The sequence below is a fragment of the Sardina pilchardus genome, chromosome 9, assembly GCF_963854185.1.
Source record: "Sardina pilchardus chromosome 9, fSarPil1.1, whole genome shotgun sequence".
NCBI classification, from domain to species: domain Eukaryota; kingdom Metazoa; phylum Chordata; class Actinopteri; order Clupeiformes; family Clupeidae; genus Sardina; species Sardina pilchardus.
In genome coordinates, this window is record NC_085002.1 from 31,629,142 (window position 1) to 31,773,320 (window position 144,179).

Sequence of the window (144,179 nt, forward strand, 5' to 3'; positions counted from 1 at the left end):
GAGCGGGATCTCACTCACAAGCTGCAAAGAGTGATAAAGCCCAGACATTGCTGTAGGGTTGTGGGTAGCATGTGGATTTGCATGCCTTTGAGGCACAGGCTGAGGCAGTGGCCACGGAGGCTGCGCTGATCCACAGCAGCAGAACACTGCCACACGATGGACAGAGCGTGCAACTGCAGCGATGACGCCGCTCACCCAGGGACAGGCCCCAGCCCCCAGACAGTCAGGCTCTTACAAACTGTTATGTCTGAAAAGAGCTGTGAAGGTTGTGCGCTCCTTAAGATGCAGGCTGAAATGTGTGTATGCATGTGTGCATCCTTACATGTGTTTGCCTGGGTGAGTGCTTCTGTGCATTTGAATGTATTCGTGTGTGTGTGTGTGTGTGTGTGTATGTCCACGTGGTGACAGAAGTGTGGTGGATGAGGAAATGGTAGACAGTAATTATTTGTGCGCGTCGGATGTGTGTGTGTTTGTGTGTGTGAGAGTGCGTGACTGTCTAGTGAGAGTGAAGGTTTGCGTGACAGAGAAGGAGGGTTAGTCAACGGAGCCAAATAGGAACCGATAGAAAGAGTGTGTGCTTGTTACCTTATTTATGTGTGTAGTTTGTTGTTTGTAGTTTGAAATATTATTTTTTTATTTTAGCCCCCTGCCAACTCTACTATTGTCCCTCTTTAGTGACGGATTTAGGATGACAATTGCAGAGAAAGGAAAGCAAAGAAGGGAGGGGAAAATCCACTCTAATTTCACTCTGTATTTTTGCACAGTTAATTCTTATTAAAACGCGCTATTCAGAGGGGGGAAAAAATGTAAAATTCATTTTCATGGATCACTGTGTGCACTGCTGAAATGAGTCTATTATTTTGAGACTGTACACACTCAAAGCCATCTGACTACTCAGCAGGTCTGTGAGACCAGGAGACAGCATGTCCTTCAAGCTCCCTCCATCTCACGCATTCATCATCTCTCAAAAAATTCTACACGGCTTGATTTGTTACAGGGAGTATTTTTACACACTGTAAGGACTCTCATCATTTTAATGCAGCGTGGCTATGGAAGAGCCTCTTAGGGTCTCTCTGAAGACCATTACAAACACAATTAGCCATGTTTATTAAGCTGAGGGCCCTTCCACTTCTCCCCTTTTTTCAAAGGACTGCAGCAGGAAAACAAGACCACAACAGTGTGTTCAGACAGAAAAGAGCTGCCCAGATAGCAGAATGGTGAGAATGCCTGAGAGCTTCGTATTTTTGTCTTGCATGGTATCCTGTATCCTTCATGCCAAATATTTATGTTTAATTGAAAACATTAGAGGTCGGGTTGTTTGCTAAAGTGGCGAGTCTTTATTTATCCACAGTGTTATTCACTTTTTTTCTAAAAACTTAAAATGAAAAAATAAAAAACACTAATTTCCCTGCGCTCACTCAGTGAATAATATGTTTTTGATGGTGACAATATTGAAAGATTTGATCAGCTCATGAGATTTTCTGATTTGATCCTGGGTCTGATTCCTTTTGCGATTGCTTCGTCAAAGAAACAGGAAGCGATAGGGGCCAAGAGCAGTGGTCATGAGCCAATGAGATCACCGAGGGACATGTATGTCATTAACTCCAGTGTCATTGTGATGCCAGCGCAAGTGATGGACCTCGTCCTGAGCAGGCTGTCCACTTGGGTTGCACTGAGGCACTCCAGTAAACATGCCGCCAAGCAGCAGGGCTGCAGATGTGGTGGCCGTGCCCACGGATGTGACACAGTCTCGTGCCAGCGTCTGGCTGAGCTTGCGTGACTCTTGGGGAGGGGGGGGGAAGGAAGAAGCGATGGCGTGCACCGCTAATATGCCAGATCCAAGCCTCACTGCCCCTTCTGACGTGGCTTTGATGGCTGAATGAGCTGCCTCCAGGACACTAGTCTCACTAAATATGTTACTCAGGCAAACACTGTCACTAAGTAAAAATGTGAACGTTTCAAACAGCGCAGCGTGACAGTCTCCCCGTACGTGTTGCAGCTCTGTTGAGAGAGGGCACCTTTGGAGCCAGTTTTGCTCTGAGATAAATGAGATGTCGAAATACAATAGTGCTGAAAATCATTGCTATTCAAATGACAACGGAACATGTTTTTCCAAGCAGCACAAGAGCATATTGTGCAGCGCACCCACACTGGTAAGCAAAAGATGGATTCCAAATAAAGCTATATGGAGCTGGTTGTATGTGCGATGATTTATGAGCTGTTCTCTCAGGGCACACCATTCTGTCCATTATTCAGTGCCAGGAGATGTTTATTCATTATAAAGTGGGCTTCAACAGACCTATGACATTTGGGATTCAATACCGCCACTGAAGACCACCACTGGCTCCTGCTTTCCTCTCTTTTGCACCTTCTAAATGCACTTCACAATCTGTCAGCCTCAAGTACCTCTGGGTGGTTTCAACCTTGGTCGAAATCAGCGCTGCTCGGTGCAAGGTTCAGAGTGGATGCTTGTGCTGTTTATATGGCGAGGGGATGGGGGGTCTTGAAAAGCCACAACAGAGTGTGTGTGTGTTCCCTTTCTGAAGACGGTTGTGTGTGTGTGTGTGTGTGTGTGAGTGTGTGGGGTCCGAGGATAATGGCAGAACTGTTAATGGTGGCTTGAAGGCCTACGCATGGCTAGAGGCAGCATTGTATGTGTGTCCACGCCGAGTGCTGCTTTGTCTGTCAGGAGGGCTACAGTCTAGTGCATTACTCTTCATTAGGAACACTTGGCTGCTTCTGTCCGTTTGAGGCAGACCCAGGGAACAGGTCAATCAAAATGCACCCAAACTCCACTGTGCCACAGAGAAACACTGGACACTTCCACCATTACAGAGTAATTAGCAGAATTATCCCCCTTCAAAAGGCAATTAATTTGTATGTGCCTCAAGACTGGCATGGCTCAACTAGATTGTGTTCGGTGGCGTAAAGGAACACGTCACTATGAAGCACGACCTGGAGAGTATATACTACCTTAAAATGAGTAACATCAGTGGAAACATGTATCTGAACGCTCACTGCTGACAGGATGAATCATATTAATGAGACTGTTGCCTACTCTGAATACAGCAGTACAAATGGAAGAGCCTGATTCATTTGACCATCTACTACTCCAACATTCTGCCACCATACACCACACATGCCTTTTGGAAATCTGGGACCACATCAAGCAGAGCTTTCAGAATTTAAACCATTTTTGTTTCTATTCATTGAAGAGCACTGAGAGAAAACACTCTCCGCCATTAACGTTTTCATTTGCTTTTAAAGATTTTATCTGAATACATTTTCCAGTTCATTTTTCAAATTGAAGCAGACTCTGGGAATCTATTTTTTCAGCTCTCCCGTGGCGACTCTGGCTCATTGCTCATTACATGTAAATAGATTTCCACAGCGGAATCAATACATCTCTGATGAACCAGCAGGCATCCTCACTCTGCCACACACATTGCGATTAGTGAAATTACATGTAAATTTCTCAGAGGGCAGAGCAAATGAGAAAATGCAGTTACATAAACAGTGCCTTCACTAATGGTGCCATTTAATGGGAAGCAGCAGGACAAACCACAAAAGAAAAACTACAATGAACCATTTACAGGAAACACTGCTTTTCACCCAATACAGGAATGCATTGCTAAATTCGGGGTAGAACCATCCATACAAGGAATTTCAAGTGTCAAGTGTCACTCTTTTTTTTTGCATGGATTGATGTACTAAATTGACTAAGAAGGCTTTGATCTCAGACAGGAGTTCTAATCGGGATGAAATATCAAGGTGTACAGTACTGAGACTGTACATTAAGAAAACGAGAGGGGAAGAGAGGAAATAAAATGGGTGAGCGAGAGAGAGAGAGAGGGAGAGGACAGGGGGTCACTGTATTGAGTGTGTTGAGTGCAGAGTAAATGACGTAAGGGCCACCCCTCACATGCCTGTCTGTGTGACTGCTGGATGTGGAAGACAAAAGAGAGGAGGAGCAGAGCAATGAGAAGAAACAACAGCATTAGCATCCATGATGACAGACCTGCTCCATGATGAGAGACCTGCTCCTCGCAAATAGCCAGCTGAATTATATTGTGTCCATTGGTGGATATGCACATTCAGTGTATAGGCAAAGAGAATGCATTATGAGGAGACACACTTTGATCAAAGGCAGTCATGAGATGAGAATAAGCATAAAAGGTTTCAACAATTCTTAAGTCTGAACAGAACTGGCTCATTACCCATCTCTTCTGATTTGATCTGAATCGGATTTTCTAATGGCAATATTGCATCGCACCATTTTGACGTAGATTAACCACAATTTCACCAGATCTTCAACATAATCTGTTCAATTAATTAGTGCAATGTATATATATATATATATATATATATATATATATATATATATATATATGTATATATATATATATATATATATATATATATATATATATATATATATAGCCAGTCTAAAGACTCGATATATATGGCAATACATGGCGAGGTACAAAGTCACCAGTAGGGGGCACAATTGTCTTGTCTTGTTTATATTGTACAAAGTATTTTGGCCATTTTCAATCAATGTGGCAAAATACAGCCCACTTGTTCTTAAAAAGCATCTACAAAAAAGCTACACAAATATATATTTTACTTGTTGTCCATGAGGAAAATTACTTTCCGTAACGTAACATTTTTGTATCAACTTGGTGGCTCAGCAGTCTGTTCAAATTTCAAATAATTTTTTCTTTTTATTTTTTAGATGAATACATCTGGCATGTGAACGCTCATGTCACAGTAATTGGCCAGGATCTGGAGACACTTGTCCTTTCCCACCTCCTCCCACATACCAGAGCACCATGAGTCACTTCCTCTGTGACGCTAGACACTAAGTTCAAGTAAATAACACATACTTCTGCTTTGCTTGCATGCATTTGGATATATTCTACCAATTTAAACAGTGGCGAGATTCTTAATAGGCTATCATTTCTTATCAACCTTGTACTGCAAACACTGCTAACAGATTATGATCAATAAAAGAAGAAAATGAGAAATACTTAAATAGAAATATAATCTAGAGACATTTGAAGACATTATCTGGAGTGCAATTGGGTTTCTTTTTTCCGTGTCTGTTAAAATTCCCATTCCTTTTAGTATACAGCAACCCCAAACAGATGTGTACATAGTGGCGGCTTTACATCAATTTTACTGGAGGGGCCATGACTGGAATTCCATCACACTGGGCAGTCGGTCTGGAGTGTGTTATTGGCTCTCAAACCAATCTGCTTCTGCCACTTCCTCAGGACGCAGGTGGCCACTGTTTAGTGTTAAGTGGCTAACAACACTCTCCTGGCTGCACTGACAGCTTTCATCAGCACATCATGTAGGTCTGAACCTGCCTTTACTGCCAGTTGGAGCGGACGGCCTGTGCTTCCTAGATCTTTGGGTATAGTTCCATGGCTAAAATCATATTCCTGGCATTATCGTGGACATTACAAAACACAAGTATGCCCTTTCCTTTAAAAATAAAATCTTAAATAGTTTTGTGCATGTAGCCTATGGCAGATTTAACAGCCTGGTCTAGCGGTAGTAAAGTTTAAGCAGATGACATGAAAGCTAAAGTAAGACATTACAAAGGCAAACAAATGTTAAAGTTGCTATTGACAAAACCAAAAAAATGCAATTTGGATTTCGCCTGCTTTTACAACGCAAATTTTGCAAAAGGTGGCATGCTTTCACTGGCAGTTTTCATACATACAGGAGGACACAAAATTAGGTGCACTTTATGACTCTCCTCCATCTTTTCACAGGAAACTCCCACTTTCCCCAATCCTAACAATGCCCTCCTACTGTATATCTCCTTTCAGGGAGATCTGATACTACCATAATTCACTTTTCCATTAGGTCAAAAAAAAAAAGGCCGGCCAATCTGTGATGAGAGGTGATGACACTACAGGTATAGTTTCTGAATCAAAAGTGGCTATGACAAACGGTAGGAATGTGGAAGAAACATTGGAAGAAGAATGGGCTCCAACCTTGTATTAAATGGTCTTATAATATCACTGAAGCACTACACATTAGAAGCCAAGGATCTTTGATAGTAGCGACCAGGACCAGCTACTGCTCAGTCCTTAATCTCATTACGATTAATTAATTAGCACGTTAATGATGACAGTCATAATTTAACTCATGAAATCAATGAAAAATTCAGTTAATGAAAGAAAGTATATAATTGTTTTATTCAACATTTTGGCTGGTGCCACCATGTATTGGTGTTTAATTTACTGTAAAAGTCAAATTATATATTCAAGACCAAAAATTCAACAATCTCCATAATGGCATGATGAAATAGCGTAAGAAATCCATGAGGCAGAATTGTATTTTGTAATAGTATAATAGACATTTCTAAAGTGTAGAAAATCCAGAAGTTGACAGTGATGCACCATTAGACGTAAAAAAAAAAAACATGAAAGTTTCATGAGTTTCCATTAAAGGAGAAATCCGGCAGGTTTTCACATAGATCTCTGCTTCTCGAGTTTGTAGGGCTTGTTCGACCTCCAGTGCAGTTTGAATGCCATCTGTTCCAAAACCAGGGATTGAATGGCCATTTTTGCAACAGTCAAGCTAGTGTTTATGACATAAATGGTCCCAGGTCTGCATACAAAAATGTAATGTGAACAGAGACCAGCTTGGTCCATTGCTGTCTCAATCATTCTCAAAATACATGTAGCAGTGTACAACATTCATTCTAGACCAGGTTATTCTTAATCAGTGCAATCTGTTTTTATCAATTGTGAGGAAAAAACAGATTCTTTACTTTACCCTTACTTTCTACCTTTACTTGTTATTTGTCACCTTTACTTGAGGTCTAGTACCTAGAGGTCTCTGACTCTTTAAATAAAGTTGCTTTGGCACCCATTGTATTTCTGCCTTCACTTCATTTTCGAGAGGGCGTGCAGATGAAGGTGACACTATAGGCTACACATTACGACACCCCCAAAAAGCATAATCAGGAAATAGTAGAAATAATAAGGAAATAGGCCAGATAGTCTTTCGTCAGCTGACATGAACATTTCTGTGTGTGGTTAAGAACATGCTCCTGATAGTCACACCATCGACTTCAAGGCACCTAACCCACTTAAAGGTGCCCTGCCACACGTATTTCATGACTTTGTGGTAAGGTCTGTCTGAAGTTCTTCCATGGACTTTTTTTGTGGAGAAAATGCCTTCGTTGCCATGTTTCAAGCCATTCTAGTGTGGTATAGAAAGCCAACAGGAAGACTCAGCTCAATTTGTGCCAGTTCTCATTCACATAAACAAGCTAAGCTGCTTGACTCTGGCTAACACCTAGTCAGTTTCGTCCATAGCATGACAGCTTGGTGCAGCTGTTATCAACTAATTTTTTATCTTAGCATGGACATAAAACCTGCTCGGCTAGCAAGTGCATTAAACCTGTATAACATAGGTACTCAGGCTTCAACTGAACTCACTAAAGTTAATGAAGTCACTTTCTTCAAAATGTGATGAACAGAGAACTAATTTCGAATGATAGTGTTGTGGCATTGTTCCAAAAAATAAACTGAAGGCAACTCTTGCATATAGCGCACAAGCCCGTTGATGTTCAGCCATCCTTAAAAACGAAAACTGGGCGAACTCAGTAATGAGCTCTGTCAATTCCACGTCAGACTGACCAGCTTTTGAAATTGGCATCTTTTCAGAGCTGACAGGAGGAAGCAGTTCATTTTCACATTCACGACACAAAACACAAACACATATGGACCTAACATATTTAAAAAATATATGTTACAAAAATACAAGTAAAAATGTTTTTGTGTTGCAGGGCACCTTGAACCCTTACCATAATAACCCTTGACTAACCCTATAGCACCTTCCAGGCAGCACTGCTTTGATGTCGACCCAAAAGCCAATAGATCTTGTTAGTCTGATACAGTAGTTGTCAACCCTAATGGACCCTAATCGACATGGACACAATCACAAGTGCTCAACTGAATATTTACTGGGCACACAGGAACATATCAGCATACTAGGTATTTCCATTTAAGGCAAGCATCGCTCAGGAGGACTGGCTGACTGTCAGTAATCAACTGAAGCGTGGGACAGTCCTGTTATCTTTTATGGACAGTAGGAACACTTGACCTTTTACCTCCATATGTGAAGATACATCAAAAAGGAGAACATGGCAAGCGTTGTGCAAATGAACCTTCTAGCGGTCACTTGCATTCCCACGGGTCCTTAAAAGCCATGAGAATTTATGAAAAAGGGGGGTGGGGCGAGATCAAGGCCTTGAAAATGTTTGAAAATAGACATATTAGAAAGCAAGTTAACTACTTTGTCAGCCAGGACTGAAACCGTACAACTAAGGGTGCTTTCACACCAACATCGTTTGGCGCGCACCAAACGGTCCATTCGTACCAAAACCTCTTAGTTTGGTTCGTTTTCGTTGGTGTGAAAGCATTAATCGCACTCGGGTGTGCACCAAAACAAGCGGACCGAGACCTCCAAAAAGAGGAGGTCTCGGTCCGCTTGACTCCGCACCAAAAGTAGACCTCTGGTGCGGTCCCTCTGGTGAGAACGCAAACTGGGGTCCAAACCATAGACTGTAGGTCAAAATAGTGAGTCAAAATTGGCGCCGATTTCTACCGGAAGATAAACATTGAGAAAAAAATCAATCAGACTAATTTTGGTTCGTTTTCTGGTGTGAAAGCGGACCTCACTGGAGTCTATATGCTACATAATAACAATTTCACTGCCTGAAGCGGACCAAATAATCGAATTAGTGGTGTGAAAGCGCCCTAAGCTTTGACACATTAAAGCCTCTCTCTCTTTTTAAATGTTGTCTCTGAGTGTAAAGCTATAAAGTTATTGTAAAAAAAAAAAAATGTAACAATTAACCTTGATACGTCTTAAACTGTTAGGTCTTTGAATTTGAGGAAATTGGACCTGGAAAATCCTTAAAAAGTCATTGAAAGTTATAAGGTGTGGGAACATTGTGTCAGATTAAATCTCTTTAATAGTGTACATGGTTCAAACTGATTAATGTAAAAAAAGAGAGACATAGAGCATAAATTATTCTTTCTGAGGGACCACTTTCATTTATTTTTCCTGTGTAGCTGAGTGGTTTTCTGAACCCAAATAACTGAACTACATAAACTACCGGTAGTCATGTTTCTCTTTAAAACACAATGTTATTACATTGAACTAACACATTTTGCCACAGCAATTAAATAATCCAACAGAATCAAGATGAGGATTGGTTTAGATGGTGACAAAATTGTTGACAACAACTGATATCATTTCATTAAATCAATGATTTATTACGTAGGTTGGAAGTTATTACAGTCATTAATTTTCCAGCCTTCCCACCATTGCAATAACTTAACAACGTAATAACTATTGGGTTATTGTGCTGGTGGGAAATTATTGTGTTGGTGAGAAGTTCTTGTTGATGTTGATGGGTTTTAAACATACGTTGGTAGTTTACTACGTTGGAGGATGATAGGCCTACAGTGGCATTATAATTTTTAGTGGCCATACTGTAATTTTCGCCTCAGGTAGGAGACCAATCACAGAACAGGGGGGGGACAGCAAGACGATCGATGACGACGTCTAAGCAACACAACGAAGACCCAAACCAGCTTTTGTTAAATCTACACACTTGTCACTACTGAAAAATTTCAGATTAATTTATCAAATGTTATTTTGAAGTATTAAAACACTACATATGTCATCTGGTATAGGCTAATTGATACGACTGGCTGGCCTATGAGCTACGCACCGATGCATTTGATAGACATCCATAGTGCTTTGCCCAATAAACGGATCTGGGCATTCATAAACCAACCAACTCATTGAGATGTGGTGGCATTAGCCAGACTAGACTTGGTGCTTTTCTCTAAAAATCACAAATGCACATAGGCCAATGTGATCGACTCCTCTTCCATCTGTAGAAGGAAATGTCCATACGCTGACTGACAGTGCAGACATTGAAAGTTAAGGGCTTCTGTAGGACTACAGCTTTTCCCTGCGCTGAAATAGGGGTTTCCGATCCCACTTTAAGTGTACTGATGGGAGTGGGCAGGGCACCATGACATAGGCTACAGTAGCAGTTGGAGGTGGGTGTCCAACTGTCCTTCCTCCAGGTTGCAGCCAGAGGCTTCTAGGACGATCAGCCCTGTCAGACCCTGCCACAAAAAGACCAGCTGAATCAGGTAAGTAAGTGGCACACTAGCACCAGGCTGAGAGGGATTGTTAGGCTACATTTACACGTCAGTTAAATGTGACCCAATTCCAATTTTTGCTCATGTGGCACAGTTTTGATTTGCATCATGAATGTGTGTATACATGGATTCTGATATTTTCAGATTGATTTTAGGCCTCCTTTATATGTGGAGTGAATGAATCGTAAATGTGCCAATGTGACTGTTGACATTTTGAAGACTGTTGAAAATGCCCACAATCTTTTACTTTTTCTCATGCACATGACACATAATGTCACATGACACAAAAATGGCGATGGAAAAGCCATTTGAAATGGCTTAATAATGCAAGCTTGTGATATCAATCACACACAGCGCAATGGAAATAAATCAGAAATGTCTGTGAAGCCAACATGTTTGTTTTAAAACAGTATTGTACAGAAATCAGATCATCTTTGTCTACATTGGTGAACCCATACCTTTGTCTACATTGGTGAACCATAACAGTGACAGAGAAGCCTGGGTCAGCAGCATCATGCAACACTCATGAATACAACCCATATGAAAAAGAAATAGAAAAAACGTATACTGCCAGCAATGTGTTTTATATACAAAACGTGTATGATTTACTCTTGAAAGTGGCCCCTTTCTCGTTTTCCTCATACAATGTCATACTGTACACAGATTTACTAAGGGTCTTATAATGGTTTCACTGTCATTTAAAAATCTATCAGGTTTCAGATAAAACATGGCACAATTGTGTATGATTTGTCTATTTCTTTTCCATATGGGTTGGAAGCTTGTCCCATATAAGACCATTATAAGATCCTTAGTAAATCTGTGTAACCTGAAACATATAAAACTTTGTAAACTGTAAGGGCTATATATGACATGTATGAGGAAAATGAGAAAGGGGACACTTTCAAGAGTAAATCATACAAGTTCTGTACTGTATATAAAACACATGATGACATACAGTATGTATGTACAGTATGAGTTATTGTTGCAGCTAGACTATGTCCCATATCATAGTTAGTAGTAGTAGTTTCTGGCTTTGTTTGATAGCGCCTTTAGTTATCCGTAACTTCGGGGCTAACTCCATTTCCTCGATCTGAAAGTGGTTCAAATGAACAAGAATGGTTTTGTTTGTGGATTCATTTATTTGTTGCATTATTTTGATAAGGACATGCTCCAATATCAACAGCACAATCTACTTCCTCCATACGTAGGCCTATCTCAGTTCTAAACTTCTCTCTATGTTTTGCATTATTTTGATTAGATGACATGCTCCAGTTTCAACAGCACATCTACATAGTACCATCCCTGTGCACAGGCATTATCAATTTGTGCCCCCCTTGATAAAATGTAATACCTGGGGTCTGCCACCAGGCTGCTTATGGTAAGCAGAGGCCAAGGCATCTTTAGTGCTGCTGAGCGCGCAGGTCAGGGGGGCATTAACGTTCAAATTTCTAATCTGCAACACCTTTGTTACGGTCATGCCTGTCTTCCATACATTGGTGTTTCCGAGCCCCTGAAATGGAGCAGGTTGAAAACCACATTGGCTGTCTTTAAGTTGGAAAACTCCAATTTGATATTCTAATGTTGATAAGAAGATATGTAAGCATTTCGAAATTATGACATACAGTAAATGCACACATTCTGTCTGTTTCCCTCCCTGATTCGTTATTTTCCTCTCATGTGACTCTTTACCGGGAAGAAAACAATGAGACATGACTACCGACACGGATACATAATGAATTACAAGATTGGATCACCTTGCTGTCTGTGCCGGCAGCTGTTTTACTGTTACATTCTACATTCTATAATGCTACTGCTATGAGTGTAAATGATCATATGATATGAGTTTTCTGCGTGCTTTTTGGACAGAGACTGATACAGAGCTGTATGGATGAAGATGGTTTAGATTTAAAAGGACAACATATTGTGGATGCAGCCTCAGTGGCCCTGGGTTAACTGGGTTACCATGAACAACAGGGGCAGAAGGGGTGCAAACAGACGAGAGCACTGCACCTGGGCCACCAGATGTCTGAGATGAGCCCTGTGGAGGTGTCGTAGGCCTATCATCGAAACACCTGAGAAGGAGGACCCCACCTGATGACCCCCTCCCCATTCCCTAGAAGTGTTGCCACCTACATGAAGGCTGTGACCACTGAAATGGCTCCATCACTCCTACTGACAATATTATGCTAGGAATGTAGCCTGGGTGTTCCCATCCTGCCTTGCGCGGTGATTTCATTCCCGCTGCTAAGGCAGTCTGGAAACGAACACCCAAATTTCCGCCTGATGTTGGCGACCAATCACAGAACATGGGAGAAAGCAAGACCATGATAAGCTATGCACAGACGCATTTGATAGACATCCGTAGCGCCCAATGAACGGATCTGGGCATTTTTTCAAATACGAGAAAATGAACGTCTGTGCCAGACAGTGGCGGTTCTAGACTGAATTACTCCCCGGGCGAGATCCTCCACGAGCGCCCCCATGAGTGTTTTTTGACGCACTTTGCGTCAGTCGGGCTCATAGGGTTAAGCGCTCGTGCCGCCCCATACAAGATGCCGCCCCGGGCGACCGCCCGGTTCGCCCGTACCTAAAACCGCCACTGGTGCCAGACCACGTCTCATTTGAAAAGTGGTAGGTGCTAGCCAGGCTAGGAATGAGCAAAAACCAAGGGGTTGTGTCCTAAACAGAACCAACAATTTGGAAGCTAATAGTACAATTAAATCTATCTTGTATGAATGGACGTGGAAACTGATCAATTTTATGAATACCACCAATGGTAACAAGAGTATTAAGCATTGGAGGTAGTGGCTTAACGAGCCAGCACTAGGCCCCAATGCATAATTGTCAAGGCGGCCCCCCGCCCATCTCCCTACATTAACAAAGCAAACAGCATACATTTTAAAGAATGCAGCTAAGATGACCACCAACAGTGAAATGCACTGCACAGCTTTATTATTTTGGATGCTTATTTTGATCTTTGATTTTTAAACACTTTTTTGTTTGCATTTGAACTCCATAACTCACGGTTCAACTCAAGTACAACCTTGGCTCTATTCTACCATGTTTTTAATTACCATAGTTCAGAATCCCTATGCCCATTTTTTTGAACATCGACCCAAAATACATTATATCCTCATCAAAAAAAGAAAACAAAATAGACTATGATTTCATACAAACCGGCTAAGTTTTTCTCATGTCAATATGGTATTTATTCAGTCAGTGACAGTCACAAAAAACTGTCACAAAAACACCAAGCAGATACAATTAAACCTTAGGTTGCGTTTTAACACTGTTGTCGTGCCAGTCACCCTATTTCGAGAGTGAAGTGTTGAGGTAAATTCAAGTCAATCTTCATGACTAAGCCACAGTAAGGGCCTCTATGTTGTTAGTCGCTCCCTTTGACGTTTCAGGTGTGTGCACACGTTTGAGTCTCATGGAAGTGCTCATGGACCCACTGCACAGTCCTGCAGCCCTTTGCGCTGTGGGTGGCTACCATGCACACAGCACCCGTTTCAAAACATCCTGGTTCCAACAGACAGGTTGTTGCCTCATTATTGGATGGCGAATGAGTTGCATTATTTGTCTAGACTAGACGTTTCCTACCACGTACTGGCTGATCCACAGCAGTGTTAACTAATGCAACTGATGCGATGTTGGTCTACGTAGCCTATCACAAGGCTAAATTTAGTTAAGTAGGCCTAGGCCTAGGCTGCCAGGCTGCATAGACAGAATCCAGATGAATGGCAAATTGTATGAATGACAGGCATGAATAAAGGCACAAGGCTAAACGATAATAATTAATCAGTATAATGTTCCTGTTTGTCAAATCTGAAAAATCTGAAAATTCCACTGGAATAGAAGCCTACTGCAGTGGGCCTGTTTGGAAGAAAACTTTTTTTTAGTCCCAGTCCATCCCTGATTGTTGGTGAATGATCATGAAAATGACAAATTGTTGTCAGACAAGATAGTAGTCTATGCAGAGGAAAAACATCTTCACTTCCAACTCAATAAGGAAAAACAGGCTGCATGGAAAGAGGCAATAAAACATGCACTTTGTACTGTAATGCTCAATATCTTCCTTACATGTGGCAATCACCGAATTTATGGATCGCTTTTTGGGTGGGGTTAGCCTTCTTAGAAGAAATAAAGGCTAATCTCAAAACATTTGTAGCTTATATTAATGGTTACAAAGCATATGACTTTTGGTTGGTACCAAACCATGATGTGCAATCAGAAGCCACATTTTGAGAATCTTGGTATGAACACTTTCAGTGGGTGTGGGCTTGCAGTACTGGAAGCCTACCTTTCAGCTGTGACTGTCAGCCCTCTCGAGGCAAGAGATTTGCAGGCGACCGCATCTTCTGTTTACTGAAATAGATTTTTACGGTAAGTTTGATGTCACTTTATTTTCGGTAACTTAGTTTTCTTAGATAGCCTACGGCTGATCATTGAAAACTTTCGGTGGAGGTTGACTTCGTGAGAGTTGTATAAAAAAGTGCTACACATTCACGTCGATTTATGGGATTAAATGCTTTTAATCTTCCAGATGATATAGACTAATTGCGCATTATCCGAAAACAGGACGCTTTCTTTCAACTTTTTCAGGGGTCATGAGATGGAAAACATTCAATAGCCTATAGCTATCGAAAGTCAGCTCCGACAATTTTGATGACAGGTTGGCAATCCTACAGGTGGCTTGAACATTAGGCTAACAGTCCAATAGTTAGAACACATGCAGTCACAAGAGTAGGCTATTGTAGTTTACAGTACGCGAAGGAAAGAACCTAAACATTCGCCAAAACGCATGCACTCATTTTGATGAGGAAAAAGCTTGCCAGAATGCTGTCTTGGAAACGATCTGGCGCGGACGCACGGTAGCCTTATAACCGGATCTCGGAGTGGCCGTGTATGTGCAGCAGACCAATTTACAAGCCTGTCTGTGCTTTTTAGTATTATTAATTCTGTCAAATACTAATTTATTTCACGTGACCTAGCCGAACAGAAAAGGTAGGCTACGTGACTGATAATACCGCGTAACGTTGGAACCAATTAAGGAATGGGTCATGTAGGATATAGGCATAGTGCAACACATAACCTAGAAGAAAGGATGTATTCCTTCATGTTATATAGAATATCAATGTGTCAAAAACATAGTCTGTGTTTTTCCCCTAAAGTAAAAAAAGTCTCAAGGTCCAGTGTGAAAATGTGGATGAATTCGTTTCTCACTTGTGAACTATTGATACTTCTTGTCTGCTTTAATAAGCAGTAGGTTATAACATAAAGACTAGGTCAATTACTTATTTTTCTTACAACACAAAACTCTGTTCACCAACAAGAACACTGACAACTGAGAGCAATGATGGGCTTAGTGCTGTTGTGAAGGGTGATGAATGGAAGGGTTCACGAGGATACACTGTTAAGTAAATTGGATGTTTCCCAGAGCCCTCTCTTTAGGAGACTTAAAAAGCCTGCATTCAGACTTATGAAACAATGAATTGACAGTCAGATATTTCAACAATTTCCTAACTTTATCTACATTACGATAGAAAACTGCCATGATAGTGCTTTTTGTAACATTACTTTAAGGACAGATCATATTAGTTTAAGGACAGATCATATTAGTTTAATATCAATGACCCATTTCTTGGTGTAAATATTTTCATAGCAACAAACAAGATTTATGTATTTGTCATGGATGGCTCAGCATTGTTTGGTAAACATGCTTCCTTAAGCTACCATTTGTGCTGGTGATTGCAAGAAATATATATTTTTTTCAGTCTCTAGACTAAATAATATTGTCATTGTGTGGTTTGGCATACTGTATATGTGCACTTCTATGTCTAATGTATTAGGGGGAAAAAACACACAAGACATTCATTATGTCACAATAGGTGTTTGACCTGCAATTGTGCTGAATCTTCCTGATCTGATGAGGTTATACTTTTTTTCAGCCATTATGTGGCATCAACTTGGATAACCCCCATGGAGCCTGTACCTGTGCCTTTCACAGCAGACTGCAAACATAATGGCACATGGCCAGAGCTCTCTGAAAGCGACTGCCCTCAGACTAATACTTCGGTGTCTCTCCCACATCAGCTACACAGTGGATTTCTGGGCGTGCTCTTGGGCAGTGTGGCGGTTCTGACTGTGTTCATGAACATCTTGGTTCTCTATGCGGTAAGGAAGGAGCGGATGCTGCACACTGTGGGCAACCTCTATATTGTCAGCCTCTCTGTGGCAGATCTTATTGTTGGTGCCACAGTGATGCCCCTGAACCTGGCCTACCTGCTGGAGGATGAGTGGAAGCTGGGTCGAGCTGTGTGCCAGTTTTGGCTGGTCATGGACTATGTGGCGAGCACAGCCTCAATCTTCAACCTGTTCATCCTGTGCCTGGACCGCTACCGCTCAGTGCAGCATCCACTTTCTTACCTTAAGTATCGAACAAGGGGCAGAGCAACCCTCATGATCTCTGGGGCATGGCTTCTCTCCCTGACGTGGGTCATACCCATTCTTGGGTGGAGATCATTTGCTTATGTCGATCGAAAACCTGAGACTGAGAACAAGTGTGACACAGATTTCCGCTTTGTTACGTGGTTCAAGGTTCTGACAGCCACCTTGAATTTCTATGTCCCCTCTGTGTTGATGCTGTGGTTCTACTCCAGAATCTTTGTTGCTGTACGAGAACACTATCGGCAGTGGGAGAGTATTTTCAGTTCAATGGATTCTTCTGCGAACAAAGGAGACGGACACAAAGGAGTTAATAAAGTCTCTCACAGGGGCAGCCTGCCTACCCTTGTGCACACCGAGGTCTTGTTAGATCAGTACAGCCTAGAGCAGCAGTTTGAACCCAGGGACATGAATGAGGGGGGCGTCGAAAAACATCAAACTGTGAGGAAGTCCCTACACAAGAATGGTTCATTTTTCCACGTCTCTGGTAAAAGTAAGAAAAAAAGTGTGAGACATACTCAGAACAGTTTCTGCTCAAGTGAAGATGAGGATTTAGGCAGTGAGAGCCCATCAAGAGGGTCAGTGCTACCAATGATTTGTCTGCAGTCATCTGAGGATCATGAGGATTCAAAAATGATTGTGTCAGTTAACAATTGCGATGTTATGGTAGAAAACTCTGAGACTGGTGTTTGTGAGCTAACATCCAAAGTACACCAATTAGCTCACACAGTAAGTTGTAACAACCTTTCACAACCATTTAGGGGATCTTTGTCAGAAGATTCAAGCCAAAAACCAGACACATCAAAAGCAGTCGCCCTTAAACATACCTGGCAGAAGTTTCGTGATCAGTCCAGGCAGTGTGTCCAGAATATGCGCATTCACAAGGAACGTAAAGCAGCAAAACAATTAGGTTTCATCATCACTGGATTCATGGTTTGTTGGATACCATACTTCATAACCTTCATGGTGATGGCTTTTTGCACAACTTGTGTCCATCACGACCTACACATGTTCACTATTTGGCTTGGATATATCAACTCCACACTGAACCCTTTCATATATCCCATGTGTAATGAGAATTTCAAAAGGGTGTTCAAAAGAATATTTCATATTGGCACATAACATTTTGCCTTGAACTGTTACAAATCCATGGCATCACATGCACATACTGTAGGCCTAGTGTAGTTTATACACTGTGTGTGTCATAATGTCCTTACTCAGTAAACAAAAATATCCATTTGTCATTCCACAAATCATGAGAAAAAAATACCATATCTGGCCAAGGGAATGGGAACATATTGGCCACTGTCAAGGAATACAACCTACTCCCCCAAGAAAAGACCTTGAATGTTGGTGAATTTCTGTTGAAGTTATTAAGTATTCATCACTTCGTTATTTATAATCTGTATCAGATGGAAAATTTATAAATATCTGAAATATACACATTTGCTTATAAATTGAGAGTTAACTACATTTGAATCTTTAAAACAATATTTTCTGAACAATTAATTTGAATATTAATGGGGGGAAAGCATGCTGCAGAGACTCGGATGGATGCAGACTCAGGACACACAGTATCAACAAAAATCATGTACTACTCATTCTGGTGGAACAGAAATCTGCCAGCTGCTTGACCAACATGGAGGAGCAGAGACTGTGCAATGCTGCTTATTAAAGGTTACTGCAATTTGAAACATTGAATAATACAGTTGATCAGTTGTGTGATTTCTGTGATGTTTAAAGAAGTAAAGAAGATTTTGAAAAGTTCACATATGAACCTCACTACAATATGTTTTTGCTAATTTATCTTTTAAAGAGAATAATGTATTGGAAATAGGACTATGTGTGTTATTCCAGTATTTCCTTGAGGTAAGGCATGCTGTGCCAGGAACATTATTTTGTAGTTTTGAATAGAATTCCTTTTAAGTATATTATTTCATTCTTGAGATTAAACAACGAGTCTAGTCTGTGGAACTGCAGTGGTATGTTGAGCTATTTGATGGCTGTTCGAGATGCTATTTGGAAAGATAACCAAAGAGATTGTGCACCTGATAGGGTAGTGCAACAACATGTAGCCTACTGGGGCTTATTACCCAAAAGCTCCATATTTTTGGTTGAATATGTGGCCAAGCTGGGGAGCGCTGCAGTTCTGCATGGAGGCTTCACAAAATAATAGCCTAGGTGGCAGAGAAGGCCTACACACTTTGGTCTTCATGACACCAAGGAATATGACTCCAGAAGGGTTTGAAATAACATGTTGTCTATTTGTAAGTGGCCCTTTTGACAGGTTAGAGGCTAATTTAAGCAAGCTCTGATCAATATTCTTATTTGACTCAGTGACAGTCATGCATTGTGTTAATTTCATGTAGGCTAGGTTAATTTGGGAGACATGTGTTTCCAACTTCAAAAAAAAAAAAAAAAACTAATATTATTCACAATACCATGTGGGGTGCTTTTAATGCTTGACCTTAATTCCATTTTAAGCAAGGTGCCGGTTTTTTTGCTGCTGTGCTAAAACGTTCGCGCACTGTAGCCTACAGGTAGGCTAGGCCTGTGCCCATCCCTTCACATTTTCTACATTTCATGAACAGGTAAAAAAAAATTGTGACGTGTAGGCCTATCCTTGTTTCCTTGTAGCCTTACCTAATAGGAATAGCAGGCAAGTCCTTCTTTCATAGACTATAGGCTACTGTTAACACTGACTGCCAGAATGATACAGCGGTGTTAATATCTGCTTTAATCAGATCAGAGCATGGTCAGCATGGTCGACAACCACGACGTCTTTCACCAGCAGCGTGTATGATGTGCATTCCAGAACTCCGTAGTGAACTGTGCCTGCAGTCTCGTGAGCTAAACGCATCTTCAATGAGTTTGACAGATTTCGCAATTCGCACTTACTCCTTCAGTAGTAATTTAAATGCTTAGCTATTAAACTATTGGGGCGTCCTGGCTATACGACTGTAACCACCGGGCAAACTCTAGAAATGAAAAGAAACGGAACGTATCGATATTTGTCTGTATTTTCTTGCCTTGCCGTTTGTGTTTTCTTGATAGTCTTTTGGTTTTTTGTGTTTTATTCTATGTTGGCACCATAAGAAACTTTGGAGCAAGCTTAGCATGCGAGCCAGTAAACTACATACGGCCAATATTTCAGTACACAATCCCATCTGAGCTGGTGTACAGGCACTAGTGTAACGTCTTCAGTTCGATTTTAATATGTGATCCGATGTCATCTGACCAGCAAGACAAATGCTGCGCAAGCAACTAACGTTAGCCTTGAGAACGAATGAATGAACTAGCAAGTGCGCAAACTTGTTGTCATAACCCAACAGTTACTGTTACTTGGTTCACTCTATGCATCGTCCGTGCCCACCAAGGAACTGACACGACATTTTCAAAAGACTAAGTAAAGCAACTTAACGTCTCCTTTCTTTTAAAAGCTGCATGTTTACCTTACCAGTTAGCTAGCTAGCTATTTGCTAATTTCAGGATGCATTTTTGTTTGACGTCATTTCTCGCAGCGGATCACGTGTTTTGAACAAGGAAGTCAACGTTTTGGTGAGTGAGGTTGTTGATGATATGTCTGTGTTTTTCAGGATTAAATGTCTGAGTTATCACACTGTTAAATCTTTGCACCGCGGAACAATTTAACGTGTTGGTCAACTGCAAAGCACCGTTATTATTGGAATGGTATTTTCTTCCCGTAGCTCTTTAATTCAGGATTATTATCTGGCCAAATAGGCTACTGATTCATCAGCCTTGTCACATGAAAACTAGTCTGTCACATGCAGAGGGACAACAGCTCTCTAACTGATATTAGGCGCTCACTCTTCTCACATGTAGCCTATGCAAAGAACGATCACATGACTTTCGTGTGCCACCCAGTAATAAATCTGTGTGCATTCAATTCAGCGAATTTATGGTCGATCTGAGTTTTGCCTTGTTACGGTTAGGTTCCAGTGAAATGCAACTGACTTAAGTGACAATTGGAAATGACTTGCATAACTAGTGCATTTACCATATAATCACACCTGACTTCAATGAGCAGTAGAAAAAAACTTTTGTTATCACCTAATGAAGTGTCATTTTACTGTAGACTACAACGAAAACATTGCAACTCTCAGATATACTCTGGAACGAGCATCTAATTATAATTTCAGTTGAGTGTCTCTCCCTCTGCCAGTAGTATATGCTGTCATTCTGACCAGAATGTCTTGCTTAAACTCACAGCATTCACAGAGAAAGACATCTCAAGAAGATGCTCAGGTTCGGCAACAGTGATCAAAAACCTTTATTTCTGTATTTCTCTAGCATCTTACTGAGCAGTGAGATAGACCTTGGCTTCAGAATGGCTGATGGCTCCACTGTTAAGGGCCCAGGTACTCAAAAGCTGCAGTTTGCCCCGTTCTGCAGCGCTTTAGAGGCTGGATTCTGGCATCAGTTGACACAAAAAAAGCTTAATGACTATCGCCTTGATGAAAGTCCTAAAAGCATCAAAGGATACTACTACAATGGTAAGAGATATGTGAACATTTTCTGTACTTGCATTATGTTTATTGTGTTGAAATATGATGCAATTGTGATCGTAGTATTTGTTGTTGGGTTTGTATTTTGTGTTATTTTACTTTGTTGAACCATTTATGGAAGTCTCCCCATGCAGCTCAGTTTGTTTGTCGAAGGTGCACTAAGGTGCACTGGCAACACACCCCTGTAATTGTTTGAGTTGCTCTGTTCATTGGCCTCAGTAAAATGTCTGGGCTGTTAGTCCTGGTTGTGTACGTCACTAAATGACTAAATGACTGCCTGTAAATATATCCCTGGAAAGTATAACAGGTGTTGAACGATGGGATTATGTTTCACTAAGAGATAGAGGACAGGTGAATCTCTGTTTGTGTGTTTGTGTTGTAATGCACAGGTGATCCAGTTGGCCTCCCTACACGCCTGACTCTGGAGTTCAGTGCATTTGAAGTGTAAGTGTAACAACGGCCTTAGCCTGTATGACTTACTTTCAGCTATGAGGTATACATGGGGGCAGTTAATATGGTATTGATATTATTTATTTTCTATTAACTTGCATAAAACACTGTCCTGGGGCTTATACACAATGTGGCTAATACACTGGAAATTACTGTAGTGTTTTTGTTTTGTTTTTTTAAACAAAGTCTTTTATTTATAAAGTCTTTCTGTTCAGTCTTTAAAGTATTGATATGGCTGAGATTAAAAACATATTTATAATGCTATTTTATTTTTACAATTTCCTAATGTTGGCTGCATACTTAAGTACAGGATTACCAGATTTTTAAGCCATGTTGGCCAAGTTCATGGTTGCCATTGCAACCACATGCATAAAAGGGAAGTTTCAGGTTTCAGTTTACTGCTGATTTCAAACTTGTTAGTTGAACTCGGCACAATAATCATAATCACATGTTTATCCTTGCATTCAGAGTCCATAAGTCAAGCATGAAAGGTTTTTAAGTAGATTCCTTTTAACTACAACACACTTTACAACCCATTCAGAACAATTCTGTGGCACACATTTGATTTGCAAACCACCGGTTGAGAAGCAGCAGTTTAGGCAACAAATATACTTCTGTTATTCATTGTAGTTGTCTGATCTGATTTGATAGCTTTACTTTTGTCTCATAGATGCACTTGTGTGTTAGATCTGAGCCCATAGCGCTCTGCTTTTTGTTTCTGCTCAGTGATGGTCCCGACCCAGCACGGTGCTGTCCTGCCACAGGCATACTCTACAACACCAACACACTAGAGGCATTCAGGTCCATTGACAAGAAAGCTCTCTTGGATAAGGAGGCATCTGAGGTAAAGATAGGAGCATTAAGAAGCCATTCTCTTCTGTCTCATACCTGATTCAGTGTTCATGTTTTAAACATACTGCAGGGGTGTAGTGCTCGAGTCCAGTCTCTAGACGTTTTTTTTATGGTCTCAGACTTGTCTTGGTCACTTGTATTTTGACTTTTACTTGTCTTGGTCTCGCCGAATATTCTAGTAGTCTAGTATTCTAGTAGGCTTAAAAATATTATTATTATTATTAATAATATTATTAATAATAATTGTGTGTCTAAAGCAAAATCATTGATAATGGGATACAACTCAAAATGAAAGGAGACATGAACATATCAGGTTTATTTCGCTGTGGAAAAAGACGTCTGCCAAATAGCATACCATAACCATAATTCAACTGTTATTGAAATGTTTTTGTGAGAAGGGCCAAGAAAAATAAATAAGCAATCACAACTGCTGAGGTGCATAGAACTAGCTTGGGTGAAGAAAGAAACTGACCTGTTGTCCTATCTTCTCCATCCTGTCTCTAGTCCTTTTTCCTTGGCAGGACATCCTGGGTGTGTCCTGCCATTAGCCATGCAGACTTTTGGGCCCTTTCCTTTCCCAATGCCTAGTTCTGCTCTGATGCTATTTACATCTGTACATCATAGAGGGAAGTTATTCAGATAAGAAAAAAATAAAGGGCTTTTCCATTTGAATAATTTTTTCTACTCTAGATAGACAGCTGTTGCATACTGTACTTAGCCATTGTGTCCAAAGTTTCATCATTTACATGCTTGCCACAAATCAGAGTCAGAGCTGGAAAACAAATGACAAGCATGATGTAGCACTCTCCCTCAATGTTTATTATGATGCGAATGGGTCAGTGATATTATGTCTGGGTAAGTTCCTAGCCCTTGAGGATGGTGATGTCCTCAGCCTTTGTTCTATGCACTAATGACACAATTATGGAAACAGTGATTGCAATAATCTGGGAAGATTAATTAAAAGTGATGTTTAAATTATAACACTCCTAAAGACTCACTCCTCTCTCCTAAAGACTTTCACCTCTCTTGCACTCACCTCACTCACACTCAGATTCTCTCTTCCAACATTACCTTCCACTTATGGCTGTAGTGGCAACTAGACCTACTTTCAAATTAACCGTATCTCATTAGTAATCATCAGTGATATGATTTAAAAACATTTACCCGTCTTAGAAGAGCTAAATGATGTCTGCATCATCTGTCATCGTGATTCTGATTTTTAAATTTGTCTCTAAAGGACATACACTGATGGGATGTAATGAAACTAATCCGCCTTGCAGTTGTCAGTTGTGCTAGAATATCTCAGTGTGCATCTATGATGTGTTCTCGCTGACTGAAGGGTTAAAGGTACTGTACAGGAAGTTGTGTTTGTGTAGAAAGCGTCAGCTGAATGGCTTAACCATAACCATAGCCATAGCCATAAACAGTATCCCATCAATAACAGCTGATTCAATTGAAGAGACCGTAAAGGGTGATGGGGAAATCTCTAGTACTGTGTGGCTTTTGACTTTATTTTCTCTCCACAGATATGGGAAGCAATCCAGTCCAATGCTGCTCTAGAAAATCCCTCAATCCTCAACAAATTTATTTTGTTGACATTTGCTGTGAGTACAATGTTGTTGTTTTTTAGTTCCTGTCGGTGTGCTAGTTGTATTGTATTGATACTTGTCAACAACCTTCTTCTCAACCTTGAATTTCCCCTTGGGGATCAATAAACTATCTATCTATCTATCTATCTATCTATCTAACATGTGTTTTTTTCTTTTCAGGATTTGAAGAAGTATCACTTCTATTATTGGTTCTGCTTCCCAGTGCTTTGTTTTTCTGAAGGCATTTCAATGATCCAAGAGCCTGTCTCTCTAAATGACAAGTTCTCTCCCAAGCAGGTATGTATGAGCTCTTCCCATTTTACCCGACAGTGTTTAATATTTTGCTGACTCCATTCCTGGAATTCCTTTTGGTATTTTTAGTCTACATGAAGGAGTATTGCTCTAACTCTCTCTGGGTCTGTGACCTCACAGATATCTGCCCTCCAAGGAGCCTATGACAGTCTCTGCACTACGAACAACACCACAGCTGTTCCTTACTTCCTCATCAAGTACACTGAGGAGGATGTGAGAGTGGCTCCATTACATGAGTGGGAGGCTTTCTTTACAGACCTTAAGATGGTACAGAACAACACAGTGGCATTAATGAGAACAAGTCTGTTTATTAAGTCAGTTTCAGCAGGTGGAGCAAGCAGACTTCCTGCTCACAAGTCTAAGTCAGTGTCAGACTCCTGTGCCTGTTTCCTTAGGTGACTGTTGGAGTCTATGACCCCTGCACACTCACCCAGCACCCTGGCTGGCCGCTCCGAAATCTACTCATTCTCATCGCAAACAAATGGTAGATATTCATCTAAGAGCTCCTGTACAATTAGAATACCATAATACAATTACATGTATTATAGCTTTGTAAATTAGATAAGTGGAGATTATGAAAGTTTATTGAATTGTTTTATTCTCAGATGCTGAATGGTTGACAGAGTATTAGATTATGTATTTAGAGAACAAGCAAACACCTACTCAGCCAGATATTAGAAAGAAATACAATGCTTTGTATTTGGCCAGAGTACTTGGCAAGTGAAGTAATGGCATTGTTTTGTTGCATTAAGAGTTGTTATGCCTGTTCATCATAGGCTGTAGAGAGAGTAATAAAGGTTGACTCCCTAGCCAAACTGTAGACTGGTAAAAGAGCCACTGTGAAGCCTTTATTATGTAGCCAGTATGCAGCTGCTTCCTCTCATGCCAAATTGCTTTATTAGCCCAAGGTCAAATGAAAATTCACTTCATTGATCAACATTTGGTTAAACAGGAGGAATGATATATTACCAGTGGCTTTTAAAAGGTCATATGAGGAATTGAATTGGAACGTTTATTGAATATGAATTTCAAATAGTCTGTAAACAATTAAGAGTATTCTGTTCAGACGAGCTGCACAGTTTAAAGGGTTACTTGTGATTTTAGTAGTGTATATGTCTACAGACTTTGTACCCACTCCTGCACATGTGTGTATATTTTAGGGGTGCCCAGTTGGATGTGGTGGAGATATTGTGCTTCCGGGATAGGACGCTTCAAGGCACTCGCTCCGTGCAACACAGCATCGTCTTTCAGGTCAAGCTTCCAGATCTTTCTGCCAGCACAGGTAATTTCCCCCTGCAGGGTTGAGCCGGCGCTTTGGGTCAGAAAAGGAACTCTTTCCTTTTATCTTATGGTGAACAGGGGATGAAAGCTATTTAAATGTTAATATGGAGTGGTTCTCGTCAGAGCAGGCTTTTTGTTTCAGGTTTGATAAACCCCTCAGGGGTGAACCTCTCCTAGGTCTTTCTGTCAGTTTAAATAACAAGAAAAACATCTATTATATCCTACCTGTAGGTGGCTATTTTGTGTTTGAAATGTTTAGTAGCTTGTTGTTAGGTTTGTTGATGTTCAAGGCTTTTTCTTGTTTTTCTGGACGTCTCCCATCTCTTTCAGTTTTTCGGTACATCTAATAGCCTGACATAGCCATCTGCAGTTCTGTTCAGAGTGTGAGTCTGATACTGCTTGCATTGGGACATGATTATGGGCCATAAACATGAACACTTTCTGCTTCCATCTCACTTCCAAATAGACTGTCCTAAAAGTGTTGGCTGGGAGAAGAACCAGAAAGGTGCCATGGGGCCGAGAAGCGTCAATCTGAGTGAATGTATGGATCCTAAAAGGTACTACCATGAAAACCTCTCAAGCCCTGACGAGAACTGTAGACGTTTCACTTTGTTTCATTTTACATTTCTACTTTATCTCCCTCTGTCTCTGGTGGTTGGGGTCTATTATTCTGCTTATGTTTATGTGTGTGTTGTTTGTTTGTTTTGTGTGTGTGTGTGTGTGTGTGTGTGTGTGTGTGTTTGTTTGTTTGTGTGCACTTTTGAGACTGGCCGAGTCCTCTGTAGATCTGAATCTCAAGCTGATGCGCTGGAGACTGGTTCCGACCCTGGATCTTGATAAGGTTATCTCCACCAAGTGTCTTCTGCTGGGAGCGGGCACACTCGGGTGCAACGTGGCCCGAACGCTCATGGTGAGAGTCCAGCCTGATGTGCAGCGCTCCAGCCTCCTACAGCTAGACCCTTAGACCTTCTGTAGCCGGCTCTGCTGCTTGTGACAGACAGCAGACAAGTGTGTGTCAAGGCCGTGTGTGTTGTTAGGGAGTGTGGAGGCTGGTTGAGTGAGTGATGTTCCTTCTGTTCAGTGGTGGTGACTGGGTTCTGTCTGACACTTGTGCTCACAGGGTTGGGGAGTGAGACACATCACTTTTGTGGACAATGCCAAGATCTCCTACTCCAACCCAGTGCGCCAGCCCCTCTATGAGTTTGACGACTGCCTCTCCGGAGGCAAATCAAAGGCACTTGCTGCAGTGGAGAGACTGAGAAAGATCTTCCCTGGTGTGGTGAGGCTTTTATTTGTTATTTGACAGCATTGTGTGCTGAGATTTCCTGCAAGTTTCCTGTTTAGTACTTGTGCATGCTAGTTAAAGATTTTTTCTAAATCCCGCAGGGGATGAAGATAATTTTTGCATGTCTTTCAGTTCCATCTATCTGTCATTTTAAGCTTATCTGGAAGTTATGTAACCTACTTGAAAAACCAAAATGTTCCATAAAAATTCTCAAGGGTCTACTTTTGTGTCAAATAGAGGGTCACCAAGGAGATGAAACTGTGTCCTCTTATTCTGTAGTCCCATTGTAGATTAAATAAATGTGTTCCCAGGTCCTTCTCTAAGTGTTTTGTTGGCACGGTTTAAAATACAAGACTGTTTCCATGTGTAGATACCTTGGACAGACTTAGTAGTGGCCCTAGACCTACTGCTCTCTGCCCTTTGGTGACACAAAATGGCCTAATTGCCCAGTGTCATGACTCAGAACAAGAAGAGTAGAACACTGTACTCTCTGGTGTCACTGTTGTGTGTTGTATGAATGGGCAGGTGTGCATTTGGATAAGGATATACATTTTTTTAATCACCATGCATCATTAATTCAAAGACAATATCATTTTTTCATGCTTACCTTATCACAGGTATGTGTGTGCTGCTTCTCATAGTTTTCTTCATTAGTACAGCATTCATTTATTCATTTAATAGGCACACCTCATACACTAATTATGATTTTGACCTGGGAGCTATGTCTGTGGTTGTCGGTTGGATGTATCGGTTTAAATGTCAAGGAATATAAGTTTGAAATTTTACCCACAACCACCCATTTATCATGTTGACCAATTCTGTGTTGGATCACTGCTGAAATAATTAGGTGCAAAAGGAGGATACAACTCTGCAGAGTAAGTCATAAGAGCAGTAAAAGGCCAGGGAAACCAAATGAATTTCAGTGTTTCCCACAGAATTGAATTCTATTTGTGGTGGTAGTGTGTTTGTGCGCAAATTTTAAACAAATCTGCGCAACGTACTTATGATGCTAACTGGATTTAATTGCGATTTAGCCAGTCGTCAACAACAGATTATTTTTTCATGTATTCTTTAAACATGCATGCATGTTTGTTGAGGCACAGAGAGGCTGCACAAAGGTGTGCATAGCTCTACAATGAAAGGAGTTCATCCAGTTTAAGTAGTACAACATAAAATCATTGTGTGGTGGTCAGTGTTGATATTGTGGTGGGCCGCCACAAATGAGTCAATGTATGGGAAACACTGAATTTCACAAGCAGGAGAATCCTCAAGCACATTAGTGAAGTTGAGAAAGTCTTTGAGCTCTCGTCTTCACTGTGTGCTGCTCGGTGTCTACTCACTCCATGCACACGACTGCTTCCTGCTTCCATCTCCATCTACTAATCCTCTGTACTCATTTCTCTTGCACTCCTCTCTTTTCTGTGTCCCAAAACATGTCCACCTCCCTCATCCTAGACAGCAGCGGTGCGTCTGAAGTGCCTCACAGGCCCTTGGCCTCCTGCCTGTGACCGCAGCACACCAGTACTCTATAACTCATCCACAAATGCACTATTCTAATAGTATTCAACAGTGTAGCTGTAGTCTTGGCCAGGGTGAGCAAAGTGCTGTTTTTGGAAATTCGGTGTGGTAGTAATAGAGAAAGATGGAAGTGGTTAGATTATGCCCATTTCAAACATTATTCACATGGGTCGTCTGCTCATTCAGAAAGCTGCATAGTGATTATACATACTGATGCTTTTATGGCTAGATGAGTAAGTGCCTTCATTACCTAAAAAACCTACCTAACATGGTAATGGGAAATGGCTCTTATAAGGTCCTTAAGTTTGTAAGCATGGCAGGCATATTAAACTTTGTCTGGTGTTGTGATATAGTCTTTATGTATCCTTGTCATTTTGTATTACACCACTACTGCGTGTCACTTATGTTGATGTTGGAGAATGACCCACACCAGTTTTTGAGGCGTTGATGGCTGATGATTTAAACATGATCCTAGGTGTAGCACAGATTTGGATCCGGTAGCCAATTGAAGTGGTTCTGACCTCAAAGCTACCCAAGCATCCAACTGCATACCCTCTTTTCTCTCTCTTCTCCCTTTTCAGCTCGTCTGCCTTTTTCTCACACTTTCCCCCTTGCAGTAGCAGGTGGCTGTCTGGCTAGTTATCTTCAGTGATAAGATTAGCACTCGGGCCCAGTCAATCCCAGAGTTCATCATTTATTCATATCCTGGAGCCTTTATTGATTCCTGAGGCTCCCACAGACCTAATGAGCTCAAGGCTGTGGGTGTACCTGTGCAGATCCACTGTGTGCGTGGTGGGCCAATTAGAGAGATCTGGCGGGCGAGCGCGGCGCCACACACACACACACACACACACACACACACACACACACACACACACAGACAGGGAGGTGGAGGGAGAGAGGAGAAACACCACGGGGAGTTGATTACAGTTGCCCTTACTGACTGGGGCTGAGCACCCATGTTCCAGACATGCTAATAATCACTCTAATGTCAACACACGCTGGCAAACTGCTCCCACACATGACACACGCACACACACCTCATGCCAAAAGAGTACTCTTCTCTTCAGCACATAAACCAGTTCCCATCGAAGCACAACCTCATAGACTTTACTCATTCCTTACTCTTTCCTCAGTATTTACAATCACATGTCATAGCAGAAGGAGTGGGCTCCACGCAGGAGTGATTTGTAGATGTATGTCTAGGGCTTTCAGCTGGGTTTGCCTCAGCTGCAGAGGCTTCCGTGGGTGTCAGCCTTGGTATGAGTAGTAACAAACAAGTTCTTCATCACAGCAGGGCGGTTACAGTGCAATGCACTCTGTCTCTATAAATCTTAGAGTTTTTACACTGTAATTCCCAAATGATATAACCTCCATGCTTGTGCATGGGAACAATGTTTTGATTTACTTATTTGCCAAATGGCCTTACGCACATCTCGCACAGCACTATTCTTATTGAATTACTGTCGGGCAGTCGTCTGCATATCGGTATAATCGATGTATGATATGAGAATGCTTCTGCATATTTAGTACTGTTTTCACCTGTTTTCTTCCTATAATGTGCTAAGGTCATCTACAGTGATCTATTGCACTGTAACTGATTTCCTGTTTGTGCGTTGCTTTGGATAAAAGTGTCTGCTAAATGAGTCAGGGCTCTATTATAACGTTTTAAGCGCATAATCTGAAGCGTGACGCGGATACACATTTAGGGTGTGTCTGAGTTCCCATTGCTTATTTTGAGAAAGAGAACACTCATCTCGGCGCCAGGCGTATTGTTTCTATAGGGTTGTTCTTATGTTTCTTAATTAGTCATGGGGTCTGTTTTGGGTGGAACGTCCATTAATTACACCAATGAGAATGACCCCTTCCATTCCCTTCCCTTAAAATGCAAACAATGTGTTGGTATGTGGTGTGAGCGCATCTCTGCAGAAGGAATCTGTTTGCACACCGCTGGCACGTCTGGGTCGGCGATAATTGGTGTTGCATACATTATCCCTTATGTAAGGACCACAGTAACAGTTAAACAAGGGACAGCTGTCAGTGCCTCGCATCGGAGTCCTGTTTGCCCTGTTTTCCAATAATGAACAGTGGACAATACGTTATCCCTTATTTATTTGTTGTGTTGTAAGTCTATTAACATCACACATGTCCATTGTCCATGCAATGCTGACCTGTGTGTGTGTGTGTGTGTGTGTCTCTGTGTGTGTCTCTGTGTGTGTGTGTGTGTGTGTGTGTGTGTGTGTGTGTGTGTGTGTGTGTGTGTCTCTGTGTGTGTGTGTGTGTGTGGAGCAGAATGGCGAGGGCTTCAACATGAGCATCCCCATGCCTGGCCACCCGGTGAACTTCTCGGAGGTGACGCTGGGGCAGGCGCAGCGTGACGTGGAGCAGCTGGAGGCGCTCATCTCCGCCCACGACGTCGTCTTCCTCCTCATGGACACCCGCGAGAGCCGCTGGCTACCCACTGTCCTCGCCGCTAGCCAGCGCAAGGTGAGCCACTCATACACACAGCTGAAGTGTGTGTGTGTGAGTGTGTGTGTGTGTGTGTGTGTGTGTGTGTGTCTGTATAAAAACACTGACATAGATACAGTATGTTCATGTTTGATGCATGTCAAATGCTGATTGCATGCATGCATGTAAAATGTTGAGTTCTCTCGCCGTCACAGAATGAAAGATAGTAATCCTATGGCCATGCTGATAGCCAGTTCCCCTGTACAGGGAATAAACTAGCCTTTAGCACCGAGGCCAGAGCTAATGCTTGACTCATCCTCAAGCATCCTCCACCTTGTTGATTCTCTGATGGCCGATAAGGTCAAGCATGGCTGATTGGGGAGATGACTCACCGGTCTAATCTCATCATGTGCACCTGGGTGCTTGCTCCTTGTTGCCACTTGTGTGAAGTGTTTAGACTGGAGACTGACGGGTGGGAGTAGCCTGGTGATTGGAATGGTCAGATCACAACAGACTGGGACGTCTGCTTGGCCACTTTATTTCCGCTGCACAGAAGCCACACACTAGAGGTATCTGTAGCTGCCCCTCCGCAGGGCGGGGATGCCTGAGAGAGTAATGGGATTGGGCTCCACGTTGGAGTGCAATAGTTTAGAAAGGTCACAGGAGATCCACTCCCACAGCTACAACAGCTAATAAGGGTTTGCTGCCGTTTTTTGGTCCAGTGCACTATTCCTGGCACCGTTATAAAATCTGAAGTCAAATATGTTGTCAGCCACAAAGTCATGAACTAGCTCATCTTCATGATCTGTGGGCTTTCATTCACTGGATGAAGCCCAAGACTATGATTGGGGTTGTTTTAGAAGCTTGTAACAGGTATACAGCGGTTAAACTACAGTAAGGACTTGCGTCACATGGGCCAGACCTGGTCCTTTTAAATAGCTGAGGTCATCCAGAGGCTCTGTGGCATTGCTGTTTCTCATCTTAGTTTTATTGTGTATAACTTTTATATTTAACAGCGGATCTGGTTTTCTTCAAAACCCTGACTTCAGCGTTCCTTCTTACAAGATTATAAACTCCCAGAGCCCTTTATGTCAACATGTAATTCAGCAGCCTTCGGGCCTCACAGATCCTGAATACGGTTTGTTCAAGGAGGCGCAGCGGGAGGCGGGGAGGAGCAGGGCGGGGTCATGACCTCTGGCTGGGGTGTCAGGAGCAGGGAGGCGCAGCATCTCTCTGTGTGTTTATTCACTCGGTGGGATCCACATAAACAAATCAAGATCCCAGCGTCAAACATTCATCAGGGGAAGCCAGGTGTTGGATGATTAGCCACACTCTGGCCACACTCTTGCAGACACACAGAGAGCTTTCTTGTGTCCTGAAGGCCAATGAGGATGAGAAATGGGTTGGGACTCTTGTTTTCACAACAATTTTCTTGTTCAATGGAAGAGTTGTTTTTCTCTCTCTTGTCTTTGGAGCAGTTGAATCTCCAAGACAGGGTAAAAACAGATCGGTAATGGCCCCATTCATTTGGTTGACGGCCCCGTTCTCTGCTACAAATGGTCTCTCCTTATCAAAAATTAAATTTGTGTGTGTGAAAGTGTGTGTGTGTGCGCTGCCTTTATCTGCAGGAACAGACATTTGTTTATCACATATTCGATCATTTGTCGTCACACAGCAATCTATTTGAAGCTGCTTTCAGACATGTCCTCCACACTAAATGCGGATATTTGTCAAACGGATGTCCGACCCTTCGGGTGATTCAGATATGATGCTCACATGTGGACATTAGGCGGACTTTATGTGTGAATGACACCAACGCATGAACAGAATCTCTGCGTGGTGGAACAGGTTGAACGTGGTTGAAAACGCACATGAACAGAAAATCTGCATATTCTTGACTTTGTTCAGACATAAACTGATTTGCATAATGTCTGTCCGAAATACTAGGAGGGGAGAAGTGTAAGAGCCGGAGTTCCAAATGTGCGGTTATGTTGTTCAGATATACAGCCCAACTTGATATCCGCAGAACATGCAGACGTTCTGAAAGCAGCTATAGAGAAGACAACTGGAGGGTGTAGAACTGAAGTCTTAGAGGAAGTGTTGGGAACACTGCACATGGAGAACACCTGATCTTTCTGCTCTTGTTTGGTCTTAAAGAATATGTTTCTAGGAAAATGAATGCAATGAATACGTTGTTTGAATATTGTTCTTTGTACTTTTAGTGCTGCAAACAGTAATGGAACAGTATGAAATAGAATAGTCCTTACTGGCAGAGAGTATGAGAATAGCTAGTTATTGCCGGGTCTGCATCATATGCAAGTCATCTCATTATTTTTTGAAGATACCCAGCGGGCATATAGGCTCCATTAAAAAACGTTTTTGACCTTTTCATCCGATGCTGCGGTTATTTTACTGGGCATGTTTACATCAAATGGCACAATTAGATTTGGAATGAATAAATGCTAGTTGTGTCTGTTTTCAAGATAAGATTATAATCAGAGCTTGCCATGGCTATATTTTCAATGCTGACTGTGTCAAATTCAAAACAATTTCAAGGATTCAAAAAATGCTATTTTCTATGTTTACCGTACATATAACCGCTGTGTCTGTTGGGAGCAGCTGAATGGAATGGTGGAGGGTAATGAAGGATCCTTCATGATGGAGTTTGCCTCTTTTTTTGTACTGTGTCACTGTAGAGGTCTGACAGTTGGATCTGAGAGGTGATTTTGGTTGCATGCTTGCAAATTTTCCCTAATCTGCTAATGTCTGTCAAGTTGTACCAGGGTGCAATAATGAATGTGAGGACTGATTTAAATTAGTGACTGGTGTTCCATTTTTAACATGAATACCTTTCAGGCTCCTCAGGAGAAACATACTGTGTTGTGCTTTTTCAGAAAATGCCATGTTGTCTGAAGGACAGTGAGTGGTCGATGTCTGTTCCCATGTACTTACAGAACTCGCCTGTTCCACTAGCGGCCCCTCCAGCCTGAGTGGTTTGGAGAGGGTATGGGATGTCATGTGTTCACTTCTCCCCACAACAAAGCTCTTTGGTCTTGCTATTTCAGGGAGCTCTCCTCGAACCAAAGGAGCACAGTGTTTTTACATACTGCCTGTACGTATAGTGGGGAGAACATGTATTTGATACCATGCTAAAGTTGCCTAAAAAGAGGAATATAAAATCATAATTTGACAATTGATCTTAAAGAGACCCTATGCAACTTTTTCATAGTCATAAAATCGCTTAGAAATCGTTGTTTTGCTTGACTGACCAGTTTTGTCGAAAACAGTCACATTTCCTCCCGCCCCTAGTGTCCCTATCTGCTAAATACAACCTTGCAACTTTCTGATGAACGATCGTCTGCTGTTTTCATCTGGAAGTCAGAGACGCGTAAGGAACAAGAAGAACCACGCTTGCAATTTATATATTTATATATAGCCTATATATGTAAATATACACGCTAAAGCTGTCGGGGAAGCTCTGCAGAGAAATATGCAAGCATAAAACGAGCGAAAACGAAAAACGAAACCGAAACCAGAGATGAAATCGCCAATCCTGCATTGTTCCTCTTTAATGCCTTAATTCAAAAAATGAGTAAAAATCAAACCGCCAAGGACACCAGGAAGGAAGGAAGTATTGGACCCCCTATGTAACCTTATGGGAATTTAACACATAGGGTTAACATAGGGCAGGGGTCGGCAACCCAAAATGTTCAAAGAGCCATTTTGGACCAAAAAAACAAAAAACAAATCTGTCTGGAGCCACAAAAAATGAAAAGCCTTATGTAAGCCTTATATGAAGGCAACACAGGCTGTAAGTGTATATTATCTATATTAGCCTACTATCAAAATGACTAAGTAGGCTACAATGAGCTTTGATGATTAAATGTTTTTCCCTTCAGCGCATCTCGGAGAGAATGACACACCACTTGACTACTCCGCTGTATGGTGCTTTAAGTTCAACTTCGTGTAATCACCATCCGTGAACCGTTGTTTTCCACGTTTTAATATCTCTCAGGTTGCAACAAAATTTCTCCAGAAGTAGGCTACTGCAATCACACTTTTTCTCTCAGTCCCAACTGGGTAGTCGGCTGCAAATGTAGCATGCCTTCCCTGAAAATGTCTTTCTAAATGTCTTTCTCTTTTTGTTGTTCGCCAACTTCTCATTACAAAGCAAACATGCAGGCAATCCTTCCGCAATGGCAATGAAAGCAAATGATTCGTTCCATTCTGCCTTAAATTCTCTGATCTCATCGGCTATCTTTCTCTTTTTCCCTTTGGGATCCATGGCATGGCCCATGCTGACACACCCGCCAGTTTGTTTACAACCATAGGTTTACAGCCACCTGCCTGGCACGGCACCGCCCTGAAACGTGTGTCGCAGGCTATCAAATCTTCGTTGACAGAAATGTTGAACTTTAATATTTATTTTGCACATTTTTACAACATTGGAAAACGTTAAGAATGTTTGTCCTCATACAGAAACCATATTAAAACAAACAAACAAAAATCCCCCCATTCATTTTCATGCATTTTTGAAGACGCTCCAGGGACCCACCAGGATGGCGCTAAAGAGCCGCATGCGGCTCTAGAGCCGCAGGTTGCCGACCCCTGACATAGGGGCAGGCAGATTTTTATTTTTAAAGGCCAGCTATTTCTAGTTTGTGACTCCCAGTCACAAACTAGGGTAAGATAAGATACACGAGGTACACTTTATTGTTTCCAAAGGGAAACTGATCTTAGACTCTAGTGCTGTCCAGACTCTCTCCACCATGGTGGAAAGTTCTCCGGTCACCACCCTCTCCATGCATTTTCAGGATCGAGGTTTAACCAGGCCTGGTGCCATTCATGGCTTTGGCTTGAGGGTTCTTGGGGACAGGGATGGTCGTTGTGTCTTTCCATGCCAGGGGACAGAGTATTCAGGATGAGCTGAAGAAGTTGAGTCCCTTGAGTCCCTTCACTCCCCTGTGCGCTGCACACTCAAACACAATATGGCCCTTGAGCCCATTTGGTCCGGGAGCTTTCCTGGGATGAAGCTTGGAGAGGATGGAAGCAATCTCTTTCACACAGATTTGTGCCGAGCTGCAGCTGATGGCTCCCTCCTGAGTTCACTAATATGTATTCTGTCTCCTTGTAAAAGCACCATTTTCTTAAGGTTGAGATGGTGTTTCATCTGGTCACCCAGGGCTTGTTGTTGGAATATAGCCTGACCTGCTTAGTTGGAGTGACATGTATGTTCAGCTGCAGTATGAGTATGTTCAGATCACCCTCACTTGAAGAACATTTCCCAGTCAGCTCCAAACACCCCCTCAGTGTTCCCAGTCATTATTCCACACCTGAATGGTTTTTGAATGCCCCTTGTGTGTTTGTGTTTTTGATTCCCTGGAGCCGACATGTGTAGTCATAGGGACACAAGACATAAGAGTCACAGGCAGCCATCAGAACCCATGGGGTAAATGGTGAGGACAAAACAATGCAGTCATGATTTTGTAGTGCTATGAGCAGTCAATCTCGTTCAAACTGTGAAGTTGGTTGCCCATCTGTCGTGTACAGCCTGGTAAAGACTGCCCCCAATTGATATGCCTGTTTTGTTTGTGTCCCAATGAAAACCTATGAATGTATATCCATCCAAACTCACTTAAATGTCCTCAGACAGCCATCACATAATGACTAGTGTGAACAAGCTCAGTGAAGCAAAACAAACTTGTGTTCCGGTAATCCTGTAGTCTTTTGTTCCGACTGGTAATCGCTGTCGACTCATCCAGTTTATTCCACAGAGATACACATCTAAGAGAAAACATGCAGCTAATGGGAGCCTACTTTGTCGTCTCTTTAGCCTGTTCTTAATTCTCTCTCTTGATCCTCTTTCTCTCCTGATGCGTTTCCGTATCAGTTGCTCGGGTATAAGATTCAGCAGAGGGGATGATGGTATCTCCTGGGATGCATGGTGTAGCTCTTGAGGGTCAACCCAGGTGTGAGTGTACATGGGCAGGCAATGTCACCACTTCCAGCCAAATCCAACCCTCCCAAGACAGTTGCAGAACACCAGCAAAACACAAAAGTCAGATGTAGCATACTTCTTTGATCGCATATCAATCTCAACAGGATGATGAAACGAAATAACCTTAAAATGATTACAACAATTTTGAGTCTCAGACCTTGAGTCGTTCAAACAGAGTGAAAGTGGAGAAGCTAGCATAGCATAGTCTCTAGTGAGTGGTGCTGTAAATGACCATACGTCTTCTCTTGTGTCTGTAGCTGGTGGTGAACGCTGCCCTGGGATTCGACACCTTCGTGGTGATGCGGCACGGTCTGAAGCGGCCTCGCGGCGAGTCCTCCGAGTCCAGCGCCTCGTCCGCCTCCAGCACCTCGGCCTCATCGGCCACGTCCACGCCCGCCGCCGCGCCCTCTCTCCCAGGAGCCTCTCTGTTCTCCAACATCCCCGGCCACCGGCTGGGCTGCTACTTCTGCAACGATGTGGTCGCACCAGGAGACGTGAGTATTGTAATGCTGCAGCTCTGTCTCAGTGGGAACGTTCCCGCACACCACTCCAAAACTGCTCGTCCGTTACTGGAGCTCTGCACCCACAACGTTGAGAGGAACGACACAGACTGGTAATGTGCTGTGGGCCACAGCTGTGACTATGGAACATCATTTCTTTAAGAGCTGTACCATAATTAGTACAGTATTGAGACAAGCACAAGCAATTCAATTGATTGATTTTGTCGGTTGCTAAATTAAGCTCTCCATTCGAGTTTGTGCACACAAAGTAGGTGAAGAGTGCCATTTCATTAGATGTCAATCAATAAGAGAATCATCTCTGTTAACTCTGATGTGAAACTCAGTTGGTAACAGTCTAAGCTTTCTTTTCTCTGTTTGTGTTTGCAGTCCACCAGGGACCGGACGTTAGACCAGCAGTGCACCGTGAGCAGGCCGGGCCTGGCCATGATCGCTGGAGCTCTGGCTGTGGAGATGATGGTGTCCATCCTCCAGCATGCAGAGGGGTAGGCAGTCCTCCACTCACCTAACATGGGCCGCAGAAAAGCAACGAGTCTACTTTACATGACCATTTATGGTGCTGTGGAAAAGGAAAAGGCTTCTAGTGCTCTTGTGGTGTTTGTACACTGATCACAATGCAGCCCAATAGTCATATCACATCTTTCCTATGAATAATTGTTACGTTATATATAGTGTTGTGGCTTGGGACTTGTCTGTGGGTGCTGGTTGAAACCATAATTTCAATATTGACTGTCTATGCTGATTGAATTATACCCTATATGGACGAAAAGTATCATTGAATTCATGTTTCAATCAAACCCATTGCTTTATATACAAATATTTGTGAGAAGAAATGTAATGGGATGAGGAAAAGAATTGGGTTGTTCTGGCGAGCTCAGTGAATTCACACTTGACACTGTCACAGGATGCACAAACCAAGGTCATAAAGATATGTTTGAGTGAGATCGTGTGGAAGAACTTGACTGGCCCGCACAGATCCCTGACCTCAACCCCATGGAATACCTCTGGGATAAACCAACGGATATTGTGAGCTGGGCCTTCTCGTCCATCACCAGTGCTGGACTTCACTACTGCTCCTCTGGATGAATGGGCAGACCCTAAGATGTTGTGGAAAGCCTTACTCGAGGACTGGAAGCTGCTGTAGCTATTCTAGGCCTTTAGATTTAGAATACTGTACGATTTCATAAATGCTCCTGTTGGTGCAGTGGCCCAGTGTCCCAATGCTTCTGTCTATATAGTGTATTTATGAAATCCATGGACATGTGGCCATTAGGAGAGATCCTACACTCTTGGTCATCCAGTTAGCATAACCTGCCATACACCGCCAGAAGAGCTATGACCATCAGTGGCAAGTAACAGTGAGGTGTTTTATGATAGTTGTCTTAAGGGCACAGTACAGAAACTAAGACTGTTTTAAATCATGTCAGAGATGGGTAAAATGATAACATTCCACAATACATTTGTGACATGGTAATGGCAATCTTGTATGAATGACTTGAGTGACATCCCATTATTTTCACTTAGTCTGGTTCAGTCAGGGCTACGTCCCCTCAGCTGTTTCCCATGACCTCCCCACTGGAGACGGCAGTCCTGCTCCTGGATGGGGAGCTGCTGCTGCCCCTGGCTCTGAGAGGAGCCCTTGCTGACTGACAGCCTAATAAGCGCTTGCACCAGCACAAGTGGAAGACATGACAAGTGGCACCATCACCTCCACAGTGCCATCAGAGCAGCGAGCAATAACAATCAGCTCTCACCAGCTGGAGATGTGCTGCACCACACAGCCCTTTCCACACTTGCAGTGTTTGCAAGTGTGTGTGTGTGTGTGTGTTTGTTTGTTTGCATTTGTGTGTGTGTGTGTGTGTGTGTGTTTTTCTTTTTTGTACTGAGACAGCCTTTGTGAATGGGACCTCCCGTTGGCAAAGCTGGAGCCGCTGCCTTGCTGCGCTGCGCTGTGCGTCTCTGTGGCTGCGTGAGGCTGTGGGAGGGCAGGCCTCTGCATGGCCAGATAAAAGGCTCAGTGGAGACGGGGCTGAAAGGCTGGAGCTGCTGCAAATGGAGCAGAGGCGCTTTGCCACCGCGCGCTCCATATAGCGCACAGCTTTTCAAATGCCATCTGCCACCCTCTCCCGTGACCGCGCCACACGCCCCCAAAACTGGCAATTTATAATCAGCATTAGTGGACAAAGACACGGGCAATTGGCCGCGGCTACTCAAACATTCATTCGAGTCGTCCATAGCTGTGCCCTTTTGACGGTAAACAGTAAATGGTTCGGTGTAGGATCAGCTGTGTGCCGCTCACTTGTGTTGGTCTTGAGGGCAAAGGTGAAGGAAGACACTCACACGGACGCACGGAGGGCCGCGGAGACACACGACAGGAAGCGGTGTGGCGCGGCCCGGCGCGCACTCGTGACCTTTCCAGCGCCGTGTTTGTGTTGATGACTCGTGTGTCTGTGGAGTGGGTCTGGTGCAGGAGCTCTGATGGAAATAAGTCTGGTGGACTGACTGACTCCCCAGCGCTAGAGCGCCAGCGGCGTGAGCGTGTGAGGCATGAGGGCCTGAACAGGTGGGACAGGTTGTGTTTGTGTGCTCCATAATGATGGGTAATGACAGGTGACCAGAGCACATAGTGGCTCCGTGGCGGCCTCATCCATGCTGCTGTGTTGTGGTACACAGTAAGCTGTTACTGTGCTGGGTGTCCACCTGACACAAGATGTTGGCATCACACTCCTGTTTCTAGCAGACCTTTCAAATTCCAAGATTTGCAAATAAAGCGGAATCACATGCCCGTATTTTGGGCTCATGGTAGCAGCGTTCCGCACTCTTCTTACGCATTGACTTATGCAGTCAATGTAAAAGCAGTTATCTGTTCTATGTCTGCTTTAAAAGCCAAGAAAAGGTTGCGGCACCATGTCCAGTTTTTACAATTGTTGAGCTTCTATCTTAGCTGTAAAAAGCCTGATTGCACTGCAGCTGTGCCTCAGCGCTCCACCTCTGGCTGGTGGAGAGGACGGAGGAAGAGCACACTCCTCCACCCCAGAGCCCAGGATCACACGGGGGGAATAGGAACTGATGAGGGTGCTTAGAGGCATCAAGGGCCCATGAATGGGGGTGTTGGCGTGAGGGGCTGGCCGCCCCGGTGTCCCGCCTGAGGTGTTTGTGCCGTGTGCCTGCCTGATGTGCGTCTGCTGGGAGAGGGGAAGTCAGGTGAAGGAGGCCGGAGCAGGGGGAGGAGCTGAGGAGAGCAGGGGGAGGAGCTGAGGAGAGCAGGGGGAGGAGCCGTGGAGAGCAGGGGGAGGGGCTGTGGAGAACAGGGGGAGGGACTGAGGAGATCAAGGGGAGGAGCTGAGGAGAGCAGGGGGAGGAGCTGAGGAGAGCTGGGGGAGGAGCTGAGGAGAGCTGGGGGAGGACAGGAGACGACTCGCTAGCGCCACAACAACCCTTCAGGGAGCTAGCGCCACACTGCACCAGCATATCATTTCACTTCACACTGCATTTCAGTAGCAGAGCCACTTCAGGTGCGTGCAGAAATGGTTGATGAGGGTCACCTAGCGCTTAGCCTACCGTTTTGTTGCCTCTTCATTACAGTTCACCATTTCTTCTGAAGTAAGTGATGGTGCTGGCTCCTTTACTCACATAGAACTCACTGAAACAAATACATTGGAAAGTGGAAAGTTTTAGGCAGCTTGACTCTGACACACATGTGTCTGATGCCCAGTGGCAGCCTGAAGGTGAGCGCATGGCATGGCATGGCGTGCCACTCTCCCCGTACACTGAGCCATGCTGACATCTCTCACTACTGCTTTTGGAACATTTGTCCATCCCCCATGTTTCTCTCTCCTCTGTGTTTGAACCCTGTCCCTCTGAGATCTCTCTCTCTCTCTCTCTCTCTCTCTCTCTCTCTCTCTCTCTCCTTTCTTTGCCTGACTGCCCCTCTCTCTCTTTGGCAGGGGCTACGCAGTGGCCAGCAGCAGTGATGACCGCATGAACGAGCCTCCCACGTCCTTGGGTTTGGTCCCACATCAGGTCAGTCATCTCTCTCCCCCACACTCCTCACCCCCAGACCCCCCCCCCCCCCCCCCCTACACACACACACACACTACTCACTCACTCCCCTATGCACTCAGTGCATGAAGTAAGAGAGGCTGAGGAGGTCCACTACAGGCTGACCAGCACCTCTACTGGCCCATCAGGAGCCGTGCTCTCCAGTTGCTGTGTGCAGCCTCTTGCTCGTCCAGAAGGGTCTTGCGCTTGTTTTTCAGCCATTAGAAGTGGGACTCAGCACAGCCAATGACAAAAGCAGTTCACACTGCATTTCATAACTATCCTACCACTCCACCCACTTCACTCACACACGCATGCCCATGCAAACACACACACGCACACACACACACACACACACACACACACACACACTGACAAACATACATAATTCGGGCCAATTAGCAGTGGAAGCTGCAATCAGGGCGATTGTGACTTGAAATGGCTGCATATCCGGAAGCCTTGAAGAATTTAGAGCATTCTGTCTCTTTCATTCCCTTCTGCTCTGCCCCCTCCTCCTCCTCTGCCTCTCTTTCTATCTGCATCTTTGTTTGGCTTAATAGCCTCCTCACGCATATTTTTGAGGGAAGGGAGCGCATGCCTGCCTGCCGTGCTTAAAGAGCCGGAACGGATCAGCATCAGGCCGAGCATGCGTGTGTGTGTGTGTGTGTGTGTCTGCGCGCACGCGTTTGTGGTGTGTCTGTGTATGTGTATGTGTGTGGGAGTTTATGTGTCTGTGTCTATAGATGTGTTAGAAGAGCCTGAGTTTGTGTGTCTGACTGTTTGTGTGTGTGTGTGGTGTGTGTGTGTGTGTATATTTATATTGTGTGTGTGTGTGTGTGTGTGTGTATGTGTGTGTATATACACACACAATATATATATGCGTGTGTGAGTGTGTGTGTGTGTGTGTGTGTGAGAGAAATAGATGGAAATAGCTTCCCTGAAGGAGCACAATGTGTGTGTCACCTTGCCCTTGGACAACCACCCATTTCTGCTCTAATCCTCCCAATTTGATCAGTGTAAGACCTCCTGCCTCTTTTGCACACCGCACACAGCTCTCACAGACAGGTGTCCCTATCCACACAATGCCATCCCTCTTCACCTTCAGCCGCTCTCTCCACCCCACCCCTTGTGCTGCTGCTGCTGAAGGGGACGTTATGGCGCTGTAGAGCGCAGCCGTTTTAGCTCCGCATAGGAGCGCGGGGCGGACTAGGGGAAAGTCATCTGGATAATCCATCGTCAATGGGTTTCCTGGGAAAGCTCCCTGCCGAGTGCCTGCTTGTATCACTTTGTTGTTTGTCTGGGCTTTATCGTCAGGAAACAAGGGAGCATTTTTTTTTTTTTTTTGCTCCTGTGTTATGATCCCCTGGAGCCGACACAAAGGGCGAGGGGGGAGTGATGATAGTGATGGAGAGAGAGAGAGAGAGAGAGAGAGAGGAGAGAGAGAGAGAGAGAGAGAGAGAGAGAGAGAGAGAGAGAGAGAGAGAGAGAGAGAGGGAGAGAGGGAGAGAGGGAGAGAGGGAGAGAGGGAGAGAGGGAGAGAGGGAGAGAGGGAGAGAGAGAGAGAGAGAGAGAGAGAGAGAGCCCATGGACACGGCTGCAGCCGCACCACTCACCTCCTGTGCTCAGAGCGGATGTGCTCAGCACCTCCCCCCACCCTCACTGACACGGCAGGACGGGACGTGTGTGCCAGTCGGCTTCATCAGTGCATATAAACAAAGGCCCTGGATGGGTGTGGGTTCACTAAGTGTGGGTGAAAGTGGCTGTTTAAAGGTATACTATGCAGGATTGGCGATTTCATGGCCGGTTTCGCTTCCCCTACAGCTTTAGCGTGTATATTTGACAAAACTCCTCAATCGGTCAGTCTGCCGTGCCTTTTCATGAGACTTTACATGACACTTCCTGGAGTAGAGCATGGGTGCGTGCCCGGTGTCTCCTGAAGTTGCAAGTGTGGTTTTACCGCTACAGACCACTAGAGCGGCCAAAAAAAACACTGTTCGACCGGTAATGACTCATTTAATCAAATATAACAGTATGGAACGAATTGATTAACTGAAAAACGTTGCATAGTATACCTTTAAATAAGACACATGGCTGTAAGTGGGTCTGTCTCTGGTGACTCCAACAGGGGCGTAGATCAGAGGCTTTCTAGATGATGCATTCTGAGGTCCTGTGGAAGGAAGTTTATGGTCTGAACAGTCAGCTAGCTGACAAGATACAATTCAATGTAACATGAATTGGTGAATGTGTAGTCAGTTCCTTAAGCAAGTCGTGTTTTTTGGTATTCCAAACTCTTGAGATTCACATTCCTGTAGTTTGTGAGGTGGATCAGTGTTGTTTAATGTGATGTCCACCAAATTGTGTTAGTACAGTTGGCAGCCTTCAGATGGCGTCAGCCTCGTGACTGCCCACTACTTGACCGCCCGCTCCGACGTGGCGGAACGAAAAGTGGCGGAACGAAAAGTGGCGGAACGAAAAGTGGCACCAGAAGCGACCTTCCCAGTGCTCACGGCGCTGGTGCCGAGGGGACTCGGAGGGCGGGGCACAGCAGGGGGGGCAGGGCTTCATTAGCCGCAGAGCAGCACTGAGCGTGTCACTGCGCGCGCCCCGGCACTCGGGCCCTACGCTGCCACCCTGCCACCCCAACAACGCTGCCTGGGCTTAATTGTGGCGCGTGAGCCTCCACACTTAACCCGATTAATTAGAGGGAGGCATTAGTCAGCGGCGTGGCGCTGTCACCCGCGTATGAGGGGGGCATTCAGGCTGGAGATGGGCAAAGATGATGGGGGGAGCTGGGCCACTTAGACAGCAGCCCTCCCTCAGCTTGTCACAGATTAGCATCACATTCCACAGAGCTGTCTCTTCTGGGCCTGTTTTTGTGCTGCCATCTTTGCTCAGTGTGTGTGTGTGTGTGTGTGTGTGTGTGTGTGTGTGTGTTTGTGTGTGTGTGTGTGTGTGTGTGTGTGTATGGGAGTGTCTTAGACAAGATGGCTCAGTGGTAGGAGATGATTGTGCCTTCATCCATGTGGATGGGAGTTGGAGGTGTTGTTTAGCTATGAAGCCACACTGCCCCCTGGTGTTTATGAAGGAGATTGCAAATGAGCCTCTGAAATATGGCCCCTTCCCTCTGCCTTCAGCTTCAGCCTCAGCTCTGCTCTTCTCCCCAGGAAAGAAAACAACATGGTGGCCAACGTAGCCTGTTACAATGGAGCCATGTCATCTCTACCTGAATTTTTATAACATATTGTATAATTATTATAAGATATAGATAACGCCATTTTATTTCAATTGGAGGATTTTCTGCAATAATGGGTGGTTGTCCAAGGGTAAGGTGACAGAGATTGTGCCTCTGCGAGAGCTCTTCAGGGAGCCTATTTCCATTAATGAAACACACACACACACACACACACACACACACATCCACATGCATGCAGAACCTCAGGCTCATGCACGGCCATCCGTAAACACAGACACACACAAATACAAATATGTAGAATATTAACATATTAATATGAAATGTTTCTTATGTGTTATGGTTTGTATATTATAGTGTTTAGTTATTTTCATTAAGCTATTGATTGTATTGACGTTGTTTACTATTGCTCCTTAAAGTAGTATTACCAACTTTTAAGTTGTTTACTGTTAAATGTAACTGTTGTATTGTTGTTATATTTGTATGTCGCTCTGGACAAAAGCATCTGCTAAAGACCATAATCGTAACCATGTGCACACGCACACACAAGTGCTCAGTAGAACTGATATCTGGGTTCCTGTCCCCAGTAGTATATGATTATTCATTTCATTTCATTATCACACTCATCAAGAAATACACTTCATTTGAGATTATTTTTCAGTCAACCAGGTCTCTATGTATGTGATGCACAATGTACTTTCAAATATGCACTCTAGCAAGCAAGCAAACGCACATGTGTGTACACACACACACACACACACACACACACACACACACGTAAGCACACATATATTACCTCTTTTATCTTCCTCTGGGGAGCTTCTTTTAATTTGCCATTCAATGAAGATAGCGCAGCTTGAGTGAGCGGAGGGAGCCGTGCTAGCTGGCTTCGCTGGGAGGAGCCGCTCCGCTGCACTGCTGCAGAGAGGCCACAGCATGGCAGTCTAATGGAAGCCAGAGGAGCCTCAGCTCACCTGCTGTGCAAGCATCATGGGAAGATGCTGATGAGTGCATTTAGCTAGGAAGACACTTAATGGACTTGCTACTTTTGATCTCAGCACATTTTATACATCTGCAGAGTGAAGTAATGTGTAGGCTATCTCAATTCAATTTCAATTTAATGTCGCTTATAGAGCGCCAATACATTACACATGTCTCAAGGCGCTTTACAGAGTGTTAGACATTCAAAAGCCCCTTTCACATTCACCGAATTTAACGCTAAATCAGCCGAATTTAACGTTAAGGCTGTTCCTTTCACATTGACGACACGGGGTGGGGAGTCAACCCGCCTCGGCAATCCAACCCGTCTCGGGGGGTAGTATCAGAGCCGAGCCGTGTTGAATATGAAAGGAACAGAGGTCAACCCCGCTATTAGGGGTGTGTGACTAATGACGTATTTGGCCAGGCAGGAGGTTAAAATACAGGAAACACACAAGAGACTAGGATAACTTTAGCTGCTGTGTCCATAGATATATATGTGTGTCCAACAATCACGTTTTTTATGCTGAGAGTGCCCTGAACCTCCTTTTCTCAGCACTTCGGTCAAGTGTTTATTGTTGCTAGGTTACCAAAACCGTCTGCTGCCAGCAGCACGTCTTTTTAGAAAGTTTGCCTAATATAGCTAACTAGCCAACGAGCTAACTGTCAGAGCAGAAGTTGTTCAGGACTCAGCACACTGAAATATGACTTCGACAGACAAAAGGACCTAATTTGGCATTCAAATAACATAACAAGTGGCCCGCCATCATTTGGAAGCTAAACCACGTAGAACTAGCATGACAGTTGTGTTTATCAGTTTAAGATTGAGAACGCCACTGACAGCAGAAAACTTTTTTCTACATTCAAGTCTCTTCTCAATCCTCCACCACCGCCAGCAGCTACTTCACTGTCAGCAGATGACTTTGCAACATTTTTCACTGAGAAAGTTGCTAAGATAAGTGCTCAGTTTGATGACCCTGTAAGAAGGACTCTGCCTGGTGTTAGCATGATGCCATCATTGGACTTTTTCTCTCCTCTTGATGAGGAAGCGGTCTCTCAACTGCTTCAGCGAAGCCGTCCAACCACATGCCCTTTGGATCCTGTCCCGTCTACTCTCCTGCAGTCTATAGCACCCGCTATTATACCGGCAGTCACACATGTATTTAATACTTCACTCAGTTCTGGAATAGTTCCTTCTTCTTTTAAACAGGCAAGAATTACACCTTTGCTGAAGAAAAGTACACTTAATTCAACTGATGTGAAGAACTACAGACCTGTCTCCCTTCTTCCTTTCTTGTCAAAGGTTTTGGAGAAAGTGGTCTTCAAGCAAATGTGTGACTTCCTCTATCAGAATAACCTACTAGACCCTATGCAGTCTGGTTTCAAGAGTGGTCATTCTACTGAAACTGCTCTTCTATCTGTGACTGAAGCATTGAGAGTAGCTAAGTCCTCTGCTCAGTCATCAGTGTTAATTCTGTTAGATTTATCTGCAGCCTTTGATACGGTTAACCATGACATTCTCCTTTCTACACTATATGAACTGGGAATTTCTGGGAAAGCTCTTGACTGGTTCAAATCTTACCTTAAAGGGCGTTCTTTTAGCGTGTCTTGGCAGGGACAGATATCAAAGTCTCATGACCTCACTACAGGAGTCCCTCAAGGATCAGTATTAGGGCCCCTCCTCTTCTCTATTTACACCACTTCTTTAGGTGGGATTATTCGCTCTCATGGATTTGAATATCATTGCTATGCGGACGACACTCAACTTTTCCTATCCTTCCCACCTGAGGACTCTAGTGTTTCCCATCGGATCTCTGCATGCCTGAAGGATATTTCAATCTGGATGAAGGATCAGCACCTTCAGCTTAATCTTTCAAAAACTGAGCTCTTGGTGTTTCCAGCAAAAACAGCCATTCCCCAACAGATGAACATCCAGCTTGATTCATCCTCATTGACTCCAACTAGATCGGCACGTAACTTGGGTGTCATAATTGATGACCAACTTACTTTCTCTGAGCATGTTGCCTCAATTGCAAAGTCATGTCGGTATACCCTGTACAACATTAGGAAGATCAGACCTTATCTGACACAAGATTCCACTCAGCTTCTTGTACAGGCAATGGTTATCTCCAAGCTGGACTACTGTAATTCCCTGTTAGCTGGCCTACCTGCTTGCGTATTAAGACCACTACAGTTGATTCAGAATGCTGCAGCACGACTGGTCTTCAATCAGCCAAAGAGGACACATGTAACCCCTCTTCTAGTTACTCTCCACTGGCTCCCTATAGTAGCCAGAATTAAATTTAAATCTCTCACTCTGGCCTATAGGACACTGACTGGATCTGCTCCTAGCTACTTCAGTTCTTTGATGAAGATGTACATTCCCAACCGCCCATTGCGATCTTCTGAGGAGCGTCTGTTATGTCGACAAACCATACATGCTAGGTCAAACTGTAGATCCTATTCTTCAGTGGTTCCGTGTTGGTGGAATGAGTTGCCCAGTGCTCTCCGTTCAAGCAACAGTTTTGGATCTTTTAAGAGGGGTCTTAAGGCATATTTGTTTAATATGCACTTAGTCTTTTGAGTGTTTGTTATGTGTTATGGTTTGTATAATAGTTTTGTTTTGTTATAATTTGTCCATTGTTAAAATTTTACATTTATTCTGCTATTGTCCTTAAATTTAGCCATACCTTGCTATAGTTATTGTTATTATATAATTAACTGAGTGACTTATTTGATTGCTTTTGTCATTTCATTGTTTTATTTCTCATTAGATTAGTGCTTAAATGATTGTTGTATTGATAATATTGCTATTCTCCCTTTTTTGTAATTGTTCACTGTTATTTAATTTGTATTGCTATTTATTTGTATGTCGCTTTGGACAAAGGCGTCTGCTAAATAACCATAACCATAACCATAACCATCTCCGAGGTCCAAGGCATGCTTAACGTCATTGTTCACTCCCAAATTGCGTGTGACGTGCTGCTAGGCAACGCCTCCCATAACTCACCTCTGAAACCGGCTTCAGACAACCCCGGGACCAGAACATGTCTACCTTTCACATTGCAAAATCCCCTGAACCCGCTATTTCTTAAACGCTAATGTATCGTTTCTGAATGTGAAAGGGGCTAAAGAGATGCATTATAACAGAGAAAATAGAAGGGTGTTATATATGTTACTAACAGCAGGGGGTGCTGTGGTCCAGCATTTCTTTCCATGTGCAGAATTTGTGTGACTCTAAAGAAGACTTCTCTCTGTACTCTTTCCATACTGCAGATCCGTGGATTTCTGTCCCGATTTGACAACGTCCTTCCTGCAAGTCTGGCCTTTGACAAGTGCACCGCCTGTTCACCAATAGTAAGTCATGCCCCGACTGCGTAACATGCTCCAGTGAAACTCTCAATGATTGAAACATAAACACTGGGCCTGAAATAGCCAATGTCATAACACCCAGTCTCCTTCTGTGCAGCCCAGCCTCATTATAAGGCTGATTGCTTACACATGGCACACTCTCTCTATCTTGTCACGCTTGTGCTCGCGAGGCAATCCGCTGTCCTCCTCGTAGTGCACAAGCAAACATGGTTTACTACGTGTCGGACTTCTCGCCCGCATTCTTACATTCCCACTTCAGACAGACTCGGCAGAAAATTCCCCTCGTGGAGCACCATGGCTGTTGAATGCCATGGATTTTCTGCGGAGTGCCTGAGTGCGGAGCTGAGTGCAGTGCGTGGTGTTCTGGGGGGAAATTAGAGAGCGTCTTGGGGTAAAGCGGAGGCCATATGGTCCCAATCAGGCCACAGTTGGTCGTTGATGTCACTGTCGTATGTGAACAATTAAATGGCGGACAGAAGTGTTTTTTCCCTGGGGACCTGGTGCTGTCGAAGGGCCTGAGCTCTATAAATCACAGAGGGAAGCCACTCAATCTCTTCAGCATGTGTGGATGTGGTCTCTCTCTCTCTCTCTCTCTCTCTCTCTCTCTCTCTCTCTCTCTCTCTTTCTCTCTCTGCTTCCTGCGCTTGCTCTCTCTCACTTTCTCTCTTCTCCTCTGTCCCTTGTCCCTCCCTCCCTCTTCCCCTCTCATTTTTCTCAACCGTCTTTCTTGCCCTCTTGGACTCTTCATCTCTCTCTCTCTCTCTTTCTCTCTCTCTCTCTCTCTCTCTCCCTCTCTCACTCTCTCACTCTCTCTCTGTCTGTATCTCAGCCACAGGGACAATAGCCTTCCCAGCAGGCCGTGTTGTGTTCATGGCGCACTGTTTTGATTGGTTGTTGAGGGTTAGAGTGTGCCAGCCAGGCCAGAGGCATTACACTAGGAGCAAAGCCACAGTTGAGTTGACCTCGATGACTCTGTCTGTGCTTTCCTTACACTCGCTCCCCATCTACCTTCCCCTGTAGCATTCCCACTTCCCATCTACCTTCCTCTGTAGCATTCCCACTCCCATCATCTCACCTGCTCAGCCTCCATGTCCCAATGCACTTCCGCTCTTTTACTCTGTAGATACGGAAAGAGCACTTTCTCATTTGTGGCTCTATTCATGGTCTGTTTCTCTCACTGTCTTCAGCTCTCTCACTGTTGTTTTCATGTGTTGTTCTCTCTCTCTCTTTCTCTCTCTTTCTCGCTCTCTCTCACTTTCTCTCTCTCTTTCTCTCTCTCTTTCTCTCTCTATGTCAGTGGTGGTGAAAGCCTCCTTTGTAGTCATATGAAAGGGTCATAAAAGCTTCAGATGTGCCACTTTCATGTGTGAATGGTGAGTGGTGAGGTGAGCAGCACACCTCTGACCCCCAGGGCTGCTTCATGACCCCCGGCCTCCGCTCTGGTCACTCACACCGGCCCGTCCGGCCCGTCCAGCCCACGCTCACAGCCTCATGCTGAGGGCAACGTGGAGCTTCACATCAGTGGACCGGCTCTACCTCTCAGGCTCATGCTCCCCAGGCAGCCTTGTGTTCGCATGATGGTCAATACCTGCCTGGGGTTGCATCCCGCAGTTTAATGCCTATTTGGACCATTCTGATTAGAACCACTTTACATTTGCATCTCAGCATCTAACTTGAATGAGAAATTGATTTGCTAGGGAGGTAATTCCTGATTCCCATTGACCTCATTGGACTAATAGCTGGTTACAGTTTTGTGTGGGAGCCGGCGAGCTCATTTCTTTTATTATTCAGCAAGCTCTGGCCATGACTCACAAACATATTAGCAGAAGTCAAATGCAGATTCGTCAAATAGTCTAAGTATTTTAGCACAATTGTGTTAGTTCTTCTCAAAGCTGTCAGGTGGTACTGGCTGTATTGTGAGTGTGTGAGTTGCTGGCCCCGTTGTGTGTGTCTCACATCCTGGGAGCATATATATCACCACAACACCACTCCACTCTCAGCTGTGTGGGACCAGGAAACCATGGAAACAAAACAATTCGCCTCTCAGCAGAGAGCCTGTAAATTTCAGCTTGTTTCTCATTTTCACTCTATGTCTCTGTGTCTCTCTCTCTCTCTCTCTCTCTCTGTCTCTTTTTTTCTGTCTCGCTTCACCTCTGTGTGTCACCCCACCACCACCCCACTCCCATCCCCCCCAAACGAAAAACGGCTGAAACAACATCTCTCGAAAATAAATAGGGCTGTGAATGTTGTTGCAGATCTCTTTTTTTAAAAAATGATAATGCTTTTCTGTGGAGCTGACCTGCGACCAGCGTGCATGGGGGGTAGACGCAGTCCTGCCTATTCTGTATCTGGAGCACTGGAAGTGCTGCCAAGTGGAGGGCTAGTGCCTAGTCTCCAGCTGGTCCACTGGCCTCATGGCTGGCTGCAGCAGGCCTGTGCCTGGGTGGCGTGGGTAGACATGAGCCCAGGTCTCTGGTCCTCCGCTGCCGTTGCTTTAGAAGGGCTAATGACTGCTCTCTTGACAAGACTCTTCAAAGGGCCATTTTGAACGCTCCAATTTTTCTCTGTTTTTTTTTTTTTTTTTTTTGAACCTCCTCCAGTTTTCCTGTCTCTATTTCTCGCTGTCTCCTTCACGAAACAGTTGTGGAAGGGAAGTTCTGAGAGGCTAAAGGCGGACCACATCTAACTCTGTATGAGCCATACTGTATGCAAACCAGATGTGCCTTTCTGCCCCCCCCCTCCCCTGCTCCTTCTCTTTCTCCACTTTCACAACCCCCATCCCCCCTCTGTGTCACAGTTGCCATGGTTTAATAGGACCGCATCAATCAAAAAGCACTGACTTCGGAAGGGGGGGATCCACTCCTGGAAAACATAATGAAATCTTGTAAAAGTTGCGCTCACACCCATTGCTATGTTACAAAAGGAGGGGGTTGGTGTATGACAAGCACGTTGTTTGCACAGGTTCCAAATATTCTGCCAAAGTCAACAGCGTAATATTAGGCATATACAAAGGGGGAAGGACAAACAGGGAACTAATGCACAGTACACTTGCACAGTAATGCAAGTTCCAAAAGTTCCACAACAGTGTTCTTTTTTATCTCTCTCTCTTTCTCTCTCTCTCCCTCTCTCCCTCTCCCTCCCTCTCCTGTCTGGGACACTAACAGCAGATGCCATTAACTCAGTAATGTATTCCTCCTATGTTGGGGATGGAGGGTCTTTATCTCCTTTGGAGAGAATGGAGTGATAATGGGCCTGGTGGTGGGGGAGAGGGAGAGGGAGGAAGTCTGCTGGGGAGATGGGGCACACTATGGCTCCACCCGGACAAGCAGTGGTGCCAGATGTCTGCAGCAGCTCCCCGTGGCTTTTGTGGAGAGTGAAAAGTGATCCCACCTTCTCCAGCACCCCCCACCCAGTCCCCTCCCTCCACCCTCACACAAAGGCTTTACGTTTCACCTGCGCTACAGTATGGCGTCAACCTAAACTAATGCCGTTGGTTTCAGAGTAGCTGTATTGAATGGCGTGTTTTGTGGACCAACTCATTTTAAAAAACTGTATTTCTTTCTGATAAAATAGTTTTGGATAGAACGGCTTAACTCGCTGACATAGTTGCAATTCACACATCACAGGCAGGTTATTAAACAGAGCAATGTAAGCAGTTCCTGTGTATTTTCTGAGTCATGAGTATTATGTAATAATAGATATTTCATGCTAGCTGTAAGGGCTTCTCCTCGGCGATTGTAAGGAGACGTCTTCTCCTCTCCAACTCCTTGTGACTCAGTCTGTTGTTGCTCCCCCTATCTGACCTGCAGGTTCTTGATCACTATGAGCGGGAGGGCTTCCAGTTCCTGTCCAAGGTCTTCAATTCCTCCCACTCCTTCCTGGAGGACCTGACCGGGCTGACGCTGCTGCACCAGGAAACACAGGCCGCTGAGGTGAGCGCTCCTCCTCCCTCACTTCCTCCTCCCTCACTTCCTCCCCTCAGCAGCCCTCTCAGCTGCCTGCTCCTCGTTTGAACCACTCTGTCCGTCAGTTGGTGCGCCATCACTTCCCCTGGCTTGTGTCTCCCCACATTCTGCAGTCTATCACTTTACTGACCTTAAACGTCACCTTCTTATTGAGTCCAAAAACATCTTTCAGACCTCCTCTCTAGATTTACCTCAGCAGGCCCACTAATAGAGCAAGAGGCTTATTCCACACCTAGGTTTAAATCACAGGGGCTTATTGCTATAAATGTGTAACCTATGACAGTACAGGTACAAGAGTGTATTATCCATCACTCCATCATTTATCATACCCCAACGATCAGGAAAACGTTTAGTACTAAGTAATAAAACAAGACTTCTGAATGAAAACATTTGAATTATTATTGCCTGTATCAGCAGGAAATTCAATCTGCCAATTGACTGTGTTAGAGCTGTGACCAGTCAGCTCCTTTCCATAGCATCTTAGTTCAAATGTAATTGTTTGATTGTGTTCTATGACAGTAATAGGTAAGACAACCCAAAATGATATGAGGGGAACCCTAGCTGATGCAGAAATCATCTGCACTGGTAGACTGCAGCATGTCGGAAATGAGCAGGATTTCTTTTTTTCTGTGTGTGGGCAAGCTCTCCAGATTGGAGTGTTTGTTTAGAGATGAGTGAGTGATGATTCAGGCCTGTTAACGGCAGGATCCAGAATCAGGGAAGGGGCCCCTCGCCTCGGAGCTGCTTTTCCTTTCTCCAAACATGACCTCGTCAGAGCCAAGAAATAACACGGCAGACATTTCCATGAGTGGCTCGGGTCTGGGGTGTTTTGAGCGTGGAGATTAATGGCCAGGAACTGTTTTCAGGATCACTTTTTAAACAGGTCCTCACTGCCAGATGGATCATAAAAACGTTCTATTGACATACTACAATTGGTCCAGTTCAGACTTCCCATCTCAGAGGGTGAAATTCATTCTCTCCAGAATCTGGGACATTGAACCAGAAGGTGTCTTCTGGAGGCCCTAAGAAAAGGCCCTGGTGGGTCCCATCCCATGACGTAAGCTCGGTAGATCCCGCACAGAGACCCAAGCTGATTATTTGAGGCGGGAGAGTTTATTTCAGAGTGCGAAGCCAAAGCCCGCTCAGTGAGAAGCACGGAAACATGAAGCGCTGCGCCCGCCTGCTAGTGGCTCCAGCTCTGGCGTATATGACTCAGAGGGGTAAATCCCACAGAAGATGAAAGAGTGGAGTGCTCCACTTTCTCAGAGCGAGATATGGAGGACAAACACTTTAGCAATTTGTGGAATGGCAGTTGTGTCCATATCCCCTTCTTCATGCGAAGCTTGAGACTGGCACTGAGTAACCAGCTGCTCTCTCTCTCCGTATGTGCATCTATATGTATGATTTAGACATTCTTGGCAGGAACCGTCCACATTTGGGTTCTTTTGGAACATTTTGTGTTTTTTTATAACGACAGCCAGAGCGTTGGTATATGGCCTCAGCAGGACTCCTCTGACAAATAAGGCCCTGGAGAGCTTTCTGAGACTGTGGGAAAGTCCCACGTCAGTGCTGCTCTCGCCCCCTCAGTGGTGGAGCAGTTTGGGGGAAGCTTCCAGATTCGCGCTGCCAGGCTCATTGTCCCTTGGTTGGTTTGAAGCACAGTACATTTCAATAACTACTAGGTGCTTTTTTCATTTCTGCGTGGGAGTCTTTTTCCCCCAACTGTACACACAATGAACCATTTGAACAAGTCTTCTTCGACTTAGTCCACAAGTAAACATACAATTGAACTGCGGCTTTTAAATGATTGTTTTCTGTGTTGAGAAAGAAACTCTAAACTTAGGCACATTCTCAGCCCAAACGTTATGGCATCTTGACCCCATGTTTTGATTATGACTATTAGTAATCGCATATCTTAATATTTGATTGCTCCTTTTGTGATTTATCCAAATGTGTCATATTTGAGTCAATGGTAACATTTGATTTATTTGGATGACCTGTTTATGTTACATATCAGCCAACATTTGCTATTTTCAATTTCATGTAATGCGCATATTAATATATACACAAATTATGTTTCCACTGTATTGTCATGCAGTAACAATTGTATGGATTACATGTATAAAATCAATAATTATATATAAGTTATAAAATCTAAATATTACTAAATTAATGTGTTCTAATATTGGAAACAAATGTCCTGAGCCACAAGATGTATGGCACAGTGGACTTGTGACAGGAGTGTAATATAGTGTGATTAAAGTCACTCTTAATATGTGTTTAAGCTTATTTTAGTCATTCCCGGAATTGAAGAGCTGGTTTTATGTGGCGGAGAGAGTTTTTGGAATGCTTTTTAATAAATGTTGGCCATTCTTTCTATTGAAGTTCTCTGGCTTCAGCTAAATGGTTTGGGTTCCGCACCATCTTAGTATTAGTGCAGCTTTGCAGTCAGTCATAGGCAAAGAACACGGTAGACAGGGAGACTAGAGGTAGCGATAGGCAGCGCTGACTGATTCTTGTGACTAGGCCTCAACTCGCTCTTTGTCTCAACGTTGGTATGAAGGACACCTTTGTCTACTCCATGTTCCCATGTGAGAGTTCAGTTTTCCCATAGTCCTCCGCCTAAGCAGGTGGCTCCATGTCCTCTAAGCTCCAAACAACAGATTTATAGTTGGTCTTTGGTCCTGACATACACGTTTTCTGTCTGATTGTGTAGTGCACAATCAGACAGAAAAGGTGTATTTCAGGACCAAAGAAGACAAAGCATTGTTTCTTTGTACCTATTCAGAAACATACTCTTGGTCTGTTTCGGTGAATCACCAGGGAACTGAAAGCTAAATGTTTGTGGTGAATTATACCTATTCATTTCTTTCAGTCAACTTCCATCGGAAATACAGAATTATTCTTGGCAGGAACGGTCCACATAGGTACATAGCTTGTAACTTCTCACAGTGATACGGATAAAATACAAGATCTTTTAAAGTGGCTTTCTCTTCAAAAGGGTAAATAATAACTTTCATTAAGTAAGGATTTTCAGTAATAAACGATAATTTATTACATAATGATGTGTGTGCAGAAATACACTGCCCCCAAATATGGGCCAGGAACTCCCTGCCACTTGGTTGTTGTTGGCTCCTCATGTTAGTTAGTTAGTTAGGCGAGTGGAAATGGAGGGCTTCTCTAAAGACTGGTGCCCGGGTAGGTCCTGCCCTCTTGCCGAGCCTCAGGAAGCACAACACACACAGACTGGGAGGAAATGAGTGTCTGAACAGGATGCTTCGCCTACTTTGCTACTACACAGTACACCCGGGAGCACACAAACCTATGTGTACGGACACGAACACGCACAGACACTCACTGGCTCGTGGTCCGTGGAAGTGTGTTCTCATTTCTGTGGCAAGAGGACTGACGTGTCCTGATAAAGAAGGACTGTGACGTTGTTTAAGAGCGTCATACTCCGCCGCTGCAGGTCCTCCATTGCCGGGTGCCCTCAGGCTGCCTGTGCTGTCCAGACCTGCCAGTGGCACAAAGACTCAGCGCGATGTAGCCGATGGCGTTTTACACAGCGCTGTGTGAGTCTGGAGCATGAGGGGAATGGGAATGTTCAAATAGCTCGCCGCGCCACGTCAGGTGCTTACACTCGATATGACTCAGGCCTCCACACCTCCTCCACTCTTCCTCCCTCTTTCCTGTCCACAGCTGTTTTTATGGAGGGTGTTGTTTTTTTCCCTCCGTGGACCCCGGTGCTCCCAGTTTTCCAGAGCCGCGTAGAAAGATTCGAGATGTCACCTCAGCGGCTGTCACTCTGCCGGCGGAAGCTGTTGGGGTAGAGGGCCTTATTTACCCGCCGCTCATGTTTACGCTCGTACGTCAGGGCCAAGCTTGTGGATTTCCACACACGATCAGCATGCCGTGTCCTCTGGATTCTGGTTGGAAACCATATTTCAGCCCCCGCCAGCGGAAGCACTAGTCTCTGCCCACGCTTGTGTGTGTGTGTGTGTTTTGTGTGTGTGTGTGTGTGTGTGTGTGTGTGTGTGTGTGTGTGTGTGTGGAGGCCTCTCTTATTTTCTCTGTCTTCAGCTTCTATATGTGTTCTGTGTTTTTTTTTTGGGTCGCTCTTTGCCTTCTCTCCTTGGTGTGTGGTGTGTTTGTCAGGCAGCAGTGGTGTTGGATTCAGCCAGAGACCAGGAGGAAGGGTGACTCACACACTGCCTAGACCTCCAGCCTTCCTTCACTTCTGAGTTTCCTTACTCCGCTGCCTCCTCTTCTCCCTTGCCATAAATGTAGAGTGGGTTGAATCGTGTGGCGCCACTTGCCATAATGCCATTTGCCAGACTACTCTTCCTCACCTCACTTTGGATGCTAAACTCTCAGAACTCTCAGTTGGGTCTGCTTGAATTATAGAGCCAGAATGAGCCACTTGCTATCAAGCATGTGGGTTCTATATTGAAACGTTCTTTAAAAAGGCTGATGTACTTGGCTTGAGCTCCTTTGGTTCCTCTTGCTGTACTTTTTGTCATGTCCTATTTAGATGCTGTAGCCTGCTGTGAGCTCTTTTAGCGCTCTAGAGTTATTATAGTACTCTTCATTCAAAGACTATGTTGCTCGCTCCAGTTTGTTTGTTTAGTCATTTATTCATTATTATTTATTCATTCTTTTTTTTGTTTCATGGCCTGTCTTGGTTTTGGCATTTTCACCTTGTCTTGGCTATCTGGATAACAACCTGACAGCAACTAGCCCCTTATCTCCCTGCTACCTTAGCATGGTGTGGCGGCTGGACAGGGTGGCTTCTGTCCCCCCAAACTGCCTCACTTCCCCTCAGTGAGTCCCAGCGTCCATCCCACCGTCCATCACCCGGACGCCCACTAGTCCAGTAAGCACTGCTGTCATCACAGGCCAGATCCCCGGCTCAACAGCTCGCAGAGGCGTTTTAACACCCGCCAGACAAAAGCAGCTCTGTCCCCAGTGTCCTGCTGTCCCCCTCGCTCTAATATCCCCAAAAGGCTGCCAATCGGCCCCACTCTGACAAAGGCGTCATTGTGTGTGACTGGTCAAAATGATACTTCTTCTCTTGTTGCATTATGCTGGACTCCACGAGGCCATGAAGTTCAGGAGCCTCACTACAAACAGAGATCCATTCAGAGGGACTCGGCAAAGCCTGTGTATTTTTAGACTGGTGTTTGAAGCGCACAGTTTGACTGCTGCCACACTACTGTGTCTGTGTGTGTATGCGTGTGTGTGTGTGTGTGTGTGTGTGTGTGTGTGTGTGTGTGTGTGTGATGACCCAGACCCCCTATGAGTAGTCCTCCACCCACCCCCATCATGTGATCTGCGTGCTCAGCAACACACTTACTGCTGTGACTGTTGTTTTCCTGGAAGCAGGAATGTTCATGGGCATTGTGTATTCAGTTCCTCACTAGATTGTGAATATTTGGATGAGCTATAATAGTCTGGCGATTGTGCATTGTATTATGTAGTTTCACGTGAGATCATCTCATCTCTGCAGTAATCTGCTGAAAAGCGGCCATGTTGAGATGATTGTTATTGCGTACCTACTCAGATGAGCAGATTCATTATCTCTGATTCGTACGGTGATTTATTCCTCCATTTGCCTGTCATCCTCCAGGAGCCACAACAAAACTGCAGACACCTCTGCCGACTTTCCCCCCCTCTTCTCCTGGCGGGAGTGTGTGCCAGGCACCTGTGGTTTAATGGGAGTGCGCTTGTGTAGTTTTCCATTTTGATGTTCTCATGGAGCCGGAGGCGGCGTGCCTGGGAGTGGGAGCTGCTCGTCTCCCAGTGGCTTCTGCTCAGCTCCCTGAGTTTGTGTTGATTCCCCCAGGTGAGGAGCGAGGAAAGCCTTGGGCCCCTGCTCTAAAGCTGTGCCCTTGTTTCAGAGTGCTGGTCACGGGAGCCCCATAACTAATGAAGTCGGATGAGCTCATTGGGTTGCGCTGGTCCTAGCGCTTGGGGGAGGCTGATAAGACGGGGCTGCTATCCTGTCAGTGGTTTGGGCTCTTGCCAGTCTAGTGTGGAATTGCTAGCAGGGAGCGCCATAATCCCCTGTCAAAATTTCACTGGGGGCCAGGTTCCCGGCTGCTTAGTTGGAGCATAAGCCATGCGGTTAATCATCACCTCCAAGCAATTCTCCTGTAAGTGCTCAGGGAAGCACAAAATTGCACAAGTTGCTAAAGCGAGATATTGCTAATGCTGATTTTTTTGTCTAATCCGGCTTGGGAACTTTACAACGCATGCTTAGTGCCTAATGATGACTATCAAGTGAAATAGATCCACTAGGATTTGGAGCTGGTGCAGTAAATATGCTGCTCACTGCATCTTTAGATTGCATCTTAGTGCAGTCACTTGTGCATGCTGTCTTTTCCCCCCTTTTTCTGAAGCAATCTTTCTGGTGCTGCTGTGGGATCCACGGCAGGTTTACAACATGTCAGATATTGAGCAACAGCATATTATCTTTATAAGTGTGTCTGTGTATATAGACAATGAAGAGATAAGTGAGAGAGAGTGTAAAACAAACAGATACATTATTCCAGGAAATACAGGTGACGGTTAACCCTAGAGTTAGATGAGAGGACATATATCCTTCTTATCTCTGTGTGTGTATTAACCTAGTCTGACACCGTTAGCCTAGCTTAGCATAAATCACTGGAAGTGGGTTAGACCAGTTAGCTTACAGGCTATATAGCTTATTTGGGTTAACTGGTCCAACCCACGTCCACTACTTGTTGTCTTTACATTGGACTATGTTGTTGTACTACTCAACCATGTAAGCAATACATCTCTATTAATTAAGATATGTCATTCTACATTATTTTACCAAAATAAACATGTCTTCATACTTGGATGACATTGACTGATGTGTGTTGACAGTCAGTCCGCCTCTGTAAATACTCTGGTTGCAATGTGGTGGATTGGAAAGGTATTTGAGTTTGTTTGGGATCAGTTATTTTTGCACCACAAAAGATGGTGCCAAATGTGTCATGGCATTCCAGATGAAACTGCTACTGGCTCATATTTGCATACATTGATGGCATCGTATTGAAGATGATCTGTCTCCAGTGCCTACAACTAGCGTCTGCTTGGACCTCCAAACTGGGGCAGCGGGGTAGCTGAAGCATATAGTGTTCTCATATTCACACTCCTCTGTGATCACAGAAGGAAGTGTCAAACACACACACACACACACACACACACTTTAGTACTTTTTCACTGACCTCTGTCTCACCTCCCCTAGTGCCCACCCACTACAGCCTCAAAGCTGCCACTGCCCAGAGGGGTCAATCCCATGCGGTGGTCTCCAGTGGCAGCCCACAGGTCACCTCCCTTCCCTCGCAGCAGCTCGCTGTGGACCCCTTTTTATTTTAAAAACTTGTCTTACAAAACACGGATGCCAAAATAATACCGCAGGCACGTCGCGGAAACCTGACGCCGCTGGACGGAAGGGTGGCAGGGCCCGCGCGTCCTTGTTAGAGCTGTGGAGCGGGCCGCTATAGATGGCAGCGCTGCTCAGGCGCCACCCCAGATTTATGCCCCGCTCTCCCGCCCCTCAAGTGAGAGTATATGCTCCGGCAGACAGATCCGGTTGCAGACAGTTGACTGGAGGCAGCTCTAGCCCACACATGTATGAAGCCACATCGCCGGTCAGTTTTAGCATCCTTGACCATTCTTAGGACACCCATCGTAGCACCTGTAATACCAGATTAGGTCCAAGATAGACATTGGAGTACATGTTGGAGGCCGGGTACTAGGGAACCAGGGAAACATCAGGACTAAAGTGAGATGCACCGTGGATGTAACAGGAGAGGAGTAGAGGGGGAGGGTGGGGAGAGGAATGGGAGACCTTGCAGTAGTGGCAGTCACTGGAGAGGACACTTTTGGTGACCATTTGTTCAGAACTATTTTGCGAATGGTTTCAACCGGAGGTGCCAGTATGACTGCCAGTGGCTATACAGTGGTGCATATTTTCACATTTAGCAGTACTGCATGTCTAGGGCAAACATTTAGATTACCTCAATAGGCTAGACATTTACTCAGAGTTCTGCATGGAAGATTACTGTTTTCAAAACCATGATTGTAGACATGCCTGCTGTTGGTTTGAATGAGCTGGCTGGTCACTCTTGGTTATGGAGAATCATCGTATTAGTCTGTCTCTGTCCTTAGACTAGTCTGGTTTTCACCATACTAAGATCAATCTTTTAAGAATGAACATTAGTCTGGGGAGGCTGCACTTTGTTTCTACTGCACTTCGCGTCGCTTAAGTTTCGTTATCGTCACGTCACCGGCCAATAGCGTGCCAGGAGTATGGCCGTTTCTGATTGGAGCCAAAGGTTCTGGCAGTAAACAGAGGACATAGATCTGCTGGTTTCCAGCCTGAGCTGCCTGCTCCTTTAGATTCCAAGTACTCCTATGGTGTGCTAATGTGCACTACTGAAAATGATGTAGATTGTACCAGCTGCCTCATGTCAGAGATGCTTCAAAGGATTATGTTTGATCACCAAGGAACTTTCACTATAAAAGGCCGTTCACATCAGGAAGAATAGCTATAATGATAACTATAAACAAATATCGCTCTTGTTAATGACGATCTTGTTAATGATGAATGACGACGTGCACACATAAACTATAACTATAATGATAATGACATGAAGAACGATATCATTGAGGAATCTCTTAGACTTATTTTGAGAACGATAAAAAGCTAACAGCCAATCAGAACCCAACAAATTTTAAGTCATCACATTCATAAACATGAGGAGAGACTTTTCTTATCGTTTGGTCAGTGTGGACACTTTTATTGTTATGGTGATAGTTATCGTTATAGTTATAGTTAGTTATTGTCATTGTTATCATTCGTGTTGGTGCGAATGCCACTTAACTCTAGCTATAGCTGTAACTACAGTAATTTCCCGCATATAAGCCGCATTGTGTATAAGCCACAGGACAGTGTTTTATGCAAGTTAAAAGAAACAAAACCATATTAACACCATATTAACTGCCCCCCCTGTATTAACCTCATAGCTGAAGAAATTTTACAAAATCAATGTATAAGCCGCGGTTAATAGTCGGGAAATTACGGTACAGTATAACTTATTTTTGTCTGATATAAGGCTTATTTGAGAAGAACCAAATGATCAATCTCTTTTTAAAGGAAAGAGAACATAGATAAGTAAATGATTGAGGCTGGATTAAACCAAAGCCAGCTTGCTGGAGATGGCATCTGGGTGCACTTTCACCATGACAAATGCAGTCTGGATGGTGACCCAGTCGAGGATGTGTGCCTGGGGAAACTTGGCCCATGGCTGTCACACCGGTGGGTGGGTGTAGTTATCAGTGCCCATGTAGGAGGCTTGGCAGGGCCCATCCTGGCACCGGGCAGTGGTGTTGTAATCTGCTGGGTGAGCCCGTCCCTAGGATCCAGCGGGAGCCACACACCCGGCCCTATCTCTCCCCCGATTGCTCAAGCGACACATGGAGCGGAAAGATAGCATCGTCCCTCTGTTCTCGGTTTCCGTTCCCTCTGAGGTGTGTCTCCAGTTTCATGCGGTACGTTTTTCCAGCGTTCCCTCGCTCCGTGTTCCACCTTCTCTTTGTTCAAACAGCAGACTTGCAGAGGCTGAGGTTTCTGCCTGATGGGAGAGACTGCCTGACTAGCACAATATGTACTATGTTTTGCTCTATGGCTTTGGCTCTTGCTTTGAGGTTTGATCATTGCGTGAACTTTCAATGTTTACAACTCTCCTTTCGTTAAATGTTGTGCTCCCTTCTTGGAGAAACTATCAAAACGTTCATCTCCATTCAACTCAGAAATAGACGTTGTCACATGTTTTCAGCAGACTGCTGGTGAGGTGAGCCCAAAGTCATGTCAGGCGTAGATCATGTTATCATGTGCCATTCAGCAATCTTCTCCAAAGGTGTGCATCAAAATGGACTGCCTCCAAAGATCATAAATGTGTGCTGGCCCTGAGGGGATGGGGAGGGGGGATCAAACGGATCAGTGTGCAGCCTGCGGTTGGGATCACTCCTCTGATCCAAGATAAAGAGTAGCCCTTCCAAAACACATTTCTGTTTTCAAATGATTTGCCTCAGTCTTTGGCCTTCATCCAGTCCTTCATTAAAGTTTCTTCCCTCCTCCTCCCTCTCTGGGTGTTTTTCTCGGAGAGCCCTGGGGCTAAGCCCTGGAGCCTTGCGCTCCTCTCTGGGTCTGACCACACGTCAGCTGGATGGGCCTCACATGTTGTAATTAATACAAGTGCAGGTCTGCACTGACACGCCCTGCGGAGAGCCTCTTGATTTGACCTCTCCTGTTTTCATGTGATGATCCTCAAAGGACAGAGGCTGTTGTCATTTCTCTAGCTGATGAAGCTACAGTACACATGTAGGCTCCCAAGCCCCTTTGTGCATGTGAGTGAGTGCTGTGGTCCTGTGTGTGTATGTGTGTGTGTGTGTCTCTGGGTGTGTTGATATGAAACTGAGTGTGTTTGCGTGTGCTCTGTATGTATGTGTTTTGTCTCACGTGTTTTGTTGACGTCTGCTGAGCTGCAGGCGTAAATGGGTTGCTGTTCTGATTGATGAGCTGCATGACCAGACCTGTCCCCCAAAAAGGAAAGCCTACGCCTTTTATCTCACTCATGCGTCGCTAAAAGGCAGGTTGAAACTGTGAAAGGGAGTTGTGTCTTTCAAAGCCATTTTGTTGTGAGGATGAAGTTGATTGCAGTGGTTGATTAGCGGCTATTATGCTAACTTGCAGTGAGCTTACGTGAGGCCATCAAAGTGTTCAAAATTAGTCCAAATAATTAATCATGCCAACTCCGTAAAAATAGATGTCAGAGTCTATTATTTATGGTGCTGTTTTCAGAGCATGTGCTATTATTGCCAGGAAGTTCTTTGATATGTCTGCCGCTTATATAAAAAGCAGTGAGGTTAAAATAGCGAGCACTGTATAATTTGTTTTAGGTCTCTGATGGTTCACCATATAGTGTGCATAGTATATGCTACCCAAGCGCCCAAGATGAGAACGTATACATACACACACACACACACACACACCTCATGTCTTGATGAATGTGTCTGTTGGGAGGAAATGTTGGCATATGTGGTTGCATTCCATCCAATTTTTGTATCTCACTGGAAATCTAACCTAAAGGTATGATTCTAAGTCACTAAATTAAGACTGCTGTTTAGATTTCCCCTTATATAGAAGCAGCTGAATTTACCTACCATCAGAGAAATGGTTGAACAGAGAAATCAGAAATGATGGGCTATGTTGAGAAAAAGCGAAAGGTTGTAATTTAAGATTGTACGTCCCATCAGGCCAGGTTTTATATTTACACAAGCCTTAGTCCTGTCATGATGGTTAGGGGACCACGTGAGGCTTGCTGTAGCTACAGTACAGTGAGAGAACAGTCTGTAGCCTGGGCCTTTGGGTTGGGTTGAGTCATGCAAATCTTGTTGCTGTGTTTCCAAAAGTTAACAAGAAGGCTGATGATGATATGAATAGCATATTTTGAAGTGATTTGATATTTCATTTTAATTACAGATAGTTATTTGACTGTACAATTAGTATGTGGGTGATGTCACCGCGTTGGGTAAAACATACTGGAGAGTGTAAAACGCTGCCATGTGTGGAGCTCTGCTTTGGCTCTCAGCTCCTCAGCATTGCCTGCTCCGGCACTCACCCTTCCTCCGGCCAGACAGTGTTTATGGACTCCTTACGACTACACCTGTGCTTTATGTAGCAGTGGTGGCTCCAAAGACAGACCAGCAAGGGAAGAATACTCCAAGGCAATTTCCCTTTTCCTGTCCGGAATGGGCTTGGCAGACAGATTTGCAAACTTGCAGTGTGACCTTTGTATAGGCATCTATACTTAGTTTTTATGGGCTGTTTTTTGTTGTTTTTTTGGTGAGTGGTTTTTGTATTGAGAGCCATACTTGCCAAGTAAAATTGACTTTGAACTAATGATTTAAATGTTAAATGTCCAAAAGGTTTGACCTAAATTGTCTGCTTTTGTTTGCAAGGGCTTGTTTATCTCCTGTGGGAAACAAACTCCACTCCGGAAAAATGGCGGGCTCTAATCGGTTGGAAGGGTTTTCCTTGATATGTGGGACAGGAAATGTGTCACAGAGAGAAATACTGTGTGTGTGTGTGTGTGTGTGTGTGTGTGTGTGTGTGTGTGTTTGAGAGAGGAGAGGGAGAGAAACTCTCAAGCGAGACCCCTCTATCCCGAGGAACAACAAACCACAGCTGCAGTTCTCTAGGCTGCCCCACCCATGAGATCGGCTTGTTTGCCTGTTTCTGTAGCTGCACTTCAGTGAATCTGCTCCAAATGGAGGCACTTTCAACACCCTTGAATTATGTGTGGGTGCTTCTCCATGCATCTGTGCTTAAGCACTAATGTGTGTATAATTGTATATATCTATTTTGATCACTGACTTTACTAATAGTGGAAAAAGGTGTACATGATTTGTATGTGGGTATGTGTGTTGGCATGCCTTTCTGTACCCTGATTGTGAGTGTTTCTCAACAGAAGTAGACAGTATGTGTTAGAGTGAGAGGTTGGGGCAGCTCAGATTGTCTTTTGCTGGTGCTGTAGTTCAGATGTGTGTATTGGTAGTGTGTTGTTATTGGAGCTGTAGTGAAGCAGAGGTGTGAGTCATGTTCCTGAGGGAGTGACAAAGATGACTTGGTGTGTGTGTGTGTGTGTGTGTGTGTGTGTGTGTGTGTGTGTGTGTGTGTGTGTGTGTGTGTGTGTGTGTGTGTGTGTGTGTGTGTGTGTGTGTGTGTGTGTGTGTGTGTGTGTGTTTGTCCATGTGTGTGTGTTTGTCCATATGTGTGTGTGTGTGTGTGTGTGTGTGTGTCTGTGTGTGTGTGTGTGTGTGTGTTTGTCCATGTGTGTGTGTTTGTCCATGTGTGTGTGTGTGTGTGTGTCTGTGTGTCTGTGTGTCTGTGTGTCTGTGTGTGTGTGTGTGTGTCTGTGTGTGTGTGTGTGTGTGTCTGTGTGTGTGTGTCTGTGTGTGTCTGTTCGTGTGTCTGTGTGTGTCTGTGTGTGTTTGTCCATGTGTGTGTGTCCATGTGTGTGTGTTTGTCCATGTGTGTGTGTGTGTGTGTGTGGAGGAGGTGACTGGAGGCTCCGGCCTGCTGACAGCTGTTGGGTGCTGGGACGTGCCCTGAGTCCAGTAGATGAGGGGGAAAACCCGGCTGGTCTGCGCACAGCACAGGGCCGTCTGCACAGCACATCCTCCCCCTCCAATCAGCCAGCGCTCCTGCAGTTCCTGCGTCTGGGCTCTTTGTTTAAGTTGCCTTGCTGATGGGGTTACCAAAATAAAAGCTCTGACCCCAGCTGGGATCGGCTGTGAAAGCCTGTTCCCAGCACCCAGTCTCCTCCTCTTTGGCCTCCTCAACCTCATCGTCTACTTACATATCTCTACGCATAGACATGATCCTATGGGGTGTAGTGCATATGCATAGTGGAGTGATGGGCACAGACGACTGAATCCTTGTGAATGACCATGATGTGTGCAGTCCGTGACGTGCTGCCACCGGTATCTTCGAGGAGACCATCATGTGTGAGCTCCTTTCACACTAGTAGGTCACCGGCCACAAAGGACCGTTTTTATTCAGTCTGAGACTAAAGACAAATGGATAACATGGAGTCTTTTTCCTGCTCCATCCGTAGCTGTGTGAAAGGCCCGTTTCTTTTGAGGAGGTATGTCCAGAGCTCCTGCTCGTTTCTCTCCAGAGACACCGGCCTTGGAAAGAGAGGGAAATGTCAGCTCCAACTTGCCCATCCCTCCACATTGGGCCTTTAATAAGAAACACTGGTGGAGGAGCTCGCGAGGGGACAACACACTCCCTCTTCTCCCTCCCGCTCTGCCAACTCTGCCTTTGAGTTGTGTCAGAAAGCCAGCAGTCGACGCAAGCAGTTTTGTTTGGGGAGGATGAAATGCCTGTTAGACGTAATGATGGCTTTCTGGTGGAGCGATAATGACCCAACATGACGTTAGCAAGAGCTGGATGTCAAGGCTGTTCGTGTGACCCCAAGGGCTGTGGCATGGCGCATGTTACGGGAAAGGGTTGGCTCTTGTCTAGGTGACGGAAATGCAGCACAGGGGACTGAGTTAAAGATCTAATTTGTCAATTTTGTTAAAGCAGCAGAAAAGATTGTTGTACATCTCAAGCTAAACAGCTGACTAGCCTAAAGCCAACAGTCTTGGCATGTTAACCACGGCAGCAGCAGGGCTGGCACCGGTGAATGCTAGTGAGCTTGCTAACTGATGTTTGGGAATCTATTGGGTCACGTCCAGCTGTACAAGTTGCTCTTGCATTTTTGCAGAGTGTCAGGCCCAGATGGCAAAACTACATACTGTAGCACATAGCCTGGGCAGTTAGTGTGAATGGCAGGTGTGTTCATCTTTTCTTCACGCCACCATATACCATCAAGATGACTTTGGAGATCTTGTAAAAGCAGATGCCTACAAAAATACACATTGTTAAAACTTTTTTTTTTTTTTTTTTTGAAAATAAATACTTTCGAGTTTTGGATTGGGTTGGTGGAGGGTTCCAGAAAATCCATCTTATTTCTGCTACTATCGTTTTCTTGAAGCCAGAAAATGTTTGTTTTATTTGAACTGCCGATATTTCTCCAAGGTTGGGACATAAAGTCTTCATGAAACATGGTAATGTTGAGCTTCCAGAGCAGCATGCCCAAGGCTGATGGGTGTACAGTGAGTGGCTCTCTGAAGAGTATTGTTTCCCTGTGGAGCAGCAGTTGGCTCTGGGTAGACCTGATCCACTACAAAGCCTTCCCTTGTCCCTTAGTAATTCATAATTATGTGTTTGCTGCTTGGGTTTACTTAAAAGAGTCCCAGATGTTCATGGATTCCTATAAACCTATGGAAGCCTACATGAAACATGTGTGGAAAGACAGGGCCTCCCACTATAAGCATCACGCCGCTTTTAACCAAACACTGAGGCCAAATTAACACAGGGTTTTTAAACAAATGTCCCCCCAAAGCTCAGGCCACAGCAAGTTTGTCTTTTAGGATAAACTTTTCAAACAGCCAGCTGCTCTTTTGCAACACCCCTAGCTCAGCCTGATCAGGCTTGTCCTCTCAGGAGGACGTTTTGATGTTGCTGTGTGGTGCCACCCATTCATCTCGGCAGGTTGTGAAAAGACAGTTAACCCATTAAACATTTTTTGCACACGTAAGTAAGAAACTGCTATTTGTTTACTGTTTGTTGATGAGTTTTTAAACAACAAATGAATTATAAGTTAAAGAGGCATTATGGGGTTTTGGTCTAAACCCAGCAAGCTAGCACCTAAGCCACCTAAAAAGTAGAAACCCAGCAAACCACCGATAGCCCAGTGGGCCCAGCCTATGAAAGTCAATGTGAAGAGGATGTAGAGAGCAGCGGTTGTCAAAATATACCACCCTAATTCAAATGATTTACATGGTTATGCAAAAAGCGAAGTGTCTTGCTGAGGAACTGAAACTATCATGTGGCATCCGGGAGTGTTGCACGTAGGATGTTGCTGATGGTTCTAAATTAACAAATAGATAGCCATTGAGATTAGGGGCCATACTGTTAGCGCTCAACTGGGTCAACTTTAGCTAGCGGTAGGTGTTTACCATCATTTCCTGTCCATTAACCAAGACAATACATTGATTTTCCACCATTTCTTCAGCTATGTGGTTAATACCCATGTGCAGTAAAAACATGTCTTTTTTATTATGATTTTCATACACCACTGTTACGCTGTTTATACACAGGGCAGCTAATACACAGGACGTGACTCTAGTACTCACATGGTTATTGCACTAATGCAAACATTTCAGTTATTTTTTAAAAGCTGTTAATGATTGTAAGATGTAGAATTTTACAATACACTTAGTGTACTTAAACCAAATGAATGTGGTGTAACAAAATTAAGCTATTCTTTTTCATATGAGATATTCTCATATAATTCACACCAATATTGACCAAAATGTAAAGTACATAGAATGCATAGGGAACACTTTATTCAACTTAAAAGAACTATCAAAATACTCATAAATCACAACTACTTGTGAGAACTATCATAATGACAACACCTGTGTTTTCCCCATATAAGGAAACTCCAACTTAAGAGTTGCGTTTCAGATTGTGTGAAATAGAACAGTGTGGAACCGTTTCCATGCAGTGGTAGAGAAGTCTAATGTAGCAGGTGTCACAGGGCTGTGGATGCTAGCCACCGTTGCATGTGAACTCAATGACTCCACCTGGAGAGAGGCCAGCTCCAGGGATGGTGCACCGCAGGCACACGTCAGGCCTGTAAATCTCCACACGCAGATAGTTGTGCTAAATGCACTTGATCTCAGTGTGCACAGCACCTCGGGAGATGTCTGTGTGGGTGTGTGTTAAAGGCTGCTAAAAAGGTCTGTCGAAAAGACACTTGACAAAAACAACCTTGCATTTGAAAAGGTTGAAAATAGGTCTGTGTTGGCTTGCCCATGTTGAATGCATTTTTTTTTTATCTGAAAGAGTTTGTAAACATACAGGACAGTAGATCTAATTGAGTTTATGACAAAATGGAAAACCCTTTTTACCTTGGCTTTGTTGAATAAGGAGAGTTCAGTACATGGCCACAAAGCTATTGTGAACCGGGAACACCATTGTTTCCTCCATGGTATGCAAATCTGGGACTTTGACTTGACTGCTGAAAAACGGACTGTTACGCAAATACAGACTTTGATGCAAACCATCCGTCTCCTCACCACCCCACTCCACAGGTGATGTTTCAACTTCGAGTCGGAGATTCAGGTGGAAATGTCCGGAACCTATTGAGCACAGTTCTCTGAGCTCTCTTTACACCAATCGCTGTGTGGTTACTCCCATGTGATCCTCAACATCTCTGTTCCAGACATTTCTACTCAATTAGCAATCAACTGGTGCAGGCTCCAGCAAATGAGGCGCCAGTGTGATACTTAGGCTAATCAAAGCTCTGCACACAGCTTGAGAATAATCATCCTATAACAGAATGACCAATCATCCATTTGGAAGCTAAAGTTTGACATTAGGCTTATATTGAACAGATGAAACAAAGGCATAATGAGACATTAGCAGTGAAGAGTCTTGCCTCGTGGAGAGGATTTGAAGGATGATTAAGACCTGAAGATGGCCTGTTAGCCTTGATAGGTTATTTATAAAATGCTCAACAGCAGCCTTGGCAGAGCTCTCAAAAATCTTTGGTTTAAATGGTTCAGGGAAATCTCTGCCAGCCAGATCTACCTACTCTATAGCTGACAGTGTGATAGGAGATTGTTCCACCATTCATATTATGGGGGGAAACGAGGGGTGAAAAACAGCAGGAATAAAAGAACAACAGGAGGCAGTGCAATCATTTTTATGAGACCACCACATGAGATCAGGAAGTCATGTTGATATCTCAAAGGTGCTGGACAGAAGCAGAAACGTCCAAGAAAGCCTCAAAGGCCAAGAGTTGCATATTGATCCAAATGGCAGGAAACAGAGAAAAAAAGGTTTTAAAAAGTGTAGAAGAGCTGATTCAGTGTCCTTTTGAGGCCAAAGTAATTAGACCATGTGGACACCTGCCAGAGTGGGAAACATTCGGTCTAATTCTGAAAGACTCCATTAGCTATTAGCACATCACAGTTTGTTCTGGTTGTTCGGTACAAAATCAATTCAGCAGCTCAGCACTGATGACAGCAGTGGTATAATGGCCAGACAGCGCACTGTCGGCATGGCAAACAGTGGATAATTACCCCTCACCCTGTGTGGTCCTTAAGTTGCTAACTATCTCCATGTTGGCCAAGTACAATGATAAAAGGCCAAGGGGTGTAAAGGCCCCCGTACAAAATGTTTTTAATTTAAGATATGTGAAACAGATGGACATTGTGTTTCATTTTTAAAGAGCTCAAGTTGGTGGTAAATGGCGGTAATTTGTCTACTGTAAGTGAATGTGAGCATGTGTAAGGCGTTGTGGGGCGCTCCATATTGGCCCTTCAGCAGCTCTGTGCCTAATCACTGCAGATAGGAGAGCTTATTGGCTGACGCAAAGGCTGTTTTACTGCTGAGGTTCCATCAACCGAAGGCCACACAGGAACGAAAGCGTTAACATGGCTGACCCCATTTAGAAAGTGTCCAGATCCGTTCGCCACTTCCACTCTGAATCGCCACATTGATTAAGAACTCCTCATCAGCTTAACACAGACAGAAATCGTTGTTCTCTTGCAGAGAGCACGATGAAAACTATAATTCAGTAAGATACAGAACATACATTTGTTAATATTCTTTGGAATCGCTCTTAATCAAATGATTTGGCCCACAAACAAACAAGCAAAAGCCATATTTGATTCTGTTCCACTGCTCTAGCGCACTGGCGTAATCTCATGTGTGTTGGAAATCTGAAACAGAAATAGGGAGTTTTTGTCTACACAAATGATAATTGCTTACAGAATATTGTCTTGTGTGTATTTGAACATGGTTCCCCTTTTCCTAGCACTTTGTTTATTAGAATGTGGGTAATTTCCACACAATATGAGGCTTAGTTTTCAGGATTATGATTGAACTTCACACACCCCTGAAGATAAGAAGATTTACTGTCAGATCTCAAACTGTGAAGATCTTTTTTTTACTGTCTTTGGCTGTTGGCGATAATGACATGGGCAGAAATGCTATTTACATGGTTGTGGGCTTATTAAGCAGCAATAAGCAGCTTATTTGTTCAGTAACTCAAGGTTGTTCTTCCTCAGTGTGTAGGGTCCGGCATCTCCAGGCTCCTGGAGGAACTCATTTCTAATCTCTGATGTCCTCTGTGTTTTTATTATCCACATCCACACGTCCAAAATAGTCCACCATGGATTTCATTCCCGTTTTTAATAGTCTATCTAAAACCTGCTTTCAATTACCAACAAATCTTCATCATTTTCATGGGGAAGTGGTATGAAATGGATGCTAATAAACATTGTAGACTTTCTTTGACGGATGAAGAAAAAGCATTTCTGAAGCTGCACTGCATTTAAAAAGGATGAGAAATCCTTCTCTTTAATATGTGCAGGAAACTGATTTAGCTGATAGTGAATTCTGAGCTGTGTGTGTGTGTGTGTGTGTGTGTGTGTGTGTGTGTGTGTGGGTGTGTGGGTGTGTGTTCTGTAACATACACACACACACAAACACCTACACTTATACAGAGACTGGGAAAAGTCTCCATCAGTGAATGGCATTTATGAAAACAAGAGTCATTTAAATTTGATGCCATCTCTTGGCATGACGCCCCTATCTGCTAACCTTCCTCAAAGCTGCCGCTCATTTGAAGCATTTTCCCTGTCTGCCATCTCAGAAGCTGGCGGCTTAGATCTTTTTGTGCTGAAGAAGCACTTTGCATGCTTTTAGAAAGGCCTCTGAATATTTTATCAGAATGATAGAAATTGTGCCTTTGCAACACAAATGTTTTAATGCGCCTTGGATATCTTTCACTGTTCACATTTCCATGTGGGAATGGCAGGGGGAGGGGGATCTCCCCAATGTTCTGTGTTAGGAGGAGATCTCCCTTGTTGACATAGTTTCACAAAAGGTCTATCTTTGCTTATGTAAAGGCTGTGTTGTCAACGGTCTCTCTGGAACCCATTCAACAATATAGTATTTGCTTAAAGTGGTTGTCGTACCCCTTTTCAGTATAATTTCAGTTATTAGAACTTGAAATCAGTCTGAATGCAGAATGGACGATATATGGATACTGATATCTAAATTATTCTTGTTAATATCTTTCGTAAGTTCTATGACTAGAAGAAAATAGACATCCACAGATGCCATAACCCTTTCACTACATAAAGCTGTATGGTTACCTCTTATTTTACCACAAATCCTAGCCTCAAGTTCTTAACATCAGCGCAGGATATCATAAAAAAAAAAAAAAAGCTTTTGTCTAGTCTGTATTTATGTAGGCGAGTTCAGGGAATATTACTATTACATTTATGTAACACCAGCATGTAACCATCTTTGAAGTTTTGCCAGTGTATCATGTAGTCTAGTCTCAATGCTAGAGGCTATGCAGAGCAGTACATGAATAACATGTGACGCTATTGCACTTGCAGGGTTAAATAGAAGAAATCAAAACAATGAATGAATAAATAGATAAACAAGCAGGAAGCCACTGTGTGAAGCATGTAAACATTCATCACAAACAATTACTTGCAGCAGTATATGAACTCTTGTGGTAGGCAGGGCTGAAATAGTTTAAAGGTCCATGCACCAAGCTGTAATTAAAATAATGATATATGTAATTATAGTCTGCCTCCTCCTTGAAAAACAAGACCAGGTCCTGATGCCAAAAGCACTGTGGGGATGCAGAAGGTGTGTGTGTGTGTGTGTGTGTGTGTGTGTGTGTGTGTGTGTGTGTGTGTGTGTGTGTGTGTGTGTGTGTGTGTGTGTGTGTGTGTGTGTGTGTGTGTGTGTGTGTGTGTGTGTGTGTGTGTGTGTGTGTGTGTGTGTGTGTGTGTGTGTGTGTGTGTGTGTGTGTGTGTGTCCGTGTGTGTGTGTGTGTGTGTCCGTGTGTGTGTGTGTCCGTGTGTGTGTGTCCGTGTGTGTGTGTCCGTGTGTGTGTGTCCCTGTGTGTGTGTGTCTGTGTCCCTATCTTGTGCCCGGTGCCAGACGTGACTCAAATGTGCCTGCTTGTTTGCGTCCTATGCTGATGCAGCACCCACATTGCTTAGAGAGCACATAAACAGGTTGATCATCTGTGCATCCGCAGATGGGATTTCCAGAGATGAGATGTGTTGTGGCGCGGCGCATGCTCAAGGTATTGATATCCCGGCCACAAGGAAAAGACGGCACCACTGGCTGACCAAAGCCTGCTCTATTCAGTGGTGCAGTGTTTCATTAGTGTGCTATCAAGAAAGCCAAATGCGCATGTACACATCACAGGCTTACACACATGTAAAAAAGAAATTGGAAATGTAAATGCAAAAGTGTGTGAGAATCATTTAGTGTAAACTAGAAGCAGAAACAGTATTTGGAAGCAGTCTGCCGAACCCTTCTCTGATCTCCACATTAGCTTTAACTGTATAGAGTATCTGCTTATGGAGTTGTCTGAATCACTGATAATATGCGTCATGATAAGACGTATCACAAGGCTTTCAAACTCGGCTCTGCAATCACAGGCCTGTCACACTGGTGTGTGTGTGTGTGTGTGTGTGTGTGTGAATGTCTCAGTGTGTGTGTGGTATGCGTGTGTGTCATTTCATTCTCTCGAGTTATGTGAAGAGAGTCTGAAGGAAGACGGAATGTGAGGAATTTGCTAGCGTCAGAGCAGCCACAGTGTTTACTGACGGAGGTGTGTGGCGAAGGCCTTTGCCAGGAAGTGTGTGTGTGTGCGCACTTGCTTTCTACTGGTCTCGAGTGTGTGTGTGACATGGGGGCGAGGCACGGTTGCAGCTCCCTGCCATGTCCTGAGGCCGGGCCTTGGGCTTTATGGATCGGGCGTGAGTGACGGCCCGAGATGGGGGCTCTGTCTTTGAAGTGGAGAACAGGCCTGTCTTTCTCCTCTCGGCCTGCTGCCTCCCGTCATCCTCCACCTGAGTCAGGAGCGAGGCTTCTCCCCACGTCCTCTGGGGCCGTTCCTTGCCCTGGCGTGGACTTCAAAGTGAAAGGAGAGGCGCTCCTTGACTGGAGGACACTGCTTTGTTGGGAGCTGAAGTCGTTTTATGTTTTTCTCTTTTGTGGCTCTGGGGGATTTTATTAGCATGTTAATGGTGCGCAGGAGCTGCCCGTGAGGCCAAGTGTGCTGATTGAGCAGTCTGAGCGCCGGGTCTTAACTCATCTGGCGTGTGTGTGTGTGTGTGTGTGTGTGCGTCAGTCACCCCGAGAGCTGCGCATTACACACACTCTATTGTGTCATGACTTTTGCACAGTAAATTTAGCACCTCTGTTATCTTTGTAGCCATCAAATAAGGAACAGCTTGTTCACGTTCACTGCTAGCTATCTGGAGCTAATGTTTTTAATGCTTGAAAGTTTGAGGCCTTTTAAGTGTCATCTGATATGTCTTGTGGAGTATGTGTAATGTTTTTTTGGAGTTGTTCCTTACGTTATGTTGGGTCACAGCAGATATCTTAGTCACAAGAAACAGCTAAAACAGTCACACTTATGTATGTGATGTGAGTAGTATAATCTTTGAAATAGGCCAGTTAAAGTCTGTAATATGGAAATTGGATGTTTGTGTTTTCCATTTTAGGTGTGCTTATTTTAACTTTAATCATTCATAACTGACAGTAATAATCTTTTTCAGATTTGGGACATGAGCGATGATGAGAGCATATGAAGTGAATGCAGTGGACAACTCACAAGACTCCATTTGATTGACACCAGAATAGCTCTTCAAAAGGAGAAACAAACATCAGGTGGACTCCACACTTTCACAATTGATATGTCTACCACTTCATTTGAGATCAGCAACCAAAGTCAACAAGCGGTTTCTTTACTGTTGAGCCATACGTTTGGTCTATATTTATAGATTTATGGGGCACAGCAAAGTTTTTTTGTCTTATTTTCTAACCTCATGGTGGTGTATGTCAATTCCTTGTACTTGGTGTTACTTTGACAGTAACATTAAAATGTGTGAAACCATACGTTAATGACCTTTCTTTCAATTTCCTAAAATACTTCATATATAACTGTCATTTACATATTATACTGAATGGATTTGGAGGGCATGACATCATACAAATCACTGTCATATCTGATGACTATCATTGTATTACATTTTTATTACTGTATTATGAATTGCAAATAAATGCAACACTACTTTACAAGGCTTACGGATCAGTGGCCACTGAACTGTATGGTAATTGCCACACACACACACACACACAGACAGACTTGCACAAGACAATAGTAGACACTTCTCCAGAGTTGTGGTTTAAGAGCACTTTATTGTTCGTCAAGGCTACTTTAAGTACAAAAAGGTGGCCTGCCAAAACCTTTTTTATTTGAAGGTAAAAAGGCCACAAAATGAGGATATAATACAGATTTACAAACAGACTCAGTTGTCAGAGGAAGAACACAACATGCTGCTTCCAAGTGAGAAATTGTACGTGTAAAGTTTTGTGTAATTTTGTCTTTGTTTTTCCCCCCTCCTCACCTGCTCCAGATCTACTGCTTAAGTAAGGACAATAGGCATTTTTATTCCCAAACAGTCAGCTATGAGTGGATGAGGCCCATCTGTGCTTGTGCACTCGTAAGATGGACATGTTTGTTCTGAGGTGTGTGTGTGTGTTGGGGGTGGGGTGGGAATAGGGTGCTGTTGTTTAGACTGCACAGTAGCCTTCAGCGCTAATACAGGAGTGGCTGTGGCGCAATACACGCCCTGTTCTCATAGAATAAACTGTGTTCCTGCACTTAACCTTTTACAGACAAATCTACAAACGAAAAAGATCAACTTTTTTCAGAAAAACAAAAAATAATAATAATAATGCACGATTACAATAAAAGGACAGGGAAAAATTAAATAGCTACATATCATTAACAAATTAATTGTTCCTCAAAAAATATGACTACGATTTTTCTGTTCTCTGTACATTCGTTACGCACAGCGTAATGATGGTCTTATAGTTACCTATATAAAAAGTTTTTTTTTTCTTTAAGTGATTCTCCTACAGTGTGTAGGGTACTGTGTGCCAAAGCTGAAAATGAGTCTAGTTTAAAACAAAACAAAAACATGGTGAAATGTGTACATAATGACCTAGGGACACAATTCCCTTTCCCTCTGTATACATGCATACTGAAGTAGGAAGATTTAACATGGCCTACTATGCAATACACAACATTTTCATGTGTCAACTACATACATAGAAAAATACAAAATTAACTGTTTTTCTTTGTGGAGTATTTTTTTACTTTCACTTCTGCGTATGTCAATGCTCTTACGTGAAGCAAACACTTGCTGTCTAGCAGCTACTGTTACTCTCTTCAAACATAACGTGATTGGCTGAATTTAGCTGTGGCCAATGGGGTCAACTGGGATGATGGAATGTCAGGACATACGGTTTAAGGGAAAGATACGTTTAAAATGGGCAGTGCGTATATCCGTGCCTCTCCAAGTTTCTAGCACCTCCTTACCACATATCACTTATGTTCGTTGTTAGTAGTTATACTGTAATTGAGACACAAATGCAACACCTGTACTAGGTTCCTTGTAGGAGGAATGTATTTCGCCTTGGTACAGGTTGAAAAGAAAAAGACACGTCAGAGGTCTCCACAGCTGCAGGCAACTGTTGCGAAATTAAGAGAAGTCGATAAAAGACGTCTACAGAACAAAAGGAGAAATGAACACGTCTCGACACATGTCTTCTTTTCCCCGGGAGCTCGAGAACTCTCAGGGGGCTGACCTGTCCACAGCTGCTAGTGTTCATCTTATTTCAGTCATGCAAAATGTGATAGCATCCTGTACCGTGGATTAATAAGATATAAAAATCCAACCGTTAATAACATGGAAGACCTGTCCGGAGGCCATCCTTTGATGCTGGCTGCTACCATAATGAATATTGAATAAAAAATATTGAGTACAACTGTACCAGCAGTAAGTTTATCTAGACTGTTACTGACAAAAATAGAACTAAACATCTGAAAAAGGCTAATAAAAGAATGAAGATTGAAATGTCTAAACAATAGATACCAGCTATTTCAAACATGCATCAGTAAGCACTAGTTTTACCCTTCAAACCATAGCTACTCTACCAAAACCACAGTGCCTGGGGAACACACACGTCCAAAAGGATTCCAAAATGCCCATGTGTAGAAAACACAGTCCAGTTGTTGGCACCAACCAGACAAAAACAATTCTCTGAAGTACGAGATGGCTTGATTAATCACCTTTCCTTTCCCTGCAACGTCTGCTGTGATGATGCACCACCAAACCAGGGCAGTCGGCACTCTCAATGTTTGGTATGATTTTTAACAGAAATAAAACTTCAAAAAGGAGGAAAGAATCCTATCAAATTTTGAACATGAAATATCACTCTCCGTGTTGACAACAACATGTCATCTCAGTCCCTCCATCAATAGTGCAAATCAGACCAGTCCTTCTTGTTCAAGCACACACAGGCACAGCAGGGGGAGAGTGGAGAGTGCACAGGACTGCACATGGGGAGGTGGTGCAGGACAACCAGAAGTCCAGATCAAATATTCGGAGGGGTGCCATGAAAGAACTGCTTGTTCTTCAACAGACTAAAGGTTTGCATCAGAAGGTTCTTTGGTAACTCAAGCAGGTCATTAAGATGCAAGCTGCTAACACCCAGCTCAAAACAAAATGGTTCAAGCATGTTTTCTTTTTTTTTACACTGTGGGCAATGCATATGCCAAGCAAATGAAGGCAAACATACTTAAAAAGAAATAAAAAGTAAAGGCAAGAGACAAGTAAAATAAAAACACACACAAAAAAAAGAAAAACATACAAAAATGACAGATGAAGCACCTCCGTTTTCCCCTCTGTCTTATGTACACAGCTCTACACTAGCAATGCTGTCCAGCTCTGGGCTAACACATGCACGCGTGCTTTGTCAGAAGCAAAGGCTCATTGGGCTGGGGGCTCCAGGGTTCAGGGGGCGGGGCGGGGCGGGGCGGGCTCTGCTCCTCTTCTCAGGAGATGACGGAGGGGGAGTGGCTGTGGCTGAGCATGTGGCTGCTGGGGGAGGACTCGGGGCTGCCCGTGGAGCCGCCCTTGGCCTTGATCTGGAGCCAGGTCTCGCCCAGCGCCTTGGCAAAGTGGTCGTCCACCGAGCCGGTGATGGACACCGAGTTGGTCACCGGCTCCGCCTCGGCCTTGTAGTTCTTGCCCAGGCTGCGGCGGAAGTGCTCCTCGATCACAGGGTCACAGGCCGTGCTGTTAGCTAGCAGAGAGAGAGAGAGAGAGAGGGGGGCAGAACGGTCATCTCAGGGAAGAATAAACCTACAGCACTAAAAAGAGTTAAGGGGGGCATCAGGAAAGTGGAGAGATTCATATGGTAGATAATAAAGTTCATAAAACCAGGAAGCGGTTTTTGGGGGTTTTTTTGCAGGAGTTACACAACTCAATCTGGAATTTATTAGCATCTTCCCCCCTGTGCGCCAGAGTAGAAGAACTTCATCTCAGAGCGCCAGTCCCAGATGGGATGGGAAAGCTCTTTTCCCGTGACCCTCCGCTGACCTGTGCTGAGCTACAGTGCCAGCAGCAGCCCCTGACCTCACTTCTCAATCAGGAGATGACGCTCTTATGGCCCTACACACTAGCATAGATGATAGATCTCACTCATTATGGCCCTACACACTAGCATAGATGATAGATCTCACTCATTATGGCCCTACACACTAGCATAGATCCCACTCATTATGGCCCTACACACTAGCATAGATCTCACTCATTATGGCCCTACACACTAGCATAGATCCCACTCATTATGGCCCTACACACTAGCATAGATCCCACTCATTATGGCCCTACACACTAGCATAGATGATAGATCTCACTCATTATGGCCCTACACACTAGCATAGATCCCACTCATTATGGCCCTACACACTAGCATAGATCCCACTCATTATGGCCCTACACACTAGCATAGATCCCACTCATTATGGCCCTACACACTAGCATAGATGATAGATCTCACTCATTATGGCCCTACACACTAGCATAGATCCCACTCATTATGGCCCTACACACTAGCATAGATCCCACTCATTATGGCCCTACACACTAGCATAGATCCCACTCATTACGGGCCCTACACACTAGCATAGATCTCACTCATTATGGCCCTACACACTAGCATAGATCATTCATGAGATGACTCCGCAACAGTGAATTGAAAACATAAAAGAGTACAGAGCATACACTTATTTCATATGCTAATATTGAGTTAGCTAGCCTTTTGCTTGTTTCACTCTGACACTTTTACAGGAAACATACTGTACAGGCAGGACATTTTGATAACCAAAGCTTTGAGTGCCAACCAGCAACTACTGGTCCACTACAGTGATGGGTGAGGAGTGATTTGTTTTTTATGGCTTTGGAGTCGCACTGTTTATAGAGCATTTTACTCACGCAGCATTGAAACAGAAACACTGCTTTTCACTCTCAGGTGTAGCCACCTGTCCATGTTGACAGGCAACAATTGAAAGTTTTGGAAATAGCGTTTTCCGGTGAATAACAAGACAAGAGTGCCCAGCCTAGAGCTCTAATGTCAGTGGTGGGAGTTGAGGTGTGGTGAGGGACGGGGCTACTTACAGCTGGAGGGTCTCCTGTAGCTGGAGGCCAGGCCAGAGGAGCAGCCGTTGTGGGAGACAGTGCAGTGGGAGAGGTTACAGTTGCGGTTGTTCGCCGGGGCACAGGTGATCACAGAGGGCCGGTTCTGCACACACACACACACACACACACACACACGGGAACAGATGTAGATATGAAAACTTGCACCACCACCAACAATAACAACCAAGATCTCCCGCAGCACTACAGCCATATTTGAAAAAGTAAACAAACAGTGCATTTCTAAAATAGCTGACGGGCTATTTGGTGAAGAGAAGTGACTGGGGAGAGAAACGGGTGACTAGTCTATGAATTTGCTGCTTTAAGGCTCCTGCTCACACACACACACACACACACACACACACACACACTGAAGCCTTTCTGTGGCCTGCTCCTTCAGGATGCGCTGTGGTTACCTGCTGCCGCTCGATGGGGCTGACGTTGGGGGAGAGGGCGAGCGTGCGGGCAGCGTCCAGGCTGTGTTTGGTCAGTGCGAGGGGCTGGTCCATGGGCAGGCTGGGCATGTGGCCGTACAGGGACCCGGCGTGCAAACTCACGGCCGGCACGGAGACTCGCTCCGGGGGGCTGCGGCTGCGCTCACGAGGGTCCTTGCGGTAGTCCCCGTTGGTTGGCTTACCTCTGTGGACATGGGCAAAAACACACACACACAAGGCTTGTTAGTGAGAGTCTGATTGTACACTATGTTTACTATGCAAAGGGGACAAGCAGTAGCAGAGCTTTCAAGGTTTTCATAGCATACAGCTCAGGGACAACAACTTGAGTTGAATTGAGATGAGTTTGAATTGAGTTGAGTTTTTTAGAAAACATACTGGCCTTCCCATCAAGTAATGGGAACTCCTAGATACTCTCCAGTTGAGTTGAAGTGAACACAATTCTCATACTCAAACCGTCAAACACTGAACAATTGAACCAGTGTGCGTCATCTCATTCACAATGAGCAGCTTCCAGCTTAACAAATCACATCCTTCTGTCCCGCTTGCTCAGGAAGAACATGGAGGTACACACAAGTCTGAAACGAGAGTGCTTTGTCTCCTTCCCTTTCTCTCTCTCTCTCCCTCTCTCTCTTCCGCTGTGTATTCCACCCTTCCTGAAGGAGGTGAGTGCGTCTGCCAGCAACAAGGAGCGGAGGCCCCGTTTAGGGGGGAGTTCTCCTGGCTGCTCCCAGCGCTCCGGTCTCAGCTTCACAGGAGGAAAACTTAATACCCTCTCCCCAACCACACGCTGCAGAGCAGAGTAGCACAGCGCAGAGCAGAGCAGAGCAGAGCAGGGAGGCAGGAACTGGGGGCTGGGAAAGGGGCAACAAACACAGCCCCTGATTAGTTTACAATGAGCTTTGTGTGCCTTCAAGGGGCTGGGGGAGGAAGGGGTAGGGGAGCCAGGCCCTCTAATCATACATGCGCCAACCAGGAAATTGCATCTTTAAAATCCCCCTCGTTCTGTATATGGTTAGCCAAGACTACGAGAACGAGGGACGGTCACTGAAAACATGACTTTTTTTTTTTTTTACAATGGACTAGATTTTAAAATGGACCGTGCAAAAGTCTCGGGTGGGTTAGAGGCGGATCTGTCTGCTTCATCCAGGGCTGTGCGTGAGTGAGAGCACAGAGGGAAGATTTTGTTAAGTTCAGCCTTGTGGGCCATGGTCCTTGAAATAGTCTGTTACTAGGCAACTGCACTGGCGAGTAAAGCATCTGCAGTACACCGTTGCGTCCACCGGAAATGTCTCTCCCACAGAGACAAATGTGCTGAGCTGGACAGCCAGAGAGACCCTTTTTATTGCATGCACACAACAACCAGAGTGGAGAAGAAGCCTGCAACTTCTCCCCCCATCAAATGCTGATTTTTCAAATGCTCCCTCCAGTTTCAGATAAAAAAAAAACATATGTCATTCTGAGAAGACTAGGACCTCCTAGGTAGTTTTTCTGGTGACTTCTTTCTTGGTTTATTTGGCCAAAACAAAATGGTGGAGAAGAAATAAAGCAAGAAGCTGAAAAAACAAAAGGCTGAGCTCAAAGTTGTCAAAGTTGCTGTTGCTTTAAGTCAATGAAAAACGCTGCATTTTTAACAAAGCATATTTCTGAAGAGACAGAAACCACCTCCAGTGCAAAGCCACTGTATGGAGCTAGAAGCATGTAAACAACTACTGCCTCATGTGGCTGATGCAGTGCCTCCCCGCGATCCCTCTCCCCAGCTCCTGTGGAGGACTCATATTGTTGTATGAATGTGCTACAGAGAGACGTTTAGACATGTTCTCTCTGGGTTGGACAACTCTCAGATTCAGTTTCTCCCTCGGGTCTTTAAGCAGCTCTGCTGAAGCTGAAACAGCTCCCAGAAGCAAAGGCAGAGAGTGGGATGGATGTGGGATGGGGGGGGGGGGGGGGGGGGGGGGGGGGTGAAGGGGGACGTGGGAGGATGGGGTTGGGAGTGGGGGGAATCTTTTTTGGGAGCCGTCTTTATCAAAACTGGCTGTTGGGACTGGAGTGGAAGAGGAATAAAGCTTTCTATAAAAATATGAGGCTTCTAGCTGCTTTGATGAAATGGCAGATAAGGGCTAGGGGGGGATCTGTGCTCACCCAACATTAATCCCTCTCTGAAAGCATGAAGACAACCCAGCCCACTCCTGCAGAAAAGCCTCCCAGTCTTGGAAAGGAGTCTGTTTGACAAAGAAAAATAAATAGTGGGGGTAGGGTGGGGGAAGCTCAGGCCACACCTATGTTGTAAAGTTGTGTGACTACTACAAGTGGCGGTCTGCACACTGCCGTTGGGACTGTGCCTGTGACTCTAGCTGGGGCAGTCCAAGCTAAAGCCTTTAGTTATACTGCTGCCCTATTTTACGGGAACTGAAAAGTATATGTATATTGTGATTGACAGATTTAGCCCGGTCTTATAATTCTCAAGAGTGCTCTAAAGAAACAGGTTTTCTTTTTTTACAAGTGCTTGGGTTATATGCAGCATGCAATTAGTGGTGAATCTTGTGGCATCTTAAAACGGCTACCCAGAGAGATCTATTAATTTAAAAATTGGACAAATCCTCCCTGTATAGTATGATAGAGTCACATGACTGGTACAATATGAGCACTTGCCCAGTTGTGTTTAATGCCCACCGTGGAGCAGCTGCTCTCATGTCATTTGGTTTTGCTCTCATGTCATTTGGTTTTGCTCTCAAGTTAAGGTCATCCCCCACCAAAGGCCCTCGTAAAACACACAAAAGGGCTTGGCACTCAAAAGCCATACTTCTGCCATCCGTCATTCATTTCAAAAACAACATGTCTAATCAGTCGAAAGCCTGCAGTTAGATATCAGAACGATGTCCATGGTAGCAGACTTTCTTCAGTGTTGCAAGAAATAGTGTAAGCCAATAAAAACAAGACACATTTTCTCACAATTGTGTTTCGGCATGGCTCAAGGGAGAGGGAAAGGCGGGTGGGGGGTGTGGGGGACTACAAATCTTGGCAGGCTGGGGAGTTTTATTTCTTGTTCAAGACCCTGGAACCTCACCCTAAGAGATACAGGAAACATCTGGGAGAGATCAGGCTGTGGAAGGCCCCCAACCACAGGATACAAACACGGCCCCGCGCTGCCAGTCCCCCTGGAAACCACATGCTGACTGATTTGGGCGTGTCTCGCTGGGTATCACTGCTGCTTTCTTCCTTAGGGTCAGGCTTTAATTAAGTGCTTTAAGTATTGCTTTGGTGCACTCCTGCATGGGCAAGACACACCGCCAGCGACACACACAAATGTTTGTACGGACTACATGCTGCCAAGATGAACTGGTATTACCATGCATCACTCTCATTGGAGCAGGAAGACTCTGGTGAAACTTACGGCTTCAGTTCACAGATTTATTTGTTCTTCCTCTAGCAATGAAACATCCACATGTCTAGTGCTTCAAGAGCATTGAAATTAGAAATGACTAATTTCTTCTTTCTGGCAGACAGACTAATTCGCATCAAAGTCAGCGAGCACGAGTCTGGAATAATGATGTTTATGCAGACAGTCTCCCTGGCAATAGCCTGGTGTGCAGGCTAGTTTGAGCGGTTTGGGTTTGGGGCAATTTCATCATGTTTAATCCTGATTCAGCTCTGTTATGACTCTGGCAAGAACACATCGAAGCTTATCCTGAGCAACCAAGGCCATTTCAAGGGTCTTTCTCAAAGTTTTGATTTCCTCATTATTCAAATCCTAACAGTAGCACAGCCCTGTAAATGTAGTGCTCTTCAGATCTGATTATATTCACTCTTAAAGAGAAACTAAAACGGCACTTTAATAGTCACACTTAGAGGTAGTGACACATCTCTGCACTGCACTACCGCTTGCCAATTATGTTGCTCTGAAGGCTAGAAGTCCAAGATCCCAGTCTGAGCATACCACGAGTGACTTCAACTGCTGTATCAAAGGGATCCGCATGAAACCGTTCTGCACTTTACAGCAAGAAAAGGGTTCCATGTAAAACAGCAGCAAACTATGATTTCATCTGGGCCTAACCACTTTGGCACAGGGCTACCCTCCCTCTGCGCTTGGCTCTGGGGCGGGAGTCATGAGAAGCAAGAACTCTCAAAGTTCCCAGCAGGCAGAGCGGAGGACGGCCGAGTTCCCACTTTTGTGAGGGGACCTTTTTTTTTGGGCTGTTGTTCTTTTTTACGTCCACCGCAGCGCGACCAGCAGCAGCGCCAGTCTAGGGGGAACGCCAGCACCCAAACATGGGAACAATCGCTGATCTCCAAACCAGACGCCCGGCCTCCAGCCTGAAACGCTACGCAGATAGCAACAACAACTGCTCTTTGCTGTGCAGGTGGCTGGTGCTAGTAGGGGTCCTGGCTGGGGTGACTGGCTGAAGTGAATGGGTGGTGTGTGTGTGTGTGTGTGTGTGTGTGTGTGTGTGTGTGTGTGTGGTGGGGGTGGGGGTGGGGGGGATGCTTCTTCGGCGGTGGGGGCGTCTCCACGGGGACAAGCCAGAGCAGGCTTCCAACACGCAGTGGGTTGACAGGATAAGGGGCCCTTTGTTTTGGGCAGCACAGTGAAAATGAGAAAATGGCCCCCGCCTGACATAAGCCCTGCTCCACAACACCGCGCCTCCCCCCACAGACACACTTTTCAGAGTTATGGCTCTCTGGGCCGCTCTCGGATAAAAGTCCCCTCGCCCATTCTCCTCCGTCCTCCAAAGAAAAGAGTGCACGAACTCGGAGCTCTCCTGCAATGTGACTGCAGCCTTTAATGCTGTTGCGTAACGGCTCATTTGCGCCCACACTTACAGCAAATGGCTCTGCATAAATACACACGGAGAGAGAGAGAACACCTCGCAGAGTGGGTTACAGAACATAGAACTGCACACTAAACTTGCGAAACGGTGAGTGCTGCTCTTACAAAGAAGCCCTTCAGGAACCCAAATGACCGCAGGCTACCCCAGAGGTACTGAAACCTGAGTGCTTGTGGAGTAGGCCTGAGTGTAGGAGAATATCGTTGAGAGGGCAACTCTCGGGACAAAAGACAAAAAGGAGAGCGGGCTAACCCCCCCCCCCCCCCATCCTCAGCCCAGGCCACTGCAGGGCTTGCCCTCCAGAAGTAGAGCGCATAATAGTAACCTGAGCTGCTGAGACTGCCGCCCCAGTCTGTGGTGTTAGGTGTCGGTTACCTATGCCCCCTCCCCCATCCTACTACACTCCCCTCAGTCAATCTTTCATATGCCCAACCTGCAGGAAGATACGGCCATAAACATGGTTTGGGGAGCTTTTGTAAAAGCCCATGTCAACCATCAAGCTCAAGCTAAACCAGTGTCGGTTAGCCAAAGAAACAAAATAAAACTCACATAAACATTGCAAATTTGAATACTTGTTTTCACTTGGATCTTCCTGTTGAGATTTACATAAATGAAAAGCACAACTCAAAGTGCTGAAGGAAAAAAGTAATCTAAACAGACACACAAAGGCCTCAACAGTGGGTTCAAACAATGGGTTTTGTTTTGATATGGCTCTGTGTCTCCTATCAAAAGATATTTGTGCTGCTGTTTTGCTGAGGCTTGTGATTTCAGTGCACAGTATTTCAGACAACACAAGTACAGGCTTTGACCAACACAATGGCCAGTCATGTGGCATTCCCACTTGACATATACATCAACGGCGAAATATTTCACAAAGTTTAATTTATGCCCGCTGAGACCACAGAGCACATGACGGCGAGTCCTGCGGCGTAGAAACACTAAGGATGGCCGCGTGTTGCGAGTGGCCAGAACAATGCGCAGGGCCTCTGAGGGTGCTGGACATAAACACCTACAATCATGCCTATGGTCAGCCCTGACCCTGACCCTGCACAGAGTGCTGACGCAGCTCGTCTGCAAGAGAGCCAGAGTTCTTCTAACGCCAGTGAGCGGCCATTGTTCCACAGCCCACTAGTCCGCCCTGCCGAACGGCCAGTTCCGCCAGCCGTGCGGTCAGAGTGGCGGAGGCCTGATCTGGGCCCAGTTTCAACCTCACGAAAGACGATCCCACTCGTGCGGTCAATGTGTTAACTCCTGTGACCTGGTGCTTGAACCTCTGTAACACAGTGGCAAGAGACAGATGACCCCTGACTGAAATAATACTGCTTCAAACTCTATTAATCCAAAAAAGTCAATACACAAGACAAACCATTTTTGGCAATATTATGCTTTTAACTGTGTGGGAATAGTTCTGAAGCTCAGTGAAAGGGGCTAGTCTAGCAGTCTGTTTGTTTACTCTTGCATGCAACTCAGTGAATAATCTAATGGAAGACCAGACTAACGCTCTCTCCCTCCCTACGCAAGATAGGAGAAAGTCCAAGTGATTTGCTCTACATGCTCCAGAGACTGGAGTCAGCCCAAATCACCCAAACAGAAGCAGACACAACGTGCCTCCTGGTTTGTACCCGCTCGCTCATGTCCCTGTTCTCCAAACTGCTCTCCAGTAACCAAGTGTGATGTGAATGGCGCAAGTGCCCACAACAGCAGGAAATGACTGTGGAATGCTGAGCCCGAGATGGCACTGCCAGCCATGGCAGGGATCCACAGGCTGGGCGCGCTGAGGAGGAGTGCGCCGAGTGTTCACATTATTCCTCCCATCAGCTCACGCTTGCGTCCTAATTTGTGCCACGCATTCCCCGGCCATGAACCAGACTGGGCCACTGGGGCTGGGTTACTCAACACTCGGCAGCCATGTCTGTGGGCCGACGGCTTATGGCAGCCCTGCAGAGCTCAGCTGGAATGCAGGGAATCCATGAGGCCCACAGTAATGGCTGCTATGGGGTATGGCCAGCCACTGCAAGTGCACCAAGTGCTCGCTGCACAGGGATCTGGAATGCCAAGAATCCCGGACTTCACGGCCATCCTTTTCCTGTACGCGTTCACAGGCCTTCCCCTACGGAATCTGAGGGAGCTGGGAGTCTCAACATTCCAGAGCAAAAAGCAACCTTGCAGAAAACCTCCACCTTCGGTTCTAAAAAAGAAAGTGCTCAATGGCAGAGAGTCAAATTTACCCAGACCTATGAGTGTGCATAATTGACATTCTTGGGTGCAAATCTGGGACGAGAACATGTTGGTGGTTTGACTTGAATGCTATGTGCCTCGCTCAAATGCTTTCCTGAACTTAGCGTTCTACAAGATTAACTCACTCCAACAGGAAGTGCAGTGTCCCACATTCCAAATGTAGCGTTCACTCTGATACTTTTAAACATTGTGTCGGTCATGTCATCCTTCTAATGTTGCAGTAACAGGACTTCCCTGGTCTCTATGTGAGTGAATGAAACGGCACACAGCTGGGAGAGCACATGGTGGAGCTCTGAGCCCCTGTGAACAAAGTCAGGCGTGACATGTAGGACTTGAGCTTACAACTGTGCGGCGAACAGGCGGCTCATCTTGGCCACGTGCTCATTGCTGCAGTCCAGGCTGTCGTGGGCTTGGTCCCCGCTGTGCTTGCGCTTGCTGGGGCTGATGGGAGGGGGGCCGGTCCGGTGGTTGCTGACCGCCGAGGAGAGGGACATGGGCTGCATCCTGGGCTCCCCTCTCAGGGCCGCTTCGCCTGCACACAACACAACACAGCACAGCACAGCACAACGTCACATGAGGCCACCTCTACTCATACACAGTTGGTTTACAATCCACTGAAGACATTAAAGAGGAATCACACACACACACACACACACACACACACACACACACACACACACACACACACACACACACACACACACACACACACACACACACACACGGCTCTGTGTGGGAAAGACTCTAAACTGCAGGGAACTCAAAAGGTTGAAACGGCATCAAGGCAAAAGCACTCTGAAACTAATGAATGCCATTTGGGACCCCTAATCCTTGTGTTTTGCGAGTTGGCTGGGGGTCCACAACAAAGCGTGTGAATGAAAGGCACAGCCAAACCTCATCCAAAATTTTAATTAAACCGAGTGGCTGATTGAAACTACCATTTTATGTGGAGAGTTTAGCTGCTTTTTACAAACCTGCTATGACGCAAGCAGCCTTTTTAGGTGGCCGCTCAGTTTGTAGCTACCCACACACACCCCTGGCCTTTTAAAAGTGCTAGAGGATCATTTAACCTACACTACAACCAAAAAGAGGGGCCAGCTGTTTAAGGCTCAATTCACAGGCAAAACAAAACTGCCATGCAAGTTCCCATTACATTTTGGAGTTGCTTCAGTTTGGAAATGGGCACACTATCTAATGCCAAGGAATCAGCAAAAACCAAGTCAACAGTCCAAGTAAAGGTGGGTTTTTTATGTAAAGGCAGTCTGGTACAGTAGCAAGCAGAGCAAGCAGAGTGCCACCTGAGGGGAGAGGAGGCAGGAAAATTACCACTGGCAGCCACCGGCTACTGGGACTTTCCACTGTGGAGGAGGCTTGCTCGACCCAACACGGCGAATTTACAGAATGCATTTACTGGGCCACAGTCACGGTAACATTAATCTAAGTCAATATTAACTGAGTAAACCCGACTTTTTTTTCCGGAACTGCAGCAAAATCAAGCCGTGGTTGCTTGAGGTATCCACAATCGTGCAGGTTTGACCCTAACCTTTTGGTTGAACACAGAACTGCTGCTTCTCTCTACTATGGACTAAAAGCTGTGCTGAGCTGTATTTGAAAAACAAATGGAAGATTTCAGACACAACAAATATATAGGTGATCAGAGTATCACTGTAAGCAAGCTAACAGCACATGCAAAACAATGCTCCCCCACTCCCCCACAGACAAACAACTTGTGGCGAGGTGTCTTCAGAACAAGCGGCCTATTTTCCCCCCGCTGGCATGTTTCTACTCGTCCGCCCTTGCTCCATGGCAACAGCAGTATGACATCATTGTTTTTGGCAGTGGCCCGGGCTCTGTAATAAAGACGAGACTGTGGGCCTTGGTGGTGGCACTGCATTTCAGCCATTCAGCCCAGAGTCCCTGACACAGGATAGCTTATCTGCACTCTGCTTTGAGAGTGAGCCACTCGAATGTGTGTGTGTGTGTGTGTGTGTGTGTGTGTGCTCATACACTATTGTAAGAGAATGAGCGTGTAATCTTTTACTGCTCGTCTAATGTAGTTTATTGTCCTTCAGGCCAGTCAGATAAGGCATACTATTGTACAAAAGGGGGAAAATGCTAAACAGGCCATGCCCAGTGAGTCAGAAAATGACCACTATTGAACTGTAGAAAACTACATGAACAGAAACATTAATCAAGTCATTTTACCTCAAATTTTCACATGCTCACCAAACTCTTGTTGCTGCATGTGTTGAAGTGGGGTATGAACAGGCATGGCCTGATGCACACAAGAGGCCAAAATAAGACTTAAAGAGACTCATTTTCTTTTTAAAGGAGACTGCATGCGTGCATACAAAGACCTCCCACATCCAAGAGCTACACAAAACAGATACAGCAGGGAATTTTCCCCATAGAGCAAAAGGATCCCTTCTTTCATAGTTGCATTTCACACTTCGTGTGACTGTGTGTGTGGGGGGGTGGGGTGGGGGCACAAAGCCAAACCTACAGAGAAGTTTCAGCACTGCCAAAAGAGGGGGGGGGACTCCTGGTACAGTAACTTTTGCAGGGCCCATGCTGAGCCATAAAGATCACTATCTGTGTCAGGACAGACGCACGCCGGCGTTTGATGTTCTGAGAGGCAGTCATTAAGAGCAACGCGATCAAAGGCCGACCTCGACTTGGGACATCAAACGTGAAGGCAGGAGAGATCAGGTTTCAGAGGTGTACGCCTCCTAAACCCCCTCAGCCCCACATCTCCAAGAGCTGCTTTAAAGAGCAGAAAATAAGCGAGGCATCCGCTGCAAATGATATTTTTGGCAAACGCCTTTGCTGTAACCCGAACCCCAGAGCAAAGAAACACCTCCATTTAAAAAAAGACGTCTGAGGCTTGGCTTGAATTCGCCCAAGTAGGATGTTGGCAGGACAATGGTCTCCTTTTAGCATCTCTGTGTTTTAACTTGTCCTCCTAAGCATTGACAATGCTGAACACCTGTACACCAGCACCCTTTGAAATATAATGAGCCATAACACATTCAGGAACAAGAACACAAGTGTGCAGGCGCATCAGTAGGAGCCTCCTATTCAGCACATTGACTTTACAACTCAACAATGAGCTCTTGTGTGTGATACTGGTATTGGCATTAAGAGATATGGGTTACTAAGCTTTACTTTTCCACTCCTTCACTCATTGGTAAGATTAAACTTTCAGCTCTCTCTCACACACACACACACACACACACACACACACACACACACACACACACACACACACACACACACACACACACACACACACACACACACACACACACACACACACACACACACACACACACACACACAAGCTTTTCCTACTCTATGAATGAGTCCATGCTGAGGGTGGAGAAATATGGAGTTTGCAAACGTTGAGAACCAAACCCATGTGGAGCAGCGTGTCTCCGGCCAAGAGAGAGAAGACCTCGACACAAATTAGGCACCAACATTAAATTAAGCTCTCCAGCAGACAGGGGGGCCAAGGTACTGGGGAGCTTAATTTAAGTCTGAGGGGTTGAGCGAGTGATGTTGAGGTCCACTCCTCATAGCAGAGGTCACCATAGTGTGTGGGAGTGTATGGCCCTTACATTTGGTATCCACACACAGAAAGTAGAGAAAGTGCAGCCTGATGCACGCACCAAAAACGCTGAATGCATTCATTACAAATCAACTTCTCAACAGGTTAACCCCTAAGGTCACTGGTGGTGATAGTAGTGTTTGTCCAAGAGATGATTTTCAAACACAATAATCTACAACGGGTCTCCAAAACACTGTTCTAGAAACAGTGAGCCCTCTCAGAACTTGAATCACTGTTGTTTTCACACGGTTACAGAGTAGCAGAGATAAGGAGTTCTAGGTGTGCGTCACCTCTGTGAAGTTTACACTGAACGGCTCCTTTCACTGTTCTTGTAAACGTCCAAGTAGTCAAATCAAATGGCTAGAACTCCTCCTCTCAGACATATTTCTGAATGCGCTCAGCCTACATAGGTGGTGAAATGCATTCTTTCCACTACTTCAAAAACTCGACACAAAGAGCAGAGACGGACACTGACTGATTAAGCAGCAGACTAGCAGGCCTATTAATAGGGATGATGCACTGCTTCATGCACAGAAGCCCAGATAGGTTAGCCATGTGCTTGGCGGGCGATTCTTCAGAGCCCATTATAAATAGCGGAGAGGCCTGTCGTGCTCTGCCGATTGTGTATTTCCAGCCGCTGTCACCGGGTCACGTGACCACGTCCCCCCTCCGCCCTCACCTCTCACCCAGCCCAAAGCACCTCTACAGGCTGGAGGAGCCAGCGGCCATGTCTGCAGTAAGAGCTTGACGAGAGCTAGGAGTGAGTAAGAGCGCCATGTACTGTGGAGCCCAGCAGGATACGACCGCTGCATGCATGCTGCATATACTATCCAAAGACAAGAAATCCCTCTCAACTTCTCTCCACCCACTAACTTATACGATACGCATAGAAATATACAATATGGTAACTCACACATGCGCTTCTATCAGATGCATTTGCTGTGCTCACACTGTATGTTTGACCACTCACACCACAAGGCATTTGACCAACATTTCTGACATGCCAGGAAACAAATCGTAACAGACCAGAGCTGGAATATTCATTGTGATGTCTTCTCCTCAGGGCTTGAGAGCCTGCTCAAACAGGAGCTCGACCTAATCCAAGGTTTGTTGGATCCAATAGGGACTAAAATCACAACAAAATCGCAGCGTCTATTCTGCTAGCTAGCGCTAGCGGCGGTCATAATAAGACCTTCAGAATAGATCCGGCAGGTCGCCATCCGAGACCCGTCAATCACGCTTGCCACACATCTAAGCTAGGAGTTTTTCCATCCGCTGAGGCCAGTTATCTTTGGAGGGCTACAGGCTTATCATGGAAACAGAGTCACCACTCACCAGGTCAACAAAAGAAACAACACAAAGCAATTGTTTTGCAGCCACACATGCTAGATCACCATCAGAAGAGACAGGAAAAGCAGCTTTCAGATTGATCAACTTCAGTCTGATTACCCTTCTTTCCCCCAGTTTCTTCTATTCACCTATTCTCGAGTAACTGTTCAGGCAGTGAAAAAATACTCATGGTGATCTCAGTCCCTGACATCAGACAATCATTTCCCTTCCAAATATGGCTGGCCTTAGGCCATCTAGGTTTGAAAATGACTGGACCTCTACCGACCAAAAGTATTGGCTGGGTGATGCGAGACGAATGTGCAACCCCAAGAGTTACGATGCACTGAACCTGACTGTGGGAAGGTCATCACAAGGTAACAGATATAAGTTCAGGATATACTGTAATTGCATCTACCATTTCCAAGTCTGTTACAGCATCAGTGTCAGAGATATTGAGAAAGAATCACAGTATTAAATGGGAGAGCAAATCATAGCTATGGTATACAATATATAGAAAGATTAAGAGAACTCTACCTATTGTTGAAAGGGATCATGGACACTTGCACATGACAGGGATCACAGGAGGAAGAGAGAGAGAGAGAGAGCTGAGAAAGAAAGGAGTGAAAGTCAGAAAGAAAAGAATACAAGAACATGTAACAGCTGGGTGGCATGGCAGACTGCTCGTGTGCTCCTTCAGGGGACCTGTCCTGACCAATGAAGTCCTTAAGAATAGAACACAGCCATAGGCAGCACTCTGTACGGTCTCTCTAGAAAGCCACAGAAAGCCAACTGAAACAGGACTACAAATGCACATGTGGCTATTGCAAATCATCGATGGCTGATGGTGCTATTGTGCAACTTAAAGATTGCCAAACTTTATTTAATATCATCAAAGAAATCACATTGCAATGAGATGGAGAAACAAACATAGTCCATCTCAACAAAAGATAATATTGCTGACTGTAAGCTTATAGGTGACCAAAGTTGGGAATCCTAGTTGGGCTCACTTGCCTGAGTTGGTTAATAAATGTTTAGGCTTGGTGAAATCTGATGGCTGTAGATGGAAGATCTAATCAACTGAAATGCCATGTGCACTCATGGGCCTGAGCTAATCCCGAGGGTTTGATCCCTGGGCCTCTCCTCCTCATCTCCTGGCCTGCTTACTAAGAGCTTTCAGACAGGAGCGCTTCCAGAGAGCCTAGCTAGCACAGGACCCTGACAGAGGCAGGACAGTCTACAAAGGCAAGCAGGAGAATGGAATTAGGCTTGTCATTCAGTTGTTTGACATGCATGGGGGGTGGGGGGTGTCACGCACAACCACTTGTCCAAGGGGGAAAAATATAAAGCCTAATTTCCCCCAGTAGTCTGGATCACGTTTCCAAAGGCTTGACAACAGGAGGCTGGTACAGCGTGGTGCAGAGGAGACCCAGTCCTCCTCTGCTCAACCCTTCCTCCATTCGCCGGCTACTCCTCCCTCCCCCGGCCATACCTCTGATGGCTGACATTCTTCGGAGTTTAGCACACTTTTGAGTATGTTCATAAAAACACAGCCTACTCCTCAGCCAGGAGAGGACAAAAAGAATTCTGCTTGGATGCTACAATATAATAACAGCTTCATAACTGAATCATTGTGAATGAATGCAACTATGCAATCTTCAATAATAATAACCAGGAGAGAGACACATGCCTGTGCATGAACTGTTATTTATTCAGAATGACTCCTTCCTTTGGAGGAGGGAGTTACCCAATTATGCAATCCCTTTATGCCACCAACTATCCAGTTATGACAGATGTTGCTAGAGGGCGAAAATTACACAACCTTTAATAATATAAATAATAAAGTCTATGGCCTCTAAGACCTTACGACAACAGAGACAATAAGACCGTTTCCTGTAATTACACGCAATTACAACAAATCAGTCGTGTAGCCTACCTGCTGACAACTATTCTACACTTGATTCAAACCTAATAATATTATGAAAAAACACATCAGTTTATCTGAGGGGTAGGGATGGGGGTGTATGGCTCTTTGAGCCTTCTTACAAACATTAGACGAAAGACTTGCCATGTTTTTCAGCCACTCTGGTTTGACATGAAACACTAAATTATCTGCCCGATAGAAGAGAATGAACACTGGCTATGAACACCTCACGTTCGCCTTCCAGAGAGGAATTTCGCCTGATAACAGACTTTACTGTGATCAAACAGTGCATAACCACATTTTATGTCATGATCTGTTTGAAGTCAACCACGTCGCCAAGATAGCCTACTCTACTCTAGCACCGTCTACTCTATAACTCTTACTAGCCTGTTACTGTTACACTACTTCACAAGTTAGCGTTAAGTTTCTGCGTCTCTCTTACAAAAGGAAAATGCACGACTCATTTTAGCTTCACAAATAAACCCAACACCAGTGTTTACAACAGGCTTCCCTTAAACAGCCAATCGCAACTTCACATTTCAAAGCTTTGGAACAATACGCAGCTACGTCATAAATCATACACTTTTTCCAACCATTTAAAGCTTCAGAATAAATGCATCGTCAGCAACTACCTAAGTGATTATAACACATTGTAATATAATAAATACAATTTCATATTTTACCTTCGTAGCAAAGTATGCCGATGTTGTTGTTCATTTTGTCCAAGTACTGATAGTTCAACAGGTCCATCTTCGTAAGAAGCATTTATCGGGCCAGCAAAAAGACCAGCTTTTTTGCTTTCAATCGAGGCAGGGGGAGAAATGGTGCGACCGGTCCGATTCTTACGAATTCGTGTCCTAAAGCTAAAGGCCCAGCCTTTAACTTTTTTCAGAGTGGGCTAACAGCCTATATCAGAGTTATGCGCTCCGACGCGACAAAGAATAAAATAACTGCCGGGATAAAAGTGAGAAAACACTTTTAAAACTTTTCCAATAGTGAGAGTGAAAATAAAAATAAAAGATTTTTTGGGGGGACAAAGGGGTTGCGCCAGATCTCCTCACAGCCAGCTGTAAGTAGACTGCCCTGACACGCAGGCTATGCTCGGTATGACTCGTATGTACACCCGTTTCCTCTATGTGGGGTTTCGGCCACTGGGCATGCTCATTAAATCTCTAGAGCGCCTCAAATGTCAGAGATTTTTCCTGAACAAGATCAGCCCCCTGAACGCACCGAAGCACAGAGAGTAATGGGAAATTGGAGAGAGCGGGAGGCACAAACAAGGAGGGGCTATGTCAAAAATTCAGACAGGAAACAGTGCTGCCCTAGTGAAAATAACAAGCAAAGAAAACGATTTGATGATTTTTAACGTTCATCAATTAGGCTACTTTAGGCCTTCACAATTACATTATGCATTTTTCGGCAAAACCCCTCAATCCCAAATAAGCCATTTAAACTAATAAAGCAACTAACTAAACAAATAAAACATATCAAAGTATATCAAAGTAGCTTGGCTACGTCTTCGACTGCAAAAATATTTGTGGTTGATCTTTTTTTGTTAATACAAATGTATAACCTAACCTACAGATTTTGGAGTGAGAATCTCAAAGGCCTGTGACATCAAATCCGTGAATCTATCAGTCACTTAATAATAATAATAATAGTAATAAAAACCCTTCAAAACTAGTTACAACGTGACAGAATGCTGAACTATTTTGTAACAATGTCGAGGTCGCCTTCTTGGAGATCTGCTGCCCTCTGGTGAGTGTTTTTATAACGCCATGAACCATTCTCATGATCACTGGGAGGTCAAGAGATATCTATCTGCAGTCATTCAAGATCTTGTCCTTGAAATTACTCAAAACAAACACAATAGCCTATAGTAGCCACATAGCACATAGATCCACCATATAACAACAGGTAAGATATATTATAATTTGAAAGTGACAAGGCTGGGTGTTGCATCAGTACTTCAGGTGTAAAATGACAGATATGATGCTGTTAAACCAGTAGGACAGCTCGTGCACAGTAGACTAACAGCAGTGGATGTAACAAGTAGGGTGTGCCCCTGTGCTTCCACAAAAGCACAAGGTGTTGGCTTTCAAGAAGCATCAGTTTCACGCTGGGTTGCTTTATTCTGGTCCCAAGTCCCAAGTGTATACCATAATATTGTCGCTTCTGGCTTGTTGGCGCTTGTGATCGTGATAATGTCCCTAAGCAGGGACACTGAAAAGTGAGAACAAGCATAGGCATGTTCGCATGTGGCGCATTGTAGGAGTTTGACCCGTATACAGAAAATGAATGCTGCATTTAATTGTTGATAGCCATACAGAAATGTGCCCTTTGTTGCCGGGATCGAAGTGTATGTGTCAATAAAGAGGCATTTGGTCCTGATCAGGCAGTCATACCTCTTCTTGAATGCTCGCGAGGCCACCTCTTCTTAGAGCAAATAAACTCTACGTCAGATGTGCCAATCTTAATCATCACTATTAAACTGAATCCCAAAACTGAGCTCTTCAAGGACAAGCCAGGGCAACTAATCACAGCCAACCACTAAAAGGCCCTCCTCCAATTCAGCCGACAACAGCTACGGTGCTCTGAATTTAGGTTGAGTGTTAGGCCTACACAACTTTGTCCTATGTAGAGTCAATCGGAGTATTATCCATATTTTGCTTAATAGTTATACTCTTCACATAAGCAGGAGTTTATGACATTCATGAAAGACCAGGTACCAGGTAGCATTCATCACAGTTTCCTTCATACATCAAAGGACTTGTGCTTACGTATATAAATAAAACTGTGGCGTGAACCAGGAAGTGGGAGCCTCATCTCTCACTGGACTGTTTCATGTAGTGATGAAAACCCAAGAGACTTTACACCCAGTTAACCTCTCTGTGCTGCAGGGGACACAGGCAGGAAACAGAGATAGCAAAAGGAGCAAAGCAAAGGGGATTATTCAGAGGCAATAGCATACTATTCATCTGTCCTCTCTCAGCATCCAGATTACAGGGACCTCTGTTTGACTCGCCCATCAATGGCAGAGGAGGGGGATTAGAGGAGCCTATTCATCCACAGGAGCCTGCCCAGGCCTGTGCCCTGCCAACCCTACCCACCACCCCCTCCTCACACACACACACACACACACACACACACACACACACACACACACACACACACACAGTTGTGCTTCTCCGCCTACTCACGCTCAGTACTAAGAGAAGTGCTTCTCATTGGGTAATCCCCCCCCCCCCCCCCCCCCCACGCTTTGGAAGAGCCATTGTCTCGTGTTTCACACACTCAGTCCCATCTCTGAGCCAAGTCAGAACAGTGCCTTCATTCAGCTGGGCTGCTTCTTCCATTGTCCTCTGCGCTGGGTAGTTTTCGGAGACAACAACGCAGGCACACAGGGTATAATTGGAACAGCCCAGTCCCTCCAGGGAGAATGGGCTGGTGGAGGCGTCGGCGTGACAACAGCCGGTGATTTGATGTGAATTTGATGCCGGAAGGGTGGTGTATTGATCCAGCTTTCAGGACAAAGTCATTATGAGCCTTTAAGATGGTCGTACGTTACAATGTGTGCAAATACATAGGGAGATGGATCCTTCTCTATGGGAGGTGCTGAAAAGACACAGTCCAGAGAACTGATGCAGCCATATTCAGTAATTGGGAACATCTGAGGCTTTGGATACATGCTTGACTACACATCTGCACTTTGCACCATGAGCAGTAACAGAATTCTCTGTATAGTGTAATATAGAAACGGGATACTTCCCTTTCTTAATGTTCAAATAAGGGGATCACATTCAATTACATGTGAAACATGGAAAGGTATTTGTCATCATAATCAATTTTGTCTCGACTGACTAGCAGGAGACCAACTTATTGAAGCTCTTTACCATCAACTGTGACAGTTCCTATTTATGTTTGCCAATGTTTTATTAACATTTTTGTGGCATTTCACAGGGACCTACAACACACACAAAAAAAACAAACAGATAAGCATATTTTCAACATGTTAGTGATAAATCGTGACACAATCAGTGCATAAGGCAAAATGTGCCAAGGAAAAAGAATGGAATTATTCCAGAAATGAGAGACTGGCTAATGTAGACTCAGAAGAAAGCAGAGAGCATCACCACACAAGCTCTTAGCAGGAGCTTAGTGATTAGTGTGTACCCAGGAAAGTCCATATAGTCCAATAATAAAAGTAAATCCCAGCTAGGACGTTGCTGAAATGAGAGCTTTGTTTGGTGGTACAGCCCCGCGGTGTGTTAAGTAACTCCAAAGTAAGTTGATTAATGATTATACAACTCCTGGGTGAATTTCCACTGCCAGAAGTTTGGAGCTCTAAGAGCTGACCGCCCAGGGCACAACTCTGAAACCACCCACACCTCCACAAATCCTTCCCATTTTAATCCTTCCATCAATTGTTTCCAACAGTTCCAGTCACTCATACGGGAGCTCAATTTGGAAGTATGTTGATAGATAGCTGGCAGAGTAGGTGGGATGTTAAATGTATGTCACATGTGAAGTCTTACTAAAATACATTCATTTGGGATCATACACACATATAATCTGAAAACGACCACATAAAACATACATCTTAAAATGAAACTCTGCATCTTTACCCAGAGCGTAAATCCCACTATCAGGGTGTTTAGGAAGGCATCTTAACACTAGCTGAAACATTGCTGAAATGAGTTTTACACTTTCATTTTTTTCAGTCCATTGTGCATCTGTCTCTCTGTCTCTCCTGAATTTAACTGGAACATCAGAGAAAATGTGATCCAACTTTGGGCGCTAAGGTACTAATCATGAATGAACAATACTTTTTGTTTTCCAGCAGCACAGGAAGCAAACTCTGAAAGACTGTTAAAGCAACACCTAAAGCATTTTGTCACACACATGCTATTTGTTTATCCAGCACTGGCTTTGCTAATAAAAATGTCCACAGACAGGGTAGAGTGTGATTCATGATTTTATGAAAGTATGATGTATTGAGACATTGAAGCAAGTCAAATCTGTAGTTTCTTATGTCTAATTCCATCAAACTACAGATCCGCTACCCGATCTGGTAAACTTACACAGTGCAGTTATAGCCGATAGAGGGCTGCGAAGCGAATGCAGAAGGGGAAAACATAATTTTAAGGTACAAAAACATAGTGTTGCTTTCTTATGCTTTCTTGTGCTCTCGTGTGCTCTCTTGTGTCCATGCACAGACAGTATGGACACACTTTAAAGTCCTGAGTGTGATTTATTTGAGGGGATTACAAAACCCTTATTCCCGGACAATGTTCTGAAGAAAAGCAGAGTAGCTTTTGTTTTGCTCTAGCTGACACTTTACTCTGACTGTTATGGAAAAGAACAAAGATACTTCCTGGTTGTGGGGGTGGCTGTGGAGGTCCGCAGGATGGAGTGAGAGTGAGCAGATCCCAGGGAGGGGTCCACTTAAGGGGTAAAAAGACTCCAAACCAAATCCACTGGCCATACACCACTATCATCAACCAGATCACATAAATCGCAAGCTATAAACACAACATGACTGAGATATAGTGTCACACACAGACAATGCAACAATGGAACGTGGATCTGTCAGGTATGAGCAGGAGGACCGGGAACAGCGCTGCTCAAGTTCTGAGAAAGAGCCCACCAGAAAACAAGAAGGGCACACAGACAGCCAACGAGTTCTCGCAAGGCCATTCTACAATATAAAAAAATACAAATAAAAACTTGTATTCATCCCCTGATCTTGATTCACTTCAAAATATAATGGGTTCTTCCTTGGCTATGTCACTTCACCAAGTTACATGAAAACCATCTAGATGTTTTTTTTGCATAATCCTGCCGACAGACAAATCAACATTTTTTGCTTAGATTTTTCTAAATCTGGTGATTAAAGCAACACTAAAGAGTTTTTTGTAGGCTACCTTAAAATAATGTTTCCAAAACCATTTCAGTGGTTCATCAACTCTCCTGGCCCGCCTATATCAGATACAACGATTTGATTGGTTACCACAGATGGTTGGGGTAAACGTAACGTGCATCATAGCTCGTGGCCAGAGTATCTTGCTGACACAATTCAACAACAAAACCATATCTTCTGAGGCACATCTCTATCATGGTAGGGAGGCAACAGGGCAGATGCCTCCCATTTGGAGCACCCCCCCCCCCCCCCCCATATCTCTGGTCTTGCTCCACACGCGTCCCTCCCATCAATCCCTAGAGCAGCTGCAGGCCACTCTCCTTCCTTGGCTCACCGTCTTGGCTGCTGCCTGAATCAAGGGTCCACTCAGCTGTGCAGCGCCAGCTCTGAGACACACATGCACACAGCTGTGATTTGACCTCCTGACCTCAGAGCTGTGCTAGCCCACCCCCTCTACTGTACACTCCTCCGCAGTCCTGGGAGTGGGAGTGTGGGCAGTGAGGAGTACACATCTCCCCCTGCTTTGCCTAATTCCGCATTTCACTCATGATTACTCAGAGGCCCATACCACAATTCAAACCCAGCCACTCTCGCACGATCCTTTACAAGTCCAACTGGAGATACGGTTGGGCTTTCAAATGATAAAACTTTAGGCCCAATCATTAGGCGATCCATTCCTGGACTCCAAGAGGAGTGCCAGTGTGAGAGCAGGCATTGTTGATGTGCAACTGCCTGGAACTCTTTCCCCTGGGGATATGGCCCATGCAAATAGCCCTCCTTTGCATGTGATCCGAGGGGACGGAAAGAGTGCTTGACCAGTAGAAACAGGAGACACATGCCAATGCAAACGGCCCTTTTTGTGCGATTGCTGAATTCTACCATTCAAATATATCCATTGTCTGGCAAACGTTCAGAAGGATTTTGCTTTTGTTACACAAATGAACGTGAGAAAATGAAAGGTTTACTAAGGGGTGAACATTTGACTAATAAATCAGACTGTCAGGGATCTTGTCGGATAAAAGGAATGTTTGGCGCAGGTTCACTTATCAGGACAAAGTTGAGATATCATGTGACAACCACACAGCACTACTGAGTGGTGACTTAATTATGTGTCTGGTGATCGCTCACTTATCACTCGCTCACCACGGTTTTTATTTCCCTAAAAAGTGTACTGGCATGGGAAGAAATGCCTATGCAAAGCTGCAGAGAGTGCACGCACATCCAACTTTTTACAGGTGCAGGTAAAATAGAAAAGTACCCGCACACTATTGTCCTGACGAAGACCAGCTTTGATTGAAACGTTGTTCTGTAGGCCATGTAAAACAAATAATATCTCAACAATATCTTTCTTTTGTGGGAGTGACTACTGCACCAGATGTTTGTTTATACAGTATACTGTATATATCAATGCTGCTGCTGTTCCAACAGTCATTCATATAGTGGCTCATGAATCAACAACAGTCAACTCCTTGATTTGAATTCACTACATGTACATTATGATGACAAGATCACATTGTGTTGTTTACCAGGATGTGGTCCAGTCACTACTCAACTAAGTCACTACAATAGATGTCTTGATTTTATACTATTCATGAATATAGCTACTGTACCAAAATAATAATAGCCTGATGAACGATCACTAACCACAACATAACCTGCCATTGCCCTTAGCTGAAAAGAATGCCTGCTGTTCTACCATTGTTGCTACGCCTCTGACAGGAAGCAGCTCCTGTATGAAGAGAGCTAAAGGACACCTCATCAACTCAAGTTCAAATCAAATGCAAAGAGGACAATCAAACCACCAGGAGGTCCACACTTCCTCAGAAATGCTTGACCATGAAATATTAATCTGGACTAAAAGGGGCTCTGTGGAGGTGCTATTGTAGTTCCAGTAGCACTGTGTGTGTGTGTGTGTGTGTGTGTGTGTGTGTGTGTGTGTGTGTGTGTGTGTGTGTGTGTGTGTGTGTGTGTGTGTGTGTGTGTGTGTGTGTGTGTGTGTGTGTGTGTGTGTGTGTGTGTGTGTGTGTGTACTGTGCTCTGACTCAAGGGCAACTTTGTGCTTGGATGATGGCGACATTGTAAATTATCAGAGCAGACACAGAGATGCCGCCCTGAGCAAGATAGCTCAGTGCCAGGCCCTGAGGACTTTGGATAGTGTGAGCTTGATTGTTGCATCAAAGTCTCTGTCCACACTGATGAGTAAAACCTGTGTGTATTTGAGAGAGAGAGAGAGAGGGAGAGAGAGACTAGCGCTACCTTCTGACACTGTGCCTAACACTGAGCGGCCCCTCGCATAAAGCATGTGCTCCTCAGCCACCTGTCTCTGTGCTGTGGAAGAGCACACGAAATGACACAGCTCAACCAGAGAGCCAACGGACACCGCAACTTCTGTAAGCTGAAACCTCAGCTATACTGACTGCAAGCCAAAGCAAAGCCATTAAATACCACAGGATCACAGCCTCCATTGTTCCAACCAAAAACACCTTCCAACGGCATATTGCCACATCCATGATACATATTCTACCGCTTTCTGTGCAGCAGTTGGCTCCCTGGCTAAGGGTGTCCAGTGACTAAGAGCATGAGGTCATTTCTCATACTGCCCCGTCATCCAGCCAGCATTCTTTAGTATTGTAAAATCCAAGTTGTCACTGGAATGTACACGGGGAAACCGTTTGTTTTTATTCATTTATTTCTTTAAATAAAGGTTAGTAACTCAACTAAGTAGTGACTTCTCAGCTGCTGAAGAGGGGGATTTAGCATGCAGTGGTGTGTCTGGTAAATATTGATTTATAACACAAGAGAAAGTCGGGGAGGGCCTGTTTGTTTTAAATCTGGGGCTGAGTGGACCTTTGGGCTCCATGGCTCAGGCGCGTGTATTTTTGAATGCCTACTTCCTTGAAAATGTCCAGATTACCAAAACTGACTCAGAACACTGTCGACAAAAAAACAATGCCTCTTCCCCTGCAAGCAAACAACCCAGACACTACTGGAGACACATTGACTGGTTAATCAAATGACCTCATACCAAGCTGGCCAAACTGGGACACGGCATAGCATATGGAAAGGGATTTTCTGGCAGGGAATGTTCCTTTGTTCCCCAAACTGCCACCGACCAGAAACAAAAGGGCCAGTGATAAGGGAGAGCTGTCTTGTGATGACGTGGCCAGTTATCTCTGAGGCTCTGGCTGAATGTCTGGCATGTTGGTGGGTATGGGGAATGGCGTCTGAGGAGAGACTCGGCTGACACTGAGGTGCAAGAAATTCCAGTGTAGCTGACCTGAGTAATGCGAGGCTTTGAATGTTTGTTGAGGGTTACATAAGGAGGTGCTTTTCTCCTAAAGCACAGACACATTTACAGTATGGCCTGGACCTTCAGTCTGGGAATGACAGTCAACAAATAGTGCTCATCACATGTTTAACCCTTGCCACTGTAACTATGTCATAATATGTCAAAAATGTCATAATCTTTGGTTTAATACTTCATTTATATATAGATGATATGAAAAAAGCAGCAACTACCCAGAGTGCAAACTGAAAAAAAAACTACAACCAAAGTAGTTGTAGGTGAATTATTGGACATGTGGAGGTTATGTTAATTTACATTAACTTATATTTGGTAAATATCAATCTTCAAAACAATTTGAATGTCATGAAAATTCTAAAAACTAATTTTCGACCAAAAATGCAGTTACTGCCTTTCTGCTTTCTGAATCCTACCTAAACGTAGCTTGTCCTTTCAAGTGTAGGCTTTGTGGGCCCAAAAAACAATATTAACGTGATGCACAATAAACTGCCATCTACACACACATCCACCATGAGCACACCAGAGTATGTGTTGTGCTTCCTGTCCCCTCCACAGGCGCAGGCATGCCGGAGCTCTCTGGGGTTCCGTAGTTATTTGTTTATGCACAAACAGGGGTGGTGCTGCCCACCATAGAGATCCATTCTGTTCGTTTCCTGTTAGGAGTGAGCAAAGGAGCCGCTCCAGCCTCAACATGCTCTGTTTGTCCCCTGGGTGGAGAGGAGTCGGGGACGGGCGGAGGAGGGGATGGAGGGGGCTGCTGCGGACTGTCAAAGACGACACACTGGACCGGCAGAGCCAGAATGGCTGTTTGAAAGGGCCCACATGCGGCAGCACACGAGGCAGCCGCTCATGCATGACTGCTCTCCATCAGGGCTCCACCTGTGCAGGCTCACAGGGCAGCCAGCGCCCCCTTCTCCAGGGCTAGTGTGGGCGCATAGTTCACTCTTTATACATGCTAAAAGAACATCCAATTATCTCTGGCAGAGGGCCTTTACAGAGGGAGATGGAGGTGCTGTTGGGGGGGGGGGGGGGGGGGTCCTGGTCAACAGAGCAAACTCAAACGGAATGCGACTCAGCGGTCACCATCAACTTGACGGATCGCCTACTCTGCTGCTCGCTCTGCCACGGCCCCAATGCTTAAGACTCCTATCAGAAAACGCTAGCCACGAGAAGCATCCATCTTTGACATAGTTCTGATAAAATCTCCCAAACAGCGACAGGTCTGAAGTGACACCTCCCAGAACACGAGGAGAGGGAGAGCATTCCGCAGGCTCCATGTGATAGGGCCTAGTGTGCAGACTCAGTAATACTGTGGGAAAGGAACACAGACACGCAGACAAAGGTCAGAAAAGGGCGGAGGCTTCAGGCAAACACACGCCGCTGTCAGGAGTCCAGCCTCGCTTCAGGAGCGCTCACTGTGACACACACACACCACGCTCACATGGACAACGTTCACACATTCTGACAGAAGAGCACATCACATTTTCTTTGTTTGGTGTCTACATATTGAGGGCTGAACCACTCATAATGAGAGCATATAAGACACTGAGTGAAATCTCTAAAGCTGCCAGTGAGGACATATCAGCCTGAGGGGAAAAGACTCCTGGTAGACTGGACACCTCCAGACACATGGCCACCATTCACAACACCACCACCATCAAGTTGCCACCTGGAAACTTCCACTCAGTAGAACGATTAGAAATCCCACCTGCGCAGCAGCGCCTCATGAAAAGTCTGCAGCTTGCATCTGTTGTGGTGGAGTCATGCGTCCAACACATTAGCCATATGCTTCTGTCAGCACCCGAGGCAAACAAGCATTCCAATCAACCCCAATAAAGAATCTTTCCCGAGTCCTTTAAGTTCCCATTTACGCTCCTTAAACTGTAGCATGGGGCAGATCCCCTCTTGATGCCATTTTTGCTAAATCAACTATAGGAAAACCTCTCAAAACATAATTTCTTTAGCACTGTACTGCCAAGTTTGTTTGACCAAGTTTGAATATAACAAAGCTGCAAACGGTGTCCCATATGTTGGCCTAATAATCAAAAGATCTGTTAATACAATTGCTAATCGCTGAAAACCGTTACAACAACTGTCACGAGTCTGAAGAAACAACAATAAAATGGATTATCTCTGCTTGCCTCCTCCCTCCCCTGTGACACGCAGCCTCCCACCCAGTGACCCCTCACCCCTGCCCTGTGACCCCTGCTGACCCGCACTGCTGCTTTCACACTGACCTCAGGGACCTGAAGGAGCCCAGAGAGAGGAAAGAAGTCTCAGCTGCCTCTTCATTCTCTCACACGCTGGGTTGAGTGGAATTTCTTCGTAATGATTTAAAAATCAAATGTATTGATTGCTATGTCGTTGTTGTGGTCACAGACAGAGCATCTCATAACCACATATTAACCTATGAACTAGGGCACACAAATACTCGAAGAGTCCTTTGTGCTCGACACTCATACTCAAGCGCAAACAATAGAGGAAGCGTGAGACCTCCATACAAGTATACACACATGAAAACAATCACAGAGACACTCATAAAGCCATGCAGGCACATAGTTAAAAGATCAGCTGGGCACAAAAGAGAAGGCCGTCCCATGCCCTGGCCTTTCTCAAATGCTCTACACAGTAATGGACAGCCCTTCACAAGCACATGATAAAAGTCCAGTCCATCACAGAAGAAAGGGGACTTTCTGGACCCTTCCTTTATGTATTCACATCATTCAGTGATGCATTCCTTTCCTATGGGAACTGACCAAGCCTTAATGATAAGGTTTTCCCTCTCACACGGGAATACTTCAGTAACAGCAGTAATAAAAATATTGCCATGTAATTAAAGTTGTAACACTTAAACACTGATCATTAATTAAAAGATAAGTATGAATGCTTCTTTTTGAAAGTTCACCTGAAGACTTACAGTATAACTTAGCATTAATTTTGTTCCCTAATTGGTAACTGTTATGTGGAGGAGCAGGAGATCTGGGTGCTCCAGAGACACCAGGGGAATGAGGTGTGCCTCCCCATCTCTCCCTCCCTGAAGGGGAAGCCCCCTCGCAGGCCTGCAGACACCCAAGAGGTGTGAGTCATGACACAACCCATCACAAGCTCCCGACAAAAGGCCAGCCTGCTGCAGCACCAGTGGGCTGCTAGCTCTGCTAGCTCTGCTAGCTCTGCTGCACTGTAACCCACACCACGCTGACAAGGAGCTGCCAGGCGCTTATTAACAGGACACTCCCACACCAGCGGGAACAAGCTCAGAGCGCCGGGCTGCTCAGCAGATACCATAACAAAGGCAAAAGGCATCAATCTTTCAGGCGGAGGAAAAGAAGAAAAGAGGAGTGGAGAAAGGGAGGGAGAGAGAGAGAGAGACAGAGCAAGAGCCCTACCAATTTAAAAGGTCAGCATCCTGTTTGGTCTTGACTGCAGGTGTGAGGAGAGGTGATGGCCAAAACAAACATGCCAGGCAAAAGACAGGGGTCTGGGGGAGGTATTGTCTCAGTTACCTCCTGTTGGCCAAGAGCCCAAACCCAGAGCTGAATTCCTTCACTTTGGGCCTCAATAGGAGGAAGCTCTACAAACACCACCTCCCTCATAGCACACTCTGAAAACAGGAGTGCTTCTCTTTTTTTAAGCCATTAAATTGGTTGGGGCTGTGTTCTCTCACTAATGATGCTAAGAGCTTTTTAATCCAATTGGGGCCATTTCATTTTGCTCCCGGGCAAGAGCTGCACCCACTCGGTTTTACAACCCAAGCCTGCACTCCACCTGACGGAGGTCTATGAGACAAAGCCAAGCCATTAAACACCACACCTCAAATACTTTAACAAGAACATTTTCAAACATGGGCAGAAGTTGCCAATGCATGCACTGCTTGAAGGAGTTTCCTTTACTTTCTTCTTTGCCCATGTGTAAAGTTCTGTTAAGAGGAGGTACAGCACTCTCCTGAGGCTCCTCAGGTACCAAAGCACTGTAGCTTCACCTCACCCTGCCTAAGTGTAGGCACTGCAGCATGCGCTCGGGAGAGCGAGGACTTCGTTTGCACAACTCTCCCTGCTGCTCCAGTTCCAGAAAGTGGAACAGTTCCAAAGGTTTGTCATAAATGCAAACAAGCAATGGGAGGAGCCTGTGCACTAGCACTATTGTGAAAACAGGTTGAGGACATTGTGCTGCAACAAAGACGCATGCACGGCCACAACGGAATGACATCACCACCCTGCAAAACAAAACACAGCAGGGGGTGGGCGTTGGGGGGGGGGGGCTGTGCTCTCAGTCCAACTTACAGACAATCACTCAAGCAGCCTACTAAAAGAGTCATTAAAGAACTGACAACATGAAGGTATCCTAGACATTTTAGTCCTTCAAAAGAACATCAACCTCAGTCCTGGTACTGTAGAAGAAAATGTTTGCTTTAATAGGCTACTGGTTGATTTCTGCTATAGAATCCCCGGGGCACAGAGCGGAGTATTCTCAACACTTTTCTACTGACTACAACAGGTTTAATGGAAAATAACCCATGCTCACTTCTGCCTTTAACGCATAACAAACCCCACATCAACAGACAAAAACCTGCAACTTGATAATTCAGCTACTCCAAAGCAAAAATAATTGGACACGAGTAACAATTAAAACGCCTGCTGAGGCCAGTAAAAGATGAAGAAAGCAACTCCTCCAGTCAGCAGTTCAATTCACATTAGGGTTTCTGGAGGTTGTAGCCATTCAACCCCCAAAAGACCTTGCACACCCAAATTTCAAGTAGGCTCAATGCCTGCTGAGCAGGATTTGCCTCCCTCCTTAATCTAGGAAGGAATTTTCTCTGGACAGAATTGAGGTGCGATTATATAGACGGAGTGGACGCGGTGGAATGAACGTCAGGCCTGCCAGAAACATACTGCACAGGGCACAGGGCACTCCAACAGGAGCCCAGCGCGCACGCCAGGTGCCTGGGACTGGAGGCCTTCCAGTGGGTTTTATCCTAACTTTGAATGGACTAAGCAGTTCAAGTCACAGAATGTGTAGTGAATGTACTGCTGCAGTTCACATCACATGTGTGTGTGAATGGGGGGGGGGGGGGTATGCATCAGACAACATGCATGTTTCAGGGTTTGGTGACTCTTCCTGAACTGTCACCATATGTTCAGTAAGACTTGTGGCAGTTGAGCTCTTTCGACAGAATCTAGGCCACTACTTCAGATATTGTATTCCAAATGTTAATTATAAAGTTCAGTCATTGCCGAGATAACACAAGCTTTGTCAGAAATTACAAGCAATTACAAAAATGCTGAATTGCTGTAAACTATGGCTATGATAAACTCAGGAACTGAAAATATGTTTCTTTCACATCTCAATAACAGCGAGGCAAAGTTATACAAATGCCCTGACTTAATAATCAAATAAACTTTAAACTTACGTTTCTCGTCATCTGCATGAACTAATGATGCTGCTCTTGACAATACATCCAAGGGTGTTTCCATTCTTGGCAAGACCCTGTTGGAAATAATTGGGAAACATCAATTAACAAAAACTATTAAAGAATTTCTGTCTTGCTTCCAGGTGCTGACCAGCTCAAGTTACAGGTTTGTTTGTTTATTTGATTGATTTCGTGACCAACTGAAACACTCGAAACAGAATGTTATATCCAAGCAAACATTGCCTAGATCAGCAAGACATTGTGTAGGCTACTGCTCAAATCAGTGGAGATTGTGTGGTGCTGCTACTGTAGATAGTTCACGTAACACCAAGTCAGAATACAGTCACGCCAGATATTTGTCCTTTAGCCTAAATGAAATGAATGGAAGTTAGGAAACGTGTGTATTTGAGCGCAATTTCACTGCCTCATGCTGCTTCCCACACTCAACATTCCAAGGATACCATTCCAGCATTTTTGCAAGAAATTACTTTTACGCGACACAGCTTTGCCAACGAAGAGACTTTCTACTCAATTAAACCCGATCCCATTTGTAAACCGAACAAAATAAGTCGACATGTTGCTCTAGAGGAAACAGTCGACGAGCATAAGCCTATCACCAGCTTTCAGCATTTATAATTTTACTCAATGTTGGTTTGCACAATAAAAGCTAGCTGTGTGCTCTCAAGAGGAAGTAGATCGTGGTCGAATGTTAACAAACGCGATAAAATCCTTCTGAAGTTGTGACAAGTTTTCCAGTATCCTAGCCTACAAATTCAGTTTGTATGGTTACATTCCTACATTCCAAACGTAAGCAAATACTTGTAACAAGTGTTTCCTCCATTAGGCTACTGGAGGGAAGTACATGGGAATTAGAATGGCTGCAGCGCTTTCATACAGCTTGTTACATTTTCGCGCGGTAGTCTGTATTTATACTAAATATAATTTTAAGTAAATCATTTTTTGATATAGGTTTCTTATAGAATCAATCAAGATACAAAGGCACATTATCGAAGTGCGTGGACCACTTTTATCCTGATAAATATCTATGCTAAGACAAGTTTTTGGTAGCCTGCTTAAAGGTTTTCGAATTAGTTACATACCACCTTGAAGCGCCACTTTGGATTCTTCTCGAGAGTGTTTACCGATGATGGAAGTATGAACCAAGCTTAAAAATGTAGGCTATCATGGGAGGAAAGGCAACCAGAGAAGCCCAATCAAAGAAAAGAAACAAAAACTACTCGAACTAACTTGGCCACACACACAGTAGGCTACTGAGCGGCCACACTGAGGAAGAATGTTTGGAATGATGGAATTCTCTTCCTAGCAGGTGGTGAAAGTGAAGATTTCTCATTGGTTCAGCTCAACAAAATGAGATCAGCATAAATTATGTTAATCATGTGAATTACATCATATCCTTGCAGGTAAAAATCAAGGAAGCTGTGGTCTGAGGCTGATCTATTAGTAGAAAAACTATGAGCAAGTGAGTTATTCATGTATTAGTACTGTGTCATAGCCTACTGCATGACTGAAAACGAGTTGTTCTGGCATTGTATGGTTTAATTGCCATCAAATCAAGATACAATTTTGATTAGCCTACTTCTCCATGTGTGCCTAAATAAATAAATAAATAGATAAATAAATACAACTGGTTTAAATTGTTGCAATAGTATTAGTAACTAAACTGAAAACTATTGGCTAGCCCTCCCATCATCCCAGAATGCACAATTTTCCTAAGGTTAATTTAGATTAGATTAGATTAGATTTTATTTTCATTGAGCAGAGTACAAGTGCAAAAGACAACAAAACGCAGTTTGCGTCTAACCAGAAATGCAAAAAAGTAGAAAAGAGCAATGCGATGGAAACAATATAGCCAGTATAAAACATTCAGTGTAGCCAATAGTACAGTTAAGAAAGTGGTATGGTTTACAGTAATATACATTTTAAATATAAATATGTGCAATGTATTAGCAGTATCCGTATAAGAGCAGAGATAAGGATATGCAGTATGAACGACATGTGCAAATACAGTAGGTGCAGTGTAGTAGCAGTGTTATGAGAGTAGTACAAATAATACAGATATATGTGGTGTATTTATGTTCATGTTTGTATTTGAAATATTACTCATACAAACTCAGATGACTCAGTCAAGTTGAATTAAGAGGCATTTCACCAGCTGCAGTGTCACACCCTGACAGGCCATCTCCTCCACAGCCACCTGTTCTGCCTGCCTCAGCTCCCGAGTCTTCAGTTGTAAACAAGAAAAACCTTACAAGAAACGGTCTACAATGTAAACATAATATATATTATTCAATTTGAAACCATGGACAATAAAACTGTGAACTAATATTTTTCATATTTTTATAGTTGAGTTTAAGAGCAAAACAATGTCAACTGTAATACAAACTGGATTTTCCACCTTGATATCTTGACAGAAACATTTGTTTATAAAGGAGAGGTTCAGATTTTTTTTTTTTTTTTAATTCAAAACAATCAGTGTTATCAGATGGAAAGATAAGATTTGCCTTTGTATATCTTAGACTTAGATAGACTTATCCATATGGTTAATTTACTCATTTAGCTTTTGAGGCCAAAAAAAAAAAAAAGATTAATTATTTTTTTCCCACAACACTGAAAAAATGTTCTTCAGAACTATCTGTGATGTTTCTCGAGGTTGCTTGTGCCTCTTATTCCCCAGAGTGAGACTAACGGCACTCTGGGCCCAGAGATGACCATATTTGATCTTTTCCTGTCTATGAAGATGACCCATCACACGCACCCAGAGAATGAGCCCTTGAGCCACTTTGGGCCTCACAAAATGATGCAATGCTACCAGGAAGCAAATAAGTGCCACGTTCCTTTAATCAGTTTCAATCAATGTATGCTCTGCCGTGCTTGTACACAGTACAAGACACATCTGCATCATGCCATCACAAAGAGTGTACGTTACAACCCAAATAGTGTGGTGCACTAGGTTCACAAGGGACAAACGGATCAGGTTCAGTGTAACTACAAGGTCATTCAGCACTGTGTCAGATCAGTAGACTGGAAAAGGACACATGTTACAAAGGTCAAGATGGTTTTCTCCTCCAACTTTTCCACATCTTCTTAAGCTTTTTAACACTGTATGATGTTGTCTTCAACATCCCTGTAAAAAGAAAATAGAAATGTGTCACAGACTGACTCACAAAAAGCTCTGCATGCATAAAGATTCTACAGTAAAAATCAAACCTGTTTAACTCACCCGCAGTGGCTATTCCTTTGCCACTCTGTGTCAAGCTTGAAATCTGCACTATTGATGCTATTGCTGTGTAAATAGAACATCTGATCAATGTAGGTATGTGGCAAGTAAATCAAGTTTCTGGTGCATAGACTGGTATTGTTTTCATTCTTTGCATGGGTGAGATTGTGACTAAAAACAGATCAGTAAATTCTGGTTTAGCAACCATTACATGTTGCAGCGATGACTAATGGATGGGTCAACTCAATGCTCAGAAAACATCCTGCAGTAAAATAACAGTGTGCTACTGACCACAAATAAAGTTGCTACAAGTGTAGCAGCTACAGTTTTTTCATAGGATTAATGACAGGACTGTAACATTTTGAAATTGCTCACTGTTAAATGTAATTATTGTATTGTTTTTTATTGTATGTCGTTTTAGACAAAGGCGTCTGCTAAATAGCATAACCATAACATTCTATAGATGTAAGCCAAATAACGCACACTGTGGCAAACACACCTGCAGCATGACGTGTCTACAGCACTACTGGGACCCACCTTGCTGTACTACTGCTCCACAGTCAGGGTCCTGCGCCACCTGTAACAGGATCTCCTCCACGTCACGGTTCTTTCCCGGAGGGTCCACCAGGCGTGTGATCTGCTGCTGGAGGGTCCGAGGAAGGGCCATCAGCTGGACAAACTGCCCCTCTGGACTCTTGTCCACCTGAAGGCAAAGTATAGGCCAGGCATTTTGTGAGTACACACATGGCAGTGAGTTCAATAGTGAATAGTGAATCTCTGCCACCGGTCAGTCAAACCTGTCTGAGTTAGACAAATGTACAATCTGTGTTTCAAGGAGAAAGCCATCTTACCCAAAATTATATAATAATATATAAAATAATAATATTATGTAATTCTCCACCACTACTATTAATTAAGCAACTATGGTGTTCTTTACAGCAGCAGCAGTACTTTTAATCAAATAGACAGTCCTGGCTGTGTAAATGGGGAAAGAAGTGGCTTGAACAAAGCTATACCCTACAGTATTCAACCCAATGAACATCAAGCATCAAGCATCAAGCAAAATGTAAACCGCAAAAATAAACCTGATCACAGCAAGCACCTTCCAAACAATCACACGTGTCTGGTCACTGAAAAGCCCAGGGTACGCTTTCCAAAAGGGAAACCAGGGGTGCGTTTCCCAAAACCATAGTTTCTAACTAAGTTAGCAACTTTGTTGGTTGCAATGCAATTTCCCATTGACAACCAACTAAGTTAGTAACAGGTTACTATCTGTATCCCCCCTCCCCCCATACACACACCTGTCTGTCCTGTTCTTCCTTTTGTCCTGTCTTATACGCTATATTGCCAAAAGCCCAGTGAAGGGAACTCTGAATGCTGAATGAACATTAACCAAGACATTTTGGACAATTCCATGCTCCCAACTTTGTGTGAACAGTTTGGGGATGGTCCCTCCTTGTTCCAACATGATTGTGCAGTGCACCAATGCACAAAGCAAGGTCCATAGACATGGATGACAGAGTTTGTTGTGGATGAACTTGACTGGCCTGCACAGAGTCCTGACATCAACACAGAACACCTTTGGGAGGAATTAGAGTGGAGACTGAGAGCCAGTCGACTCATCCAACATCAGAGTATGACCTTGCAAATGCACTTCTGGAGAAATGGTCAAAAAATCCTATAAACACACTCCTAAACCTTGTGGAAAGCCTTCCCTGAAGACTTTAAGCTATTATCGCTGCCCAGGGTGGACGATGTCATATTAAACCCCATAGATTAAGAATGGGATGTCATTTAAAGGGATAATCCGGAGTGAAATGCACTTTAGATCAATTTTTCGGACTATTGGGAGTACGTACGTTGAGTTGACACCAAAATCATGTCATTCGGATGTATTTTGAGAAAGTTCGAGCTCACCGTTTTTAGCCAAAACTCGTTAGCCTGGAAGTGACTCGGGCATGTCCTTTCGCCGCTACAAAACGCTATTTTTATACCTCTTTTACTGTTCCAAACAACACTACACTTGCGTGGTAGTGAGTAGAGGGTCCCTAAAGCCAAACCGAAGTATCCCCACGTCTTTATGTGGTCGGATAGAGAGTCCAGAATGAATTTAATCGAGTCAGTACCTTTCCGGAAATGGCGCTGCTGCAGCTAGCAACGCTGAAACAACACTTTATTAACATTTCCGGAAAGGTACGGACTCGATTAAATTCATTCTGGACTCTCTATCCGACCACATAAAGACGTGGGGATACTTCGGTTTGGCTTTAGGGATCCTCTACTCACTACCACGTAAGTGTAGTGTTGTTTGGAACAGTAGAAGAGGTATAAAAATAGCGTTTTGTAGCGGCGAAAGGACATGCCTCAGTCACTTCCAGGCTAACGAGTTTTGGCTAAAAACGGTGAGCTCGAACTTTCTCAAAATACATCCGAATGACATGATTTTGGTGTCAACTCAACGTATGTACTCCCAATAGTCCGAAAAAATGATCTAAAGTGCATTTCACTCCGGATTATCCCTTTAAGTTCATGTGCGAGCCAAGGCAGGTGACCCAATACTTTTGGCAATATAGTGTACGTCTTATGTCACTTTCCCTGCATGGAGAAATTGCCCCTCAGGGATAAATAAAGTTTTTTTTAATTCAATTTCTTGTCTGCCTCCTTCGTTTTATAGTCAGAGTGGATAGAATCTTCATGTGTTATGGTATGAGCGGAATGTATTAATTCCACATACCTTTTCACATGTGTGTGTATTAATGTGTGGCAAGAGTCTCACCTCTAGTTTGCCATGTAGAGGTTTGTACACCACTTGTGGACACTCCTGCAAGATGTTGGTGTATAAATCCCGGAATTGTGGCATGTTGTCCTTGACGATGTTGGACACTTTGGACTTATCTTCTCCAATAATCATTCTGAAATCCCCTTGAGGGGAGAAAGCACATCCAGTACCTTAGTAAAGGCATTACAAAGGAATTTCTGCCTTAAATAATCTGAAGAATATGATGTTTTCTTGCTAAATATTCTACATTCTCTCCTTGTGTTCTCCCATGGGCATTTAGCACTAAAATGTGTAAAATAATTTCATGAAAGTTCTCAAACCCGCATTATGTGCAGGTGCATCTAAATGTTAGGCACGCCAGTGCAACCTGTGAAGCATGTTAGTCGGAGCCCTGACAGAAGCTACCATCTACTCACCACAGTACGAGAGGCCAGCGATCTGCAAGAAGAGGTCCTCCTCAGTGAAGCTCTCTGGTAACATGAGGAATGAAGCAGTGACGGCACTCTTCAGGTTCCCCACCATGGCACCCCGCAGCTTCCCATTCTCCCCCTGCAGCAGGATGCGCACCTACAGACACCCACAACACAGATGGTAAAGGAGAGCCAACAGAAACACAAACATGGGCTCTGGGACTGTATCATTTCACAACGAGGACACAAATCTACGAAATACAAAAAAAAAAAAAAACACTCAATGTTAAATGTGCAGTCAGCAAAATGGCATTATGTCACATTTGTTTATGCTTGCGTTTATATTCAAATTTCTATATGCTATCTATATGCTATATGCTTATACGTACATTATATTTTACCCAAGGACCAAACAAAACATATATTCCATATGTTAGACAGACTGCCCCCACTGCCTGTTTCCTGTTTTCAGAGACTGGGTTTCTGGTTTCTGGTTTGAAATTGCATACGATTTCTGACCGCACCTTTGAACTAATCACTAATCACAATAACTTGCATTACCACAGTAATATTGATAATAAGATGAAAAGCAATTAGGGGACTTCAAGGAGAACTCACTGGCTTGTGTAATCTACCAGCAATGTACATGGTCTTCCAGTGTTGCAAATCGTCAATCAGGGTTTCAGTGCTGATGACACCATACTTTATTATCTGCAAAAAAACACGTGGAACTTGGTACCAGCACTTAAATAACAATAATTTTCAAAATCATCTTTGAAACAAGGAGTTTCTGTTTTATCATACCCTTCCATCTATGGGGACTAAGGTGTTGTAATACACTCCTGCTCCATGCTCATTCTGGATGGTGCTGATCTGTTTTGGACCAAGGAACTTCAGGAAAGAATAATGCTTTCGATTCTGCATCAAGTTCATAGTATGCCAGGTGACTGGGTCATCCACAGCAAACACGAAGTCCAGCATGTTTTTCTGAAACAAATAATGAAACAGTTTAATCAGTTTGCAGTAGGGTACGTTTATAAACTTAAATATATACATGTATAAATATACTGACAGGTTCAATTGAAATTCAAAGGTTTTCTTCGGCCTAAGTAACTTACATAAGTTAGGCAGAGGTGGTTTATTTAGTAGTCTGCATTATAACGCTACTTGTGTGTTGACACAGATATACAGAGGCATGTTCTAGGCAAAGGAAAGCCAGGGAAATACGATGACTGACTGAGCATGAACGTGTGTAGTGTACGTTAATAAGTGTGTAGACTTATTTTGACTTACCCCCATTTGACCTTGAGTAGTTCCCTGTTGTTTAAATACACCAGACCCATATGCAAATGCTAGACTTATATCCTGAGGAAACTGGGAGAGTATCCTTCGAAAGAACACTGCCGTGTTTTGCAAAGCTGGAACAGACATGTTTGGCACTAACACTAAACATGTGCCACGGGGTGTCGGAAAAGGTAAGTGTGTCCTACATCACAACCCTGGTGATTATAAAAACAAGAAGTGCCCTCAAAACTATTTACATGCGAGCTAACGTAAATGCACACGTTCATTGGCGAGTTACGACATAGCGAACAGTATGCATCGCCCGCTAGCAGCTAAAGCCGATGACTACGGCAATTACAGGAACTATACTCCTCGATAAACAAATATGTGTGAATTTTGTTCATAATAACACATTCCAGGTGTTAAAGGAACAAACCGCGTGGATGTCTTCTCATCAGAGCATCAGAGCCGCTAAGGTTAAATGTCAATGAAAGAAACAACAGTAGAAGAAATTTCATGAAAGACGCAGGAGAGTTCAAAATACTATCTGTTGCCACCTTGTGGCATGGAGTACAAATTGACAGGGAGTTGAGCCACCATTTGAAGTCTCTGAGAGTAAGCCTGATTGATTTAATGTGTATAAAGAAATAAATGAAAATGTTTTTAATAATAAATAGAATAAAATATATATGTCCCAGGAGGCTATGTAAAAGTAGGCTTTGTGCAACACTGAAAATGATGTGTTTTGCGTGTAATCCTAATTTGAAGGGTGTTATTTTTCAATCTACCATGAGCTCAGCTGTTTTTCGAAATTCAACGTTGGTCAAACATTTGCATGTCCCTTAAATCCTCTCGGTCATGTGTGCAGTGTTATGGCTAGATGTTAGTGCACTGTCTGTCAGACATATAGCCCTATAGATGTCAGAACAGAGCAACAGTCATGAAAGTGGGCACCTCTTATCAAGGGTATGGACACTCTACCCATAGGCTACTGATGGACGTCCATGCTACTCTACATGCATGACGTTATCCACCATCATTGAATTCTTTTATTGAACTATACATTTTGTAATTTCACAAAATCCTTAAGTATTAGCTTATTCCCAAATCCAAGTCAAAGTCCTCCTTTCTGTTCCAATAGAGTATCAGCGTATTGAAAATCCACCAAACCTCCTGATGCAACAGACCTATTTGGTTGTATAGCCTCTCCAACTCCCTGCGAGCTACTTTGGGATGATGACCCAAATGGCAAACACTCCAGATGAATGCACAAATGGAGTCAGGAAGGACAGGAGAGGGTGCAGGGAGTGAAATGAGATTGCGCCACAGTAAAGGAGGCCCATAAGGACCTCACTATCACTTTAATCCCATTCCACCCACCACTCTCTGAGAGTCTGGCCACTACTGGCAGCTTCTTTTAGAAAAAGAACGATTCTAACTATCAAGACAGCCATAGCCTACTCCAAATATTGACTTATTTATTTATTAATTTATCAATTTATCATAATGGAAAATAGTCTATAACGCAGAATACCATCATCAATGAGGAGAGGTGATAAAAAGTGAAATTCGGAGAATATCATTTCAAGAAAATGGGACCCTTGGCTTGGATGGGTTTGATATGGGTCTGTACCAATATTTTCAGACAGTAGGTGATGAGAATATTTGGCCAGGGGATATGAGGCTGTAAAATATGAGTGGACTTTCTGCAATAAACAGTAATGCCACAGGAGGGCGTGAGAGCTCTGTGTCGTCATGGCTCACACGGTTTACATTGTGCAGCCATCTGTGACTCCATATCTGGATCAAATATATCCAGAGCCATCACTCAGTGATCTAATAAATGGTACATTGTCTATTATTATTTAGCTAGCATAGCAACATTATGCTTGTGATGTGAAAGTGACCAGATTCACTTGCTTGCATGTAATTGCATTTACTGAATATAGAAACATTGATAAAAGTGCAAGATGGCTAAGATGTTGACAACTCTAAATGCCTTGTACGTTCTGTTTTGATACCTAAGCAATTTTGAAGTGATCCAAAATATTGAGTTATAAACCATCCAATTCTAAGCAATACATGACACATAATGTTTGTTTATTGAAAAATGCATTTTGATTAGTGAGCCATGACTTGCTATTACTAACACAGTTACCCTGCAATCCAAGAAAATATTGCAGTACAGACTGTGTCTATGTTTACACCTTATACCACTTTATATCCATGACCCATAACACAGTTGATGGATTGTGGGCTTCCATCATACAAAGTGCCCTTAGCTTAACCATATGGACATATATGTTCCTTATACATTTTTTTTTTTCGTTTTAATGAAGCCTTTGCAAAGTGTTCCATCCTGCCTTGTGATGCTCCATCTGTGTCTTAATAGCCTTTTCACATTTTCCTCTGATGTTCACAGAGCCCTTGCTCATTTAGTTTGAAGCAGACAGTGATTTTTTTTTATCTGCCATATGAGGGTGTGAAAGAAAACCGAAGGAGCAAAGTGGTGAGGATGAAACCCCCCCAGAGAGAGAGAGGAGAGATGGGTTGACTATAGGCAGCTGAGTAGTGCTGTGCTGAGCGCCGGAGCTGTGCGGTTCTCACTTCCACTGCCGCAGCTTCAGACACTCACCCCGCCTGTTTGTCAGCACACAATGCCACAGAGAGAGCATCTCCACTCTTTAACGCCTGTTTCCATGGAGACACAGAGGCTGCCTATGCCCACCAACATGCTTCTTGACTGAATGGAGCACTGAGATGCATCCACTACTAACAGTGGCCGACCGTGCTGTAATAAAGCACCAGGGGTCTGATTGTGCGTTCTTTAGTGTGAGATGCTGACAGACTGTGGTGTGTCAGCTGACCTCTAGACACATTCACTACTGATTTACAACTACTGTTTTTTTGGTGCATTTGGTTTGGACATTTGTGTAATCACTTCCCTGTGCCTCTACATTTTTGCTACACAGCAACTTCACTTGATTTGAATAGGTTTGTATGAAAATGTATTTTTTGCAGTATGACCTTATTTGCTTATTTATTCCAATTGGTTATCGAGCACTAGAGCCTATTGTGCTGACATTCAACTGAGTGGACATAGACGCTTGACTCCTTCTGACTGGAGCATGTCAGCTTGGAGGATTAATGTCTTCACTTCAGCCTCAGCTCTGTGCACTGGTCTGCTTCAGCTGATCCATGCTGAACCCATCACACACCCAACACCTGAGCCAGATGCCTCAACTCTCACTTCCACACACAGATGGACTATTACAAGTCAGGGTCATGTCGGGTGGTTCTTGTCGGGTGATTCTTGTCATCTTGTAATCCCATACAATATAAGGCAGAACATAGAGGCCTTTATGTGAATGTTTGGTCATTATGCATTTGGCATAAGATCTGCAGAAAGTTGCCTGGACACAGAATGGTATCTGACCATTGACCAATAGTGTTGTCCACCATAATCTATTTTCTTAATCCAGGCCAATTATGCTAGGAGGACGTTGTCCACTGTGCCAGTTGCCTCATTAACTTAATTTATTTTCAAAGAGTTTTTGTTAGAATTACCCTCTGATGGCTTAGGAATTTTATACAATTAAAATTGTGTTAATCTCCACATGGTAGGCTAACTATAATTTCATCAACCTGAAAATTTCAGGGATTTATTACCATACTTCAGACATTGCCTATGTAAGCTCTAATCATTATTTGTGAATTCACATGTTCATTGTATTGGCTGTATAATGAATTATTAGAACATGAACAGTGGCAACTAAACTGTACACTTGTCTACGAATGTGGTGTAACAAAATACATGGTCCCATATTCATCAGTGTTGGAGTCAGATGCATCTGTATTTTCACACACTGTGTCAACACGGAAAACATTTAGAAAGCCATCCAAGGTTAAAACAGGCTTTAACTGCTAAATCATATTGAATTGGTCTCATAGGCCTAACTGGCTAGCACAGACTAGGTGTTCATTCAAGTTTCAAGTTATTTATGTCACATACAATCATACAAAGTGCATTAGGAAGTGCCTAGACTTAAAAACCTGCAGGGTTAATGTTGTGTAGAGGAAAATAAACAGAATAAATACAGTATGTATAGAAGATAAACTAAGTATGTATGAATGTCAAATATGCTATGATGCATGTTGATATAGCATAAGTGCATTGGGATTTTGTCATCTCTAGGTAGTTCTCATTGAAGATGCGGATGTGGATAGCAGCTTTTTTGTCAGTCCTCCAGTGCTGGCTTTCAGGCAGCGGTAACGTTTCCCTGACTGTAGCACAGAGAAGAGCATATTGTTGGGATGACTGGCCTGTAAAATGAAGGATCGTTGGAACGTTTACTTAAAAAAAAAAAAAAAAAAACAGCCTCATGGTGTTGATAAAAAATAAAGTGTAGATTAAAATAAAGTCCTCTGCAATGTCTGCAGCAAGGAATTTGCGTATCACCGGAGTTCGGCAACTCTAAAGTACCACATCAATGCAAAGAAAAATAGTGTTGACATTGAGGGGAGGGTTCATTTATTTTCATTGTGTCCTAGGTTATAACTGGCCTGAAATGCCTTGTATGTGAAAAATAATAATAATACGTTTTTGAACTTTAATGTCACTAATGCTGATTATTCAATGATTCAGTTGAATTGAAATATTTTAAATAGGCCTATTTTAACAACAACAATTATATGCGATTAATTTAGATGAATTAATTAGAGAGTAGGCTATATATTTAATTTGATTATTTGTTGTAATCGATTGACAGCCCTACTATAAACATGATCATATTAACATAACATATTAAATTTTTTAGTAAACCCAGATGTGAAAAACATAACTTGATATGACAGCTAGACTAATGAGACGTGTGTAGCTTTGGAGTAAACTAAGTTGTCGATGTATCCACTAGGGGGCGATGGTAGCAAGATTGTCCCAGAGCCGTATATTTTCCGGAAACTTGCTCACTTCTTTAGTGTTTTCCTGTGTGGGCTCACTTTATTGTTTTTCTTTGATAGGGGCATTCGAGTATGATGTTTTGATATATGCTATTGCTTCGTAGTATTTGGAAGGGATTCAGAAATTATATTTCTATGGTGTGAGGTTTCATAATCGCGATTTGAACATCTAAGTAGCACTAATCAATCTGAAGATTAAGAAGACTGGATACCACAAAACAATACGGCCTGACGGCAAAATGGTTAGCTGTGCCGAGCCAGCACTAGTGCCCTGAGTTGATAGCCATTCAGAGAAGACTGTGGGCCCCAGCCTTCAACCGAAGGATATCAACTGACACTGGTACGAACCGTCCGTATCAACTGACACTGGTACGATCGTCCATCAGAGGGTCACCCGGGTCGCCCCAGGTTCGAACTCATGACCCTGTGATTTTGAGTCGGGACCGCTAACCATTGTCCTACAGTCGGACAAATATGTAGTTGTATGAAGTATATTTATCTTTAACGTCTATGACACAAGATTTATGTCATAATGGTGTTAGATGTCATGGTTGTTAAGCAACAAACTTGGTTAGCTAACCTGGTTGGTGGCTAGTGGCTAGCAGCTAATGCTAGCTGACGCTAATGTGTTGGCCCATGCCTTTGGCTAGGTCCATGGGGGGATAACGTTTGGCTACGAGTCCTATATGTCCTAGGAGTCCCTTCCCTTTACGACTCCTTTTGTAACATGTAAATGCAAGGCATACTACGTGGATTTAGCCCCACTAACACAATTTTTAATTGTGTGTTAGCTAACTCACGTTTGTTGTTGCACTCAGTGCACGTTAAATGCGCTAGCAGCTATAAACAAAATTACCTTACCTTACCTTGTGATAGCCGTTCAATTAGCCTACTGCTAGATTGTGTGTAGGCCTACCTTCTTAATATTCATGACAAGTTAAATTTAAAGAGATGGCTGTCCAACAGCGGACCAGAAGTGGCAAGCCATCGGCGGTATGCTACAAGTGGTCCACTATCTGCCAATCAGATTTTACTCTGTGTTATGCAGAGAACCGTGTTCAGTGTATTTAAAAAGTGCCATTTCAGAAAATGTGCTTGAGAAGAGGTTTTGCTCTCTGTGTATCAGTTCAAATAATTATGCTATGCATTTCCTTCTAGTGTGTTAACAAGTAGAAAAAAGAGAATTGGAGAATTGACCAAATAGATTTTCAGTGATCTCATCAACAATGGTTTGATAATGTCACATCTAAAAACATATTATTTCTCTGGTGGCCCATTGACTCTGGTATAGTTCTAGATACAGGTAGCCCATGTGAAGATCACATCTTGTGTGCATCTGTGAAGTTTCTGTGCATGTGAAGTAATATTATTGATAATATGAGTGTTGGCTATCATCTAACCAGTAATCACGATAGGCCTAGGCTACTCGATAACGATATGGTGATATTGTTATGGTCTTACAATAGTTTTGTCAAATATATGTATCCCAGCTATTACTATTGTAAACAGTCAATCCTTTTTAATGATATCCAAAGCTAAATTCAGGCCAGAAAAGTGTATGGCCAGTTTAAAATAGTAGGGTTCTTCCCTGTTTTATTCAAAACATCGATCAAATGCTAATCGCTAATTAAATCTTTGCCTTTAACCATCATATGGTGTTAATTGCTATCCCACAGTTTAACCTTGTGAAAGGCCTGTACTTGTAGGCTGAGTTGAGTACTAGACGTCTCTTGACTTGAGTACCTCTTGTGTTGTAGGCCTACTCAGGTTACATTTGGTTTTGAAATCTGTTACACAGTTGTTATGGGAAGAACATTGTAGTCAGATGTTGTCTGCTTCACATCATGCATTTTAAGAAGCCATTCTTGTGTCTATGGATTGATATCATTGGTAGGAAAAACGTTATCATAACATCATTTGACCCTCTATAATTATTTTGCCTTCAGCTGAAGAGGGTTGCTGTTGTACAGCTTGTTTCACAGTAGGCTCATCCGTTTAGAACCTCTCACATTTCATATGAACATTTAATTGTAAATATTCGAAAAATAATGTCTGTATCTCAGTCATTACTCAAGTACTTTGTCCTCACTGCTTTGTGATGCATATAAGAAAAGGCAGTCTGTGTCCAGTGAGTAGTGCTTGAAAGCTGATAGGACTGTATGATTTAATTACCTGCAATTTAGTGTTCCACCCATGGGTTAAAGCAAGGTCCTCGAGAGCCATGTTGTTTTTAGAAAAGGGCAGCCTGATATGCCATGTGTCAGCATCTACCGGTATATTTTTTCAAACACCCTGTTGTGTCCCAAAAACTGAACACACCTGCTTTGGATACAAACACACATGGAGAAAGATGGATGCCATGTAATGATTTGCAATGATATTCACCTCTCTCTCTCTGTCTATCTCTCTCTCTCTCTGAGCATGAGATCTGTCTGGACACCCACACACACACCACCTCAAATGTAAATATGATTTGAATTCATTTATTGTGAGCCAATGGTCACTGGCGAGAGTGTTTTTCTTCCACACAGAGGAATAATTGCATCTATTTTTACCTTTAGAGCAGCACCAGGCAAGACATCATCCTTGCTCTGCTAAAAGGTGCAGCTGCTCTCCCAGAGCCCTATCATTACCCCTCACTCACGGCAGCGTCTCTTCAGCCGTGGCATGGCTTGGTGAGTTTTCTTTTATTTCTCCTTTTCTCTATAAATATCCCGTCATGAAAAATGTAGGTCAGGACGGACTTAACATGTCAGCACGGATGCAGCTGTGACTCGCGACGAGCGCCTTCCGCTCCGCTGCCTGGCCCGCGCACACTGCTGATGCAGCCACATCGTGAATCGTGACTGAGTACTCTGCACACACCCCAGCATAAATCAACAGACAGGGAGAGTGAGGGAGCAAGAGAGAGGGAGGGGAGGAGAGAGGGAGTAAGAGAGAGGGAGGGAGACGAGTGCACTTACATTCCGCTGATTGATGGGCGCCTCCAGCGTGATCCCTGTGAACCTGGTACCCTCATACACATGCAGCTCAGAGGTTGGCAGCATGAGTAGTGGAATGGTTTAACCTTCGAGGATTTGAAGACTAAAAAGATGTTGTTGTCCATCACACAGTAGCCTGATGGAGGGAGCATAGAAAACATCCATTTAATCCATAATTGATGTATTATTAAATAAATGTGTATCAGCTGTATAGGGGCAGCCGCGGCCTGCTGGTTAGGGCTTCGAGCTTGTAATCGGAGGGTTGCCGGTTCGGCCCTTGAGCACCTAACCCCTCACTGCTCCCCGAGCGCCACTGGTTGGGTTAGTGTGTGATCACCTCATGTCCATGTCACCTCACTGTGTGTTCACTGTGTGTTCACTGTGTGTTGTGTGTGTTCACTAATTGGGTTAAATGCAGAGACTGAATTCCCCTCACGGGATCAAAAAAGTATATATACTATACTTATCAGATAGTGGTCTGTGGCAATGAACGATATGAAAGACACACAGAGGAGCTCTGTACTGCTGTGTCGGATGGGAGCAGGAATGGAATGGTGGAGGGGTGAAGGCTCCTTCATGATAGAGTGTGCAGCTGATGCCCTTATTGCTATCAGCAGCAGCAATCCATTCAGACTGATCTGTAGATGAGTAGAGGTCAACGGTCAAAAAGGGCAGCACGATTTGGAGACACTGGTGCAGATATATAGAGCCTGGAAATAATAAGGCCATTTTGTGAATTTGTATCCGTTACATCTGCTACCAGATCAGCTCATGGTAGTTATGGAGTTTAGTACCTGGCAGTCATCTTCTTTTTCCCTGAACTCCTTAAAAGCATGGTGTTAACAGGAGCTAAAATAAGACCTAACTGTAAAAGTAGAAGCATTTAATGTATGCAGGTCTGCCTGGGTGAGCATGGCTAGACACTATGGTGCTCAGAGCACTGTACTGTAAGACAGGAAGATGAAATGCTTGTGATGTGCTCTTTGTTTCCCCTGGATTTGTCTGAGAGGATGGGAACAGAGTTATGTTCAGGAGAGAACAGGAAGCTCCTCCTCCTCCTCCTTCTCCTCCTCCTCCTCCCGTGGAGATGAAGGAGCATCTTATCTGTGTAGACTCAGGCTTCTGTACGCACTGCTCTTGGTGTCAGGCCTGAGTTGGAGGTATCCTGTACTCTGCTGTCCGTAGATGCTGGCAGCCTCTCAAGTAGTCGAGGAACAGTCTAAAGAGAGATCCAGAAAGGTCGCTCTTGCAGAAAACAGCCTTCTTTTTCTAGTGCTGAGCGTGAGGAGGGTGAGTGATGAGGGGAATTTGGCAATGGAGGGAAAGCATTCATTTGGCAGTGGAGGAAAGCATTTAGTTTTAAATGCAATAAAAATATCAACATTTATTTATGGCTGACCATAATGTATAAAAGCAGCAATAAATATATAGGAAAAAATAAGATTGAAAAGGCAAAATACAATCACATCAAATGTATACAGATTTTACAGATTGTGAGAATTTGGGCCGTACACTTCTCCATTGAGAATCATGTTCATTTAAATGGCCTACAGTAATGCACATGACTGAATTTCACTTATCGGTAAATAAAACTACACTACACTTCACTACAAAATCAAGCACAAACACGTCCAACATCCCTGTCATCCCACTCAATCATCAAATACAAATATGCTGTTTTTTTCTGCAAACTGATAAAAAAAAAATGTGTCTGCATAGAGGATAAACTCATGAAGTGGTGATATTCATTTTACAGCATTTGGTACTCCAGTTATTGTCACACAATGCCAAATGTGTGTGTTTTACCAATCATTTCTAACTTAATCAATTTAACTTTTCCTTTACATGCAAATGTACCTGACCTTGTAGAATTACGATGCGTTAGCTCTGCAGTAGGTGGTGTCTCATTACCACTGCAAATGTAATCATGGCTGCACAGCTGAAGAATGGGAAAGGTCAGATGTCTGTGTGTGTGTGTGTGTATGTGTGTGTGTGTCTGTGTGTGTCTTTCTGGGTTTGTGTGCATCTGTGTGTGGGAGGAACTGCACTAAAATTGAATCCTACTTTTTGCAGCCAGGTGGAAATCAATGGGCCTTGGCTGAACATGAGAGGGGATCCTGTGAAGAAGGAGCTGCTACGGAGCCCCTGAGAATGCAGTGCCCAATGCCCGGTCCCCTCCACTACCCCCTGCCCCCCTCCGTCCACCGGGCACCTTCAGTGTCCAGGCACGGTGCCTGCTCCTGCATATGGGTGTGGACCGTGAGGGAGAGGAGAAGAGGGGGGATGTGGAGAGAGCTCCAGTGGGGTGCTGTGCTGACGGGAGTCTCCTATTGCCTCACACGCGCACGCCTCATGCATATTCATTGGAAACCCCGTTCCGCTGGTTGTACTACGACACAACCACGTAGGCAGTGATGTAGGAGAGCGTGAGGGGAGGGAGAACCAAGGGCTGGGGGAGGGGGCCGAGTGTGTGTGTGTGTGTGAGCGTGACTGAGAGAGAGAGCAAGAGAGAGAGAGAGAGAGAGAGGAGGACAGGCAGAGCTAGTGAGAGAGGCAGAGAGAAAGAGAGAGAGAGAGAGAACATCTCCTGCAGGCAGTCAGGCTGTTGGATTGCAGAGACAGACGGCACGAGCTGCAAGAGAGAGTGTGACCGTGTCTCGCGCGCACGCTTACACACGCACGCTCGTGCACATACACACACACACACGCACGCACGCACACACACTCACTCTTGAGGAGGCAAGCAGCACGCAGCAGGTCACCTGGCGAGTCGGGGGAAAAGCACAGGGCTAGAGCTGCTCTCTCCTCGCGTTGTGAGCCAGCGCAGCTTGGACCGGACCGGACCCCGAGCGCCCCCCCTGGCGTCCTCCTCCGAGCGCTGACCTCCCGCCGCTGACCCTCAACCCCTGACGCCCCGCGAGCCGAGCGGATCTCCCAGCTGGACTCCAGCCTCCTCTTCGCCCTCGTCCTCGTCCTCCTCCTCCACCACCGCACGCCGCCATGAACTTCCTGCGCCGCCGCCTCTCGGACAGCTCCTTCATCGCCAACCTGCCCAATGGCTACATGACGGACCTCCAGCGGCCGGACCCTCCTCCTCCGCCGCCCCCCACGGCCGCCACCGCCACCACCGATGCCCCTGCGTCCCCGGCCGCTCCCGCTCCCGCGCTGGTCCCGACGCTGGTCCCGACGCCCGCCCGCTCCCCCTCGGCCTCCCCGGCTCCGGAGCGCCGGCCCCAGGTGGCCCAGTCGGGCGGCGCGGGCTTCTTCAGCTCCTTCAGCTCCATCACCAACGTGGTCAAGCAGACGGCCGCCTCGGCCGGGCTGGTCGATCAGGCGACCACTCCGACGCACAAGAAGTTCAAGATCCTGCTGGTCATCGACGAGCCACAACACGAGTGGTGAGTGGATCTTTCTCTCTCTCTCTCTCTCTCTCTCTCTCTCTCTCTCTCTCTCTCAGTGCCAGTGAAAGTGCTCTGTTCCTTAAACCTTTAAAATGACCTCCCGTTTTGATTGCCTAGACACACACAGTGGCTTATTACCTTTCGTAACAGAGCAGTTTCTTGGGCTGATGAAACTTGGCATGTGTTTCTTGGCTGTTGTGATGAGCTATATGAGGTATACGATTTGGTACCTTGGACAGCAACTCCATTGCATTTTCTCCAATGGCTCTTCAGCAGTTAGCTTCCATGATGGTATTGCTGTATTAGTGACTGTTGTTGAATGAACAAGACTGCTTTGCCTGACGGACAGCTGCATCAGTGTTGATAGACGGAAAATAGGGCTGTTATTGAGAGCATCTAGGTTTGGAATGTGCATTTACACCCACTTACCTACAGACACACACTGTATTTGAAATGGCATCTTCAAGTGATCATCAGTGAAAGAGCATGGTCCTCAACAGCATGTGGCAAATAGAGGGACATTTTCCCTAACATCTGTGTGTGTGTGTGTGTGTGTGTGTGTGTGTGTGTGTGTGTGTGTGTGTGTGTGTGTGTGTGTGTGTGTGTGTGTGTGTGCGCGCGTGCGTGCCTGTCATTCAACTGTGTATATATGAGGGCAACAAGCTGAATTCCATCCCCATCAGCAGCCCATGCTATCACGTCAGGCCTAATGGCTGTATGGCCTTAGAGACGCATGCCTAGCATCCAGTATCAATATTGCAATGCTATCGCCAGGCAACTGTCCACTGCTGTGGTCTGAATGTGAATGGGCTTGCCGTGCACTGTGCTACTGGTCAGAGGAAGACTTTGCAGATGCACTTGAATGGGCAGTGTCAGGAGTACAGCAAATACATGCTAAATATTCAAAGCATTTGCATAAGAATGGCTTAAGAGAGACACTAGGTAATTGTGCAATTGCAATGCATCTCACTAAAGGCACAAGGCTGAATATGTCGCTGGCTGCTGCACTGTTTGAGGAGACACGCTGCTTTCTAGGTAGGAGGCAGACCTGTGCCTTTTAGGTTAATTATATTGATTTTGCAGCCCTTCCAAGAGGAAGCCAGCGAAGCTCTCTGTGAAATTGGTTGGGCTCTCTTGTCTCAACAGATGCAGCAGTCCAAGCGCCACTGCGGAGCAGGAGATGTGTGTTGGTGCTGTGTGAGATTTGCCTGGTCTGTCATTAGAGTGCAGAGCCTGTGTGCGCAGAGGTGTGACATGAATCCACAAGCACAAGAGCACAGAGATGACGGACAGATCCACTGTGCCTAGCCCCGCCCCCCCCCTGAACACACACACACGTGCGCGTGCACAAGCACACACAAACCCTTCAGCAAAGCGCTGTATCTGACATGCAGTTAGTTCAGAGGCACACACACCGGCTCTATTCTGCTGCTGTGTTTGAAGGATGTGCCAACAGCGACGGGAAAAGGTGTCATTGACGCCGTTTCATTATCTGGAGATGTATTCTGAACCTCTTCAATTTATTTCTCAGGGTAATCCCATTTTTGCCTTGGACATGAATTTCTGTGGCCGCACTGTGGATATAATATGTGTGTGTGTGAGGTCCACTCAGAGGGCGTTACATAAGCGTTAACAAAACAGCTCACTTTCCCCAACTTAGCACCTCAACAGAGATGTGGCTTTCCACAGTCAGCATGCAGGAGAACATTTTGCCTCCTCTTTTTTAAGGGGGGAGGTCTTATTGTCATTCCAATCATCTAAAGTACAGCCCTTTCCTTATGTAACTACATTGGCACACACACACACACACACACACACACACACACACACACACACACTCACTCACACACATTCAAACACGCATAACACACACACTCACTCAAACACATTCAAACACGCATACAAACAAACACACACACACACACACACACACACACACACACACACACACACACACACATCCAAACAAAGCTGAGAGTGTCAGTGCAGTGCTAGTGGACTGAGTGCAGCTACTTTGGGTATGTGTTTGTGTTACGCAAGCCTCCAGACTGGATGAGCGGGCAGCAGCCCCCTGGGCGTGTGAAGGTGATCTGTGCAGAATACAGGGGCGAGGGCTCCAGTCTCCTCCCTGCCTGCCTGCCTGCCTGCCTGCCCTTGAGACGCCGCGCCGCTCTGCTCTGCTCTGCTCTGCTCTGCTCTGCTCTCCGTGGAGGGAGCTGAGAGGAGGAAGATGCACACAGGCTTGGTCATGTGATCACTCGGTGAAAAGGGATGGAGTGATTCACTCGCTCGCTAACCCCCCCCAGGGCCGCATCTGCCTCTTGCTCTATCTGTTTGTGTGAGTGTGTGTGTGTGGGTGTGTGTGTGTGTGTGTGTGTGTGTGTGTGTGTGTGTGTGTGCGCAATCACATTAATATATGTGTGTGTGTGTGTTTGTGTGCATTAATGTGTGAATGTGTGTGTGTGTGTGTGTGTGTGTGTGTGTGTGTGTGTGTGTGTGTGTGTGTGTGTGTGTGTGTGTGTGTTCTGCATGGCTAAACGTGTGCACAGTGTGGTTCCTATGGTGTATAAGTCAGTATGTCCCTGTTGTGTGTAGCTCATGAGAGTGGTGGCTAGAGAGAGCAGGGGGAGAGAGGGAGTGGTGGCTAGAGAGAGCAGGGGAGAGAGTGGGTCCAGCAGGAGAGGAGAGGAGAGCATGTGAGGCCAGGTGCAGGGGTGCTGCCTCCTCCATCATCAATGCCCATATTACCTGTAATCCAATCAGCTCTTACTCAGCACGCCTCCTTTCACTGGGGCTCAAATCCAGTTAGCAAGAGCATCATTTACCAGCCCTGTGCTGTCACATATGACTACGGTCCTAATGGAAGAGGCCTGCAATAATTAGTTTGCTCCGTTTTCCATCAGAGTTTGAGTCAGTTTGACAGTAAGCAATACAAGCCTTACAATAAGATGCCCTCATCATCAGGTGCGGTGCGTGTGTTTGAATTCTCCTCTCAAGGACAAGGGATATCCCTTTGCATTTCATCTGTCATCGCTCTTTATGATGACAACTGTGTAAACAATGACTTCCAGCAGGTTGTGTTGATGACTCATATTAAATGGTCTCTGTGGTGCTTGTCTCACGCACGCACACTTACTGCACAGGTGTGGCTTTATTCAGTGCGCTCGGAGTGGATCTGCTCACAATGTTCTCACAGTCTGTATCTGTTTAAGAGACGCCAAGGTACGCTATTTGATGTGTTTGCCCCATTGTATTGCTCTACTATGCTGTTGAGATGCAGCAATATTGGATTAAATACCATTTCCTAGGTACACTTTAGTGTTCCTCCTGAAAAGATCAGCTACTGAGGGTTTGTTCACATATAACAAGATCCTGTGCAGCTGGAGGCAGACTTTGTGTGTGAGCAGCCATGTTGACTGGCGCTGTCCTTATCTTTAGTGGCGTCTTCAAGAGCTAGCTCAAAGAATAGCCCACAAGCCTGGCACTGCCACACCTGAGAGCAGTGGCAAACACACAAATGCCCTTTGTGTTTCTAACGTCTTCTTGTACATTTTTTTCTCTGTGAAAAAAAAAAAAATCTCTGAATGTGGATATTGGAAAGTGTGAAAGCAATCCTGAAATAAAGTGTGTTGTTGCACATTTGTCACACCTCTCTGTCACAAAAACAAATCAAGATGTGCTTTGGATTTACTGTGTTGTGTTTTTCATAGCAAGAGTGCTTCTTTTCCACTTGGGGAGGATAATGCATTATCTTCCAACTAGGATTAGTAAGGTTGTTTTACTCATTGTCTCCACATTTGCTAGTTTTGTAGATGCAACTGAGACCTAAGCTTTAGCTGATCTAGTCACTTTCAATATTATTAAGAAGATTAATATTATTCATTAGAAATGGCCATTGCTTGTATCCTGTGGTCCAGTTCCAGACTGCTGTGAATGTGATGGCAGAGGGAGTCTCGTTCACATCACCAGGGTACACTATGGCACATTTATAATGCATGACATTACCAAGCAAACTCTTTTCTGAACATATGAAATAGCCAGTGCACACACCATAGAAGCGGTAGCTAGAATGTAATTGCTACTGTACGCATGGGATAGAAAGGTCACCCTTCATACTCTGACCCCCACTCCAGCTGGGGAAATCTGTCTGAGACCATAAAGGGAGCACTGCAAAATGCCTCTCTTCTAAACGGTGTAATATAGAAAAACACAGTCTTCCTAAATCCCATTACATAAACACACAACTTACTTTCAAACACAGGGAGCAGTAATAGTTGAGTTCCTTTTGTCATTTCTATTCAGTGATGAAGGCGTCCATCCCACTAGTCCTCTATCGACTTGTTCTCTGAGCCACAAAGCTAGCCATTGATTGGTTGGTTTATGGTTTGGTTAACTTAATGACCAAACTTTATTTGTTTACATGTAAGTAATGGGTGATTCTAATTCTAAGCATTGTAATGTTTGAAATTAGTCTGCAATGTTGTGCTGTGAAAAGATTCTTTGATGTTTGCGATGCGTTCCAGCCCGGAAAACAGAACTGCAAAGTGCATACTTTTTGTTGGTGGGAATGACAAATGTGTTTATGTCCTTACCATATACCATCAAAATGAATGTGAAGACACCAAAACTAGTTACCTGATAAAAGCAAGCATACCTTATAGAGTGGCAAATCCTTGAACAGTGTTGATTTTAAAGCATCTGTATAGTTCATTTGACATAGTAATTAGTCATCATGACACACTGTTAACTTCTCAGCAAAATAATATCATTTGGTGACTGTCTGCATGTCTTTACTGAAGTTCTGCACTAACTTGAAATTGACCAATTAATGTGTTCATCAAATCCTTTGAAATCTGCACATTTAATGTAGAGTGATCAGCTCTAAAGATCCCATTCTTTCTCCTGGGATGTGAGCGTCCACTTCATCAATGTCTCAGAGCCGCTTGAGCTTGAATTCTCTCAGGGGACGGGCCTCTACATCAATGTCCACTGACATGGCGCCGGCCGCGTGTCACTGCTGACAAATAGCCACCATAAAGGGGCTTTTAGCTGTGCAGCGGTGAGCTGGCTTGAAGTCTTTTGTGAATTAAAGCAGGAGAAATATGACAATATTCAGAGAAAATAGCACATTAGTAGTAATACTGAGTAGTCTGTGAATAGCTGTATTTCTGTAATGTCTTGGGGTCATGGACAAGGAGGCATGTCAACACAGCTCCTCGAACGACTCACCAGATTAAAAACAAAGACACATTTTAATTAAGACGCCATGTGTCGCATTCATTTGCCTAAGGGGTGTTTTGAAAGAAGGTCCATCCAAATTCCCCAGCAATTCCCCAGTGACAGCTGAACTGAAAAGGGCAAGAGAAAGCCAATATCCCACACACACAAATTGTCCATAATTGCCTCCACCAACAGATCCATAAAGGCTTCATCCTCTGCCGTTTGTATTTGATTGTGGTGTTTGCACCAAAATGTGCGAGGACACACAGAGAATCAACCCATGAGCCATGCAGTGGCAGTGCAGAAAGAAGAAGACTCCAACTGGCTTTCTTCACTTGATCCACCAGCCTGTGGCATCTTTGGCTTGCCTGGTCGATAAATTCAGGCTTATTAACTTCAGATGCACAGTCATTAGTTTGGTGAGACACAAGCAACAGCATCTGACTGGAAGGGGAAAGCCTTTAGCATTCTCAGCAAAGGGTAATTGCCTCGTACCATGAGATATCAAAGAGCTTTTTAACCCTGCGCATCCAAATGGCACTGACTGCAGCAGCCCCAGACAAAATGGCTTGCCTTGAGTTGTGGTATGCTATGCCTGTCACACACATAAAACAACACACTTTAATACAAAATTAACGAAAATGAGGAAAAAAATGCATTTATTTCACACCTCTTAGTGCAGGTCTCACTGGTTACCGTAAATTCCCGACTATTAGCCGCGGTTTATACATTGATTTTGCAACATTTCTTCAGCTATGAGGTTAATACAGGGGGGCAGTTAATATGGTGTTAATATGGTTGTGTTTCTTTTAACTTGCATAAAACACTGTCCTGCGGCTTATACACAATGCGGCTTATATGCAGGAAATTACTGTAAATACATTATGTATGAAAATGAGCACAGAAGAAGGTAGATAAGCCACAATACAGGCTATAATAAGTGAATTAGCTTGTGGAATAGAAAGAGTGGAATGACAATTAAGGGAATTCAACACATTTAGTTTTGAAGGCTTAGGTTATTACTGAGACCTCAAAACTCCTTTCCTCAACTATAGGGAAAAGACATTACTGCTCAACTTGATTGTATTTGTTTCACTCTATGAGGAAGTTCTCTTTCTCTCTCTCTCTCGCTGTCTGTCTCTGCTGGTTTGCCCATACAAACCCATCTCCAAGACTGACATCATTAAGTCGAGAAGTTGTCTTTGTCAGTAGTTAGGGTGTATGTCCATAGGTTCTGTGGTGTCAGAGAGAAGAATTAGGTTTATTGCTCATGCTGGCATTGATGAAGCTTTGCAGCTCTACTGGAGAGACGATTCTCATTTGAATCGCAGCAGGCGGTCAGTATAAGCACACAGCCTGCAATATGGGGATACAGCCACTGCTGCTGTTGACTTAACTGAGGAGGAGACAGAAAGCAAAAAGCGATGCAATGCAAATTCAAAAGCCATGCAAGATTCATACTTCAGTTAACAGTAAATAATATATGTCATACTATCAGGACGCTGAACTCCAGCCCTTTGTTCAACTGTGCACCTTCCATGTGCTCATGAAAACGGCCTTTCCTGAAAGCTGGAGACATGAGGATTCATATTCTGTACCTTAAACAGCAGTCAGCTGTTTCCTTTAGAAATCTTCCAATATGATGTTGCACAAGATCGAATTCAAATGAATGATTGAATTATGTCCCCCTACAAATGTTTACATTTGCAGAGATATGCACTGGGATACAGATAATACTAGACAATGATAGTAGAGCAAAGGGTTTGTTTATATTCCTTGTCCAAAGTTTGTTTACTGTAAACCTCTTAACAGTGCCCAGATGTCTATTTGAAGAGAAGTTCTGAAGGCAATGCTTAACGTAATACTTTCTTCTGAATTTCCTTTGTCATTGCCACCAAAAGGAACCTCATGATTTTGGCTGAATTAGAGCTCTAAAGGCAGTAGTGGGGGAACAGGTGGCACATCACCTGTGTTTAAAACGATCACATCAATCGCCAGTCCCCTGAGAAAAGAGGGAAGGGAGGCCTAGTTTTACTTCTAACAAAAATGTAGTCCAGCACGTATCCTGAAATATTATTTGTTTTGGCCTCCACCCCATTTCCATTCTGGATGGTGAATGTTGCGCGTATTCAGTAGGTAATGGAACTCATTCCATGGTGAAGATAGATAGATAGAAACTTTATTGATCCCGAAGGGGAAATTCAAGAATGTTGTGTGTGTACAGTAGTTAATGGAACTGATTTCATGGTGAATGTTGTGTGTGTACCGTAGTTAATGGAACTGATTCCATGGTGAATGTTGTGTGTAAAGTAGTTAATGGAACTGATTCCATGGTGAATGTTGTGTGTGTACAGTAGTAAATGGAACTGATTCCATGGTGAATGTTGTGTGTAAAGTAGTTAATGGAACTGATTCCATGGTGAATGTTGTGTGTGTACCGTAGTTAATGGAACTGATTCCATGGTGAATGTTGTGTGTAAAGTAGTTAATGGAACTGATTCCATAGCATGGTGAATGTTGTGTGTGTACAGTAGTAAATGGAACTGATTCCATGGTGAATGTTGTGTGTAAAGTAGTTAATGGAACTGATTCCATGGTGAATGTTGTGTGTGTACCGTAGTTAATGGAACTGATTCCATGGTGAATGTTGTGTGTGTACCGTAGTTAATGGAACTGATTCCATGGTGAATGTTGTGTGTGTGCCGTAGTTAATGGAACTGGACCAACTGGAGAACACAGCTCTACTCTCACAGGCTGTGACCCTACTGAAGGCAAGCACACTAATACTGGGACTGGCTTGGACAGGGTGACAGTCCAGTACATATTGTGAGATGTTAAGATGTATCATTTGAACTTCAACTGCCCATGCATTATGAGAAACTGACCATCATCAGTGACAGAAGCAGATCTGAAAACTGAACAGAACTGTCTTGATGCTACAGTGTAATGGAGTATAAGATAAGAATAATTGTAAGGGCAGAAAGACGTTAGGTGGCTCTTACATACTGCTTAACAAATTAATAAAAAAGAATAGTCTTTCATATTGACATTTATACTGATAGTAAGGTATACCTTTATAAAGCAATTGCAAAATGTGTGTTTTCTTACTGGTGATGTGAATAGTTGGAAAGCTGGACAGAATAATGAAATACTGCCACTAAATGCTACTTGAAATGAATGATAATATTGCATCAAAGGAATACAATCACTCATTGCCATAGTGATGTTTTCTATTGCCATAGTGATGTTTTCTATCTATCTTTTTGTATTGTTGTGTGGTATGGTGGTCTGCCACTGAGCAGTAAGGGTAGGCTATCAAGGGTGGTTAATGTGGCAGCAAAGGTGGTTGGGGTTCACCTTACTCAGCAACATAAAGTGTCTGCGAAACGGGTCATGAGTAAGACCAAACAAATTTTGAAATACCCTGACCATCCACTTTTTAAGGATTTCAGTCTGCTCCCTTCAGGCCGACGCTTCAGAGCCCCTGCTGTAAGGACAAAGCGTGCCAGAGACTCCTTTATCCCAGTGGCCATCAGGAGCCTCAACCAATAGTGACATGTAGATCAGTAATTGCCATTTTTTATTATTTATTTATTACTTATTTATTTATTTATTGGTACTGTCACAGGCAGTGGCTTACCAAGTTACTAAAATAGTCCTCTCTTTAGTGGCTGTCATGTGTTTGGGGAGTAGGGGGTGTGTCCACTTGAGCATGTGACTGCGTGCAAATATTGTCATTAATGTGTTGTTTGGTCCATGTCTATGTCTTGTCCTTTAAGCCTTTAATGTTCTTTGAATGCCTGCTGCACACCAAATTTCCTTTTTTAAAGGATAAATAAAGTAAACTTGACTTGACTTGAATTAATCAAAATATTGTTTCTTCTTCCTAGAAACATGACTGATAATTATCAGTCTAATGTTGACTTACAGTATATCCCGAATCTGTGTCAGTAAACACAACATCATTGCCATCTGTCCATGAATCACTTAATTGTCTTTTGGATTTTGGTCCTTTTGTTTACCTTCATGATGAGACATTATTGTTCACGAATGTCCAATAAGTCCTTCCAGTTACACTCAAACAGCGGAAATGTAATTAAGGTGCTAATGAAAGGCCTCTGCTGATGAGAGACGGCAGGCGAGGCAGAGCAGTGTGGGGGGGCTGAGGCCCGGGCTCCTCCAGCAGCACCCTCACTGCACTGCAGCCAATAGATAAGGCCGCCTGGGTGGGTGGACCGGGACACGCTTAAAGGCACTGTGTTGTGTAGTCGTTCATCAGGCTTACAGCCCCTCTCAGCGCACACACACACACACACACACACAGAGAGAGAGAGAGACACACACACACACACAGAAACATATGAACTCACCCTCTAGCCAAGCAAGTCAATAGGTTCTGACATGACACATTAGTTTAGCAGCACCCTTGTCCGTCTCACTTCAAAAGCAGCCAAAAGTCTCTCAACTCATTCCAGGTCCAATCCTGCTGCTCATGGAAAAAAGTGAACTGGTAGCTGTGTGTCCCCTGTCAAAGGGAATTCATCATCCTGCGGCTGTCGGCGTCAGGAGGATAGGTCCCATGGGGGCCTGAGGACTCTCTGTGATTAAGGTCGCCTACGCTTACGAGTTAGCTTGAGCTTCACAAGTGCCTGTGACCGGCGTCTGATGCATGGGCACCAGCCCTTTGTGAAGGTCCTTCACCAGGCAAGAACAGGGGGAGAACAATGTTCTACTACATTCGCCTCTCACCCCCCACACACTAAAACTGTGGAGGCGATAAAACATCTCGGTCCTGTAGAGATCAATCACTGCTAGGGCAGGGACATCAGGCCCAAAAGTGGACGCATTTGTGCAGCCGTTTCTTTGAATTTGATATCGATATAAAAATGAATTCAAAGAAGGCATTCCTGTGTTAAATCCCACACTCCCGTATTTTTTCACTTGTACCTCTCCCCACTCTTCCTTCCAGATTATTCTAAGACCATTTTGTTAGCTATCTGCTCTGACGCTAACACGTGACGTGAAGCTCAGCTCAGCTCAGACAATGACGCAGATTGAAGGAGGGCATTGTACCCTCTGGGACAGCTAAATACAGTGTGTGTGTGTGTGCTGGGTGCTGCAGTGGCACACGCTGATTGAAAGAGTGATGACAGGGTGCACGTGGGGACTGCGTCTGAGCGAAAAGCACATGAGCACCAGAGATGTGAAAAGAAGAGAGAGAGGGGCAGGGACAGAGAGAGAGAGAGACAAAAACAAAGTGGAGAGAGAGAGAGACAGGAAAATGAAAAGGAAGGGAGAGGAAGAGAAATCTTTGGACAAATAGAATAGGAAGCAGCTTCAGAGAGAGAGAGAGAACAGAAGAGATGGGGGGAATGAGAGGGTGTGTTGGAGTCTCTTGTTTACAACGACGGCAGATTCTGACAGACAGATACGGTGGGGAGACGAGGTAGTGAAGACATTCATACATGAGGCTGCTGCAGTCACGACCCAAGGATATCCTCACTGAATCATTCCAGGCAAATGCACATTCGCTGGGGCTCTTGTCTCCCTGGCCGCATGGAGCCGAGGGAGGTCTGGATGACTAATGGGGAACATTTCCCTCTCAGTCAGAGCCTTCTCTTGTGCTCTCTGGGGCTGAGGGCCCTGCTGCGCTTCCTTCTGGCCCATTTGGATGGGATGCTGAGGTCATCTCCACTCCCACACACTGCCTCCTGTCCTCCTGTCCTCCTGTCCTGGTGCTAGGAAATGTGACCTCTCCCAGTAAGAGGCGCCCACCATGGTATCACACAAACAAATCTGAAAACAGTTTGTACTATAAGTTATGCATCAAATACTTGCTATCTAGACCACGGGCAGTTGACTTTGCACAGTTCTTTTGCTCGCTTGTGTCTTGAGAGTTACTGTACATTGCTTATGAGTAGAGAGAAAGCAGATTTTAGTAGAGCATGTAGAGGTAGAATAGCTCCTGATTCCTGCTCATCTTCCATCAAGGCGTATTAGAGACGGCAGTGGAATGCCATTGGTCTGTCATCTTTTCCACCACGGCGCTGGCCTGGCCTTGTTCATGCTGCAGCACAATTGGTCTGAGTGGGCTCAGAACGTGTCTGAGTGCACATGCCAGTAAGCTCTTATTCTGTAACTGCAGACACTTTGAACACAACATGCATAATTGAAGATAACATTCACTCAGTTACATTTCAAAGAAACACACTTTCAGCTGTGTGAGCTGAAACAGCTATGTACATTGTTGTTTCTTAATCGTAGTTACAGTGCCTTTCATAACTGTTGGCATTGTAATGAAAGATGATTGCAAGATTTGAAAGAAATTCACACGATCATACATATATCATTATTATCTTTACGATAGAAAGCAAGGTTTTGTGACAATAAGGAACATGTTTGTGTTTGTCAGAATGTCATAAAGATTCAAACAGAAATACATTTGAATGCAGGAAATGTAAATTATGTGACACTATAAATATTTCAGGAATTTTTAAGAGGCCAAGGGTTAGGATTAGGGTTAGCAGTGTTGGGAAATCTAAATAATGTCCTGTTTCACTGGAGGATGAGAGAAGGGTTGACACAAGGCCCAAATCCCTTAATAATCCATTACCATGGGAAAGTGTCTGGAGCATTTAACAAGCATGTGTAGTAGACTTTTACAAATCAGGGGATGGATACAAGAAAATGGCTGCTCTGCTTAAAATACCCAAATCAACAACTGCATGGGGCAATCATATGCCCTGGCCATCCGACCTCTGACTTACAGTAAATTCAAATGAAAGCTTATATAAGGTTCTGAACTGGAGAGACAGTGCACAGGACAAGATGTTCTGTACTGAAGAATAGTCCCATCCCTTCTTCTGTTTTCCTAATGTATGTCCCCCAAGACATGAGATATGAGAACCCTTCACACAGTTCTACTGCCAGTGTCTGGGTTGCACACCGTTAAATGAGACGCTGATGTTTTTCAGAATAACACTTATTTCCTGATGTGCTCATGGTATATATTTTTTGAGTTAAGTCAGCGTTTGATAAACAATGAGGGGGTGCTGTCATCAGCCCTTTTCACCCATGTTTGATAATGATGAAATGATAAATGATACAAGTTCTTGAGGTCTCACATTTGTCAGTAGCAGCATATTTATGATGTGAGTTACAGTATTTGGCTTCAAGTTTAGCAATGAAACTAAGTGCCCACTTATTTCCTAAATTAATGTTGGCAGTAATCCTAGATACCACCTTTTGGAACAAGGATAAAACTTATTTTGGATGACCTTCCAAAAAAATTGGGAAAGACAAAATCTGACAATATAGTGTAATTACGTGCCATCCTGATTTGCAAACTGTTAATGAGCTGCTGGGAAATGATAGAACACATGTAACGCTGCAAATCCCCCTTTTGGGTCATCAGAACTAGATATTCCTCTGTTGTGCACGCAGCTGATATGCATACATTAGCATGGCTGCTCCTCTGAAGGGCACGCATGGCTGAACTACACCCTAGTAGTAGCTAATTAAAGTCAGTAGGTATCAAAGATCAGTGTGCTGGCAGGCTGAGCAGAATCAGCCAGTAAGACAGAATGCAATTAAATGCTCGCTGTAACACTGAGAGCATAATGAAGCTTGTGGCTTCTTGGCAAACTTAAGGGTCTGTTTCAGTGACTGAAACACCATTAAACGTGTATGTGTGTGTTTGTATGTGTGTGTGCATGTGTGTGTGTGTGTGTGTGTGTGTGTGTGTGTGTGGGCACATGTTTGAAAAGGCGGGATAGGAGGGGAGAGATGACGCATTGCTAAATTCTGCTTCAGAGGAAAACAAATTGTGACATTTCTGCAGACCTCAGTCATTTCCAGCAAAGCGATTTATGGCACATGCACTGCGGTAAAGTGGCAACCAGACCTTCATGAAGCTAATGCTTTGCACGCTGATGTGGCTTCTTTGTACCTTAATACTGAAACCCACTTCTTCGTGTAGACTTTGAAAAAGCATCAGACTCTGTCAGACCAGACAAAATACAGAGGACACAGATATACCATCTTGGTATTCTTTGGGCTTTTCCAAAGGACAACTAAACTGGAGCAAGAAGAGTGATGAGGACTGCAGTCTAAGAGAACAAGCACAAACCAGCTGCACACACTTACAAATGCAGCCGTGACGGAGATTTCGGCTTATCATGCCGCTTGTCAGTTCAGCCAATTTGGCTGTAAGGGTCGACATTTTACCACTGATTGCATTTCTGGTATATAATCAGACACTACGAGCGGAACTGCTGTTGATAAAAAAGAAAAGATAATATGTCAGAATTTCAGAGCAGTTGACTATGCACGTACAGATGCGAACATTAAGAATCACTAGTTTCAAGGTCATCGTTTTATCATTTGTGGTTACACAATCTTAGAAAAAATTATTGGGAATCTGTATGGTTTGCAAGAAGCATACATCAGTGTCACCCTGGTGGAAACAATGATCTGCTTTAAGTCGCTAGTGGTTCAACCTGATTAAGAAGAACCTTAAAAGATAAGAAAAAAAACATATAGCATGGAAGCTACAGTACATGTATACTTAAATTCTGAGTCTTTTAATACCTAATGAACACACCACAGTACAGTCGGACATCCAGCAGGGCTACCATTGAGAGAGGGCATGTTAGCACAGCCTACACTGAGGGGGTTAGAGGGCCTCTAATACATTCCACCATTCATCATCTACCATCAGCACACTATGATTTAGCACTGAGATTCACTCAATTTTAAAGACTGGCATTTCTTATGCTATCATTTTCCTTTTCACTGTTTTTTCCCCTTTTTAAAGCCTGAATTTCTGCTTGTAAAATTATGACTAGCCTCCAGGACATCAAATGAAGTTAGTAAATGAATGTAAGAGCGTTGAGTAGCCTCATTTTATCACAAAGTCTGGAAGAAGACACCAGCCTGAGTTAGCAACTAATTGATTTCAACTGAGGTCACAGTACTAGCGCAACTCCTGTAGCAATTAGCACTAAATGGAGGCTGCTCTTCATGGAAGCCTCCAGAAGAGTGGGGTTGTTTGGCTCTCTGCAGGACATTAGCACAGAACAGGACTGATTCGTAGCACTTCCTGTCCATACCCTCACACCGACACTAGTGGCACATCTCTCCAGGACCTGCTTGGTTAAATAGGTCATGTCCTGCCACAGCAAAATGCCCGGAGTAGCCTGAACACAGTCTCTTATTAGCCTCTGCCACATCTGATCCCTTCACTTCATTTGCCCTTTGGGAAGGGGGCCAAGAGGAGAGAGGGAGACCCAGGACAGCATTGGGTGGCCAAGCATCTTGGTGAGAATTACGTTTCCTCCTAGAATGTAGTAATGGTGTAACAGCTGATGGTACACTGTGTCAATCACATTTGGGAGATTAAGAGGGAAAAAACAGCACAACAAAATGGTTGAGGACGGGTTAAAATGTCAGAGTATGATTGTCAGATAAGTCTGATGAATGGCATCAGGTTGTGATTTGATTACATTTAAGATTGGGTTTTGTAGCAGGCCTCTGTGCTAGTCAGATGCTGGATGCTGTAATTAGATCTATGCAGCGATAGACATATCCGGGCCTTGAGAGCCAAACTAGCCCTCAGATGACCTTACACTGCCCCTGAGATGACCACATGTCCACTTGGCCCAATCAATAATACTCCAGCCAATCAAAGAAAAGCATCAGGGGACTGCAGTGTCAGTTAGCCAGTAAATAGCCCGTGCCTGTTTACAGGCCCTGCTAATTGCTAATGTTGTTGATTTGTCTAAACTGAGTGTTCCAACACATCTGCATACTGCCTGCTCGCCTCTGCACTCTGGACCACTGCTTGTGTGGATCATGTGCAATGGCTCCAACGGCTGATTGATTTGGGGCAGCCATTTGTCCAGTAATGTCACCATTATTATGCTCCTAAACCCGTATCCTGATACTAAGCAGGAGTCCTTAGAGGGGAGAACACACACTTATAGTGTCTACATGTTGCCCCTTCCAGTGGACCACCAAGGGACCTAACTATGTCAAATTAATTGTGTGGTTGTCAATGGTGAGAGACATTTTCCCATTTAAATTTTAGCTGGAATTACATATGACGTTTATTGATTTAAAAGACACACTTTCAAGTGAAGAAAGTCAGAGAGAGAGAGAGAGAGAGAGAGGAAGACTGATTACAGCCATGCCACAGTGGGAATGAGGGGTGTTCTCTCCCTGTCACAGTGACAGGGTTTTATTGCCCAATCAGCCCTGCCCAGCGCCCACTGAGAGCACACCAGTGCCATCTCCTGCAAGTGGACGTGAAGAGCCAGTGATGAGGGACAGGGCCGAGGGAGCACCCCCTTCCCTCCACACACTTATTGTTGAGGAATATTGTTTTGCTCTCCGTGGTGAACGTGCATGCATGCGGTATTGCACTGCAGCCGTTAGCCTCAGATATGTCACTTTCGGTAATAAACAGATCTCTGTTTTTAATCAGGAATGAAGCCATCACTTTGAACACAAAAAAGAAAATTAACGTTTGTTGAGACGTCTTCCACTCACAGTGTTTAATTGGCGGGAAATATGCAATCTGCTGCCACCTCTACCCTGCTGGAAATTGCAAAGCACCTGCCACGGTGTGTCAG

At 44.3% G+C, this 144,179-nt stretch overlaps 5 protein-coding genes across 8 annotated transcripts in view; 3 read left to right on the forward strand and 2 right to left on the reverse strand.

The window, feature by feature from the left end:
• Positions 1-14,472: 14,472 nt before the first annotated feature.
• Positions 14,473-18,329, forward strand: hrh1 (histamine receptor H1). The gene is made up of 2 exons (XM_062545124.1): positions 14,473-14,597; positions 16,163-18,329. The coding sequence occupies exon 2, from the start codon at positions 16,194-16,196 to the stop codon at positions 17,778-17,780; it is 1,587 nt and encodes a 528-aa protein (XP_062401108.1). The 5' UTR covers positions 14,473-14,597; positions 16,163-16,193; the 3' UTR covers positions 17,781-18,329.
• A 1,032-nt stretch (positions 18,330-19,361) lies between these two features.
• atg7 (ATG7 autophagy related 7 homolog (S. cerevisiae)) lies at positions 19,362-75,620 on the forward strand. Its single transcript, XM_062544745.1, has 20 exons — positions 19,362-20,064; positions 20,180-20,216; positions 20,970-21,172; positions 21,574-21,628; positions 22,361-22,478; positions 24,013-24,090; positions 24,256-24,372; positions 24,508-24,654; positions 24,783-24,871; positions 25,548-25,669; positions 26,135-26,225; positions 26,434-26,578; positions 26,789-26,947; positions 30,764-30,958; positions 37,175-37,411; positions 37,805-37,920; positions 41,383-41,458; positions 48,921-49,001; positions 52,826-52,948; positions 75,281-75,620. Exons 3-20 carry the CDS (start codon positions 21,007-21,009, stop codon positions 75,311-75,313), a joined length of 2,148 nt encoding a protein of 715 aa, XP_062400729.1. The 5' UTR covers positions 19,362-20,064; positions 20,180-20,216; positions 20,970-21,006; the 3' UTR covers positions 75,314-75,620.
• A 283-nt stretch (positions 75,621-75,903) lies between these two features.
• vgll4b (vestigial-like family member 4b) lies at positions 75,904-110,593 on the reverse strand. Of its 3 annotated transcripts, none has more exons than XM_062544748.1 (6): positions 110,380-110,593; positions 109,277-109,353; positions 88,131-88,320; positions 80,689-80,911; positions 80,255-80,378; positions 75,904-78,878 (listed from the first exon to the last, which is right to left on the reverse strand). In XM_062544748.1, exons 2-6 carry the CDS (start codon positions 109,338-109,340, stop codon positions 78,628-78,630), a joined length of 852 nt encoding a protein of 283 aa, XP_062400732.1. In that variant the 5' UTR covers positions 109,341-109,353; positions 110,380-110,593; the 3' UTR covers positions 75,904-78,627. The 3 variants fall into 3 exon arrangements, with proteins under 3 accessions (XP_062400732.1, XP_062400731.1, XP_062400730.1); XM_062544747.1 differs by having other exon boundaries at positions 110,377-110,593; XM_062544746.1 differs by lacking the exons at positions 109,277-109,353; positions 110,380-110,593 and adding an exon at positions 95,329-95,798.
• A 1,034-nt stretch (positions 110,594-111,627) lies between these two features.
• Positions 111,628-117,468, reverse strand: tamm41 (TAM41 mitochondrial translocator assembly and maintenance homolog). The gene is made up of 8 exons (XM_062544749.1): positions 116,997-117,468; positions 116,508-116,690; positions 116,322-116,414; positions 115,710-115,860; positions 115,291-115,436; positions 113,052-113,217; positions 112,518-112,580; positions 111,628-112,421 (listed from the first exon to the last, which is right to left on the reverse strand). The coding sequence occupies exons 1-8, from the start codon at positions 117,132-117,134 to the stop codon at positions 112,345-112,347; spliced, it is 1,017 nt and encodes a 338-aa protein (XP_062400733.1). The 5' UTR covers positions 117,135-117,468; the 3' UTR covers positions 111,628-112,344.
• Positions 117,469-127,439: 9,971 nt separating this feature from the next.
• The window catches only part of syn2b (synapsin IIb), a 61,543-nt gene continuing 44,803 nt past the window's right edge, over positions 127,440-144,179 (forward strand). For both annotated transcript variants that reach the window (XM_062544750.1, XM_062544751.1), the window contains exon 1: positions 127,440-128,325. In XM_062544750.1, coding sequence (XP_062400734.1) covers positions 127,928-128,325 — 398 coding nt within the window. In that variant the 5' untranslated portion in view covers positions 127,440-127,927. The remainder of the gene's footprint in view (positions 128,326-144,179) is intronic.

Excerpts from the sequence above, each read along its gene's own strand:
- hrh1 (XM_062545124.1), top strand. The coding sequence starts at position 16,194 with ATGGAGCCTGTACCTGTGCCTTTCACAGCAGACTGCAAACATAATGGC.
- atg7 (XM_062544745.1), top strand. The coding sequence starts at position 21,007 with ATGGCTGATGGCTCCACTGTTAAGGGCCCAGGTACTCAAAAGCTGCAG. Across the intron at positions 24,373-24,507 it reads ACAAGTTCTCTCCCAAGCAG|ATATCTGCCCTCCAAGGAGC; the intron begins GTATGTATGAGC and ends GTGACCTCACAG. Across the intron at positions 49,002-52,825 it reads GCACCGCCTGTTCACCAATA|GTTCTTGATCACTATGAGCG; the intron begins GTAAGTCATGCC and ends TCTGACCTGCAG.
- vgll4b (XM_062544746.1), bottom strand. The coding sequence starts at position 95,410 with ATGCTTCTTACGAAGATGGACCTGTTGAACTATCAGTACTTGGACAAA. Across the intron at positions 88,321-95,328 it reads CGGCATACTTTGCTACGAAG|GCGAAGCGGCCCTGAGAGGG; the intron begins GTAAAATATGAA and ends TGTTGTGTGCAG. Across the intron at positions 78,879-80,254 it reads CTACAGGAGACCCTCCAGCT|CTAACAGCACGGCCTGTGAC; the intron begins GTAAGTAGCCCC and ends TCTCTCTGCTAG.
- tamm41 (XM_062544749.1), bottom strand. The coding sequence starts at position 117,134 with ATGTCTGTTCCAGCTTTGCAAAACACGGCAGTGTTCTTTCGAAGGATA. Across the intron at positions 116,415-116,507 it reads TAGTCCCCATAGATGGAAGG|ATAATAAAGTATGGTGTCAT; the intron begins GTATGATAAAAC and ends GTTTTTTTGCAG. Across the intron at positions 112,581-113,051 it reads TGGAGCAGTAGTACAGCAAG|CAATAGCATCAATAGTGCAG; the intron begins GTGGGTCCCAGT and ends CTATTTACACAG.